This window comes from Coptis chinensis, chromosome 6 (assembly GCF_015680905.1).
Source record: "Coptis chinensis isolate HL-2020 chromosome 6, ASM1568090v1, whole genome shotgun sequence".
Taxonomy (NCBI): Eukaryota; Viridiplantae; Streptophyta; class Magnoliopsida; order Ranunculales; family Ranunculaceae; genus Coptis; species Coptis chinensis.
In genome coordinates this window covers 82569926-82714104 of record NC_141461.1, presented here as the reverse complement: position 1 = coordinate 82714104, position 144179 = coordinate 82569926, and the positions used below count along the sequence as shown (strand labels likewise).

The 144179-nt window shown below is 37.5% G+C and overlaps 3 protein-coding genes, 2 long non-coding RNA genes and 4 pseudogenes across 12 annotated transcripts in view; 4 read left to right on the top strand and 5 right to left on the bottom strand.

Annotated features, from left to right (window-relative positions):
- The window catches only part of LOC147494858 (geranylgeranyl pyrophosphate synthase 7, chloroplastic-like), a 6545-nt pseudogene extending 103 nt beyond the window's left edge, over window positions 1-6442 (bottom strand).
- Window positions 6443-45080: 38638 nt separating this feature from the next.
- Window positions 45081-48418, bottom strand: LOC147494857 (uncharacterized; annotated as a pseudogene).
- A 1469-nt stretch (window positions 48419-49887) lies between these two features.
- On the top strand, window positions 49888-90446 carry LOC147494856 (uncharacterized). Its single transcript, XM_086568265.1, has 5 exons — window positions 49888-49895; window positions 89304-89363; window positions 89461-89530; window positions 90064-90133; window positions 90376-90446. The coding sequence occupies exons 1-5, from the start codon at window positions 49888-49890 to the stop codon at window positions 90444-90446; spliced, it is 279 nt and encodes a 92-aa protein (XP_086424391.1).
- Window positions 90447-93863: 3417 nt separating this feature from the next.
- Window positions 93864-97360, top strand: LOC147494855 (myrcene synthase, chloroplastic-like; annotated as a pseudogene). The gene is made up of 7 exons (XR_015199537.1): window positions 93864-93878; window positions 95711-96089; window positions 96201-96412; window positions 96449-96468; window positions 96499-96627; window positions 96748-96996; window positions 97115-97360. The product of XR_015199537.1 is annotated as a myrcene synthase, chloroplastic-like (transcript).
- A 783-nt stretch (window positions 97361-98143) lies between these two features.
- Window positions 98144-99109, bottom strand: LOC147494854 (heterodimeric geranylgeranyl pyrophosphate synthase large subunit 1, chloroplastic-like; annotated as a pseudogene).
- A 7496-nt stretch (window positions 99110-106605) lies between these two features.
- On the top strand, window positions 106606-125784 carry LOC147494853 (uncharacterized). Its single transcript, XR_015199298.1, has 3 exons — window positions 106606-106730; window positions 106836-106902; window positions 125084-125784. It is a non-coding gene; the product is annotated as an uncharacterized LOC147494853 (long non-coding RNA).
- A 9044-nt stretch (window positions 125785-134828) lies between these two features.
- On the bottom strand, window positions 134829-135974 carry LOC147494852 (uncharacterized; the record flags this gene model as incomplete). The annotated part of the gene is made up of 4 exons (XM_086568264.1): window positions 134829-134954; window positions 135483-135552; window positions 135650-135709; window positions 135799-135974. Coding segments are annotated over 4 exons (432 nt in total), but the record flags the coding sequence as incomplete, so codon positions are not given.
- Window position 135975: 1 nt separating this feature from the next.
- LOC147494851 (uncharacterized) lies at window positions 135976-136775 on the bottom strand. Its single transcript, XR_015198799.1, has 3 exons — window positions 136644-136775; window positions 136239-136546; window positions 135976-136170 (listed from the first exon to the last, which is right to left on the bottom strand). It is a non-coding gene; the product is annotated as an uncharacterized LOC147494851 (long non-coding RNA).
- A 3434-nt stretch (window positions 136776-140209) lies between these two features.
- LOC147494849 (uncharacterized) overlaps window positions 140210-144179 on the top strand; it is a 14361-nt gene continuing 10391 nt past the window's right edge. For 2 of the 7 annotated variants that reach the window (XM_086569337.1, XM_086569339.1), the window contains exons 1-8: window positions 140210-140503; window positions 140733-140803; window positions 140939-141275; window positions 141460-141528; window positions 141716-141811; window positions 141960-142060; window positions 142145-142340; window positions 142949-143123. In XM_086569337.1, coding sequence (XP_086425463.1) covers window positions 141472-141528; window positions 141716-141811; window positions 141960-142060; window positions 142145-142340; window positions 142949-143123 — 625 coding nt within the window. In that variant the 5' untranslated portion in view covers window positions 140210-140503; window positions 140733-140803; window positions 140939-141275; window positions 141460-141471. Of the gene's footprint in view, window positions 140604-140689; window positions 140804-140938; window positions 141276-141459; window positions 141529-141715; window positions 141812-141959; window positions 142061-142144; window positions 142341-142948; window positions 143124-144179 lie in introns of all 7 variants that reach the window. The other 5 variants (XM_086569336.1, XM_086569333.1, XM_086569335.1 and 2 more) reach the window with 5 other exon arrangements.

The following is a 144179-nucleotide window of genomic DNA, read 5'->3' as shown; positions in this document are numbered from 1 at the left end:
TTTGCAAACTCCTTGGCTTTCTCAATCCCCATCGCCTTAGGATATGTGGCTTTATCACTTTCCAAATCCTTTCCCGCCATTTTCCCCAATTCCTCCTCAAGACTTTGTAACATCCAAAATATCATCCACCACTTGAAACAAAAACCTATATACCTTGCATATTTTCGCAATCTATCCACGCCGACAGCTGTGTCCCCCACCCATGATCACTCCACAAACAACGGAAGCTTCTAAAAGCAATGCCGTCTTGTGCAAATGTATGTACTCTAATTCACTCGGATCAATTATTTTTCCTTCACTAGCAATATCAACTGTTTGACCTCCCCGCCATCATCCGATCCAACCGGGCTGGCCGCCCGGATTGCTATGGCCCGAACCAACGGTCGAAGACACACTCGTGGTTTCAGTTGCTACATGCTCAAATGCAAGATATAAAAGTGCATCACCTGCAAGTACTGCTGTTTCTTCACCAAAAGCCTTGTGACAAGTAAGCTTTCCATAACGAAAATCATCGTCGTCCATGTTGGAATCTCTTGTGTATTTCTAAATACTAGTGTGTGTGTGCAAAGTGGAGGAGATGAAGGTGTTCTCTCTACTTTAGTGCATAGTGGATAGTCCCACATTGGTTATCCACCACATCGGGTAGGGTTCGGGCCTGGGCTTGGGCTTACTATTGTGGTTAGTGGTTTGACCAATAGCCTAAACTTGTTTTGCCTTTTTCTTGAGCAGCAAGTTTCAGTGTTCTATTAGGAGTTGGTCTCTCTTCCTCCTAACCTCTATAAATAGGACTGTGAGTCCATAGAGAGAATATACCGATCGAAACTCAACTCGAGAAACGTAAAACTCAAACCAATCCTTTCTTCTTCTCTTCTTCCCTCGCCCGGCCGAGAGAGTTATATTGCTGTTCTAGAGGGTAGTCCGTTCTAGTGCAAAGTCAGGCTGCTGTTAACTATTGAATCCTGTGAGGAAGACGCCATCGTTGCCTTTCTCGCACCATTGGAAGGGCAAAATCTTTCCTTAAGGACGACTAATCCGCCTTTGGTTATTCCTGCCATCGCCGTTTTTTTTTCTTTATTGCTACTGTTCCTTCTATTCTACTTTAGTTGCTGTGTGCATACAACTATTCTAACAATCTTAAGGAAAGAATTTTTGTAGTAGAACAAAGGAGAGTGCTTTAATACGACAATCAAAAGATAAGTCTTTTACTTTGAGTTATTGTTTGTGTTATTAGGTTATGACTTTAGAAATTTTCTAATAATTTCGTTTTTGGTAGGGAAACCAATTAAAGATTGAATATTTATTGATCTTTTGTGGTTTATCAAACCCTATATGGTTGTAGACCTTTCTCCTACGTTTGTGGGAGTCAAATATAAGATTTCTATCAAGAAAAACGTCAAAGTTCATCTTTTTGACAGCTACGTCACTCGTTACGGAAACTGCTATAACGTTCAGCTCAGAGCTCGATTTTGCAATCCGCTTGTTGTGTTGGATAGCTGATTCAAAGAGCTTTCCAATGGTATAAGGCTTGATACCCAATTCTTCATGAGCTGGTTCAGAATTACAGTTCTTTTGAACTGTTTTTTCTAGAAGGAGGAAAATATGGTAATTCGATTTTTCAATTGGTTAGATGTATGTAGATGGTCTAAGAGAGACCTTAAGATATTTAATATCAATCACACTCAAATCTTGGATAGTAATTATAATGTATTCAATGCATAATTGCTTACCTCTATTGAGTGTACGTGTTGTTAGACGATGGTTAAAATTGTACTATTGTGAAAATACATGTTAGATGAAGTAACTTGTAGCTTATATCCAATATAGCATATGTTAAAGTTGTATAGCATGCTAGTTTTGGATATTAATCATCGTGGATTTGCTTTGAACTTGATGATAGTTTATTGGTAAATTTTTCTAGTTGAAGACATTAATGGGTTGAGCCATTAGATGTTGTGGTAGTACTTGAGGTCTTTTTGATAGGGTATCCTATCTTGCTTGAGCTCATGTAAAAAAAAAAAGGAGGTGAAGTCCTCAGTTGTTTTGCATATTCAGTGGCTAGATTTGCTTAAATATCGTATACTTTTTTGTTATGAGGGGTACATTTAAAGTTTACTTTTTCTGAACCTATGATATGATATTAACCATGTTTGGCATGAATGCATTATTTAACATAGGCATGAAGTTTAACCATGTCATATATTATTAAGTAATGAGCATTGTTGTCTACGAGAGGAAACAATATGGGAAACAATCAATATCCTCTTAAACCTAATTTAGTCAAGGAGATGTAAGGTAATGGTTTGTTTTCTTAGACAATATCCTCCAATGACTATTTTAGACAAGGAGATGTAACGATTGTAGATTGTCTTATTAGGCATTATCCTCCTATGACTATGGATAAATAGCCAAGGTGATGTACAAGTGCGTGGATTGTCTCCCTATGACAGTTGGAATGTTGAATGATGAAAAGAAGGATGATAATGATATTATCTCGGGTAAAACCCTTTTCATCTAATTCTTCTATTCTTTAAGATTCATTAGAATCTTTTGTGGATTTCCTTTCATATAGATAACATGAACATAATATGACTATGTTTAATATGATCCAGAATCATAGACTTGAGTAAAGTATATTCTTGTCATAAGAGTGCATTTTATTGTTGTTGTTTCTTTTAGTGTTTGTAGCGGTATAATGTGTTTTGCATGTAAGTTTGATTAGGTTGAGTAACTATTGAACTGTGGGGGGTGGTGACCCATATGCATAACACTGTTTTACCATAGTTCATCTCACAAGATAATTGGAAAGACACTGAACTACAAAGTATGGAAAGGTCTTGGGCCTATCCAAAAATGCTTCAAAATGTGTGGGTGTCTTGCCAAGGCTATTGTGAATGAATCTAAAAGAAGTCTTTTTGAGACCTAGAATTATCAAGTAGATGTTCATTGGTGAAACTCATAATAGTGATGTTTGTTTTCAGTTGTCATGAGTGATAACAATTTTGTAGATACCACACTATTATTGAATGTCTTATATGCTAATTTTATTTGAGGTTGTGATTTCTGAGAAATTGGCATAGAGTGGTTGAATGTTCATAATGAACTACATAAGATAATCCCATTATTTCTGCACAAGAAATTTGGAAGACTATCAATGAGTCTTTCCACCATTCACGGTGATGATGTTTATATGTTTCTTGAGGAAGATTCATTAACCTATAAGGAAGTTGTCTGTCTATGAGAAGTGTCCTTTTTGAAGGATACAACTCCTCTAAACTAGACTCTTGATTTATTGGGGATCTATAGGTTGAATTGGATCTTCAAGAGAAAACTAAAACGTGATAGTTGTATTGCAAAATACAATGCTAATAATAATAGCCAAGGGGTTTTCAATCGTGAGACAAGATTTATACTATTTTGAAACCTTGCTCATATAACTAGAATTTCTTCTACATAATTCTAAAGACTCTAGTTGAGTAGTTGTGCGGAACTACAATACCAAGTAGTACCAGGTGATGAGCTGAAGGTATATAATTTAGTTAAATCTTTGTATGAGTTGATTCAAGCACCTATAAATGGCATGAGCAATTCAACAACATATTAGTGTTATATGGATGTCAAAGTACCGTTGTTGATAAAAAAAAAATGTGTACTTTCTTTAGAGTAAAGTAAGACATATGTGTTAATCTCTCTTTGTTTAGATGATTTAATATCATGAGTGCTAGCATTGAGAATGTGCATGAGATAGAGAAATTCCTATTTGAAACACATCATAAACCATCATTGAAAATGATAGTTTATTATGTTGTTAAACTCATTTCTATAACTGTTATATTCAGTTGTCAAGATGTTGACGTTTAAATATGGTTGAAGGCCACAGCGTACCTTAAACCAGACCGGCCGGATGGTATAAGGGAATTTCGGGCACTACAGAATTGAATGACTGGTGAATATAGGAATTAAAACTCATGTTGGTCTCATTATATTGTTATAGCACTTAGTAGAAATATTTTTCATTGAAAAGTATGGGTATTATGATAGTAAGCATGTGTTAACACCTTTTGTGGCAAATATCCATCTTATGAAAAATAATATCCTTGTGTTTTCTCATAATAAATATGTCAATATCATTGGTAGCCAATTGTACTTGATGGATAATGTATGTGAGACATGACATTGCCTACATTAATGACATACTGAGCTGATAACCCATTGTGTCCTTATAAGGAACTTTGATGTATATTGTCAGATTATCCAAGTACTATAGTAGAGCCATTGATTATGGACTAATATTTAGTAGATTTCCATCATTGTTAGAAGGGTAAAATATTATAAACTGGATCCAGTAATGTTTATGTGTTTACCTTTGGTGGAAATTGAGTGTCTTGGATATCATCCAAGCTAATCGCCTTAGAAAAGGCATGTGATGATGCTGAGTGGGTTAGCAACCTCTTGGCAAATCTTCCCATTGGCTCTAAAACCTCCTCGATGTGTATATGCTTTGCAACCTGCCTCATTGCAATAGCTAAGACATGTTATCTTATGTGCAATGGGAAAAGAATACATGTAAGTTGAGATATAACTTAATCAAGCAGCTGCTAGAGATTATGTTAGGTTAGACTTAGTTTGGCCACATGTCTAAGCTCACCACTTCTTTGGAGGCAAGTGGTTATACGTCGAAGGGGATGGGACTTTTGCCTTAGATAGAGGGCGACACTGACGGCAACCCCACCTATCTGATTGGAGATCCCATGAATTAGGTTCAAAGGGAAAAACAAGTCACCTCGTCGCTCTGGTATGCTATTATCTTTCTTTGAGACGTCCCACCCTATGACTAGATAGCATTTTTTGTATACTTAGTATAACTTGAATTGCAATGAGAAAGGATGAGTTATTTTACTCTTATTGGAATCCATAGTCCATTTTTTTTATAATGAGATAGTGTATTTTAATTGCAATGTACACTTTATGGATATCCACCTACGTGAATGTAGAACTGGGTCGGTTCTTATGAGTATTCAGGCAAGTACTCTAGAGCATTCATGGAACACAAAATGCGTAGGGGCAAAAAAGCGCAACAATAGAAACAGGGCATATAATGAAAGAGCAATGTGGGTGCATGTCCTCTATTTTACTACAAGGGAATGTTGGTTCAAAGATTTTTTAATCCACCACTTTCACGTATTATAAGACATGTTACCCTATGACTGGTTCAAGCCCGTAAAGTACCAGTATCTTATGCATTGTTTTTTCGATTCTCTCTGGCATTTCGTTAACCCATTTCTTTTGTAATATCCTATTCCAAAATAGTGGGGGACTATTAGTATTTTGAAATAGTGGGGGATTGTTGGAATCTCTTGTGTATTTCTAAATACTAGTGTGTGTGTGCAAAGTGGAGGAGATGAACAAATGGTGTTCTCTCTACTTTAGTGCATAGTAGATAGTCCCACATTGGTTATCCACCACATCGGGTAGGGTTCGAGCCTGGTCTTGGGCTTACTGTTGTGGGTAGTGGTTTGACCAATAGCCTAAACTTGTTTTGCCTTTTTTCTTGAAAGCGACCAGGTTTGATATTCTATTAGAGTTGGTCTCTCTTCCTCCTAACCTCTATAAATAGGACCGTGAGTCCATAGAGAGAATAGACCTGATCGAAACTCAACTTCGAGAAAAATGTAAAAACTCAAACCAGTCCTTTTCTTCTTCTCTTCCCCCACCGCCGCCGAGAGAGTTATATTGCCGTTCTAGAGGGTAGTCCGTTCTAGTGCAAAGTCAGGTCTGCTGTTAACCATTGAATCCTGTGAGGAAGACGCCATCGCTTGCCTTTCTCGCACCCATTGGAAGGGGCTTAAATATTTCCTTAAGGACGACTTTAATCCGCGCCTTGGTTATTCCCGCCATCGGCGTCCTTGTTCCTTTATTGCTACTGTTCCTTCTGTTCTACTTTAGTTGCTGTGTTCATACAACTATTCTAACAGTCCATACAAGGGAGGTCATCATGAATGAGTGACATGGTATGTATCATTTCGATTGCACAAGCAATTGGGCGTCGGCCGCTTCATCACCTCCCACTAATTCACATGAGGCAATGCATAAAATTGGTCGGACTCGCTTTCCACCAGCAAGGAGCGAATATCTTATTGCTTCATGAATTTTCAGGGGATGTCGCAATGGTACTGCCTCATCAAGGGCCTTATGCACCTGTTTTGCCATTTTAGCCATGTAAGTATCAAATTGAAGAGATCCAGTTTGAGTTTGCTTCTCTCAGACCGACAAATCGCTTGGGTTTAACAGATTGCATCAAAGCGAAAGGAACCATATGGTGTCCCCGAACCAAAAAATCAAGTCCAACATGGGAAACTCTTCTAGTGCTTTTGAGACCAAAACTAGGAAATCTTTCGAGAAGTAGAGAATTTTCCCGAGGACACAAAGGTGCAAAAGAAGCCATGGAAATTAGTTTATAGGATAGTTCAAAACTTGATAGAGGACTAATGGCTTCTTATAAGTACCAAACTTTCAGATGCGTTAAATATATGATTGTTGAAGACAATACACATATATTCAAGATGCCTTTCTCTTGGCAAACATTATTCTTTTCCTACAAGTTTGGATTGTAGTGTTCTCGTTCTCGATAGTTGCAAATGTATGTATAGGCAACAAGCTTTGAAGAAAAACCATATATACAACTCAAAAAGTAGACAGATATAATGCAGTTCGATGACAAGATCAACATATTCATGACCTTGATATGTCTAAGTTCTAAACTAGACCTTGGAATCAATAGTCACATTTTAATTTTTTTGGTTTTGCTTCTTTTTGGTGTTTTACCATGACTTGATCCCATGACCAAACTAGCTAATATTTCATTTTACATTATCTTGATATAGTCCAATTAAATGAAATACCAAAATCCAAACACAACGTCGTCTTGGTTCTATAAAATAAAATGATAATTTATGTCAAAAAATGAAAAATAGTGAAATATATATAATATATTTGGTATCTTGATGATGAGTATGAAACTAAATGGGCCTGCATTTATAGGCCCACAGTTCCTATGCAAAAGGCCCATGCTTGAAAAATAGTGAAATATATATAATATAAAAAAAAAATGAACATTTAGTATTTTGAGGATGGGAAACACAGAAGAGTAGCGAGGATTTCAGATAGTGATGACGACGAAGAAGGTGAAATCAAATCTCAAAAACAACACGAATCCCGAGAAAATGATAAGAGAAAGAAAAAATAAATACTTGTTCGTATTTATTTTAGATACTATATGCAGAATGGTTAGTTCTATTCAGTTATTTTTCACCTTGGGCGCATTATCTTTTTCATGTATTTGTATAACTAACATCTTTTGAACTGCCTTTTCAAGCAGGAGGGTCTAACCAAGCACAGAGACAAAACAAAGAACAAGCCTGAGGAATCAGAGCGCATGCAGGTAACAATTCTTTCTTGAATACTTTTTGATAGTACTTATTGCTAGTATAATACGGTATGCACTCAACTTGTTACTTGGTATGTCAATGTAAGATATGATATAATAGTCCAAAGACCACTATATCATATCCTCCATAAAGTGGTCAACCAGTCAAAACCTTATAGAGTTTCAGTTTCTAAATTGATGTGGGGGTTACTCCTTAAGTAAATATCCTATTACTCATGCCTTAATTACATTAGCTAATTAAGAGAAGAAGGTTAAATAACTTACTCCACCAATTATGGGAAGGTGGAAGACTAAAGGACTTTGAAACCACCGTCCTCTCTCCATCCTTATATAAGAGTGGAGAAACCACATATTTCTCTACTACAACAATAAACACATTAAAGCTTATAAAGGTTTGGAAGAGAAACGGTGATTTGCTTTTCATTATCGGATTCTACACATTATTTTCACTATGGATCAAGGTACAACCTTTTATTGATTCATTATTTACATTCTTCATATTATGTGAAATAATATGTGATTCATGATCCTCTCTATTAAATTTATGCTTACATTTGGTATCGGAGCGCAAGGTTTTGAATTACGTTTATTTTCCGTTAAAGCATATGATTATAATTGTATAATGAAGTCATAGAGCTATAACATGATAGTCGTAGCATGATTGGGTGACCAAGTTTTGTCGATTCTATACCGGCGAAAGAATTTGATATACTGATTCATGGTCGTTACGCATGTGTGGGAATCTAATATCATCGTATCATGTGTAATGGGCTTCGGTTAGAAACTTAATTAATTTGGATGTTTCCATTTTAATTAAGGTTAGATTTTAGAAAGCTTCTTCTGAGCATGTACTAGAAAAGCTTTCATATTATGATATTTTATTATTCTTCTCTGGATTCTGACTAGTTACCGATGGATAGTGCGGATATTATGCCGTTTTATTTGTCAAGATCCATTAGAGTTACAAGATTAATTTTGATGGCTTTTAACGTATACTGGTATGAAGGGTTTCTTAAACCCATAAACTTTCAATCGGAATCTGGTTTTTCTTTAATGAACGGTTTTGTTTGGAGGTCGAAATTTATTGTTAATAGTTATGGGTTTTGTCCTACACAGTGGTTTTGAAGTTATAATCACCGCCTTTTTGGGCGTTTAAATCACCCCCATACTCTCTTTTTATGGTACTTGTTTTGTTTTGGGTTTCATTGAGGAAGATGATGAGTCAAGCCAACTAAATTACTATGTTGTTCCAACTTCCCATTTATGTTTTGGAATCTAATGCAATTGTTCGATTTACCCTTATGTTGTTCTGGTTATTAAAATCTGTTTTGTATTGTTCTGTTTTTATGATTGAACCGAATGGACTCAACCAAATGAACTAGATCGAACCCAAAACCGGTTTACGCAGACCATATAACTTGTTTTGGGCCATATATAATTCGCTTTAAGTCTGTTTTTACGCGATCAAGAGCCATTACGTAGGTTTTACTTAATCCCACATTATATAAAGGCTTAAAACATTATTTGAATTTGTTTGGGAACAACTTCAGGTATATGAATGCATGCTCTATTTAACGAAGAATACATGATTATTTTCCGCTGCATATCATGTTTTAATTATATGAGCATATTATGATATTAATGTTGTTACTCATTATAATATTATTGATGTCAATTAAGAACATGGTATATACAATTTACCGTTTTGGTAGCCACCAAAGTGGCCTAAAACCTTGAGAAATTATGAATGTCATATTACTATTGATGACAAACTTAAATTCATTTTAGATATTTGAAGTCATATTTTTTTTGATAACATTGTCGGATATATCTATATGATTTTTTATTTTTTATTTTTTTTTAAGGTTTGTCAAGTTGGGTTTATTAACTTAATTAATGAGCTAAGCTTGCATGCATTACTTGTTCTTTATGTTCAATAGCATGCATATGATAGGATGGTTATTTCTATTATGTTACCAATAACGTTGTCTATTAATTCCTACTTCAATGATGGTTGTATAGTGAAAATAATTTGAACCCGTTAGTAATTCGTACATTATGATAGTACGTTTGTTTGTTATTCCGTTGCATATTTATATTTCACTATGATTATGAATTTTTTATCAATGTCATTCCATGATTTGGTACTCACAAATTAACTTTGGAGCTGCCAAAGTGGCCCAATATTATGATATTGTGAATACTTTATTATTATTGTTATTAACATTAAATTGCTGCTATTTATGGTAACAAATGGCGATCTATTAGGATCATCATGGTGATTGTTGTCATTCCACGAGTTGATATTTGCGAATATTATCGTTTGGTAGTCACCAAAGTGACCCTAACATCAAGAAGTTGTAAGTATCATTCGTATTATCGTTAATGACATTATATTGCAATTTTCTAATCATGAGGAATGTTTTATTGGCCCAAAGGTTGATAATCATTTCATTGGTTAGGAAATTGAGATAGGGTAATCCGTTTGTGTTTTTTAATTGGATCTAAACTGGATACGCAAAGGTAACAGACTTATCCAATTTTTATATACAATATTATTTAGCCCTATTATAATAATATTAATATGTGAGTGAACGCTTTGTGTGTTGCATCATTAGCCCAAAGGCAATGTTGTAATGATTCTACTTTGTTCATCACTTCACTTTAAAATTTACGTGTTGTGTATCAAAATATTTATATAGTGAGCATTATTTTTCTGAGTCCCTATTCATATTGTATAAAGTTTGTAAAAATCTAAAATGTTTAAGAGTTTCTTATATGATATGTCTATATATGAAACTTTTAGAACTTAGCTGACAATGTATATAATGGGTTAAATCAAAATTCAGTTAAGAATGTGATGAGTCCTTACATTGAATGAATTTCTTACATTCTTCGTTGAAGCAATTCCAGAATTCATTTTAGTACGATGAAGGGTAATGAAATGTCATTAATTAGGTTGACTAAATTGGTCATTTAAGAAGAAGTAAGACTTAAACCTGTAAGGATAATTCATCTTATCGTTAAGGACCGAGGACATAAGGAGAAGAGATTGTCCAAGCTAAAATGACCTACTCAATGCTATTTAGGTTTTTAAAGAAGAATAAGACATGAAGTGCTTCTACTTCATTAAGAAATTGAAGCATCTTTAGAAAGACTGTCATAACGGAATGGTATGATTTGAAATAGAGAGTCAGCACTTTGCTTTTGTATTTTCGAATCAAACCATATTCTTCTAATACTTGGTGTATCTACTTAAGTGCTACTATACATGTTCTTATTATGATGATAATGGATGATCATTTTGATATGGTAATGGAATATATATATGAGTCTTTTCACCTTTATTCATTATCGAACCTTATGTGATGACTAATACTAACAAGAATTCCATAACCATTTGAATGGAACCTCAATGATCATACATCTTCAAGTTGGAACTAAATGTAGCTAAGTTAGTGACGTGTTGTCTTTATTGTGGCATAAAAGACTTAGCTTGGAGTCATCTTCAAGACAATTATTGATAGATTGGTAGAGTGTATGATTCTTCTGGATCTTAGTTTACTAATCTTTTAGGTGAATGTGTGTGAATTGTATTAATGAAAATGATTCAAACACATCCCTAAAGAGCCACAATAAGTTTCAACATTTGTATCCATTCTACCACTTAATATTTCGTGATGAGGTTATCTTAACACACTTACAGATGAAAATTCACATCATGATTGTGTCAATTTACTGCATAATAAATCTCTTTAATGTACATTACTTAATGTACATTCTTAAGTTTGAGAAGCAACTAGACATAAAGTGAAGATGTCATAGCTAATCGAAGTGGTGAATATTACTAAAGCTAAACTCCATGTCCTGGCGTATCTATAAAGTTTCTAGAAAGGCGTGACCTTTATAGACATAGTTAGGAGAATGGTAAGTAAATCATTTATACCCATGTCGTTGTGGATTGAAACTCTAAAAGCCGCTATGTATGTATAAAGTTTCTATAAAAATAGTTCCAAAGAACTTCTTTTATAGAAACATATTAACGCACCAGCAAGTTAATTAAGGATGCTTAACGAAGTTAGAGTTTTATATTCTCTATGAAAGAAAATTGGATTTCCAATCAAGTTATTGGTTGTTTATTAATAAGTTGCCTTAGAAAATCCAAAGGGTATTTACTTATCTAACTATGGTACAAGAATAATTGAAACCAATAATGTTAGATAGGTAAGATTGGTGAAATCAGTGGGAGTGACATACAACAAAGATATTGTGATTCATTTCAGAAATGTGATAAATATAGAAGTTTGGGTGCTTGTCCCCATACCTTTCACTTCTAAGAAAGTTGTTGTTCCTCATGTTGTTGATTAGTTTGACAATAATGAACACCAATTGACTGATCACGTACACTCCATAATGAAATGTCACCAATGAACAGATAGTAGAATAACCACAAGGAATTGCATTACAAAATCTCAAATAGAAAAGAGGTTTGCAATTCCAAATAAGTTTGGGGTATATCTACAAGAGTCTAAGTAAAAGGACTATGAAGACTTGGTTTCATTTAAGAGGCCATAGTATATGTATTGATTATACTAAATGGATTAACACTATAAAGCAAAGTTGAAATCTACGGAACATAATGACGTCTAAGATCTTCTCGAATTGCCTAAAGGATACAAGTTCGTTGAGTCTAGCTTCAAGACTAAGCTCGACAGTACATGCAATATTGAGAGAAATAAAGATGGACTTGTTCTAAAGATTTCATCTTAAAGAAAGGTGTTGATTATTTTATGAGTCTTTATTTGTATCCTAAAATGACTCTATATAGAATTATCATGGCTAGGTGACTCATTTTAATTTTGAATTACACCAAATATATGTAAAACCGCTTTCCTTCATTGAACTTTATGTAAGTATTGTAAACGTAAGAGTCATAGTATGAACTTAAACAAAATTCCCATAATGATAGCTTAAGTTTAACGATATCATTAATTCCTTCGGTTGCATGGAAAACACTGTCTAGCAATATATATACTTGAAGGTCAGTGGGAGTTAGTTTATAATTTCAGTCTTGTATGTTTATGACTTTTACGCTAAGCAACTGTGATTTTGGTTTATTACACAAAACTAAGAATATTGAAGAGGCAAATTATGGAGTTGTCTCATAAAGCATATATATCTTAGTAAACTTCCTTATAGATTATCTATATTGATTTGTTCAGCTACTAACGTACTTTATATGAATAGGTGACTATCTGCTCACATTTATGATGATTTATCACATATTCGTGTGATTGAATATTTAAACTCAGATCAGATAGATTATCTTGCTACTGCTAAGTTTGTGGTTTGCTTTGAGGACACAATTTATGATATATACTGTGCATATTATCTTAGAGCTTGGATTAGTTGTTTACATTATTGCCAAGTTGCTAAAACTTATGTTGCACCTTATCTTCTCCAAGAGTTATACCCGAGATTTAGGTGCAAGATTGGATTTGGAGAACACTTATGAACTATAGAAACATCAAGTGTATATTGATGATAATAGCACCAACTTATAATAATTGATACATTAACCATTTGGTTTCTATCAAACACGTATAATTATGAAATGTCGACTAAAATAAGAGTATTTGATATAACCCATGACGCAATGATGGTTAATTGGATTGAAATTTTATGTTTATTTCATCTAACGTCTAAAGAGCTCAATTATCATGTTTTAATCATTTCTGTTTCATTAGTGGGAGTACGTACTTATTATGAATGAAACCGAATATTATTATTGGACATTAATAGGCAATAAATTTTTGCCTAACTTCTCAGTTATAGATCATATTAAGCAAGTTGCTAGTGACATGGTATATGGAAAGAAAGATGTCGCACACGTGCATATTTGACATATTACCGCCATAACTCACATTAGTAATTTGTTTGATAATGATATTATGATAACCAAATTATGTAAAGGCATGTATTGGATATATTTTCAAAACGTGATCGCAATTATGTTGTTTTTATTGTTAACCCACACGAGTCGTTTTACAAAACGTTTTATAAAATAAAATCCCTATATAATTTTGTCATATAGACCAAGTGGGAGAATCTAAGATATAATATAATAGTCCAAAGACCACTATATCATATCCTCCATAAAGTGGTCAACAAGTCAAAACCTTATAGAGTTTCAGTTTTTAAATTGATGTGGGTTACTCCTTAAGTAAATATCCTATTACTCACGCCTTAATTACATTGGCTAATTAAGAGAAGAAGGTTAAATAACTTACTCCACCAATTATGGGAAGGTGGAAGACTAAAAGACTTTGAAACCACCGTCCTCTCTCCATCCTTTATATAAGAGTGGAGAAACCCCATACTTCTCTACTACAACAATCAACACATTAAAGCTTATAAAGGTTTGGAAGAGAAACGGTGATTTGCTTTTCATTATCGGATTCTACACATTATTTTCACTATGGATCAAGGTACAACCTTTTATTGATTCATTATTTATATTCTTCATATTATGTGAAATAATATGTGATTCATGATCCTCTCTATTAAATTTATGCTTACACTCGATGCCAAAGATGCCACGAGAAAAAAGTGGGTTTGACAGACATTATCCAAGCTGGAGCACGTGGAGACCGCTATCAGGTTCAATATTTTCCCTGTGATATTCTTTTTTTTTTTCCATCAGAGAGAAACCTTCAAGTTGTGTAACCACGTACGTAATAACTTACTAAGTTCATTGAAAACGAGACATAGGGCTTATGACCTCAGTGCCTCGTCTCGTTCTCTGCTTCTCTTGGCTTCCACTCTTCCTTATTCTTCTTTTACTACTAGTTGATCCAAGTATCCTAGTTTCATTTGATACAAAAAGAGGTGCTCTTATATGTTACATAGTTCTAGTCCGCCTCCCAAAAAGAGGAAGCACTGAAGCAGATTATACCTCATTGCTTCGGGACTGGAAGCTGTGAAACAAAGTAAGATTCCAATCAAGTAGAAAACCTGAAAGCACCAATGTCCGAAGAATAACCAAGTTGTTTTATTTACTGATGCTTATCTCAAATCAAAATGGATTTCATCCTGAACCAACCACACACTTTACAAGTGTTTGATACTCATTGTAGGCCTTTCGAACTCCAAGGACCGATAACCTAGACTTGCCAAGCCTAGCACAGCTGAAGAAGTTTGATTATCTAGGGTTACCACACCCGTAAACTCGCTTTGTATTTGTTTCAGACAATATTTTGGATAGAATCTATCTAAAGGCCACAATAAGAAGTCCAGATGGTTTTTTGTCACAGAATTTTGCGTGTCAAGTTTTCAGATATTCAGATTTATACTTTCTCTTTCGCTGTTTCTGTCTAATTAAACTTAATTCAATGCGACTGCCCTGTTGAAGTGATGGGAGGGACAACTTAACCAAGTCTTCATCAACAATGCACGATGTTACCGTTCTTTTTGGAAGCTCTCCAAGAAATATGGTACAATCCTTAATAATTAGCTCTGCTGAAACCGAAAGAGAGGTAATGAAAACACATCATCTCAACTTCTGCACTAGGCTGATCTTGGTTGGCCCAAAGCGTCTTTTGTACGATTACCAAGATGTTATCTTTGTTGCTCTATTACGTTTTTGTAGATTGGCACAAAATTGTCCTTGATCTTGTTTTGTTGTTGCTGCTTTTCTTCAGTGTTTGTTTTCTTATGTTTCACAGTTTTGCTTAAATTTCTGATTTCATATGTGGTTTATTGTTTCAAAAATACCAAAGATCAATGCTACTCTAGTTGCAATTCAGAACATTGGTACTGCATTGGCCAAGCTAGCTAGTTTCTCTTATTGAAATTAGATACTTCGTGTCGGGCACAACACAACTCCTCGTTTGTGTGTCGATGCAGATGTTTTTAATTGCTTCAAGGATGATAGCGGACAATTTAAATCAAGCCTACATGAAGACATTAAAGGAATGTTAAGTTTTAATGATGCTTCTCACCTTGCATTTGAAGGGGAAGATATCCTGGATGAGGCCAAGTACTTAACAACCACATATGTGAAGGAAATCAAAACACCTATAGGGACAAGCCTAAGTCTACCTAAGCTAGTGAGTCATTCTTTGGAGCTTCCACCGCAGTGGAGAATACAAAGATTAGAGGCTAGGTGGTATACTGAAGTATGCATGAAAGAAGGAGATATTGATCATGATCTACTTAAATTTGCAATTTTGAATTTTAATATGGTACAAGAAACACACCAGAATGATCTGAAGGATATGTCAAGGTTAGGGATTGGTTGTTAATATTTGTTGCTTGATGTATGTCAAGAGTTTGAATTATTATACCTCCAACTAAAATTCAGTGATGTCTTGTCTCTCCTCTTTATGTTTTAGGTGGTGGAAGGATCTTGGTCTAGGCTCCCATCCCAAGTTGAGCTTTGCTCGAGACAGGTTGATGGAGTGTTTCTTTTGGACAACTGGAGTGATAGGTGATCCCAGATTCTATTACTGTACAAAATGGTACACAAAACTAAATACAATGGTAACAACCATTGATGATGTTTATGGCACTTTGGACGAGCTTACGCTTTTGAGAGGTTAGTAGGAGATTGGCTCACGTTACTTCAGTTCAGTGTATCATATACTATATATGGTGCTGATTCAACTTGTTTGACATTTTTAGATGGGATATCAACACAATAGGAGAACTTCCAGATTATATGAAAATATGCTTCCTAGCCCTCTACAAGGTTGGGCTTATGTTATTCTGAAGGAACAAGGTTGGGACGCCATACCATACCTAAAGCAATCGGTATGTCCCCAATTAAGCATGTTAATAGATAATACATTTTCCTTATCTTTAATTCAGTCATCGATAAATTGATATAAGTTACCACATTAATTAGTTAATTCCTTTGAACTTTTATGGCGATTGGGACGATTTATGCAAAAGTTATTTGGTGGAGGCAAAGTGGTATTACAACAAGTATACACCAACATTTGGCGAAATATCTAAGCAATGCATGTATTTCAATATCGTGGGGACCCTTCGCTAGTTCATATTTATTTCTTTATAGAACAAGATATCACTAAAGAGGCTCTAGAGTGCTTAGGAAGCTGCCCAAATGTTATACGTTCTTCATCAATGATTCTTCGACTTTCAGATGATTTAGGAACATCAAAGGTGTGTAATAATACAACATTTCTTAAACTAGTCTCAGCTGCCTAACTGCCTTGGATAGAGTATTACAAATATAATTAGAATATATAACCTACAAATTCCTTCTCTTTATTATACATAGGCCTAGCTTGATGGTTCGCAGTATTCTTCCTTGCTGCGGCACTTGCTTTTCGTTCCGGCCGTCTCTCACAAATTCTCCCATCCTCCCCTTCTCCACCATCCTCTGCACCAACCACTTGAGAGCGTAACAGTCATCCGTCTCATGATTTCTTATCTGATGGTATGCACAGAGTGGCTTCCCAGGTATCTCCGCTGGCATACTTCGCTGTCTTTCATATCCCGGTAAACCCTTTATTAACGGAAAAATCTCACTGAGCGGTTTGTTCAACGGAGTTTGTTCCACTTTGCGGTATGACTTCCTCTCCCTTTACTCCCTCCGAATCCTTTCCCGGCTTCCCTCCGTTCGTGCTCTGTATCCGCGGTATCGACCACTTTCTTTTTCCGACGCCCTTGATCTCCGTCGTTCCTGTTCCTTCTCTAAAGACAACACATCCTTCCTAGCCCTCTTAGAATCCATTTGCATAGAGTCTTCATACCTTATATACTTTTCCACTCGTGGATACAACTCATGCAACGTCGCTATCTCATTTTTTGCTACGGACTGGTGAACTCCGATTCCCGGACACAATCCCCTTTCAAACACTATCACCGCTGTCCTCTCATCCAGATTCTCTACCTTCAGTGTCTCCGCCTTGAATCGACATAGGAACTCTCTAATTGACTCCGCGGACCGTTGTCGCACATTGAACAGAGCCGCGATGTCCACCACCCTCTTTTTCTGGTGTATGAAATGATCCACGAACGCCTGCTCCAACTCTTGAAAGTTCTTAATGCTCCCAGACGGCAATTTGTAGTACTAATCCGACGCGCCCCCTTTCAGACTAGCCGGGAACATCATGCACCGTAGACCATCAAACCGAGCCTCCTGCCATAGCGACATCTGCTGTCTAAAATGATGGATGTGGTCCGCCGGGTCTCCTTTGCCGTCGTACCTCTCAAACCTCGGCTGGGCGAATCGCTTGGGAACCTCTGATGCCCATATGTCATCTGCTAGCGGGTTACGGTTCAACCCAGCCACCACCTGGCTGGCCGCTCCCCCACGTTCCTTCGTCTGCCGCCGATTGGCTTCCCTATCATTGTCTATCATTTCTTGGACTTGCTCCATTGTTAACCCCGCCACCAGGTTTTCCACTAAGTTTGGTCTGGTCTCCTCCTCCTCTCCTGATTCCTCACTCTGCTCTTACCCTGCCTCTTCCTCCATCTTCTCTCTCTCTCTCCACAGCTCATCATTTTCTTTTCTCAGCCTCGATCTCTTCCCGCATCAGACGCGCCTCTTCTTCCGCCGCTCGTCCTTCTTCCAGTTCTTCCCCCTCCTCTATCATAGCTTCCGGCGTCGGCTCCTGATCCCTAACTTTCTTTGGCCTTCCCGCTCCTCTCTTCGGTGCCATTTCTGAATTGCTCTTCTCTTCCCCACAGACGGCGCCAAATGTACAGACCCCTAATTCACTACTCCACAATGTCTAGCTCTCTAGTTCACTCTTACACCAAATGTATGAACCCTCTTTTTCTCCCTTTATTCTCTCTTTTTACTGTTCCTCCCTGTCTTTTTTTTTTTCCAGCAGCCCCCCTTTTCTCCACATCTTCTCCTTTTTATATTCCCCTTTCCTTCCTCAGGACCGTCCACCTGTCTTGTCATCCTACGACCCCGATGTCGACCGTACACTTGCCACCGTGGACTAGGGTTCCGCGGCCTTGATCCGCTGCTCCTCCTCGTCCTTGCATATGTTGCTCCCTATCAACTGCACCGCGGACTTGGTCCAAGAGGTACACATCATGCTATTACAAAATCGAAACTTTTTGTTCTTGAATAGAGATGCTCCTTTTTTAAGCATTGTCATAGTGGGATCATTGATCTCTCCATGAGATAGAGTCAATATTTGCTTTTTAGCCCCATTCTTAGGTATCACAACCTCAGTCCCTTCGTTATTCGAATGCGATCTAGTTAGAATATGTGGCATAACAACAGAGTTGACATCGGTATGGTCATCAAAGACTGATAAGTGCTCAAAAAGTGTTATTTAACCCTCGATTATGCCTCTTATTTAGCCATCTTAGTGGACTAATAGTGTTTATAAGTTGTGTTTTAAGATTCTACAGGTGAAAAAGAGAGTTTTGTAGAATATTAGAGAAAATGGGGTAAAACGAAAACAATTCGGACATTAAGGATCACATGGGAGGCCCGTGGACAATCATGGAGAAGGCCAAGGAATTGGAGCTATTAAAGATCGCGACTTGGACCTATTTTAAAGTCTATTTGGAAGCCCAAGGCCAAAGGATTCGTTGCTTGGACCAAAGCCCGCAAAAAGAGGATAGAAGGATAGAAGCGAGAAGAGAAAAAAAATCGCTTATCGTCACGGGACGATGGATCGAGCGCCCGGGACGCATTGATTGCATCACGGGGCGATAGATCGAAAGCGTCCGAGCGCGTGATTAAGTCTGGGACGCATGAATCGACACTGTAGCCAATTCCTTCTCAGTTTTGGACATGAAGTTGGACTCTGAAAGAAACCTATTTGTATTAGAAAACAAATAACGGTTTGGAATACTTCTAGAGCTCATTGTAACTCCTATAAATAGAGGACCTAGTGCCTCATGTAATTGCCCATTCACTTATATTCTTGTCTCTAGAACTTGAGGCAGAGAGTCTTAATAAATTATTTTTTCTAGTCTTATGTTCTTCAACTCTTTTTCTTCTTGTTCTTCCTTCTTTATGGAAAGCTAATCTTCTCCTTCAAGGGAGGAGATGAAGCCAGTGCTTAAGGTTTAATGATTCTTCCGTTCATGGTGTTTTCAATCGGGTTAGTTCTTTATGTTTGTAGTTATTAGTTCCATTGCCCACACCAGGGGATGGAAGTATAGAATAGGGTTTATGTTTTGCAATATTAATATCATGCTAGTGTTCTTTACTTTTCTTCTAGTAGTATAATTCTTTAGAGTTAGGGAAGTATTCTTTGTGTTGCCTTGGAAGGGGTAGCTCAGGGAGTGGCTGCCTAGGGAAAGTATTCTTTGTGTTTGCCTTAAGTGGTGATTCATTGAATGGCCGCCTTATTAGGAAGTACTCCTTGATGTTGCTCTTGGTAATACATTGAATGGCTGCCCGTGCTTACATAAAAGGAAAGAAGATATTAATAGCATAAACATAGGAATAACCTTAAGTAGAGTTAATTGTTAACGATGTTTCGTCCAAGAGGGCATCGGCACTTGCTCGATTGCCTAATTGTAGTCTACTTGTAAGAACAACCATGAAGCAGAAGGTCATAGATCAAAAGTATTAGTGGATTCTAATCTTTTGAATTCTCTCTCTTATAAATTCTCAATAGTTTAGTTAGTTTTGCTTAGTTAAGCATTAGAATCTACAATCTCTACAATATTAGTTTTTAATACCTCAAACCCTCTTTCCAGTCCTGTTCTTCACATAACATACACTTAAAAGTGGAACGATACCCTACTCATCCTTTACTTATTGAGGGATAATTAGGTTTTAATACGCTTCTCTTTTGTTCAACGACCATACCACATCAGACACACAAAAAGACGAAGTGTCAAAGACCTCCCTTTCTTTTTCAGAGATATCATCATCCAAGAGTGAATGTTCCTCTACCAATGCTGCATACTCTTGATTCTCAGAGTAAAAGAGTTGTAATTCATCATTGTTCAGCTCTTGGGTCTCAGGAATGATGGTTACACTGGTATCATCATGTCTGTGTAATTGCTGAATGCTACATAAACTGTCTGTGTATCTTCTTCCCATCCTCACTCTCTCTCTTCCTTACCTCGCATGTCATTGTTTTAAGCAGTTAAATGGTTTCTTTCTTTTATTTAAAATAGTTTTGGTCTTTTTTCCCCACTTGTGATAGCCTCTAATAATGCTTGTTACGTGTTAGTAGCTAGTTTTTTTAAAGGCCATGCACTTATTTATGAAGCTTAATCTTCTAATCATTGCAGGCGAAGGAGTACTTTGAGAAAGCTGCCGAAAATGAGGAGGCTGGTGGTCATTATAATCTCGGGGTGTTATATCTCAAAGGGATTGGTGTGAAAAAGGATGCGAAGATGGCATGCACATATTTCATAGAAGCAGCCAATGGCTGGTCAACCAAAGGCATTTTTCCAATTGGCAAAAATGTTCCATACAGGGATAGGGCTTAAAAAGAATCTTGCGATGGTAAGTTTGTTCATTCAGGTTACTTATTTTGTTTTAGTGCTCTCATTTGTAATCATTGTTTATCTCTGCTGGTTGTGTTATACTTCCGTGTAAATTAATTTTAATGGTTTTTATACTTGTACTCTGTACCTTTGTACAAATAATATTTAACAGCATAAACATCTAAAAAAAATAAAAATTGCCAATTACAACATCAAAATCTCTCTTTACAAAGTTTAAAGACTCGTGTAGAGTTCCTCTAAAACCTTCTATTCTAGCACTGTGTTCCATGAGTTCCATCTGAGGTAAACTCAATTTCTTCCGCATTTAACAAAGTTTCATCACGCCAATGTCCCATCTTTGACACCACTCTTCACGATGGCGTAAAGTCCGGACCCTACATGCACATTAAGAAACATTTCCTGACATGTAACAAGATCACTAGACAAGTATACTTTGTAAGCAGTTTATAGACTATAGATTAAGATTTATGCAGAGTACAAAATGAACTACCAGTATGCTACTTTTGATGTTCTAACCACTAAAATATGATCGGTTTTATACAAAGACCTTTTATATGCTTAGTAAACTCAACAAGGCAAAATTCCTACTCGGTTTGTTTTTGGGCTTCTACTTTGGGCTTTTGAATGATTTTTGATTATCCAAACCAGGAACAGAAGGGGCATTTGCCTTGCGGAATATGTCAGGAGAAGGTTTCTCCGACTCACGGGGGCTCATCAGCTTCTTCTCAACATCTTCAAATTTGGCAGTAGCCACTACTAAAAAAATGACATATTATGACGCTTGTTTTTTATCTATCTTGACGACTTTTTTAAAAACCGTCAAGATAGGTGTTTTAGTAATATTTTTATGACGGCTATTGTAATATTATGTCGTGTATGACACAAGCGACACGAAATTATAATAAATTTATGACGGCTATTGCAATATTATGTCGTGTATGAGACAAGCGTCAAGAAAATATATTAAATTTATGACGGTTGTTGCAACATTATGTCGTGTATGACACAAGCGTCAAAAAATATAATAATTTTATGATGGTTGTTGCAACATTATGTCGTGTATGACACAAGTGTCAAGAAAATATGATGGTGTTTTCTAAAACAGTCAAATTAGCAATATAATAAACCGTCAACATTCTCACAATTTTTTGGGCACTCGCTGGGTTATTTTGGCATTCAATTAAACCGTCAACAACTTAACAGAAACAAGGAATGCCAAAATCAATACTCTTCATTTAGAATTAAACCGTCATGACTTATCACTTCTTTTAATGAACCGTCAACAGGCAACCAAATAACCGTCAAGAGCACGCAGATGTAATGCACTTGGGCTTGGCCAAGCTAAAAGCGTCACAACCTGTTTACGTTCCATACTTTCAAGTGTTCACTTGAACCGTCAATAAGTAAAATCGTGGAAACTTTTATAATTCAGAGAGAGAAACTTTAGCAAAGAAAGAGAGTGAATGAAAAAAAAAAAAAAAAACTCATAACATCTCAAATACACTTCATTTTATCTCCTTCATTCAAAACCTAGGCGTCGACTCTTCCAACGCAAATATGTCTTAGTGTTATTTGATCTCCTCGGTTGGTCGTCTTCTTCATCGTCTTTCTCATTCTTAACATGGTGAACTTCCGCCTGAAAAATGGTTTTAGAAGGTAAGTTTTCTAGTTGCTGAACAAAGTTTGCTCCTTTAGTGACAAGCCCTATAAAAAGAGTTAGAATGAACATACTTTTCTAATCCTTTCATTCTCGAAGCACCTCTAAGCTCATTTGTCAAGTTCAAAATCGAAATTTATGAGTTCTAGATCTGCCCCATAAGTTTGGCTGTGTTTTTATGTTGTCATGTTAATCAAGCTTTTCCGATTTTCTCTGCGGGGATTTAATTGAGTTACGCAAAAGACACCGGATTGCAATCCGTAAATGCTACCATCGGGAATCGCGACTATCAAGCTTATTGGGGCGATACACAAATTTATTGGTCCGGTGAGAGTTTTGTTTTATTAATTGTTTTAATTTGTTTTGTGTGGAGTTTGATGATCTAAAGTAGTGGTAGGGCTTCCAATATATTTTCTGCAGATATTAAAGGATTTCTTCTCGATGTTAAGCCCACTTCTCGATGCACTTGATCTTGAGTATGAGAAAAAGTCTTTTGAGGTATGCCATTCTATCCAAGCATTTTTTCCAAGAGCACCTTTGCTTCTAGTATTTAATAGCATTAAGTAATAGGGTACATCTGCGGCACCAAGGAAAACTATGAAAGCATCGGGAATCCACCTTGTCTATGTCCATTTGGTGGATTGGATGGCCTTCCACGGAAGATATTAGTGGGAAGATAACACCTACTTTTTTTTGAAGAACTTGTCTACCCCCGATTGGAAGGGGTGTTGGGGTTCTGTTCATTCTCGCATTAACTTAATTATTTGGATATTGTTAAGCACCCAATGACCGGTGTCTTTGGTGGTGTTTCAATCAACTGTTTCACTGTTTTGTAGTACTAAGTTTGCTTGTTTTTGATGTTCAAGATCCGTTTGGAGTCTATCGATTCAGTGAATAAAATTTTAGAAGAAGCTAACAAGCGCATTCAACCGACTGGAACTGGTATGGTTTTCATTTATTTCCTTAGTATATCAATTATGCGCTATAGTTTTGGGGTTGAGATAAGTACTTTGTTTGTTAGTGGTGGGTTTGATCAGGTTAATCATATTTTCTGGTTACCCCTTTTCTTTTAAGTTTACTTGAAAGCACTCAACTGTTGGGAAATGGGCAGATTCTTCTAATTTGGAATGGGCGACTTTTCACTAAGTTGTACATTTGATGCAGAAAGAATGGTGCAAATTTGATGTTTGAAATAAGAGTTTTTGATTGCTAGGATTGACAGTAACTCTTAAAAATGTGTAAGCTGGATTGTGTCGGTTAACTTGTTCAGGACTTTGTCTTTTTAACATTTATGTCGAATGAATGAATATCTTTGCGTACAGGATGTTTGATAAAACGCCAGATGGGGTTTTCTGTAAGTGTTTTGCTTCATTCAGTCCTAGTTTGATGTCTAGAAAATTATTGTATTGCCCTCACTACTAGAAATAGAAAAGGATTATTGACCAGTTCAATTCAATTGATAAAATACTGGCACCTTTGGCTTGAGAAATGTGCATATTCACCAAAACAATAAAAGTTATAACTATTAGTTACATTAAAGGAGTTGTTGCAGACCTCTTGGTATTGGTTAACTTTAACCATGGGAACAAAAGGAAAACAGAGCTGTTGAATAGATAACAAATGGGATAATAACTTAATAACTTAAGAAAACAATTCATCAGACAATCATATAACTTTTGTTATCAGCAGGTGTATGTTTTTGATGAAGTGTAATTGTAAGTTTTTCTTTGGTCAACTAGATTGCTTTATGTTATCAGCAAGCAACTAGATTGTGTAACTTTTGCTTTATGTTTAAGCAAGGAAAACAAAGCTTACTTTTTTTATTGACTAGAATTTTGTGCAATGAATAAAAATGGGTATACTGCTATTAAATACCAGCAAGTTATATACTTGTACAGTTGTACCTTGCATTCAGCGACATTTAGGCCTGTCGAGAGACTATTTAGCTTGTTTATTTACGTTGATTTTCCATACTTCTCTTCAAGACTAAGGGCTTGTATGGTGATTATGAATTATGATGTTCTTGTTGTGTGGATTTATTTCTTTTGGTTCATATGCATTTGATTTTAATATCTCCCTTCCTCCTATCTAGGTGTATCCCACGTAAACAGAACAACCCTTTTTGTTGGAAGTTATTTATTGTTTTACTCAGTTTAGAAACATGTTATAAGCTTGGATTCATTCTCTTTTTCCCTAAGTATATATGGTTCGTTCTTGGTTAAAAAGACTTCCAAAATTTCATTTTCATTCTTTTGAATATTTAAGTGAATCTAGATTTTTTATGGGTGTTTTTCGAGATTGAATCTGGATGCGATTCTTACCAAAAGGCCAAGGATTTTGAGCTTCACAAGAAGCTGGGGACTTGGGATGTATAATTTGTAAGTGTAGTTTTATCTGTACATCCACCATAATAAAATATTTGCATACCTTGTTTGTAACAGTGTGTTGTCATATGAGTTTTGCTAGAGCTTATTGTTGTTTATTGTAGCTGCCAAGGCAATCCTTTTTCTTTAGGGAGACCAATCCACAGAGGAGAGAGTACACTTATTCAAGAAATTGCAGACTTCACTGGTGACAAGCAACTTCGGACAGGTGAACAGATTACTTGTGCTTCTTTGAACTCTTTAGAAGTTATCTATAACTCGAAATGTGAACATTACGAAAACTTTGTTGGTTACTTGATCGACTCTACTTTGAGGTTCATGACAAACTTACAAATGCCTAATGTATTTCCTGTATGCGTTTTAGTAATAGTCCTATTACTTAATTCTATAGTGCAAACATTTTAGTAGCATTTTTCTTTTCTCCTTTTTGGTGCTCTTTTATTGGCCAATGAGTGTTACTACCTACTGCTGCTAGGTGTTGTAACCCCCCAAGTCCTAACACCATCAGTTCAACCATTTGCTTTTTATACTTTTTAAATTAATGGGTGCAACTGCAGAAAGACATAGACCACAGAAGGTAAAAGTTATTAAAATGCTATAGGAGTTTACATGTCACAAACCACATTAGGCATTTTCCATAGTACTTTATCCCTTCTTGCTGTGCTTTTCTTTAATGCCATTGAATTTTAGTAGCCACTATGCAGTGCCTCATGCCCTCATACACTAAGTGTCAAGTGGCTGTAACACAAAATATAGTAACCAATCTTAAACATTTCAAAGCTGTACCAAGTAATGAACTTGTTAGACACTAAACATACATATATTAATACATGCATGACCTTTTGGAATTTCAAATTATGTAGAACACATACAGATTCAACACCATCAATGCATCTCTCCATAGGTCTAATTTCTTACGTTCTTCCTTTGCCTATTAGGTAAAGGGTTATTTGTGTATACAGATCAGATATCCTATAGTGGTGTACATTTGGGGCTTAACCAACATGATTCTCTATCATAGTAGCGTTGATCGTATCTCTTTCGTTTAGTAATTATATGATTATATTTTGAGTTTACTTATTAAACAAACTAACACATTCTTCTTCATATTGCATTTTAGGTTATAAGTGAGATAGCATGGTAGCTGGATTAAGTTTGTCTGAGATGGATCGGCATATTAGCAATTTGTTGAATGGGTTATGCAAATTGCATTATTGTTGGATTATGACTTGATTTTGAATAAGTGTTTGAGTTATTTAATTTTTTTTCTTTGTGAATAAATCATGTAATATGAACAAGTTTTTGAAATAATTTATGTTGGTAATAAAAGTATGATTCTTGTTTCCGTAATGGACTTGAGTTGTCAGGGTGTATGAATGCATTGGTTTACTGGAATTTCAAATTTACAGGGAAAAAAAAAAAAAAAAAAAAAGTTATGACGACTTCTAAAGAACTGTCGTGTTACATACCAATTCTTGACAGCTTTTAGTGTTACTTTCTTGACTCTTTTGTTTCTCATAGTGACGCTTAAATAAAAACAGTCATAAATGTTATTTATTTCTTGACGCTTTTGTTTCTCATAGTGACGCTTAAATAAAAACAGTCATAAAGGTTGTTTATTTCTTGACGCTTTTTCTAGTAAAACTATGACGGTTAAATAAAACATGTCACTAAAAAGGATCCAGTTATGACGTTTATAAATGAACTTTTGTCATATTAAGTTCGAGCGTTTATGTCAACTTTTCCAGAACCGTCATTAAAATAATGACGCTTTTTGTTAACATTTATGACGGGCTCTATAATGGCGGTTGTTTTTTAATGAAAAACGCCACTAAACTGTTTTCATGGCGGCTTTTAGTCTGTCATTACATGTCTTTTTTAGTAGTGAGCCCATGGTGCTTTGTTCCAACATTCCGAAAGCAACACTTGGTACATCAATGGTCGATTAGTAGAGACTTCATCTCGAAAAGCATACCATGTGTTGCCGCATGCAATACATTCCAAATGAACATAACCAAGAAAAAATGTACGAGGGGAATTAACAAAAATATGGCTCCAGTTGATATACCACCAAATAGAGCAAAAAATATGTCTTTGGTAAAACTCAAGTAGAACCGCAAAAAACTATTGGATTTAAGTCATTTAACATCCGTAGGGCGCCTTTGGGGTGAATTTTTACAAGGAACTGTCCTGATTCTAGAGGCCATACACTACTAAAAAAATGACTTGTGATGACGGCTTTTAGCCGTCATGAAACAGGTTTAATGACATTTTTTCATTAAAAAAACTACCGTCGTTATAGAGCCCGTCATAAAAGTTAACCAAAAGCGTCATAATTTTAATGACGGTTTTGGAGAAGCTGACATCAAAGCTCGAATTTAATATGACAAAAACTCATTTATAAACGTCATAACTGAATCTTTTTGCATGACATGTTTTACTTAACCGTCATAATTTATTAGAAAAAGTGTCAAAAAATAAACTTTCATTTATGACTGTTTTTATTTAAGTGTCATCATGAGAAACAAAAGCGTCAAGAAATTAACACTAAAAACTGTCAAGAATTGGTATGCCACACAACAGTTCTTTGGAAGCCGTCATAACTTTTTTTTTTTTTTTTTTTTCTGTAAATCTGAAAATTCCTATAAACCAATACATTCCGACACCACCAATACATTCAGACACTTGACAGCTAGAGTCCATTACGGAAACAAGAATCATACTTTTATTACTAACATAAATCATTCCAAGAACTTGTTCATATTACATGATTTATTCACAGAGAAAAAAAATTAAATAACTTAAGCACTTGATTCAAAATCAAGTCTCATAATCCAACAACAATGTAATTTACATAACCCATCCAACAAATTGCTAATCAACCGATCCATCTCAAACAAACTTAATTGAGCTACCGTGTTATCTCACTTATAGCCTAAAAAACAATATGAAGAAGAATGTGTTAGTTTGTTTAATAAGTAAACTAAAAATATAATCATATAACAACTTCTACACAGTATTAAAAAAATACACAAACAATGTGTTAGCACACTAAGTCAATAACTACTAAACGAAAGAGATACAATCAATTATGACAGAGAATCATATTGGTTAAGCCCCAAATAACGTACACCACTGTAGGATATATTTGATATGTACTAACTAGCCGAAGCACTGAAAGGTATAGGCGCTACCACTCGAAAAAGGGAACTCAATCGCTAAAGCAAAGAATATAGGCAAAACCCGGAGGATACTTAAACATGAACCTCATTCTCCTATCTTAGGCCTTTAGGTGGCATAAAAGCCTTGGAACGGCTGCCACGCCTGATTCGACTCACCATTATTAGATTAGGCCTTCTTTGTCTGCGCATTACCCTACTTCCTTAATCCAAATAGCCATAGGAGAAGCTGGGCTAGCTAACCTAAGTCCGTAGCTAAAGTTCTCAAACAAGAGTTCCATTACCCTTACTCGTATTGCAGGCAAATCCCGTTACTAGTAGTTCGGGTTAGACCACTTGCTCTTGGAGTCTAAGACTTCTAACTCTTTAGCCTCATTGGACTCAAGGACATATCAAAGATGAACTAACCGTAAGAAGGAAAAAAAAATCTAACTGGAGGCAGTAACTCTTTTTTAGTGAAATACGACCCGATACTAGAAGAGATAGAGTAAGGAATTTCCAATCGGAATTATTAGAAGAAAGGATGACTCACTCATAGGGATAGAGGCAATGAGAATGGTTCAATCTAAGACTAGCAAGTGAAAACAAGAAGCTTACAGGCCTTATTACACTCACCGGGGGAAAGAAGGGCGGAAGGAAAGCAAAGCAAGGAAAATGGACAAGAACTAGATCGTTCCCAAGAGGGCCATCTCCCTCCCCGCTAAGAGTCCAATGGATCGAAATCGGGATCCAAAGAAGGGAGGATTGATCGGACTCAGGCTAGCTACCTATTACAATCCCTCTGTCTTAGGTTCAGGCTACTTAACCCAAAAAAGAATTGAAAGTAAAAAATGGAAAAGGGGGGGAAAGGAAGTGGATGTTGTCGAAGTCATCCCAAGAGTTCGCTACCACTCACGGATTAAAACAAAAGTACGTTTCATATACAAGAAATGGACTGAATCTACATCCATATATTTTGTGAATGATCCACATCCTACATTGAGAATTTGAGATGTCATTGGCCTAAAAACTTCCTCTTGTACCCGATAAGGAACATCGGATGGCTAAACTTCATCATCCATCATGTGAGTCAGTTATTACCACTTCAAGTAAGAACTAACAAAAATCAAAATCATCACCACTCACCACTCACCAGCAGCATAGCAGCATCTTCGTACAATTGTTAAACAATCCCATGTTAGATTAGACCATATATGCCCAAGCAGTATCATCTTCCAAGAAAAAAAAACAAAAACAAAAACAGAAAAAAGATATCAAGATATTGAAATGGAGATGTTGACAAGTAGGCAGGATGAACCCATTTCAAACTCAAATGATATTCCCATGAAATATCTTAGTCATTATACATGGATTTAATCAAGTGTGGAGTGATAAGTGCTTAAAAAGTGTTATTTAACCCTCGATTATGCCTCTTGTTTAGTCATCTTAGTGGACTAATAGTGTTTATAAGTTGTGTTTTAAGATTCTACAGGTGAAAAAGAGAGTTTTGTGGAATATTAGAGAAAATTGGGTAAAACGAAGCAATTCGGAGCATTAAGGATCACATGGGAGGCCCGTGGACAATCATGGAGAAGGCCAAGGAATTGAAGCTTTTAAAGATGCGACTTGGACCTATTTTAAAGCCTATTTGGAAGCCCAAGGCCAAAGGATTCGTTGCTTGGACCAAAGCCCGCAAAAGAGGATAGAAGGATAGAGCATAAGAGAGAAAATCGGCTTATGCGTGCGGGGACGATGGATCGAAGCGTCTATATCGCGTTGATTGCGTCCCGGGGCGCGATAGATCGGCGTCGGGCAGCATTAATTAAGTCTGGGATGCATGAATAGTGCGTCCAGACGCATGAATCGACACTGTAGCCAATTCCTTCTCAGTTTTGGATATGAAGTTGGACTCTGAAAGAAGTCTATTTGTATTAGGAAACAAATGACGGTTTGGAATGCTTCTAGAGCTCATTGTAACCCCTATAAATAGAGAACCTAAGTGCCTCATGTAATTTGCCAATTCACTTATATTCTTGTCTCCAGAACTTGAGGAAGAGAGTCTTAATAAATTAGTCTTTCTAGTCTTATGTTCTTCAACTCTTCTTCTCCTCGTTCTTCGTGTTCTTCCTTCTATATGGAAGGCTAATCTTCTCCTTCAAGGGAGGAGATGAAGCCAGTGCTTAAGGTTTAATGAATTTTCTGGTTCATGGTGTTCTTCAATCAGGTTAGTTCTTTATGTTTTTAGTTATTAGTTCCATTGCCCACACCAGGGGATGGAAGTATAGATTAAGGTTTTTATTTATTGCAATTGAATATCATGCTAGTTTAGGGTTTTATTTATTACAATTGAATATTTGCTAGTAACATGCTTTTATTTATTGCAATTGAATATAATGCTAGAATAGAGTTTTATTTATTGTAATTGAATATTATACTATTATTCTCTACTTTTCTTCTAGTTGTGTAGTGTTTTAGAGTAAAGGGAAGTATTCCTTGTGTTTGCCATAGATGGTGATTCATTGAATAGCTGCCCAAGCTCACATAAAAAAGAAAGAAGATACTAGTAACATGAACATAGGAATAACCTTAAGTAGAGTTATTTGTTAACGATGTTTTGTCCAAGAGAGGGCATCGGCACTTCGCTCGATTACCTAATTGTAGTCTACTTGTGAGAACAACCATGAAGCAAAAAGGTCATTGAATCAAAAGTATTGGTGGATTCTAATCTCTTAAATTCCCTTTCTTATAAATTCTCAATAGTTTAGTTTAGTTTAGTTAGTTTAGTTTAGTTTAGCATTAGAATCTAAAATATATAATCATAGTTTTTAATCCCTCAAACTCCTTTCCAAATCCGTCATTCATATAAACATACACTTAAAAGTGGAATGATACCCTACTCATCCTTTACTTATTGAGGGATAATTAGGTTTTGATACGCTTCTCTTTTGTTCAACGACCATACCACATCTAACACAAAAAAAGAGGAAGTGTCAATGGCGCCGCTGCCGTTTTAAGTTGTTTATGTTTAACGTTTTCTTTCAAGATTAGAATTTTGGATCTTGAGGTAATTTTAGCCGCATCATCCATCCTTCTAAGAAAGAAAGAAGCTTGAAGGACATCTCGAAGACAAGATCTACCATCAAGGTTAGTCGAATCTTCAATCTTTTTATTGCTTTCTTAGTTTAGTTGCATCATAGTTTAGTTTTTTTGTTTTCTATTATAATTGCATTTATGACCTTTTCAACAATTGAAGTTGTAAGCCAACACAGCGAAATATCAAACTCTAGTGTTTCTTGTCTGAATCTTGACAAACGGACTATCGTCTGTGGGCCGTGGTACTTAAGCAATCCAAGTGATTCACCATAACCCTAGAAGAGACAGCTTTAGACAACGGGCGAGATACTAGCTACAAAGCCCAACCAAGTTGAAGGAAAGTAGTTTTGCATATTAGTATAATTTAGAATAGTTGCATATTAGTTTAATTGCATTCAAGCATAATAGGATAGTTTTCATCATCTTCGCATAGCAAGAATACTAGACAGGATTGATATAATGGCCGAACGCAATGATGGAGGTGTTGTGGACACCAATAATCCTGAAGCTATCCCACCCATGCAAGCACAACAGAGGAAGAAATTGAGCGATTTCTATTCGCCAATCATTGGAGACCCACCCAGCAGTATTGTTTTTCCAGAAACAGAAGCTAACCAGTTTGAGCTTAGAGCATCAGTAATCTCTATGTTTCCAAAGTTCAACGGTTCAGACAATGTTCAGCCTTATGTTCACATGAACAAATTTCTATCAGTCCTCAGAACTTTCAAGAACCAGAATATCAGGGATGAGAGTATCAAAATCATTCTGTTCCCACTCTCACCGAAGGTAAAACATCCGAATGGTTAACTCGCGATGTACCGATCAATTCAATAGACAACCGGGAGAAGTTGAGAACAAAGTTTATGAACAAGTTCTACCCACCCTGTAAGACGGATGCCATGCATCGCCATCATCAACAATTTCAAAGGGAAGGTGGATCAAGAATATCATCAAAGCCGGGAGAAATTCAATAATCTGCTAGTCTCATGTCCACATCATGGATACGATAAGAGCACACTTTGCTCATTTTTTTCTATCGAGGACTCTTGATGATGAACAAGCGAGATGATACAATGAAAATGCACAAAGGCAAGTTTACATCGATGGATGGAGAGGAAAGCTTACAACTTTCTCGAAATTTAGTCAAGAAACACAACAAAGGACTACTAGCAACGAGGATGTCAATAGCATGGAGGGGGAGCCAAAGCAATTTGGTTTCCAAGCACATGAACAAGTAGATCAAAAACTGAAGTCTACATTGGCCACCGCCACCAAAGATTGAAACTCTCGAGTAATAAATTTAATCGGTTCTCTATGAATCCTCCAAGTTCAACAAGTCTCAAGATAAATCTCTCCCCACCATGCAAGCTAGCCAATACTTTGCGAAGTCTGTTCGACACTTCCCATGCAACTCTAGAATGTCCCGTTACTATCAACATGTATCGGTTGGAGAGTACAATATAAACTCATTTCGAGAGGCCCAACCAAGGTGGTAATAACTTTCAAGGTAATTACTTGGAGACGTAATCTTTGGAGCCCGGGTTCTCAAGATCAAAGTTATATTCCATAGACAAGTCAAGCTTCCGCAGTTGGTTCCTCAACAACAATTATACTCTCAACAAAATTCCAATACAAGTGGAGAGTTAGTACGATCCTAGGAGAAATTATGCACGACCGCCAACCAACCTGGAGAATGCAATTACTTTGCTATCACAGAAAAATCTCAGAAGTTTGAAAGTGTTTTAGAGCTTCTTGCACAGTCTCAGCTCAATCTCCAGCAATCTCAGGTAAGTCAATGTTCTAGAATGGAGTCTCTAGAGGCTAAGGTCGACCAACTCACCACTGCTTTGTCTGTAAAGACACAAGCCACTCAACCTAGCTTATTGGAACCAATATTGAAGAGTGAAGATGTATGCCACATTGGGACAACTTCTAGTATTGATCACCTCCATGATCATGTTAGCTCAGTTACTACTTTCAGATCAGGATTAAAGATAGACAACAAGGTTGACTTACCTTCTCATGATGACATTGCTACAGAGCAATCGGTCAAGATTTCAAATGAAGTTCCAAAGGAAGTAAGGGAAATCCTTTCCACTTCCATTTGTCAAGATGACCAAGACAAGATATGCAAGAAAACCAAAGAGAAAGAAGAGCAGACACATGCTGATGTGTTTGTACCAAAGGCACCTTTTTCCTATATTTTTTTGCTCAAAAGCAAAAGGACAAGCAATTTTTAGAGATGAAGGAGGCATTTGAGAAAGATAACATCAATATCCCCTTTCTCAAGCAATCAAGCAGTTGCCATCATATGCCAAATTCTTGAAGGATGCATGCAACATAAAGAGAAGTACTCATGTTCCAAAGCGAGTGTTTCTAGCTAGACAAACAACATCTATTATCCATCAACAAGCTACAGTCAAGCTCAAAGATCCAGGAAGTCCTACAATATCATGCAGGATAGGAGAAAAATTCACGGGTAATGCTCTCTTAGACCTTGGTGCTAGTGTTAATCTCTTGCCATATCATGTGTACCAAGCGTTGGGCCTGGAAAACCTAAAGCCTACACAAGTCAAATTGAAGTTAGCTGACCGCTCTACCAAGATTCCCAAAGGCATAGTTGAGGATGTTCTTGTTCAAGTAGCTGATTTCTACTATCCAGTGGATTTCATTGTAATAGACACCAAGGAGGCCTTTGATAAAATTCCAATTATTCTAGGTCGACCTTTTCTCGCTACCACAAAAGCTTTGATAAATTGTCACAACGGTGAAATGAAGATCAACTTTGGTAAGATGTCCATGGACATAAATATCTTTCACCTGTTGCATAAGGATTGTGATAACACCGAAGGTGGAGAGGTGTACTTCCTTGATAGTATGATACAAGAATTCGTCCCATTCGAAGATATAATTGAAAGTGCTCAATCTACAGAAAACTGTGATGAACCTGAGAACCACACCACAGAGGCGTTGCTAGCCATGTTCTTAGAATCTATGCAGAAAATTCAGGATTTAAGTGAGCATAATGGAAAATTGACAGAGAGAGTATCATATCTTGAGAAGATGAACTCTACATTTCAGGATGAACAACAAACTTCGCTTGGAAAAATCGGGTACTAGAAAATCAGCTTAAAGAAGTTTTGGAAAAACAACAGAATCTAGAAACTGAAATGAGTCTTCTAAAGCAGAAAGTGAACCATATTGATAAGGAGAATTGCACTGTTGAAGCTTCTTCTACACCATCATTGTCTGAACAAAAGAAGTATGTAAACCAGTCTACCGCCCACCTTGAGCGTAGTCAGCCAGACATCCATTATCATCACTATAGTGGTAAAGGGCACATCAGATACTATTGTCCTGTTAGAAAGAGAGATTTTCGTTAACCTTCTACACAGGGGAACCACAAGGCATATCACACAATCATCAGACCTGAAATAGTTCAAGATAGAGAAGCAACTTCACCAACAATCTTTCCAGCATATCAAGGAGTATTTTTGATGACCCACAAGGTGAGACCTCCTCGTCCTCCAAACATTCGTCAGATTTGGATGAGAAAATCTAATCTCCTCACTCCAAATTGATAATACATTACGTCTTGGGGATCTGACATAAAAAGAACTAAAAATTCGGCATCAATGGTAATATCCTACCTTTTTCTCATCTATTTCATTTACTTCTTTATATAGTGAGGTCAATGCATGCATAAGTAGGGGGAGGGTGTACTTGAGAAATGAATTTCGAAAATTAGTTTTCAAAAATTAAAATATTTTTTTATATATATCAGCAGCATGAGAAAAATGAATTTTAATGATGAGTCTGGGATATATATTCTATACTGCTTAGTGTTGAATTTGATAGATAGTTGATATTATTGATTTCATTACCGCTTAGACCATAATACTTGATCAGTTTTGTATACTTTTGCTAGAAGAGAGATTTAAACCCCTAGTAAACTGGAAGTATAATTTTTAGACTTAACCCGTAAGACTTAAGCTTTATACCCATTCTTTGGAGAGTTCTTATGAAAAATCCGAGTCTTAGTGACTCAACATCTTTCAGTTCTTTATGTCGTTGTAATATAGTCTCATTATTTGTTGATTTGGTTAATCACGAAGTGACATCAACTGGGGAGATAGCCATTAGGTCTTGTAGTCTATTCGAAATAGAGTATCATACTGATAAGTCAAGTAGTAAACCCATTCAGCCTTTATCCCACCTAGTAGGACCATCATGTTAAACCTTTTTGCGCCTTACAATAAGCCATTTTCTTCCAAAACCCTTTACCCGTCACCCAAATCCAGACAAAGAGTATAGCCAAAATCTTTATCACTCATACCCATATGTTTCTGAGAATACGAGGGGCACAAAGAGGAAGAAAGACCACAAAAGGAAGATTACAAGGAAATATCGGAGAGATACAATGAAGACCATCATTCTCCGTTCAAAGTGAAAGAAGCTAGTGGAAAACAAGCATATCCAAGTACTAATCAAGGATATACCACCGAGCTAAAAAAAAAAAAAAAAAAAAAAAAAAAGAATGGATGGAAAAGGTAAGACAAAGTAAGAATTTTCTCTTGATACGAATTTGAAGAAATCTTCCAAAGAAAGAAGCAAAACCCTTAGTGTTTTCAAAACAACCTTAGAATCCTTTTTACCTTTCCTTCATAAACCAATACCCAAGCCAAGTTACAACCCATGACTTATCACTACAGTGTGGTACGAAGTCTAGAATAGGTGAGAGGATGCTAAAGTGAAGGACCCGACACTTCATATGTGATTGACATTCTTTCCATGAGACTACTTTTATTCAGAAGTCTGTTTTTCAAGGTAGTATGTGGGATGTTCGTATGCATTATTCTTTTCCCCACATACATGAGGTAAAATAGTAAACCATCTTCTGAGAGATTCTTAGTTGAGAGTATGACTTGTAAGGATTGAAAGTCGAGATTATCTACCTATAGTAAACTAGGGATTCCGTTTCTTGGATAGGAGAGTATAGGAGATTGACTAAGTACACACATAAGCCTTGATTGAGAATTTTTTCAATTTTTACTATCTCTCATCATAATCTATGAGTCTTTGCAGCAATGTAGTTAGCAATGGAGATTGTCTATTGGAGTAAGCACTAAGTGGGTAAGGAATTTCTCTCTCTGAAAAATACTATCATTCTTGAACATGCTATTGATTGATTTTGTGGGTATATCACCTGAAAACCCTCACGAGACTATAACTCGTCCTTTTTGGGGAACTTAAAAGTTTAAAGCCTTGTTGCATATGGTAAATGCAATCGCGATGCCTGCGAAAATGAGTTAGGATTTTATTTTGTTATTAGGATGTGATTTTGATCACTTATCTATTTTTTATCTTATTTGCTAAGAGACTAGCAAATGGATAGTTGGGAGTTGTGATAAGTGCTCAAAAAGTGTTATTTAACCCTCGATTATGCCTCTTGTTTAGTCATCTTAGTAGACTAATAGTGTTTATAAGTTGTGTTTTAAGATTCTACAGGTGAAAAAGAGAGTTTTGTAGAATATTAGAGAAAATGGGGTAAAACGAAGCAATTCGGAGCATTAAGGATCACATGGGAGGCCCGTGGACAATCATGGAGAAGGCCAAGGAATTGAAGCTTTTAAAGATGCGACTTGGACCTATTTTAAAGCCTATTTTGAAGCCCAAGGCCAAAGGATTCGTTGCTTGGACTAAAGCCCGCAAAAGATGATAGAAGGATAGAGTAGAAGAGACAAAATCGGCTTATGCGTTTGGGACACATGGATCGAGCGTCCAGACGCATTGATTGCGTCTGGGACGCATAGATCGAGCATCCAGAAGCATTGATTAAGTCTGGGACGCATGAATAATGCGTCCAGACGCATGAATCGACATTGTAGCCAATTCCTTCTCAGTTTTGGACATGAAGTTGGACTCTGAAAGAAGTCTATTTGTATTAGGAAACAAATGACGGTTTGGAATGCTTCTAGAGCTCATTGTAACCCCTATAAATAAAGGACCTAAGTGCCTCATGTAATTTGCTAATTCACTTATATTCTTGTCTCCAGAACTTGAGGCAGAGAGTCTTAATAAATTAGTCTTTCTAGTCTTATGTTCTTCAACTCTTCTTCTCCTCGTTCTTCGTGTTCTTCCTTCTATATGGAAGGCTAATCTTCTCCTTCAAGGGAGGAGATGAAGCCAGTGCTTAAGGTTTAATGATTCTTCTGGTTCATGGTGTTCTTCAATCAGGTTAGTTCTTTATGTTTTTAGTTATTAGTTCCATTGCCCACACCAGGGGATGGAAGTATAGATTAAGGTTTTTATTTATTACAATTGAATATCATGCTAGTTTAGGGTTTTATTTATTGCAATTGAATATAATGCTAGAATAGAGTTTTATTTATTGTAATTGAATATTATACTATTATTCTATACTTTTCTTCTAGTTGTGTAGTGTTTTAGAGTAAGGGAAGTATTCCTTGTGTTTGCCTTAGATGGTGATTCATTGAATAGCTGCCTAAGCTCACATAAAAGGAAAGAAGATACTAGTAACATGAACATAGGAATAACCTTAAGTAGAGTTATTTGTTAACAATGTTTTATCCAAGAGGGCATCGGCACTCGCTCGATTGCCTAATTGTAGTCTACTTGTGAGAACAACCATGAAGCAAAAGGTCATTGAATCAAAAGTATTGGTGGATTCTAATCTCTTGAATTCCCTTTCTTATAAATTCTCAATAGTTTAGTTTAGTTTAGTTAGTTTAGTTTAGTTTAACATTAGAATCTAAAATATATAATCATAGTTTTTAATCCCTCAAACTCCTTTTCCAGTCCTGTCCTTCATATAAACATACACTTAAAAGTGGAACGATACCCTACTCATCCTTTACTTATTGAGGGATAATTAGGTTTTGATACGTTTCTCTTTTGTTCAACGACCATACCACATCTAACACAAAAAAATAGGAAGTGTCACAGAGCGAATGTTTTCGGGCCCCTAGGGGGGGGGGGTCCAGATTGTCACAAGTTCATCTGACTATCTCGTTTTTTCTTCTTCACACTCTCATTTCTTTGCCCAAACTCAAATCTCTCCTTTTCCTTCTACTCAATAACTCCTCTCTTTCTTTCTCTCCACTGCTGCGCATATTCAAGTGGTACTAGAAATTTGAATCCTCAGTTAACAAAACGCATCTAACAATTAAGGCATAAACCACCAAAAACATGACCACGGTTCAAAGGACCTAAAATAAGATATAGTTAAGACATAAAACCAAATGGTTCTTATTTGTAGAGAGAAAGGGACCATTTGCCCTTGTTGCTTAAGAAAAAACTTCAGTTGCTATAACATTTGAGCAAATATGAAATTTATCATTTAGGAAGCATGGATCGCTTTAGACGTCCTCATATCTGTGACAGACATGTATGCTACGCCTATACTCTCTGGTTACGCAGTTAATGGCGCTAGGTAGGAGATGGGGCTCGGCAAGATTCTAGGATGCCTGAGGAGATAGGGTGAGCCTGAACCTAAGACTGGCATAGACTATACTCTTCGGCTACCTATATAACAAGTTGCCTCTGACCTCTGTCTCACGACCACAAATAGAACACAGAGCTTCATGCCCCCGACCTGACCTCGACTGAACTACTACTGCCTTAGCTGCCTAGCTACTAATAATTAACTTGGCACCCGTCCTGCCAATATAGTAGAAAGAGTATAACTAGGATTCCACTCAGGGCACACTTGTTAGCTACAGTTCCCATCTGTCTTGTAAAGAACTTCGAACTCCCCAAGATTCACGGGACTAGCTCCCCCGGTCTGTAGCAACTACATTACTCTTGCTCCCCGAGCTTCAAAATCCTTACTTCAGGGGATTAAGGTAGCGTTAGCTACTTACTTGTATTAGAGTATGACAAGGCCTTTATCCTTCCTATTTCATATCATACTTGGGAACTACTATCTCTAAATCCGGAATGGCGGCCTTGGTTCAACTCCTAGCTCGAAACGCTGCCAACTCCTTACTTAGATTTCGGGGGTTAAGGTAGTTTACTTGTCGGGTGATAAGTCGGTGTAGCGAAGCCTAAGATTACTAGTTTGTTTAACGAGGTTCCCCATCTAAGTCCCATATCTTAAAGACTATAACTCAACAGCAAGCTGCCTTTACTTGGCTTCAAGTCCCATAAGAGAAGGAAGAATAGGTGGAAGCTAGAGAGTAGTAGTCCTAGCTACAAACTCAAAAGCCTGGATTTAGCTATTAGTCCCTATTATTCTAAAGTACCATTAGAGCTCCTTTTCCCCGACAACAAATAACCCTTTAGCTAATAAGCAAAGGAAAGAACATAAGAAATCAGACCTAAATTCGAAATGTATGGTGGAAAAATTTCAAACTAAAGCTTTATATACAACCCCCAAATACCTATCAAACATAAAAGATATATAAATGGTGCACATACCTATGCCGAGATAAATTTCTCGATGTACTCGATAAACTCGCATCTAATTTCAATAAGGTCCAAGGGCCATATGTCCTAGTGTTAGCCAACTCCATTAGCTACATAAGTCAATAAAGAAATTACAATCATCTCTGTTCTTTTTATATACTTGCTATTAGTATGAGAAATAACAACTATTAACCTTTGTTTTAAGTGATTGATTAGGGTTCTTCATAAAGTGTCTCATGAACCGCATGACATAATATCCACATTCAAAATCTCCTGGTTGTTTAGGGCACTACACACCAACATCAAAAAATTGTTGATCAACATTCGATCGATAATGGACTATAATTTACATTGTATATTCATGTAATGCTTATTTACCTGGACACGCTGCCATTTTGGTTCCACTCTCTTTCCTTCACCCAATGTTAGTGTTTTGATCCCATAAAGAAGAATTTCAATATGTTAAAAGATGTAGGCATATGTACGTATCATACAAAAATTAAAAGTAAAAGTAAAAATCAACTCACGTGTTCACCATCACTTTTAGGTTTATATTCGGTTCACATCCAATTGAATCAAGATAATATACTTCTTTTGCACTTACGTCAATCATTACCAAGACCCAATGATTCCTAAAATCATATATAGAACAATAGCATAACAAATTAATATAAAACAAAATTAATGAGATCCAACAGATCTTAATTAACATAGCCAACATGTTTACCCTGGGTTGTAAGGAAGGAAAATAACTTGGTCTCTTTGTCTTGCCTCTGTACTCTATTCAAGACAAAACGGCTCATCTCTTTCTTATCGGATAACGGCTGAAATCAAATCGGGATAGCAAAATCCAAATCTTTGTTGAGAACTTTCATATTTCTCAAACAAATATCTAAAAGGGAAAGTAAACATTAGTACATCTACACATCGAAGAGGAGTAATCAAACAACCCATCAATCAAAAATATTTGACACACCTGATATAAGCAATAATGCAATTAGCATTCAACAAATTCTTAGGTTGACAAACATCCATGATCTCATCTTTGGCGATAAAAAATTGCAACTCACGCTCAAAAACCCTAGTGTCCATTTGACTTATGTGATTTCCTTTCATTACACTTCCCACCAAAACCCCAAACTCTTTCAGCGTACATTCATCGAACTCATCGCATTCAACTTCATCAGTCTAACAAAAAAAAAACAACTCATAATAAGAATAAATAGTTATAGGAAAAAAAAGAATAAATAGTTATAGATATATGCAAAAAGTGTTAAATGTTTTACCATATTTTCAAGCAGCACAAAGTCACAAGGACAAGCCACATGGTACCCAACCGCACCTCCAACAGTGGTAATGTCATCATCAAAAATCAGTCTTGGCAAAAGGGCAGTTGCAAAAATTGCACGTATAATTTGAACACGCACATAACCTTCCCCCAATCTAACATCATTTATCATTTCATCTGCTCTTGACCCCTCAATTAGACTAGCATCAGCAACAACATTGCCTTTTGACTCCAAAATTAACTTACACATTGGAAACTATGACAAACATAGCGATAATAGTAAGTTTGGAGACAATAGAGTACTATGGTCACTAATTATGGACATTACACAGAGTTTACCTTCGCATTTCCTGATTTAGACTTAGAGATTGGCATGTCCTTTTTGGCTTCAAGAACCTTGTTATTGTCCTTCGAGCGAATAGCCTAACAAGCATAATAATAATGTTTTTAATAATATGGTGAGTGTATAACCTTTAGTAAACATGTTAATATGAAGTACCTGCTCATTTCCTGACTTAGGTTTTGATATTGCATTATCACAAAGTAGCACAAATTCACGAGGCCAAGCCACAATGTAACCAACCGCTCCTCCAACAGTGGTAACATCACCATCAAGAACTGGTCTTGGCAAAATGGCAGTTATTGAAATTGCATGTATAATATGAACACGTACATATCCTTCCCCCAATGTAACGTTATGGATCTTCTCGTCTAGTCCTGACCCCTCAATGAGACTAGCATCAGCAACAACATTGTCTTTTGACTCCAAAGCCAGCTTACACTTTTGATATCAATGACAAATATAACAATAATGATAAGTTCAAATATCCTAGAATACCATGATAACTCACTATAGAAATTACATAACATTTACATCCACATTTCCTGATTTAGGTTTTGGGATTGCCACATCACATTTTGAGCCCATAGCCTAATAAACACACAATGAAAATCATACACTAATATTGATAGTACAACTATTTATTGTAGTTTACACTAAAATAACAAGTACCTGCTCATTTCCTAAAGTAGGTTTCACGACCGCCACTTTGCATTTGGTTTTAGCAACACTCTTGTTTTTCAAGCCCATAGCCTAACAAAAAAATAAAAGTAAAATTGAAGAATTATATACATAAAATAACATTTACGGTTTAAACATTAAGTAACATATACCTGCTCCTTTCCATATTTAGGTTTTGAGATTGCCAGCATTGGATAGTTTGAGTTATTAAATATAATTACCTATTTGCATTATATAATCACAAGTATAAAAATTTACCTGTTTGCACTTCTTTCTCACATTTGCTTCAAGTTCAATGTTAAGACATTCATAATTTGTCTTGTTGTTAGCACCATTAGATAGTTGGTCACCCAATGGGATTGACATTCGCTTTCTTCCCTCATTTTTAGAACTGTTGGAAGCAACTTTCTCTAGTTCTGGCACGTTGGTGGTAATTCCTTGTATAATACCTAATGCCTTTAACTGTCTCACTCTTTCCTTTAACGCCTTGTTCTCATCTTCTTTCTTACGGATCCTAGATTCCATCTCTGCTCTATGTGCCTTCGACCCCTTCTTCGGGATATTGAAGTAAGTTGTTAGAGTGACATACTTACCTCCTGCTCTTACCCTTCCACAATGTTCTGGAGTCCCTAGTGCCTTCGCAAGAACATCATCGCTTCCTTGGGTTACTAATTTCCCATTAGCCTCTTCTTTTTTTAGTTGGTCCTGCACGTCAATTTAACTTTTACTTAATTAAAGTGACAATCGGAACATAAAAGAAACTTAAGGGGTCTTATACTCTATCACCCAATATATATCATCGTTAGATAAGCCATTGATCGTAGTACTTTTGTGCAACCTCCGAGAAGGCCTTTATGAGGGCCTGGATTGGCTATCAAAAACATTGCAAACAAGGCTTGAGGTAAGTGGTAGAACTTGTTAGGATTGCCTGTGGTTTGTGGCGGCGACAACTTTAGAATTTGCACATTTTTTTCTGTATGACTTTTTTGGTGATCATATATTGTAATATGCCGGGGATTACTTGATTGGATATACTTGCGAGGTTTCTTGTTTGTTATTTTGAACATGCCTACACTGCTTTAACTTTTAGAAGGAGACTAAGTCAATATCTTTACTGTTGATACTGTTTATCTTTGAAATAACCTTAAAGGTCAGGGACCTTTGGAGTATTGGCTTGAACTCCCTAAATAGCTGCATCTTTGGGAAAAGAAAGAGTATTAATGCTATGTGTTTGATAGGATGACCATTTGACGAGTTCCCAAAAAAAAAAGCAAGATAAAAAAACAGCAAACATTTGACCATTTGACCATTTGACCATCAGAAAATAGCAAGATGAGAAAACAAGGACACAGGAAATCAAGACCAGAAAATCAAGGACACAGAAAATCAAGGTCAGAAACTGGATGGGAGTCTCCCAGCAAGAAACATAGATGTCGAGCTCGAAAAATCAAGGGGAAGGGAGCTCGTGGACTATTGATCAATCTACTTCCTTCATGAGGGGGGAGAGAATGGCAAAGAATCTAAGGAGAGTGCAGCAGCAAGAGAAGAGCAAACGGAGAAGCAGAATGACAACATATGTCAACCCACCTCAGTACAAGCCATAGGCAATAAAACTAAGGAGATGATGCAAACAGAGAGTACATAAGGTAGGGATGCAGGTGAGACAAAGGAGCTGGGAAACGGTGTTAGAAATACCAGCACACAAGCTACTACATGTTTGCTATATCTAATAGTATTACTACACATTACACATAAGTACATATACTCAAATATCTATAAAAGGATATAAACAACTTACAATTTTTTCTGCCACTTCCCTCGTATCATCATCATAATATCCACCATTCTTGTCATGACGAGCTAAAAGCCACAAATTAGCTCTATCATCCTCATCAAAAGATTCTCCCAACTCTTCTTTCTATTATAAAACATATAAATAGGAAGTCCAATTATTTGTAGAGTATATGTTACGTTCAATATATAAATTGATATTTAAAAGATTTGTGCAAGTACTTACCAATTTATCTTCTAGGCCAGCATATCCAAGCCTGCTGATTCGATGGTTATACTTATTCATTTTCCTTCGTGCTGATTGTAATTTGCTTCTCTCCTTTCAAAAATGGTTTACATTCATTCTTAGTATATATATCTCACAAGTACGCATGAATAAACACAACCAATTTACTGAAAATTCTATTCTAATAAAATTTATGATATACCTGGAACTCTCCCGTTAATCTCGATTTCACAAATGCATGCCAGTCGGGTTTCCTTATCTTATATTTTTTAGGTGGATTTGTAAACTCATCTTGATCATCTTTAAAAGGGAAGATAAGCTTCTTCGTAAGCATATTCTTGAAGGTCCTCCAACGAACTCCAATTGATTTCAAAACTGCCTTCCTATACTTAACATCTATATTGAATCTAATCTGAGTAATGAACAAACAAAAAAAATTCAAGATACAAGCATGATAAGAAACAAACCAAAAATAAGGAACTATACAAGATATATTTACCAGAATGCCGACCCACAAAAGATTTAGAAGCTCCTCAGGTGCTTTTTTCCATGTTTGAAAAGCACTTAAAGGAATTAGGGCCCTCACAAGAGCACCTTCCCAACCAGAAAGCTTTTTGCGCACCTTTTGACCTATAGGCTTACCTTTTCCATTAAATTCAACAATAATTATTATGCCATCCCACTTACGAGACAAGGCATGCATTATGGTCGCACCTCTCTCACTTAGTGCTTCGATTGTCACTTAGTTCTTCTTCGTCTTGAATGGACAACCTCTTACGGATCCATCATTTGAACTATGAATAACATATAGTAGTAATTAGTACGTAAGATAAGCCATATTATCCACATTCAAACCATATTATCTACATTCAAACCATATTATATAGAGTAGTAAACTGAATCACGGTAGTAAATAGACGATTAAAACGAATAAATACAAGATGGACTAACCACTTTTAAAAAAAAATCTCAATCACTTGAAATTATTAAAAACACTTAATAAAAGTCTTAAAACCAAAAAAATTGCAATAAAGAGAGGAAAAACAAACACTAGGTTTTAGAAGAATCATTCTTGACCCATATTCCCTCACAGTCTTTACGTGAGAAAATTGGTTGAGATTCATCATTCACATCAAATGAATCAACACTTGGCACGACTTCAGGCTGCTATCTCCAATATCCCCATCAAACACTTCATTACCAATATCACTAACATTATAACATTTGTTAGGAGCTGTTAGAGAAATCGACCATTTAGGATCAAGTTGATCGGGAACATAAAAGACTTGCTTGGCTTGAGAGGCTAAGATAAAGGGATCAGATTTATGCCCAACTCTACCAAGATCCACTAGTGTGAAACCCAGATCATCGGTCTTTATGCCATTCCCGCTGTTAACCCAATCACACTTGAACACTGGAATGTGAAACTGAAAATAATCAAGAAGCCATATTTCAATGACAACACCATAGAAGGACATGTTGGAAAAGTCTGGATTTTTGTCCTTTGCACTTGCAACTTGCATTGCTCCTGCCACCATGCTTACACCACTATTTTGATTCATTCGTGAAGCATCACGACCTTTTGTGGAAAACCGATAACCATTGATGACATAACTCTCATATTTCAATGCATGCATTCGAGGTCCCTGAGCTATCCAAGTTAACACACTTGAGATTTTGTTATTCGGGATGCTTCGCTCTTCTGAAACCTATATTATGTTTAAAGTTAGTAACCAAGGCGTACACAAAATTATTACTTAACAATAGTTTATCTTACCCTTCCTTTCAGCCAATCACTAAAAGTACGGATGTGTTCTTCTTGTAACCAAGTTGGTTTCTTTGAGGAACGGGGGTGTTTTTTCTTTAGGTACTCCATGTGCTCCCTATTAAGTTTTAGAATGAATTAGTTATAGAATTTCTAAGTCAATGGAATAATCAACACGGAAACACTTAAAGAAATTTACCCAATGTAAGGTTCAACAACTTTTGTGTTTCGCAAGACATAAAGATGTGCTTGCTCTAAGGCAGTACCATCAATTGCAGTGGAAACACCCCCCATTGGAGTGATTCCTTCCAGAAGCATATCATCAGGTGTGATTTTAGAGTTGGCAGGAACTCCAATTGGGTCCAAATCAGATAAGAATTCACTACAAAACTCAATTGCTTCCTCTACAATATAATTTTAAGCCATGCAACCTTCTGGACGATTGCGATTTCGTACATAACCCTTCAACACACTCATATACCTAAGACATTATAAGACAAAATGATAGGATGATTCTCCATTTTTCATACATTATAAAGACAAAAAGGCGGAATAAAGTTTTTTTACCTCTCAAATGGGTACATCCATCGAAAGAAAACTGGACCACAAAGTTTAACCTCTCTAACGAGATGGACAGTGAGATGAACCATGATGTCGAAGAACGACGGTGGAAAGTATTTCTCCAAAAACATAGTGTGACGACGACATCCCTTTGAATTTTACTCAACTGCATCACATCTATTACTTTCGCACAAAGTGCATTAAAGAAGAAGCACAGTTTAATAATTGTATACCTCACATGTTTCGGCAAGACAGACCGTATTGCCACTGGAAGCAATTGCGGCATCAAAACATGGCAATCGTGTGACTTCAGCCCTTGTAACTTCAAGTCTTCCATTGAAACACGTGTCTTGAAATTAGAAGAGTATCCTTCTGGGACTTTCATCTCATGCAATGTTTGGCAAACCCTATGTTTTTCAGCTCTAGACAATGTGTAACAAGCTGGGGTTAAGAATGTCCTAGTTTTACCAATCTTTGGTGCTAGTTCATCCTTTCCCATGTCCTGAAGGTCAAGACGATCATTAACAGTGTCCTTTGTTTTCGAGGGAATGTTAAGCAATGTACCAATAATCTTTGTCACACACATTCTTCTCAATGTGCATGACATCCAAAATGTGTCCGACAAGCAAAAACTCCCAGTAGTCCAATTCAAAAAACACTGACTTCTTCTTCCAACATTTCTTAACAACTTCGTCGACTCCATCATCAACCTATTTTGACCTTGGTGTGGTTGACCCCTTTGCTTGTCCTCCTACACCTCGTCGCTTCCTTTTACCCACTCGCTTTACTGATTTTCCTCCTGTTCTCCCCCTTTTGGCGTTACTGATTTGCTTAAACCTGTGTTCTTCACTTTTTTCCCCCAAGAGACTTTGATCATGCTAACCTTTGCTTTTACTTTATCACCATCCAACACTTCTGGCTGTAACTCAAACTCTTGCTTGCCATAAAACGCCTTCCTTTGTTTTCTAAATGGGTGGTTCTTTGGGAGGAATCTTCTGGTGGCCATGTATACATTTTTACAAGAATGCTTTAATCTAAACGAACGTGTTTTTTCACCACATACAAGACAAGCATAATACCCTTTAACACAACAACTAGATAGATTACCAAACGTGGGGAAATCATTTATTGTCCATAATAACACAGATCTCAATGTGAAGGTTTCTTGTCGATAAGCATCATAAACATCAACCCCAGTATTCCATAGAACTTTTAAGTCATCAATCAAAGGCTGCAAGTATACATCTATATCGTTTCCTAGTTGTCGTGGACCTGATATTAACATAGTTAACATCATAAACTTTCTTTTCACGCACAACCAAGGTGGAAGGTTGTAAGTGATCAACATAACAGGCCAACAACTGTACTTACTGCTCAAAGAACCATGTGGGTTGAATCCATCTGTAGAAAGGGCTAGACGAAGATTCCTTGAATCTGCTGCAAACTCTGGCCATATAGCATCTACAGACTTCCATGTTGGGGAATCTGCTGGGTGACGAAGTTTGTCTATCAACTTCTCTTTCATTGGCATGCCATGTCAAATCCTCAGCAGTTTTTATAGACTGGAACATCTTTTTGAACCTCGGGATGGGTGGAAAATACCACATAACTTTTGCGGGCACACCTTTGCTTGTCTCAGTCATATTCTTATTCTCCTTAAACCTTGACACTCCACAAGTAGGACACGTAGTGCGATCCTTATTAGCATCACCTCTATATAGTATGCAATCGTTAGGACATGCATGTATCATTTCATACTCCATTCCATAAACGGACAACATCTTCTTCACCTTCCCCATTGAAGAGGGTAGTAAATTACCTTCAGGAAGCCCGTCTCCAAACAATCTCAACAACTCAGAAAAAGACTTGTCAGACCACCCACCCTTTGCTTTTAGATTATACAATTTCACCACCATTGATAACTTGGTATACTTGGAACACCCTTCATATAATGGTTCCTCAGCATCTTTAAGCAGTTTTCCAAACTCTCCAGGATCCCCTGGATATTGTTCAAGTCCAGCTTGTAGCAATTATTTTGTGCTCGCTACATTGTCTGGATTTTCCATCCCGTGAACGAAGGCATCCTGTCTATCAAAACAAGGAGCTGCACTAAGAATTTGCTCCCCATGAAATACCCATCTCGTGTATTGCTTATCAATACCGTGATGGAAAAGGTGATTTCTAACCACCTTTTGACTTAACTTGCACAGATTGACACAGTGCTCACATGGACATCTCATACAAGTCTCTTGATTCTCTGTGGGGTTTGCAAATAAAAGAAAATTTGCAACCCCTTGAAAATATTCATTTGACAACCTATCCTTGGACATCCACGATTTGTCCATTTAGTATCTAATAAGTATGTGACAAGAAATTCCTGAAGACATCCAAACAGAGCACTCAATTTTGCTAAACATATAAATAAATAAAAAATGCAAAAGTATATAAAGGAAATAACTTAGATGAATTATGACCTTTAAATTAAATGTTTTAGGATAGTTTCACCTACAGTTTCAATTGACCATATTAGCTTAAATATGAAACCAACACTACGGTTAATAAAATCAACCTCAAGTAAGATATACAATAGCAGCTCAACAATTAATCTTTCCACGTGTGTGGTCTAGTATACAATACAAGTTATCAATTAGTCAAAATTCAGAAACCTTACTTTTAGAGTCAAGGGAGAATGGTATAGAGGACATATATTTCAATTAATTCAATTTTTTATGATAAAGTTAGAGTCACACAAAAGCTAACAACAAGAAGGATTTCTCTATCAAGGTGAAAAAGTTCCTCACTACCTAAACTAAAGCTTAATAATATCAGTACCTTATCACTTCATTAACTGTTACTCATATGGAGAAAAGGATATGTAGAGAAAGAGAGAGTACACCATATTTAGGAATTCCAAGCAAAATGAATGAATGTGGTGATCGACAAGAGAAAGCAGTTCCTTTTCAGAAATCCCAATTACACTAGACATACATACATTTTAAAAAAAAAAATACTAGGAATCCCACTAACATGACCATACTATAAGAAAATATTTATACGTAGTAAATGACAATACACGTAAGTAATAACTAGAAGGCAAAATACAAAGTCTAAGCATACTCAATTAATATTCAACTCTGTTAAGGCAAAGAACTTATCGTTAGCACGTAAGAGGTTTATCTTACTTAAGTTAATTCACTTTTATTTCATTTGGCTACATGCCTACATTTGGCTGAAAGTATGATGACATGCTATTGAAGAAAAACCAAATTTTATACTTCGTGTTTGGAAAAAAGGGTGGAATATTTGGGCAAACCATTCGTACTCTTTAAGTTGCTACTGTTATCCATTTTTTTTTAATCTGGAAATTTAGTGCATCATCTCCCTCGATTTTGCTCATTCCTTTGTCTGCATAATCTCTCTTTTTCTTGGAGTAACTACAGTCTACACCTCTACCGAGATTCAAGGACATAAACCCATGACAATCTTTGAAACAAGCTGCCTTGAAGAATTGCTTCTTATATATACTAGAAATTGGCTGGGCTACCTAAAGTTATAGAGTTAGGCAATCTACAGTGCGAGTGATTTGCATTCTCTCAAATGGTCTCGAGATGCCAAGGTATACAACAACTAGTCCATGTGAAGAATAGACTAACTATATATAATGGCACGGGAGAAGACATGCTTCCCTTCATAATGCGCATTAAAGTAAGAAAAAGGTGCTTTAGTGGCAATAATAACTGAAACCGACATTACATACATTTTAAAGAGACTCTATCTTTCCATGATCCAGCCCCACCTTCTTTACAACCTTCTATGATTTATAGTTCCACCGAAAAGCTAAAGCTGGCACTCACATGGAATCCCTTTTCACATCTTAATGGATTGGTTTTTCTATGGTATCATCTATTAGTCTATAGTCTATTACATTGCTTTTTTAGAGATCATAGTTTTGCATTTTGATGAGACAGATTAATAAACTCACAAGACCAATGTACATGGAAAAAATTGCACCATGAAGAGTTGGGATCAAGTTAACAAATTCATGCATATCCTATTTGTTCGCTAAATAAAATGAATCACTACATTTTTTTTTTCAATGAAGTTCATTCGGCAAGTTTAATTGTGGAGTCAAATACAAATGCGTTGGGTGCAACTGTGTTTCTCTTGAAGTTAGTGTTCTCCATTAGTGTTTTCAGTTTCTAGAAGGCAAAATACGAAATAAATACGAACATAGATTAATACACATTGAAAGAGCTATATCACAGTATGAAAGTATCAACTTACTAAGATGATGGAAGTAAGCATGTAAACCAGAACTTAACCAATTTAAACACAACAACATGCGTGCAAATTTGAAACAAGAAAAAAGAAACTTACTTTTAGATTTCAGAAACCTTCTGTTGTAGTAGTAATCAGATTGATCCCTTCTCAAGCAAGTTTAATCGCAGCGAGGGAAGTGAGTGTGCGAGAAACCAATGAGACAAAGAAAAAGAAAAAGGCGTAACTGGTAGGGTTTGCAATGGAAGGGGAAGAAATATAAATAGGCGAACCCTAACATCAATCCCTTAATATCCGGTAAGAGGGAAAAATAATTGGGGTTGAGCGGGAGAATTTTCATCGCGAGGGGAACTTGGATTTCTCATTATTGCTGTTTCCATAAATTTTTTTTTCGATAAAGTTGTTTCCATAAGTGAGGAGTCTATTGACGGTTCAATTCTAAACGAAGAGTATTGATTTTGGTATTCCTTGTTTCGGTTAACTTGTTGACGGTTTAATAAATGGTCCAACCCAGCGAGTCCCCAAAAATTGTGAGAATGTTGGCGGTTTATTCTATTGCTAATTTGACTATTTTAGGAAACACCATCATATTTTTTTGACACTTGTGTCATACACGACATAATATTCCAACAGCCATCATAAAATTATTAAATTTTTTTGACGTTTGTGTCATACACGACATAATGTTGCAACAGCCGTCATAAAATTATTATATTTTTTTGAAGCTTGTGACATACAGGACATAATGTTGCAACAGCGTCATAAAATTATTATATTTTTTTGACACTTGTGTCATACACGACATAATGTTGCAACAGTTGTCATAAATTTAATATATTTTCTTGACGTTGTCTCATACACGACATAATATTGTAATAGCCGTCATAAATTTATTATAATTATGTGACGCTTATGTCATACACGACATAATATTGCAATAGCCGTCATAAAAATATTACTAAAACACCTATCTTGACGGTTTTTAACAAAACCGTCAAGATAGATAAAAAACAAGCGTCATAATATGTCATTTTTTTAGTAGTGATATGTTAAAAACATTATAATAATGAGTCGGGCTTTTGTAAAGCAAAGCCTATATTACAACTTTTCATAACCCCAAAACACATCACACTGTTTGAATTTAGTGTACTAAAATGGGACAAAGCGTTTATTACAAAGACAATTGACTAAAAGGTGGAACCAGGCAAAGGCAAGATAATGGGGATACTAAGCACCGATTCGCTAAACAACAAGTTTACACATAAAAGTACATTTAAAGCAAAGTTAAAGGTCAAAGAGGGATTCCGTGATTCTGCAAGATTTTTCTTGATTAGGAAAAGCAGCTATTAGCTTAGTTAAATCCTTGGGTAGGGCCTATGTATCGAGTAAAGTTCTATTCTCAATCAATAATCTAGACAACTAGATGTAACATCGTGCATTGTTGATGAAGACTTGGTTACATTGTCCCTCCTATCACTTCAACATGGGCAGTGGCATTGAATTAAGTTTAATTAGACATAAATAAAATGGAGAGAAAGTATAAATTTGAATATCTGAAAACTTGACACACAAAATTTTGTGACAAAAAACCATCTGGACTTCTTATTGTGGCCTTTAGATAGATTCTATCCAAAATATTGTCTGAAACAAATACAAAGCGAGTTTACGGGTGTGGTAACCCTAGATAATCAAACTTCTTCAGCTGTGCTAGGCTTGGCAAGTCTAGGTTATCGATGCTATTGTAGGTGATTTTCAAATTCCGCCAAACATTTTCGGTTTGTTACCTATTTACCATGGTCTAGACCATGAAAAACTGTACAATCACCTTCGTCGGATGCAACAAGTAGTCACCACTTTCCGCCATCCGACTGTTACCAACGAACAAGTCTTGCTTAGGTTGTTTCCCTTCACCTTAGCTGATAAAGCTTCGGTTTGGCTCCGCAGTGAGCGCCGCAATCCATTGACACATGGGCCAAACTTCGTACAAGCATTCATGATAAAGTTCTATACTTTCGAAAGAAAACTACAGAAATGCTTCAAAAGATTCAATTCTTTCACCAAAGGCACCCCGGGAATCCTTTTCGAAGCATGGAGCGATTTTGATCTGCTTCTCGAATGTCCCCATCATCAACTTCGACACATTTGTATTAGTGCATTTCATTCTTTAATGGTCTCTCGACCATCAAAAGGAAACCTTAGATATCATGAGCGGCGGTTGTTTCATGGACAAAATTCTTGAAACATACACTTTTCTTGAGAAACAGGCTTCACGAAGCACCTATTGGGGAAACACTGATTCTTCCAGATCTTCTAAAGACACTCCTACCAAAGTTACGTCTATGCTCGAGGTCAAACCCGATCCAGAATTAAAAACTCTAATCGAGTCCCTAAACAAAAAGGTCGATGCCCTTTCGGTACAAGTAAATGATCAAAAACCCAAACAGGTCATGGCTGCCAACGCTTCCCCATGTCCTCTTTGCTTAAGTCCTGAGCACGCCGATTCTTATTGTCCTTTGGTATACGAGTGCCCTTCCCAACCTTCTAAAGAGGATTGTGCTTTCAACATCCCTAATGCACCTTGCCGACAACATTCGAATTTAGCTTGGACACCCCCTGCCTAACAACAAGCTCCTCCGGGTGTCAACAATGTTCCTCTACGACCACCCGCGAACTACAATTCCTATCGTCAAGAAAATCCTCCGCAATTCCAGCAAGGGCAAAGTAATTTTCCCAACAATACAAATATAGGGTACCAAAACAACCTCAACCTTGTTCTCGCTAATCAAGGATATGGCTACCAAAATCAACCCGTAAATAATAACCATGAACTAGTTCCCCTTTGCTCCGGCTGGTACAATCCACGGTAGATAAAATAAATTGAAACTTTTCTGACATACATGAATCAACATAATCAAATCCTAGCTTCTATCCAACAGTCTCTTCAGCTGTTAGCTCAGGATAAAAGTCAAAATGGCGTGTTCCCTGGCCAAGCAGTTCCAAACCCTAAGCCTACAAACACTACTTTTGAACTCAACAATGCACTAGGATCTAGTAATCCAAGCCAAGGTGAGGTAAATGCCATTACCACTCTTCGTTCTGGCCGAACCATCGACAATAAAATATGTATGCCAGACGAGGAATCAACGGAAACCACGGCTGACGTCCTTCCAACTCCTACCTCGCAACCTATAACGGATGAAGTTGTACCTTCCAATTCTACACCCATGTCCCTAGGGAAAAACGCCACTGATCCTTATGCGCGATTCCGCCCAAAAGCTCCATTCCCTGCCCGTTTGCTAAGGAACAAACGTGACGAACATTTCGATGAGATCCGTGAAACCTTCAAGAATTTGACCATAAACTTACCTTTCCTAGATGCGCTTAAGCATTTACCCAAGTATGCCAAGTTTTTGAAGGACATGTGCACCACCAAACGGCGTCATTTAATGATCCTCAACAAAGCGTTCCTCATCGAAAGCGGTTTCCCTCGATTACCACTACCAATGGTGTGGTAAAGTACAACGACCCAGGTCGACCAACTGTACCATGCACGTTGGGCGACAAGTATACCGCTACCGCACTTTTAGACCTAGGTGCTAGTGTTAACCTACTTCCCTACTACTTATTTAAGCAGTTAGGTCTTCATGAATTAAAACCTACCAATATGACTCTGCAACTCGTGGATCGCTCCATCAAGTACCCAAAGGGCATAGTAGAGAACGTCATAGTCAAGGTCCAAGATATTTACTACCCAGTTGATTTTGTCATTTTAGATACTGAAGTGGCCTGTGACTCCATTCCTATCATCTTGGGACGTCCTTTTCTTCCAACTGTTAACGCTCTCATCAATTGTTGGGACGGTTCAATGACATTGTCTTTCGGGAACCTTTCTGTCAAACTCAACATATTCAAATTAATGAAATAATTTCTCGATCCTATAATGGAGGGCGAGATTAGTTTGGTTGATAGACTGGAACATGATTATTTCACAAACTCTTTTCCCCCAGACGAGATACACCAATTTCTTTCTTTTGATAATCCTGAGTTTGATGATGACTCGTACATAAAGGATGTCCACACATTATTAGAGTAGGTACCACTATTTGATCCTATTCTTTGCGTTGCAAAACCGATTGAAAGAACCGGATTCACTCTTTTCCATTGAAGAGATGATCCCTCATGAATCCTTGATCCCCAATCCTCCAACTCCGGATTTAAAACCTCTACCCTCCGATTTGAAGTACGTGCATCTCGATCTCGATGGTAGTCACCCTATAATAATTTCTGCTCACTTGACTACTGACGAAGAGGCACGTTTGATTCATGTCATTCGTGAACACCGCTCCGCTATCGGATGGTCCTTAGATGATATCAAGGGAATAGACCTTAGGATATGCACGCATCGCATACATCTCGATGACGGCACAAAGACATTGCGAGAACCACAACGCCGCCTTAATCCTGCCATGAAAGAAGTGGTGAGAGAGGAAGTTTTACGTTTACTTGATGTGGATATCATATACCCTATCTCTGATAGTGATTGGGTTAGTCCTGTTCACGTTGTTCCCAAAAAGTCTGGCATTAAAGTTGTACAAAATGAAAATGGTGAGTGCATCTCCACTCACATTCCATTAAAATGGAGAATTTGCATTGACTATCGCAAACTTAATGCCAGAACACGTAAAGATCACTTCCCTCTCCCATTCATTGACCCGGATGCTAGAGCGTTTAGCGGTCATGCTTACTACTTGTTTTCTTGATGGCTATTCGGATACTTCCAAATTGTCATCGATCCCGCCCAATCAAGAAAAGACAATTTTCACGTGTCCCTTCGGAACCTTTGCATCTGAGGCGAATGCCTTTTGGTCTTTGTAATGCCCCGGCAGCTTCAACGCCGCATGCTTCACATTTTCGATGATATGGTGGAACGTTATATGGAAGTCTTCATGGACAATTTTTCCATCTACGGAAATTCCTTTGACGACTGCCTATCCAACCTTTCTAAAGTATTAACGCGCCAAGAGAAAAAATCTGGTACTCAATTGGGAGAAGTGTCATTTCATGGTTACCAAAGGACTTGTTCTAGGTCATATTGTTTTGAAAGACGGGATAGAGGTTGATAAAGCTAAAATTGTTAAAATTGCTTCGCTACCTTTCCCACGCATGTTAAGTGATATCCATGCCTTTTAGGCCCACTGGTTTTTACAGAGATTCATTCAAGATTTTTCTAAAGTTGCTTTCGACCTTTAACCAATATCACCTTAAGGATGCGATATTCTACTTCAATTTCAATTGCAAACAAGCTTTTGATACTCTAAAAACCGCTCTGACTACCGCTCCTATCATTCAACCCCCTGATTGGTCTTAACCATTCGAACTAATGTGTGACGCTAGCGACTTTGCTATTGGCGCCGTACTGGGCCAACGACGTGATGACAAACCCATTGTCATTTACTACGCTTGTAAAATTCTTAATGATGCTCAACGTAATTACACAACAACTGAGAAAGAGTTCCTAGCTGTTGTCTATGCTTTGGATAAGTTTTGCCCTTACCTAGTTGGAACATCCACCATCGTATATACTGACCATGCCGCACTTCAGTACTTACTCGCAAAAAAGGACGCAAAACAACGATTGTTCCGCTGGATCCTTCTCTTGCAAGAATTCACCCTGGAAATCAAAGACAAGAAAGGAACCGAAAATGTCGTGGCCGACCATTTATCAAGGCTGGTTGGTGACACTAATAGTGATTCTGAAGCCATCTGTGATTCCTTCCCAGACAAATATTTGTACTCTATTTTCTCATCTCCATGGTACGTGGATATCGTTAACTACCTAGTTACTGAGGAAGTTCCTTCCTCTTGGTCACGTCGATCATAAAAAGTTCTTATCCATCGTAAAAATATTATTTTTGGGATGACCCTACCTCTTTAAGTATTGTTCCAACCAACTCGTTCGTCGGCTGCATTCCCCGACCGGAGCACACCGACGTATTATCCTTTTGCCATGAACAATCTTGGGGAGGTCATTTCGATGGAAAGAAAAACTGCGGCCAAGGTATTACAATGTGGTTTTCTTGGCCTACCCTTTTTTATGATGCACATGAACACTGCATAGCTTGCATTCGTTAATCGACACCTAGGTCGAATTACCAAACGAAATATGATGCCCCTAAATCCTATCTTGATTGTGGAATTTTTGATGTTTGGGGCATTGATTTTATGGGACCTTTCCCTATTTCTCAAGGTTTTCTATACATTTTAGTCGCTGTAGACTATGTGTCCAAATGGATTGAGGCACTTTCGCATGTCGCTCAAATGACCATAAGATCATAAGAAAATTTGTTAAAGAAAACATTTTCTCTCGTTTTGGTGTCCCCAAAGCTATCATCAGTGATGGGGGTACACATTTTTGTAATAAAAATTTTGGGTTTTTAATGAAGAAATATGGAGTTACTCACAAGGTTGCTACTCAATATCACCTAGAAACGAGTGGTCAAGTGGAAGTCTCCAACAGAGAGATAAAATCTATTCTGGATAAAACTGTCAACCCATCAAGAAAGGACTGGTCTCTCCGCTTATCGGATGCCTTGTGGGCATACCGAACAGCATTTAAGACACCTATAGGGATGTCTCCTTACCGCATTGTTTTTGGAAAACCTTGTCATCTGCCAGTTGAACTTGAGCATCGTGCCCTTTGGGCCATCAAAAGCCTCAATTACAATATCATCAAGGCAGGCGAGAAGCGAAAACTGCAATTAAATGAGCTTGAGGAGATTCAGAGAGATGCTTATGATCTCTTGAAATCCTACAAAGCTAACATGAAAAGAGTGCATGACAAGCACATTTTGCGTAAGGATTTTAAAATTGGCCAAAAAGTTTTTCTTGTCTAACTCCAGTTACACATTTTTCCCCGGTAAATTGAAAACCACGATGGTCTGGTCCTTTCATTGTGTCAGCTGTGAAACATTATGGGGCAATCTCTTTGCTTAATCCACAAGATAACAGTGAATTTCAAGTCAATGGACAACGCCTAAAACATTACCACGAATTACGCTCACCAGATGTTGAACAGACTCTTCTTCAGGATCCGGTCTACACGCATCAGATGTTTTAGTTTGCCGTACTCAATCTTGTTTCTATAGAGGGTACGCCATTTTGGTAGCTGGGCCATCTTCTATCTTATGATCTCCATAGTTCTTTGAAGTGTGTGGTTGCAAGCGCCGGAACCTTAGTCCACGAAAACTCTATTTCAGAACCGAGTATAAATGTCTTCTGCAACACGAGCAAACGTGCTTTTCGATAAACGATGGGTACCTAAAATTTCACCTCCTTCCTTCTCTTCCCTTTTCTACTCTCTACCTCGTGAACTTCAGCTAATCATTTGGTGTAAGTCTAACTCATCACGAATAGGGAATAGTCGTAGTACTTTTGCTCGTAAACGACGTGTGCAAAGGATGGGCTGGTGTATGCATTGTCAAACACCCTTCTGTCTAGGCCCTGACTTCCTATCCGATACTAGCCAGTTTAAGGTATACTTTTTGCCGACACCAGTACTTGCGGGATAATCTTCATCACCGCTACCGCCGTTTCTCCCACGAGGTTGGGATTCATCTTGAGAATCGGCGTTAAAAGACTTCGATTCGTCTTGAGAATCTGACGTTAAAAGACTCGACTCGTCTTGAGGATCTGACGTTAAAAGACTCACCTTGTAGATATGTTTATATTGTTGCCTTTTCCCTTTGCATTAAGTTTTGCACATGAGATTTGTGTCCAACCTCAGATGCCGCATACTTAGAACACAAACGGGGAATGGATTCCACCAGACCAACCCTAGAATTGGTTACTTTGAGTTCCCTTGGGGCGGTTTAAGGATAGCCGTATGTAATAAGGGCAATTTTATTAGACTGTAGCGCGCACGGTCCCGGATGGTACCATCCTGCCCCTAACCCCATAATACATAGAGGTAAAGCCACAGTCTGGCTAGATTGGGTTCGCTCCAGAGCCGACATGATAGTTGTCTATGATTTAAGATGGTGACTCTTCTGGACATCCAGTGTTTTTCACGTATATCTCCCTTGAATACAAATAAAACCTTTGTTTATAAATAAAACACTCTCCTTCGTTTCAAAAACTCTTGTGACCTTTGAGGATGACTCATACAATTGGATAGCATTTTTTGTGCCGATCATTTCGATATCTCATTCGTCCAATTCGGAGTCCAAACGAGTCGTGGGTAAACATTTGGATTTTTTAGGCTTAAATCGGGCTTTAGGCTTGATTTGGGCTTGGGAAATTTTTTTGGCCCAACTAAAATATCGAATTCTCTGTCCATTTAAACATGAAAAACCCGAAAACATGAGTCATTCGTACATCCTTCTTCTTCCCAAAAAACCGGATCTTGCCCCCTCTCATTTAAGTCTCGCACGAGATAGGCCCACACTAAATCCAGGTCTCGCACAAGACTGTTACAACTCCGACCACAATTCCCTTCCGTCAGCAAGTTCCATTTCTTCCCCTCATCATTAATCAATATCCAGCCTATCCCTAAGACCAGTGATGGCCGGTAACAGGCGTATTTGTGTGGAGAAAAATTTTGGAAATTTATTTGGAAATGGGATGTTTGCTCCATTCTTTGATAATAAAATCCACTCTAGAGGATGGGAGTACTTGTTATATGCTAATGGAGGGCTTTATTCAAAGGATTTGGTGATGAAATTCTACGACAATGGGAGCTTTAATGGCGACCATTTTTGGGTTACTGTCGAGGGTGTGCGCCACGAAGTCACACCTGTTTTGCTCTCCGGGATCACGGGCAATCCTCTGGTCGACCACGTACTGACTCAGCAGCAGTCCATGTACCCACGGACTTACGACCTAATGCTCGACACACTAATCGAGGGAGAGTACAACATAGATGGAAAATGCGCATATCAGCGCTCGGTGTGACGGAACCAGCTGGCTGTGACTCAATGGCTGGAACTGAACGTCATTGGCACCTCGAAGCCCACAGACATCAACAAGACCTTCCTTCACCTTCTCTGGATCCTCCAGGAGCGAAAGGGTAACTTCTGCATCATTACCTTTCTTTTTGATATTATTACACATGCCACTCTTAGATCAGCCCCTCTTGCTGTTCTGGTAACACAAGTTATGATTACCTTGGGTTTTCTGTCCGCCACCCCGTTACTCCATATACCACAATATGAGAATATGCTTGTCTTCAAGAAATGCATACTGGACCCTTGGGAACCCACAGCACCAAGGGCTGCTGAGCATGCTAGCGTAGGCTCATCTCACCCACCCTACTTTGATGAGACTGCCATGAGTAAGATCACCCACCCCATAGAGGCCTTACGTGCTATGAACAGTGGTTTGAGAGACATGTACACTCGCCAGGTATCGATGAGACGTACCTTGGGCGAGTTAAGGACAGATATGACCACTCACCACGAGTCGATGACAGACAACATGGGCGAATTCCAGCAGGAAATGAGAGCTTCCATGACTGCATTTTAGGACCATATGCTTACTCGCCAGAACCAGTTCCAACGAATGTTCATGGCGAGCCAAAGATCGATTTCGAGCTCGGTGATGGATACTCTGGGTGATATCCAGGATCAGTTAGCCTCCACGGGAGCTCGTACTGCACGACGTCGCAGGACTCCTGGTTCTTCTTTTGCAGCCCCCGAGGATTCTTCTGCAGCCCCTGAGGATCATCAGTAGTTAGTTTATTTTTCCAGTCTTGTATAATATTTATGTCAGATATTTGATTTACGTGTTTGCATTTCTAGCCTACTAGTAGGTTATTTCCTAAAAATTTCTGCCTGGATATATTAGTTATGTCTAATATTATATTATATAGGTAGGAACATATATAATAATATTAGTAATATATATATATATATATATATATATATATATATATATATATATATATTAGATGTCACACTTAATAGCAAATTTTATCAGAACTAACGTTTTATTAAACGGTCAAAAAAAAAAAAAAAAAACGGCAATTTTCTTTCTATAAATAAGTTCAACACTTCCTCCACATTCACTCATTTCATATTCTTCCCTCTACACTTCTTATTCAAAAAATTGTTTTAGTCCGGCCCAAATTTCAAGCTTCATGGATGCATTAGAAAAGTTTGAGCAGCGGCAAATTGAATATGTTAATCAAGTCTTCTTGCTTGTTTGTTTCATTATAGTAATGTTGTTAATGTGGCATATAGTTCTATCTAATATTTAGGTTTGTATTTCATTCCCCGTATCATTATGTTGTGTTTCCATACCGTTGTACGTTCTTACATCTTATTGTGATAGTATATCTACATTTTCCTTGTCCTTCTACTTACAATAAAAAAAAAAAATAAAAAAATAAAAAAAAAAAAAAAAAAAAAAAAAAAGAAGAAGAAAGGGCACTCCTTGTCACATGCCCCATTCTTCTCATCCACACTAAATCCACTTTTGCGCATATCTTAGAAGATACACGTGGTCTAACTACCCTGTGACACCTCGATCCGTATATTTTACATTTTCGGATTGGTGCCTATTTATAACAAGAATAGACACCTCAAAAATCTAACTTCCTTTTTTCCAAAATTTTTTTCACCACTCCATCTTTAATGGCCCTCACTCGAAGTTTCGTGCCCAAGCAAAATTTTATGGAAAATTTCCAAAATGGTCTTTTTCATCCCTTTTTTGACATAGAAATGTCACGTCGAGGATGGCATTCTCTTTTACATCATAAGCAAGCTTTTTATTCCAGAGAATTGGTCTTGTTGTTCTATAAAAGCGGTTATTTCCAAAATGGGCAATTCCTTGTCCGTGCTAATGGATGCGAGCGTGAATTGACTATGGAAATCATCTTTGAGGTACTTCAAATTCCTATTACAAACTAAGGAGTACACCTTCAGGATTCACCTTTTGACAATATCAGGCATCTGATGTTTGCAACTATCCTTCACGGCGAATACAACCGGAAAAACCGTATTGTTTATCAGCGATCTTTGCAAAAGAACCAATTATCTGTGATCCAATGGGTAGCTCATAATGTGCTCGACACGTCTAAGACTTCCGAAATAACCAAACCCCTCCTCCATCTACTCTGGGTCTTACAAAGTAACTACAATGATTTTTGCATTATTAAATTTCTGTAGAACGCGATCGCACGTGCCAGGAAAAAGGCAGCTCCTTTACCAACCATTGTGACACTTATCATGATACGCTAGGGTTTTTCTAGTACTTCTCCTCATACACCTCTCCGAACAGCTAACATTCTTACCATTCACTCAGTATGTAGGAATGGATTCTGGAACCCCGACGTTGCAAAGAACCATGTCGGTGCAGAAACTGACAAAGATTGTTCCGCTGACAACATCTTCACTGAAAATGCATTATGCAACATATTTAATCCCATGGAAGGGCTTCGTTTAATGCAACAAGGACTGATGACATTATTCAAAAGTCAGAACAGTATCATCACCAGTCTTCTTGAATTTCAGGACCTGCGGACAATAAACGAAGAGGAACAAGCACAATTCTTGCACAGCCACAACCAGTTCTTGGCAAATCACACGCTCAGAATGATGAACCATGCCGAGATTTACCGCATTTAAAGCGAAAAAATGTCGCGAACGGGTTACGCGGATTGGATTGACGGCATAGAAAATCTTATAAATGGATCCCTCCCACAAAAGGATTCTCGCCGTTACTTGGGCCAATGAAACCATTTAAATTTTGCAATTTTATATTATTTGTCATTTTCTTTTTAGTTTTTAATTTTCCTATGGTAATTTGTTTTTACTTAATTATTCTCATCATACTCTAATATTTGTTTATCCTTGTCTAAACAGGTCACATTTTTTTCACACATCTTCTACAATGGAAGCTCCAAAGATGATTCCAGAACAATCTTTCCATTCGTTGCTGAATTCTCCTGCATATGGACATCTTTTTAGAGACTACATCACTCAAGTTGGTTGGAACTCTCTTATTCTACACCCGGAGCAGACATACTCCCCAGGTTTGGCAACTTATTTTTATGATCACATAGAAGATCTACCAGCTGTCCAGGGTTTCCCTTTGAATGGTTTTACACTCCACATTGGTAACACCCGACACTCTTTTACGAGCCAACTGTTGCTATGGCCCTAGACCTTCCTCCTCTTCAGCCAGACCTCCCCATTCAATACATGATAGAGAATGACTTTAATGACTATTCTAGGGAATATTTTGCTGCCCGTATGGCGATGGCATTGCCCACGCCGAGAACGCGTGCGAAGGCGGCCGATGGCCGACTTCACTATTCCATTAGCCAAGATGACCATGAATGTTGGAACCGCCATGTTATTTATTCTTCCTCAACATCATGGGGATTGGCATTTTTCCACCGCATCAAAGTCAGGTGTAAGAAGACATTCCATGCATTGGCCCAAAACAACATACCCTTTGACATTACTGCACCTAGTAATTGAGAATCTTAAGAAGGCTCGGTCTTTTCGGCAAAGACTATATCACCACCCGATTCACATAAAGATGGATAGTGAAGACGTACTTCCAACAGTTTGCGGCCACCTTTCAGGACTGGGTAAAGGTCGAGTCTATGTGTCCAACAAACAAGATAATTTGTTCTTTGCGATTTAGGACATGGCGACGCCTTGCAAGGTATCTAAAGAAAGTTCGTTCTTTCCCTAATGATGATAAAATGATAGCTCATCTAGATAATGCAAAAAAGAGGAAGTGGAGTGAAGTCTGGGAAGCTATGATAGATTGGCGGGATGCAAAGGAATGACATTTCTACAGGGACGAGGCAAGGATGGACTATCCCCCAGTTCAAGGTTGGGGCAATGTGAGTTGATGCATGTACATATTTGTTTTACGTTTTGATGTGAAATAAATAAATAACCTAACAGTGTGCTTCTACTTTTATGATGTATAATATATAGTGTGTTACAATAAATTTCTGTGGAAGATGTCAGCTATATTTTTTGGCTCAAAGCATCTCGGTATACTCTTTCTTCCTCTTAACACTTTGAAGACCACGATGTCCATTTGTTTGGGGGTGGTGAGAACCTTTTGCAAAAATTAGGCATGCATAGTTGTATATAGTTTACTTAATGTCTAAATAAACGTATTTTGTGACAAATTATCGTTTCCCTTTCTATGATGAAAAATATTTAGAAATCTCACTCTAGCATCAGAATTAGGACTTGTTCTTAGAAACTTAATTTAATACGTATGCAATAGTTTTTACATCTTTTCATGAGCATTCATGCACTGACTATCATTAAATGTACACAGCAGTAAGTTTCTGGGACCCACGGTTAGACAACTTAGTTTCCATATCCTGTAAGAATCTAACCAAAAGCCTCAAAAAGTGTGATATATGAGTAATGACACAGAGGAGTAGTTCTTCCGAATAGAGAAGTTCACACGTCTACTTACTTAATCACTACCCAAATCCTAGGCGAGAATTTAGGCCTTCTTTGGATCGATATAGCCAAAAATTCACACCTGTAAAAAAAATTTATCGCTAGTCGCCCCACTGAACCTTTCATTAATCCTTTCTACTTCACCAAAAAAATCATTACCCATCTATTAACCACAAATAAATAAGTCTACCTAGATGATGAGTATGAGAAATAGGATGAAGTGCAGAAAAATGAAAAGAAAAACCTTGTCACAAATCAAAATCAGTTACCTGTTTCAAAAAAAAAAAAGAAATATGTTTCCAAAAATCAAAGGAAATCAAGGTTAGAATTCCCCCCAAAAATCAAATCAAAAGGGAATACAAAAGCTTGAAAAATCCAAGTATGGAAACCCATGTTAGAAGCAGGAAAGAAAATAAGGATTCTCTAGTATAAATATCTTGAAGACCTTATTCTCTCATACTTATCATTTTTGAATTTTCCATTCCAATTTCTTCTACACCACCTCCTAAGCCCCATAACACCTAATAAAGACCTCTAGCTCAATTAGGAGTAGGATAGTGTGATAATAAGTAGTAGTTGTGACTTCTCGACCTCGGCTCCTCTGACTGTCATTGAGTATGTGAGGAAACGTGTTCCCACTACACACTGGAGATAGCAAAACTTGAGTGGAAAAATAAGAGAGAAATTGTGTTTCGACACATACCTGTGAGAATCTATTTAAGGACGCTATCCAAAGGATCCAGAAACGGCCCTGCTCGTACATTTCATTATAAGATCACTGCATGCATGCTCATACATAGATGTTTTGATTATTGTATGTATATTAACTTGAAATTCGAAAGAATTAAATCCTTGGTTCCCCAGCTAGTGAGATGTCTAGATACCTCAGATTAATTAAGGAAACAAGCCTTTGTTACTGAGTCGTTGTAGTATAAACGAAGTTTGTGAGTATCTTCTCTGGAAAACTCTCACGAGGCTATAACTCATCCACTAGGGAATTCCTAGTGGTTTAAGGCCTTGTTGCATACGGTCAATGCAATCGCACTCTGCGAAATGAGATTTAGCTTAGGACAACACATTTTTTGACCACTTATCATTTTAATGTCTCCTCTTTGCTTGAAGACAAGCAAAATGCTGTTTTTAAGGTGGTGTGATAAGCACCCAAAACTGTAATATTAAACCCCGGAGACATAGCATTTTGGTCGACATTATGTGTTTAATAATCATGTAATAATTATATTTTCATACTTTTGCAGGTTTCCGCATTTAAAATGAATATAATGATAAAACATGCATCGAAGTACGGGAATAATGGAATATTTGAAGTTTCCCACTCAACCCCAGTGAAGCCCAACAGAGCCTGACTAGAGCCAAAGTTTCCAAAAGAACAAAACCAGTGCAGAATGGGTCCACATATAAAGAAGCAGCAAACTTCCGAAGCTCCAATCTGATAAATCGGGGTGCCGACGTTGGCTAGTGAACTGCCAGAGCGACCAGGGCGACAAACTCTACGTAAAGACAGAAAGTTGTAAAAACGCCAAAATCGGCGCCACCACTGGACATACTAAGTGGACCCACTTTGCGGGCCCAAAAGGCATGACGAGTCAGCATAGGCAGGTGGCAAGTGATGGTTTTAATTTGGTGCCACCTCTCAATATAGAAGATATCGCACCAATTCAAACCGTGGGTTTGAATTGAAATTAGCTAAAGGACGAAACCTTAATAAGGTAAAAGACAAAATGTAAAACAGATAAAAACAAAACTTTGATTCTCAAAGTTTTGAACGTTTCAATTACCATAAGGCCAAAACCTAATTAATCCGTCTCCAATCTCCCGCCTATATATATGAGGGGGTAGCCTTCATTATTTTTCCTTCAGCATTTTCATGCTTTAGCGATACATTAGTTTTACTTTAACGTCTGTAGTTTCATTCCAGCACTTAAACTCTGTTATTTTCATTTCAGCAGCTTAAATACTGTAAGTCATTTTACCCTTAATAATAGTCATTTCTTTTCTAGTGTAATTCATGTCCTGCATTTATTTACTTAATGTATACAACAAGTTTTATTATTCCTTCAATGACCATGAGCTAATCCCCCCCCTCAGGGGGAGGGTTATGCTACTCGTGTGAGAATCCGGATTGACTATTTAATATTCTAGAATCACTACTTAGGAATTAGGCATAGATTAGACATCCGGTCCTAAAATGACTGAAACTGCATAAAATTTGGAGTCGATGCTCGCATCAGTCTCGTAGCGACCCAAAAATGTCTTAACGACTATGGTGTCGACGACTCTCCAATTTGTCCAGCTGATGTGGAATCGAGCCAGGAGCTGAAATGATATTCCAGATATTAAATATTAGTTCAATTCCTTATGCTAGTGCGATGCGACTCAGAGATGTGGGCATGCGCTAGGGATCAATACTCAACGTTGTCTCCAAACACGAGACGAATTAGAGATGTAGTGATGTGGTAATATAAATTGTTGAAAAAATGATTCTTGCATGAGTAGGATTAACTCTCTCCCTGTTCTTTATCTTTGGTTATCTACATCAAAATCACCGTAGTAATTTACATTAATTGCATTACTGTTAATTTAATTAAAACCAATTAAAAAACCTAAAATCCTACTCACCAAAAGTGGTAATTCCAGTTATGAACCTTTTCCGAGCCCTAAGGTTTGGACGATCCCTTACTCGGCCTATCCTACCAAACCTACGTGAGTAAGGTAACTTGATGAAAACGTACGACTATACGGACTTTGGACTTGGGACTTTAGTCTTTCGACTTTGGACTTCGGACTTCGGACTGTGGACCTCGGACTTAATTAATCAAGAAAACCAATAAACGTGAACATTGAATGTTTTTATCACTTAGCGTAAAAGTCATAAACATACAAGACTGAAATTATAAACTAACTCCCACTGACCTTCAAGTATACACATTGCTAGATAGTGTTTTCCATGCAACCGAAGGAATTAATGATATCGTTAAACTTAAGCTATCATTATGGGAATTTTGTTTAAGTTCATACTATGACTCTTACGTTTACAATACTTACATAAAGTTCCATGAAGGAAAGTGGTTTTACATATATTTGGTGTAATTCAAAATTAAAATGAGTCACCTAGCCATGATAATTCTATATAGAGTCATTTTAGGATACAAATAGAGACTCATAAAATAATCAACACCTTTCTTTAAGATGAAATCTTTAGAACAAGTCCATCTTTATTTCTCTCAATATTGCATGTACTGTCGAGCTTAGTCTTGAAGCTAGACTCAACGAACTTGTATCCTTTACGCAATTCGAGAAGATCTTAGACGTCATTATGTTCCATAGATTTCAACTTTGCTTTATAGTGTTAATCCATTTAGTATAATCAATACATATACTATGGCCTCTTAAATGAAACCAAGTCTTCATAGTCCTTTTACTTAGACTCTTGTAGATATACCACAAACTTATTTGTAATTGCAAACCTCTTTTCTATTTGAGAGTTTGTAATGCAATTCCTTGTGGTTATTCTACTATCTGTTCATTGGTGACATTTCATTATGGAGTGCACGTGATCAGTCAATTGGTGTTCATTATTGTCAAACTAATCAACAACATGAAGAACAACAACTTTCTTAGAAGTGAAAGGTATGGGGACAAGCACCCAAACTTCTATATTTACCACATTTCTGAAATGAATCACAATATCTTTGTTGTATGTCACTCCCACTGATTTCACCAATCTTACTTATCTAACATTATTGGTTTCAATTATTCTTGTACCATAGTTAGATAAGTAAATACTCTTTGGATTTTCTAAGGAAACTTATTAATAAACAACCAATAACTTGATTGAAAATCCAATTTTCTTTCATAGAGAATATAAAACTCTAACTTCGCTAAGCATCCTTAATTAACTTACTGGTACCTTAATATGTTTCTATAAAAGAAGTTCTTTGGAACTGTTTTTATAGAAATTTATACATACATTGCGGCTTTTAGAGTTTCAATCCACAACGACATGGGTATAAATGATTTACTTAACATTCTCCTAACTATGTCTATAAAGGTCACGCCTTTCTAGAAACTTTATAGATACACCAGGACATGGAGTTTAGCTTTAGTAATATTCACCACTTTGATTAGCTATGACATCTTCACTTTATGTCTAGTTGCTTCTCAAACTTAAGAATGTACATTCGTAATGTACATTAAAGAGATTTATTATGCAATAAATTGACACAATCATGATGTGAATTTTCATCTGTAAGTGTGTTAAGATAACCTCATCACGAAATATTAAGTGGTAGAATGGATACAAATGTTGAAACTTATTGTGCCTCTTTAGGGATGTGTTTGAATCATTTTCATTAATACAATTCACACACATTCACCTAAAAGATTAGTAAACTAAGATCCAGAAGAATCATACACTCTACCAATCTATCAATAATTGTCTTGAAGATGACTCCAAGCTAAGTCTTTTATGCCACAATAAAGACGACATGTCACTAACTTAGCTACATTTAGTTCCAACTCGAAGATGTATGATCATTGAGGTTCCATTCAAATGGTTATGGAATTCTTGTTAGTATTAGTCATCACATAAGGTTCGATAATGAATAAAGGTGAAAAGACTCATATATATATTCCATTACCATATCAAAATGATCATCCATTATCATCATAATAAGAACATATACAGTAGCACTTAAGTAGATACACCAAGTATTAGAAGAATATGGTTTGATTCGAAAATACAAAAGCAAAGTGCTGACTCTCTATTTCAAATCATACCATTCCGTTTTGACAGTCTTTCTAAAGATGCTTCAATTTCTTAATAAAGTAGAAGCACTTCATGTCTTATTCTTCTTTAAAAACCTAAATAACGTGAGTAGGTCATTTTAGCTTGGACAATCTCTTCTCCTTATGTCCTGGTCCTTAACGCATAAGATGAATTATCCTTACAGTTTAAGTCTTACTTCTTCTTAAATGACCAATTTAGTCAACCTAATTAATGACATTCCATTACCCTTCATCGTACTAAAATGAATTCTGGAATTGCTTCAACGAAGAATGTAAGATATTCATTCAATGTAAGGACTCATCACATTCTTAACTAAATTTTGGTTTAACCCATTATATACATTGTCAGCTAAGTTCTAAAAGTTTCATATATAGACATATCATATAAGAAACTCTTAAACATTTTAGATTTTTACAAACTTTATGCAATATGAATAGGGACTCAGAAAAATAATGCTCACTATATAAATATTTTGATACACAACACGTAAATTTTAAAGTGAAGTGATGAACAAAGTAGAATCATTACAACATTGCCTTTGGGCTAATGATGCAACACACAAAGCGTTCACTCACATATTAATATTATTATAATAGGGCTAAATAATATTGTATATCAAAATTAGATAAGTTTGTTACCTTTGCGTATCCAGTTTAGTTCCAATTAAAAAACACAAACGGATTACTATACCCTATCTCAATTTCCTAACCAATGAAATGATTATCAACCTTTGGGCCAATAAAACATTCCTCATGATTAGAAAATTGCAATATAATGTCATTAACGATAATACGAATGATACTTACAACTTCTTGATGTTAGGGTCACTTTAGTGACTACCAAACGATAATATTCGCAAATAGCAACTCGTGGAATGACAACAATCACCATGATGATCCTAATAGATCGCCATTTGTTACCATAAATAGCAGCAATTTAAATGGTTTCATTGGCCCAAGTAACGGCGAGGATCCTTTTGTGGGAGGGATCCATTTATAAGATTTTCTATGCCGTCAATCCATGCAACAGCCCGTTGCAACATTTCGTTTTCTGTCTGGTAAATCTCAGCGTGGTTCTCTACTATGAGAGTGTGATTTGCCAAGAACTGGTTGTGGTTGTGCAAGAATTGTGCTTGTTCCTATTCGTTTATTGTCCGCAGGTCCTGAAATTCAAGAAGACTGTTGATGATAATGTTCTGACGTTTGAATAATGTCATCAGTCCTTGTTGCATTAAATGAAGCCCTTCCATGGGATTAAATACGTTGCATAATGCATTTTCAGTGAAGATGTTGTCAGCGGAACAATCTTCGTCGGTTTCTGCACCGACATGGTTCTTTGCAACGTCGGGGTTCCAGAATCCGTTCCTACATACTGAGTGAATGGTAAGAATGTTAGCTGTTTGAATTGGTATTTGAGGAGAAGTACTAGAAAAACCCCAACGTATCATGATAAGTGTCACAATGGTTGGTAAAGGAGCTGCCTTTTTCCTGGCACGTGCGATCGCGTTCCAGAGAAATTTAATAATGCAAAAATCATTGCAGTTACTCTGTAAGACCCAGAGTAGATGGAGGAGGGGTTTGGTTATTTCGGAAGTCTTAGACGTGTCGAGAACATTATGAGCTACCCATTGCATCATAGATAATTGGTTCTTTTGCAAAGATCGCTAATAAACAATACGGTTTTTCCGGTTGTATTCGCCGTGAAGGATAGTTGCAAACATCAGATGCCTGATATTGTCGAAAGGTGAATCCTGAAGGTGTACTCCTTGGTTTGTAATAGGAATTTGAAGTACCTCATAGATGATTTCCATAGTCAATTCACGCTCGCATCCGTTAGCACGGACAAAGAATTGCCCGTTTTGGAAATAACCTCTTTTATAGAACAACAAGACCAATTCTCTGGAATAAAAAGCTTGCTTATGATGTAAAAGAGGGTACCATCCTCGATGTGATATTTCTATGTCAAAAAAGGGATGAAAAAGACCATTTTGGAAATTTTCCATAAAATTTTGCTCGGGCACGAAACTTCGAGTGAGGGCCATTAAAGATGGAGTGGTGAAGAAAAAAAAAATTTGGAAAAAGTGAAGTTAGATTTTTGAGGTGTCTATCCTTGTTATAAATAGGCACCAATCCGAAAATGTAAAAGATACGGATTGAGGTGTCACAGGGTAGTTAGACCACGTGTATCTTCTAAGATATGTGCAAAAGTGGATGTAGTGTGGATGAGAAGAATGGGCATGTGACAAGGAGTGCCCCATTTTTTATTTTTTTTATTTTTTTCAGTAAATAGCGTAAGTAGAAGGACAAGGAAAATGTAGATATACTATCACAATAAGATGTAAGAACGTACAACGGTATGGAAACACAACATAATGATACGGGGAATGAAATACAAACCTAAATATTAGATAGAACTATATGACACATTAAGAACATTACTATAATGAAACAAACAAGCATGAAGACTTGATTGGCATATTCAATTTGCCACTGCTCAAATTTTTCTAGTGTATCCATGAAGCTTGAAATTTGGAGCGGACTAAAAACGATTTTTTAGAATAAGAAGTGTAGAGGGAAGAATATGAAATGAGTGAATATGGAGGAAGTGTTGAACTTATTTATAGAAAGAAATTTGCCGTTTTCTGACCGTTTTTTTTTTTTTTTGTGCGTTTTCATGACCGTTTTCTGACCGTTTTTTGTGCATTTTTATGACCGTTTTCTAACCGTTTAATAAAACGCTAGTTTACGGTAACGTTTGCTGTTAAGTGTGACATCTAAAATATATATGTATATATATTTATATATATCTATATAAATTATTATTACTAATATTATTATATATGTTCCTACATATATAATATAATATTATATATAACTAACATATCCAGGCAGAAATTTTTGGGAAATAACCTACTATTAAGCTGGAAATGCAAACACATAAATCAAATATCTAACATAAATATTATACAAGACTGGAAAAATAAACTAGCTACTGATGATCCTCAGGAGCTGCAGAAGAATCCTCGGGCGCGAAGAAGAACCCCGAGAGTCCCTGACGTCGTCGTCGCAAGACGAGCTCCCGTGGAGGCTAACTGCTCCTGGATATCACCAAGAGTATCCATCACCTGAACCTGAAACTGATTTTGGGTCGCCATGAACATTCGCTGGAACTGGTTCTGGCGAGTAAGCATATTGTCCTGAAATGCAGTCATAGAAGCTCTCATTTCTCTTTGGAATTCGCCCATCACCGTGCATCATCGACTTGTGGCGAAAGTGGTCATATCTGTCCTTAACTTCGCCCAAAGGTACGCCTCATCGATACCGGCGAAAGTGTACATCTCTCGGACCAATTCGCTCACAAGCACGTAAGGCCTCTATGTGGTGAGTGATCTTACTCATGGCAGTCTCATCAAAGTAGGGTGGTTGAGATGAGCCAACACTAGCGTGCTCGGCAGCCCTAGGTGTTGTAGGTTCCCAAGGGTCCAGTATGCATTTCTTGAAGACAAGCATATTCTCATATTGTGGTATAGGGAGTAGTGGGGTAGTGGACAGAAAACCCAAGGTAATCATAACTTGTGTTACCAGAACAGCAAGAGGGGCTGATCTAAGAGTGGCATGTGTAATAATATCAAAAAGAAAGGTAATGATACAGAAGTTACCCTTTTCGGCTCCCGGAGGATCCGAGAGAAGGTGGAGGAAGGTCTTGTTGATGTCCGAGGGCTTCGAGGTGCCAATGACGTTGATCCCACCATTGAGTCCAACATTGACTCAGTTCCGTCAGTTCCTTTGAACAACACTGATACGCACATTTTCCATCTATGTTGTACTATCCCTCAATTAGCGTGTCGAGCATTAGGTTGTAAGTCTGTGGGTACACTGACTACTGCTGAGTCAGCACGTGGTCAACCAGAGGAATGCCCGTGATCCCGGAGAGCAAAACAGGTGTGACTTCGTGGCGCACACCCTCGACGGTAACCCAAAAATGGTCGCCATTAAAGCTCCCATTGTCGTAGAATTGCATCACCAAATCCTTGGAATAAATCCCTCCATTAGCATATAACAAGTACTCCCATCCTCTAGAGTGAATTTCATTATCAAAGAATGGAGCAAACATCTCGTTTTCAAACAAATTTCCAAAAAAATTCTCCACACAAATACGCTTGTTACTGGCCATCACTGGTCTTAGGGAGAGTCTGTATATTGATTAATGATGAGGGGGAGAAATGGGACTTGCTGACGGAAGGGAATTGTGGTCGGAGTTGTAAGAGTCGTGCGCAAGACCTGGATATAGTGTGGGCCTGTCTCGTGCGAGACTAAAGCGAGAGGGGGCAAGATCCGGTTTTTTGGGAAGAAGAAGGATGTAAGGGTGACGCGTGTTTTCGGGTTTTTCGTGTTTAAATGGATCGAGAATTCCATATTTTGGCTGGGCCAAAATTTTTCCCAAGCCCAAATCAAGCCTAAAGCCCGATTTAAACCTAAAAAATCTAATTGCTTACCCACGACTCGTTTGGACTCCAAATTGGACGAATGAGATGTCGAAACGATCAGCACCAAAAATGCTATCCAATTGTATGAGTCATTCTTGAAGGTCACAAGAGTTTCTGAAAAGAAGGATAGTGTTTTATTTATAAACAAGGGTTTTATTTATATACAAGGGAGATATACGTGAAAAACATTGGATGTCCAGAAGAGTCACCATCTTAAATCATAGGCAACTGTCATGTCGGCTCTGGAGCGAACCCAATCCAGCCAGACTGTGGCTTTACCTCTATGTATTATGGGGTTAGGGGCAGTACGATACCATCCTGGACCGTGCGCACTACAGTCTAATAAAATTGCCCTTCTTACATACGGCTATCCTCAAACCGCCCCAAGGGAACTCAAAGTAACCAATTCTAGGGTTGGTCTAGTGGAATCCATTGCCCGTTTGTGTTCCAAGTATGCAACATCTGAGGTTGGACACGAATCTCATGTACAAAACTTAATGCAAAGGGAAAAGACAACAATATAAACATATCTACAAGGTGAGTCTTTTAACGTCAGATCCTCAAGACGAGTCGGGTCTTTTAACGTCTGATTCTCAAGACGAATCCCAACCTGTGGGAGAAACGGCGCGGCGACAAAGATTATCATGCGCAGCTCGTGTCAGACAAAAGTATACCTTAAACTGGCTAGTATCGGATAGGAAGTCAAGACCTAGATAGAAGGGTGTTTGACAATGCATACACCAGCCCATCCTTCGCACACGTCGTTTACGAGCAAAAGTACTACGACCATTCCCTATTCGTGATGAGTGAGACTTACACCAAATGATTAGCTGAAGTTCGCGAGGTAGAGAGTAGAAAAGGGAAGAGAAGGAAGGAGGTGAAATTTTAGGTACCCATCGTTTACCGAAAAGCACGTTTGCTCGTGTTGCAGAAAACATTTATACTCAGTTCTGAAATAGAGTTTTTGTGGACTAAGGTTCCGGCGCTTGCAACCATACACTTCAAAGAACTATGGAGATCATAAGATAGAAGATGACCTGGCTACCAAAATGGCGTACCCTCTATAGAAACAAGATTGAGTACGCCAAACGAAACATCTAGTCTGTGTAGACCGGATCCTGAAGAAGAGTCTGTTCAACATCTGGTGAGCGTAATTCGTGGTAATGTTTTAGGCGTTGTCAATGGATTACGGCGCTTCGCCTGTGAGCCAAACTGAAGCTTTATCAGCTAAGGTGAAGGGAAACAACCTAAGCAAGACTTATTCGTTGGTAACAATCGGATGGCGGAAAGTGGTGACTACTTGTTGCATCCGATGAAGGTGATTTTACGGTTTTTCATGGTCTAGACCATGGTAAACAGGTAACAAACCGAAAATGTTTGGCGGAATTCGAAAATCACCTACAATAACATCGAGTTTAATGCAAGAAGCAGGTCCTTCTTGTAAGACAGTATAGAAATCCGAAAGGGGTTTCTCGACTGTGGTATTTTCCTGGGCCATACTTACGGGAGATGACGGCAACGGAAATGTTTGACGATATTGGTTTACGGAGGAGGAACTATGTCTAGGAGATGGCATAAGCAGTTGTTTATTATATTTCCGACGCCGATATGTAAGTTCTAATTCTTTATGTTTACCAGACCGTAGTCTCATACAAATATAAATTTTAATTTAAGGTTCATAAGGAACGAGTTATGACTGGAGGTTTTAGAATTAAGGAAAGAGGGAGGTGAAGCACGTCTTCCCGAAATTTGTTAACTTGAGCGTAAAAGCTAGGATAACGTGTGAATATTCCAGCAGCCAGGTCACCTGAGAGAATTAAGGGAGGTTGTTCGTGCTAGCACGTTCCTTAATTAGGCAACCTTAATTTTTTTCAAGTTTCATAGGCACTGATGGAATAGGATGATGATTTATGATGGTGTATTATGCAGGGTGTTATTAAGATGATTTAGATGAAATTTTTAATTACTATGATTTTTTTTTTTTTTTTTTTTTTTTTACGTAATTAATGTATTATGGAGACGTGATTACGAAATATGCAATTAAAACGATAGATGCCAAAATAGAAACTAACTAACATATACTAGTTTACGCAGAAAGTCTACACATGCAAATCTATATTACTTATACGTGCAACCATATGTAAGTTATATGTGAGCTAGGGGAATGTCGAGAACGAACTCATACAAATGAATACCGTGGTAATGGAATTGATGTAACATACACATACAAAAATATTCTAAGCGGTGGTTTGAAACTACACATACATCCAAATATATTCGAATCATATTGATCGTGTTAACGTGAATATGTAATGACGAACCACATTTATATGCAAAGAGTTCTTATGCCATACACAAACATGCAAGGTAAAACAGGTTATAGTAACAACCAAATAATATCCTCGACAAAGTTGAGGAGTTTAAGGATTTGAAACCTGGTGTTCCGCGATTCCTCGTACACGATCGAACTAACTCCCGAGCTTGTGAACTTCCTTGCTAAACTGGACAAGAGAGTCCAAAAGAGTACTGAAAAGGAAAGTGGCATGTACCTGAAAACCGGAGTGTTGATACTCCAGGTTAGTCTCTCACGCTACTAATTTAGTCTCGTCCGAGACTCTTTTGTCAGTTCAGTACTTCAAGTTCCTACGGAATACTTAAACTGTGCTAATAAAAATAAACAAAACTTGGTTCACAGATATTTGTTAGTAGAAAAAGTTAAGGCAAACAGTTGCGTGACACGTTAGTATCGTAAAAGAAATGGAAATTTAAAAAAATGAAGAGGTAGGGGAGGGGGTTTTACGTGATGTGTTCCAGTTATTACGTTAAGTCCAGAGTCCTTCGGCGTGCAGCGGCGCCATTTGATAAAATGCTCTTTATACAATGTTTATTGTTTTCAGTTACTTATTTTCTTAAGTCCGAGGTCCACAGTCCAAAGTCCGAACTCCAAAGACCCAAGTCCAAAGTCCAAAGTCCAACGTCCGTATAGTCGTACGTTTCAGTCAAGTTACCTTACTCACGTGGGTTTGGTAGGATAGGTCGAGTAAGGGCTCGTCCAAACCTTGGGGCTCGGAAAAGGTTCACAACTGGAATTACAACTCTTGGTGAGTAGGATTTTAGGTTTTTTAATTGGTTTTAATTAAATTAACGATAATGCAAATAATGTAAATTACTATGGCGATTATATGTAGGTAAACAAAAATAGAGAAATAGGGAAAGAGTTAATCATACTCATGCAAGAATCATTTTTTAATAGTTTATATTACCACATCACTACATCTCTAATTCGTCTCGTGTTCGGAGACGACGTCGAGTATTGATCCCTAGCGCATGCCCACATCTCTGAGCCACATCACACTAGCATAAGGAGTTGAACTAATATTTCATCTCTGGAATATCATTTCAGCTCTTGGCTTGATTCCACATCAGCTGGACAAATTGGAGAGCTGTCCGACACCATAGAATTAAACGCTGACGCCGAGACATTTTGGGTCGCGCCTGAGACTGTTCAGGAGCATCAGCACTCCAAATTTGTACAGTCTCAGTCATTTTGGGACCAGATGTCTAATATATACCTAATTCCTAAGTAGCGATTCTAGAATATTAAGGAGTCAATCCGGATTCTCACACGAGCAGCATAACCCTCCCCCTGAGGGGGGGGATTAGCTCATGGTCATTGAAGGAATAATAAAACTTGCTGTAGACATTAAGTAAATAAATGCAGGACAGGAATTAAACTAGAAAAGAAATGACTGTTATTAAGGGTAAAATGACTTACAGTATTTAAGCTTGCTAGAATGAAAATGACGGAATGTAAGTGCTGAATTAAAACTAACTACTGCTAAGCTGAAGCTAGAGCATAAAATGCTGAAGGAAAATATATGAAGGCTACTTCCTCATATATATAGGCTGGAGACTGGAGAAGGGTTTAATTGAGTTTTGGCCATTTCTCCATTTGAGACATTCAAAACTTTGATATTCAAAGTTTTGTTTTCATGTGACATCCTTTAAACCAAAGTTTTGTTTACGAAACAAAACTTCATTTAATGTTTCGACCTTTTGTGCTTTGTATTTGTCCCTTTGCTCAATTTCAATTCCATCTTTGAACAGGTACGTGTCTTCTCTCATTGCAAGGTGGCACAATTTTGTGACCATCTCTTGTCACCTGCCTATGCTGACTCGTCATGCCTTTTGGCCCCACCGAGTGGGTCCACTTAGTATGTCTAGTGGCGGCACCGATTTTGGCGTTTTTACAACTTTCTGTCTTTGCGTAGAGTTTGTCGCCCTAGTCGCTCTGGCAGTTCACTAGCCAACGTCGCCACCCAGATTTATCAGATTTGAGCTTCGGAAGTTTGCTGCTTCTTTATATGTGCACCCGTTCTGCACTGGTTTTGTTCTTTTGGAAACTTTGGCTCTAGTCAGGCTCTGTTGGTCTTCATTGGGGTTGAATGGGAAACTTCAAATATTCCAGTATTCTCGTACTTCGATGCATGTTTTATCATTATATTTATTTTAAATGTGGAAACCTGCAAAAGTACAAAAATATAATTATTACATGATTATTAAACACATAATCGACCAAAATGCTATGTCTCTCGGGGTTTAATATTACAGTTTTGGGTGCTTATCATGTAGATGGTGTACGGATGATGTAGATAGATGATGGTCGTTGAACAAATAGAAGCGTATCAAAACCTAATTATCCCTCAATAAGTAAAGGATGAGTAGGGTATCGTTCCACTTTTAAGTGTATGTTTATATGAAGGACAGGACTGGAAAGGGGGTTTGAGGGATTAAAAACTATGATTATAGATATAGTAGATTCTAATGCTAAACTAAACTAAAGTAACTAAACTTATACTAAAGCTAAGAATTGGAAATATGGAGAGAATATGAGAGAGATAGATTCAAGAGATTCAAATCCACCAATGCTTTTTATTCAATGACCTTTTCCTTCATGTTGTTCTCCAAGTAGACTACAATCGGGCAATTGAGAAATGAAAGCCGATGCCCCTCTTGGATGAAACATCGTTAACAATTAACTCTACTCAAGGTTGTTCCTATGTTCATGTTACTAGTATCTTCTTTCCTTTTATGTGAGCTTGGGCAGCTATTCAATGAATCACCATCTAAGGCAAACACAAGGAATACTTCTCTTACTCTAAAATAGTACACAACTAGAAGAAAAGTAGAGAATAATAGTATAATATTCAATGACAATAAATAAAACTCTATTCTAACATTATATTCAATTGCAATAAATAAAAGCATGTCACTATCAAATATTCAATTGCAATAAATAAAACCCTAAGCTAGCATGATATTCAATTGTAATAAATAAAAACCTTAATCTATACTTCCATCCCCTGGTGTGGGCAATGGAACTAATAACTAAAAACATAAAGAACTAACTGATTGAAGAGCACCATAAACCAGAAGAATCATTAAACCTTAAGCACCGGCTTCATCTCCTCCCTTGAAGGAGAAGATTAGCCTTTCATATAGAAGGAAGAACATGAAGAACGAGAAGAAGAAGAGTCGAAGAACATAAGACTAGAAAGACTAATTTATTAAGACTCAGCTAGTTAAAACCGATCTTTTATTATTAATCTCTCTCTGCCTCAAGTTCTGGAGACAAGAATATAAGTGAATTGGCCAAATACATGAGGCACTTAGGTCCTCTATTTATAGGGGTTACAATGATCTCTATAAGCATTCCAAACCGTCATTTGTTTCCTAATACAAATAGACTTCTTCCAGAGTCCAACTTCATCTCCAATACTGAGAAGGAATTGGCTACAGTGTCGATTCATGCGTCTGGACGCACTATTCATGCATCCCAGACTTAATCAATGCGTCTGGATGCTTGATCCATGCGTCCCAGACTTCATCAATGTGTCTGGACGCTCGATCCATGTGTCCCAGACGCGTAAGCCTATTTTGTCTCTTCTGCTCTATCCTTTTATCCTCTTTTGCGGCTTTAGTCCAAGCAACGAATCCTTTGGCCTTGGGCTTCCAAATAGGCTTTAAAATAGGTCTAAGTCGCATCTTTAATAGCTTCAATTCCTTGGCCTTTTCCATGATTGTCCACGGGCTTCCCATGTGATCCTTAATGCTCCGTATTGCTCTTTTTTACCCCTCTTTCTCTAATATTCTACAAAACTCTCTTTTTCACCTGTAGAATCTTAAAACATAACTTACAAACACTATTAGTCCACTAAAATGGCTAAACAAGAGGCATAATCGAGGGTTAAATTGCACTTTTTGAGCACTTATCACAATTCCCAACTAGCCTTTTGCTAGTCTTTTAGCAAATAAGATAAAAAAAAATAGATAAGTGATCAAAATTACATCCTAAAAAATAAAATCCTAACTCACTTTCACAAGCATCGCGATTGCATTTACCATATGCAACAAGGCTTTAAACCTTTAAGTTCCCCAAAAAGGACGATTTATAGTCTCGTGAGGGTTTTCAGATGATATACCTACAAAATCAATCAATAGCATGTTCAAGAATGATAGTATTTTTCAGAGAGAGAAATTCCTTACCCACTTAGTGCTTACTCCAACAGACGGTCTCCATTGCTGACTACATTTCTACAAAGACTCATAGATTATGATGGGAGATAACAAAAATTGACAAAATTCTCAATCAAGGCTTATGTGTGTACTCAGTCAATCTCCTATACTCTCCTATCCAAGAAACGGAATCCCTAGTTTACCTTTAGATAGATAATCTCGACTTTCAATCCTCACCGGTCATACTCTCATAAAAGAATCTCTTAGAAGATGGTCTACTATTTTACCTTATGTATGTGGGGAAAAGAATAATGAATACAAACATCCCACATACTACCTTGAAAAACGGACTTCTGGATGAAATTAGTCTCATGGAAAGAATGTCAATCACATATGAAGTGTCGGGTCCTTCACTTTAGCATCCTCTCACCTATTCTAGACTTCGTACCATACTACAATGATAAGTCATGGGTTGTAACTTGGCTTGGGTATTGGTTTATGAAGGAAAGGCAAAAAGGATTCAAAGGTTGTTTCTGAAAAACACTCAGGGTTTTGCTTCATTATTAGGAATATTTCTTCAAATTCTGTATTGCAGAGAAAATTCTTCCTTTATCTTAGCTTTTCCATCCATTCTGTTCAACTTTTTTTTTTTTTTATTTTAACTCAGTGGTATATCCTTGATTAGTACTGGATATGTTTGTTTTCCACTAGCTTCTTTCACTTTGAACAGAATGATGGTCTTCATTGTATGTCTCTGATATTTCCTTGTAATCTTTCTTTTGTGGTCTTTCTTCCTCCTTGTGCCCCTTGTATTCTCTGAAACATATGGGTATGGCTGATAAAGATTTTGGCTATACTCCTTGTCTGGAGTTGGGTAAAGGATAAAGGGTTTTGGAAGAAAATGGCTTATTGTAAGGCTCAAAAGGGTTTAATATGATGGTCCTACTAGGTGGGATAAAGGCTGAATGGGTTCACTACTTGACTTATTAGTATGATAATCTGTTTCGAATAGACAAAACCTAATGGCTATCTCCCCAGTTGATGTCACTTCATGATTAACCAAATCAACGAATAATGAGACTATATTACAACGACATAAAGAACTAAAAGATGTTGAGTCACTAAGACTCGGATTTTTCTCATAAAAACTCTCCAAAAAATGGGTATAAAGCTCAAGTCTCACAGGCTACGTCTAAAAATTCTACTTCCATTTTATTAGGGGTTTAAATCTCTCTTCTAGCAAAAGTACACAAAACTGACCAAGTACTATGGTGGTGCCTTGATAATGAATTTTATCAACAAGAACTATGTCCGAGCATAATAAATAGTCTAAGCGGTAATGAAATCAATAATAGCAACTATCTATCAAACTCAACACTAAGCAGTATAGAATCTATATCCCAGACTCATCATTAAAATTCATTTTTCTCATGCTGCTGATATAGAAAAAAAAATTATTTTAATTTTTGAAAACTAATTTTCTAAATTCATTTCTCAAGTGCACCCTCCCCCTACTTATGCATGCATTGACCTCAATGTATAAAGAAGTAAATGAAATGGATGAGAAAAAGGTAGGCTATTACCATTGATGTCGAATTTTTAGGTCTTTTTACGTCAAATCCCCAAGACGTAATGTATTATCAATTTGGAGTGAGGAGATCAGATTTTCTTACCCAAATCTGACGAATGTTTGGAGGACGAGGAGATCTCACCTTGTGGGTTGTTAAAAATACTCCTTGATATGCTGGAAAGATTACTGGTGAAGTTGCTTATCTATCTTGAACTATTTCAGGTCTGATGATTGTGTGATAGGCCTTGTGGTTCCTCTGTGTAGAAGATTGACGAAAATCTTTCTTTCTAATAGGACAATAATATCTGATGTGCCCTTTACCACCACAAGATCGATAATAGATATCCGGTGACTCACGCTCAAGGTGGGTGGTAAAATTGTTTCACATACTTCTCTCGTTCGCATTAATGATGGTGTAGAAGAGGCTTCAACAAAGGCAATGCTTCTTATCAATATGGTCCGGTTTACGCTTTAGAAGACTCATTTCAGTTTCTAGATTACATTGTTTTTCCAAAACTTCTTTAAGCTGATTCTCTAGCAACTGATTTTTCTAGGTAGAAGTCTGTTGTTCATCCTGAAATGTAGAGTTAATCTTCTCAAGATATGATACTCTCTCTATCAATTTTCCATTCTGCTCACTTAATTTCTGAATTTTCTTCAGAGATTCCAAGAACATGGCTAGCAACGCCTCTGTGGTGGGGTTCTCAGGTTCATCATAATTTTCTGTAGATTGAGCACTTTCAATTGTATCTTCGAATGGGACGAATTCTTGTATCATACTATCAAGGAAGTACACCTCTTCACCTTCGGTGTCATCACAATCCTTATCACGCAATTGAAAGATATTTATGTCCATGGACATCTTACCAAAGTTGATCTTCATTTCACCGTTGTAACAATTTATCAAAGCTTTTGCTGTAGCGAGGAAAGGTCGGCCTAGAATAATTGGAATTTTATCAAAGGCTTCCTGGGTGTCTATCACAATGAAATCCACTGGATAGTAGAAATCGGCTACTTGAACAAGAACATCCTCAACTATGCCTTTGGGAATCTTGGTAGAACGGTCAGCTAACTTCAATTTAACTTTTGTAGGCTTTAGGTTCTCCAAGCCCAACGCTTGGTACACATGATATGGCGAGAGATTAACACTAGCACCAAGGTCTAAAAGAGCTTTACCTATGAATTTTTCTCCTATCTTGCATGATATTGTAGGACTTCCTAGATCTTTGAGCTTGACTGGAGCTTGCTGATGGATAATAGATGTTGTTTGTCCAGCTAGAAACGCATGCTTTGGAACATGAGTACTTCTCTTTATGTTGCATGCATCCTTCAAGAATTTGGCATATGATGGCAACTGCTTGATCGCTTTGAGAAAGGGGATATTGATGTTATCTTTCTCAAATGCCTCCTTCATCTCTAAAAATTGCTTGTCCTTTTTGCTTGGAGCAAAAAATATAGGAAAAGGTGCCTTTGGTACAAACACACATCGATGTGTAATCCGCTCTTTCTTTCTCTTTGGCATTCTTGCATATCTTGTCTTGGTTATCTTGACAAATGGGAGTTGAAAGGATTTCTCCCACTTCCTTTCAAACTTCATTTGAAATCTTGACCGATTGCTCTGTAGCAATGTCATCATGAGAAGGTAAGTCAACCTTGTTGTCAATCTTCAATCTTGATCTGAGAGTAGTAACTGAGCTGACATGATCATGGAGGTGATCAGTACTAGAAGTTGTCCCAATGTGGCATACATCTTCACTCCTCAATATTGGTTCCAATCAGCTAGGTTGAGTGGCTTGTGTCTTTACAGACAAAACAGTAGTGAGTTTGTCGACCTTAGCCTCTAGAGACTCCATTCTAGAACATTGACTTGCCTAAGATTGCTGGAGATTGAGCTGAGACTGTGCAATAAGCTCTAGAACACTTTCAAACTTCTGATTTTTCTGTGATAGCAAAGTAATTGCATTCTCCAGGTTGGCAGGTGTGGCATAATTTCTCCTAGGATCAGGCACTAACTCTCCACTTGTATTGGAATTCTGCTGAGAGTATAACTGTTGTTGAGGAACCAACTGTGAAGCTTGACTTGTCTGTGGAATATAACTTTGATCTTGTGAACCTGGGGGTCCAGCGTCTCCAATAATTACCTTGAAAGTTATTACCACCTTGGTTGGGCCTCTGAAATGAGTTTATATTGTACTCTCCAACTAATACATATTGATAGTAACCAAGACATTCTAGAGTTGCATGAGAAGTGTCCGAACAGACTTCGCAGCATTGGCTAGCTTGCATGACTGGGAAAGATTTAGCTTGAGACTTGTTGATCTTGGAGGGATTCATGGAGAACTGATTGAATTTCTTACTCAAAATTTCAATGCTAGTGGCCAGGCTGGCCAATGTAGACTTCAGTTCTTGATCTGCTTGTTCATGTGCTTGGTAACCAAATTGCTTTGGCTCCCCCTCCATGCTAGCAACATCCTCGTTACTAGTAGTCCATTGTTGTGTTTCTTCAGCTAAATTCTCGAGAAAGTTGTAAGCTTCCTCTCCATCCATTGATGTAAATTTGCCTTTGTGCATTGACTGTATCATCTGCTTGTTCATCATCGAGAGTCCTCGATAGAAAAAATGAGCCAGTGTGCTCTTGTCATATCCATGATGTGGACATGAGACTAGTAGATTATTGAATTTCTCCCAACTTTGATGATATTCTTCAGTCACTTTTCCTTTGAAATTTTTAATGGCTTGCTGCATGGCATCTGTCTTCTGGGGTGGGTAGAACTTGTTCATAAACTTTGTTCTCAACTTCTCCCAATTATCTATTGAATTGATCGGCTGTGCAGTTAACCATTCGGAGGCTTTACCTTCGAATGAGAGCGGAAAAAGAATCAACTTGATACTCTCATCTTTGACATTCTGGTTCTTGAAAGTTCTGAGGACTGATAGAAATTTGTTCATGTGAATATATGGCTGAACATTGTCTGAACCATTAAACTTTGGAAGCATAGAGATTACTGATGCTTTAAGTTCAAACTGGTTCGATTCTGTCTCTTGAAAAACAATACTGCTTGGTGGGTCTCCAATGATTGGTGAATAGAAATCACTCAGCTTCTTCCTCTGTTGTGCTTGCATGGGTGGGATAGCTTCAGGATTATTGGTGTCCACAACACCTCCATCATTGCATGCGGCCATTGTATCAATCCTGTCTAGTATTCTTGCTATGCGAAGATGATGAAAACTATCCTACTATGCTTGAATGCAATTAAACTAATATGCAACTATTCTAAATTATACTAATATGCAAAACTACTTTCCTTCAACTGGGTTGGGCTTTGCAGCTAGTATCTCGCCATATGTCTAAAGTTGTCTCTTCTAGGGTTATGGTGAATCGCTTGGATTGCTTAAGTACCACGGCCCACAGACGATAGTCCGTTTGTCAAGATTCAGACAAGAAACACTAAAGTTTGATATTTTGTTGTGTTGGCTTACAACTTCAATTGTTGAAAAGATCCTAAATGCAATTATACTAGAAAGCAATAAAACTAAACTATGATGCAACTATACTAAGAAAAATAAAAAGAATGAAGACTCGACTAACCTGGATAGTATATCTTGTCTTCAAGATGTCCTTCAAGCTTCTCTCTTTCTCAAAAGGATGGATGATGCGGCTAAAATTACCTTAAGATCCAAACTTCTAATCTTTAAAGAAAATGTTAAACATAAACAACTTAAAATGGCAGCGGCGCCATTTGACACTCTTTCAAGGCTATAATTAATTATATCCCCGGTAGCGGCGTCATTTGACACTCTTTCCTAGGGCTACAATTAATTATATCCCCGACAGTGGCGCCATTTGACACTCACTCCTTTTTGTGTGTGTAGATGGTATATGGATGATGTAGATAGATGATGGTCGTTGAACAAAAAGAAGCGTATCAAAACATAATTATCCCTCAATAAGTAAAGGATGAGTAAGGTATCATTCCACTTTTAAGTGTATGTTTATATGAAGGACAGGACTGGAAAGGGGATTTGAGGGATTAAAAACTATGATTATAGATATAGTAGATTCTAATGCTAAACTAAACTAAACTAACTAAACTTATACTAAAGCTAAGAATTGGAAATATGGAGAGAATATGAGAGAGATAGATTCAAGAGATTCAAATCCACCAATGCTTTTGATTCAATGACCTTTTGCTTCATGTTGTTCTCCAAGTAGACTACAATCGGGCAATTAAGCGAGTGCCGATGCCCTCTTGGATGAAACATCGTTAACAATTAACTCTACTCAAGGTTGTTCCTATGTTCATGTTACTAGTATCTTCTTTCCTTTTATGTGAGCTTGGGCACCTATTCAATGAATCATCATCTAAGGCAAACACAAGGAATATATCCCTTACTCTAAAATAGTACACAACTAGAAGAAAAGTAGAGAATAATAGTATAATATTCAATGACAATAAATAAAACCCTATTCTAGCATTATTTTCAATTGCAATAAATAAAAGCATGTCACTATCAAATATTCAATTGCAATAAATAAAACCCTAAGCTAGCATGATATTCAATTGTAATAAATAAAAACCTTAATCTATACTTCCATCCCCTGGTGTGGGCAATGGAACTAATAACTAAAAACATAAAGAACTAACTTGATTGAAGAACACCATAAACCAAAAGAATCATTAAACCTTAAGCACCGACTTCATCTCCTCCCTTGAAGGAGAAAATTAGCCTTTCATATAGAAGGAAGAACACGAAGAACGAGAAGAAGAAGAGTCGAAGAACATAAGACTAGAAAGACTAATTTATTAAGACTCAGCTAGTTAAAACCGTTTTTTTATTATTAATCTCTCTCTGCCTCAAGTTATGGAGACAAGAATATAAGTGAATTGGCCAAATACATGAGGCACTTATGTCCTCTACTTATAGGGGTTACAATGAGCTCTAAAAGCATTCCAAACCGTCATTTGTTTCCTAATACAAATAGACTTCTTCCAGAGTCCAACTTCATCTCGAAAACTGAGAAGGAATTGGCTACAGTGTCGATTCATGCATCTGGACGCACTATTCATGCGTCCCAGACTTAATCAATTCTTCTGGACGTTCGATCCATGCGTCCCAGACTTGATCAATGCGTCTGGACGCTCGATCCATGTGTCCCAGACGCGTAAGCCTATTTTGTCTCTTCTGCTCTATCATTTTATCCTCTTTTCCGGGATTTGGTCCAAGCAACGAATCCTTTGGCCTTAGGCTTCCAAATAGGCTTTAAAATAGGTCTAAGTCGCATCTTTAATAGCTTCAATTCCTTGGCCTTTTCCATGATTGTCCACGGGCTTCCCATGTGATCCTTAATGCTCCGTATTGCTCTGTTTTACCCCTTTTTCTCTAATATTCTACAAAACTCTCTTTTTCACCTGTAGAATCTTAAAACATAACTTACAAACACTATTAGTCCACTAAAATGGCTAAAAAAGAGGCATAATCGAGGGTTAAATTGCACTTTTTGAGCACTTATCACAACTCCCAACTAACCTTTTGCTAGTCTCTTAGCAAATAAGATAAAAAAATAGATAAGTGATCAAAATTACATTCTAAAAAATAAAATCCTAACTCACTTTTGCAGGCATCGCAATTGCATTTACCATATGCAATAAGGCTTTAAACCTTTAAGTTCCCCAAAAAGGACGAGTTATAGTCTCGTGAGGGTTTTCAGGTGATATACCCACAAAATATTGATTGGATTCTGCAAAACCTTTCGATTCATGTGTAATTGGTCTACAGGTGACGTGCATGGCTCAAGACCCATAGGTCGCATGTTCGACTCTTATACGAACACCTTTTCTTTCCGTTTTTTATAATTATAAAATCAATCCATTATGCTGGGGTTGGTGTTCCAACTCAGGATTGTGAGTCCAATGACCTTGACCAACTAAGCTGCTATTGTTTGCATGAAATGCTTTCACTCGTAACTTTGCGTAACTGTAAGTTATGTGTGGAACTTTATTTTACACCCAAACACCTTATATAATATATTCAAAATTGAACACTTTTCAAGGGTGGCATATTGGCAATAGTAGAGGCCCATATAGGTGGTGCACTGGTGCATTGGAGAGGTGTTTTTTGAATTGCTCCCTCATATGTGAAACTGTGAAAGTATAGACCGATTAAGGGATCCATTAGTTATGCCCTAATGATCTTAATGTATCTTTGAACCTTGTAGATTTTGATGGCACATGAACATTTACTGCTACAATAAATAAGCAATCACCCTTTTCATGGGAATTCATATTTGGGGGTATGCACTTATTTTGCATACTAAATTAGAATTCTTGTTGCGGATATTTCACATTAGTTTCTTATAGGAACATGCGTTGTAGCATTGTGGCGTGCTTCTATGACACCTGCTTAGTAAATCTGGTTAGCATATCTTAACTGGGTTGTGCACTTCCTCTTTTAGATGCGTACAACTATGCGAATCCTAAAACCTGAGAGGGTTATATATTTGCAAACAAAGAACACGTAGCTGATAATCATGAGTAGATTGCAAGCATAGCCACAGATTGTGCTCCTTGCAAAGGGTACCCAACTTAGGGAAATCAAAATACTTTTTGATTGACAGTAATCCACTCTCCTTAAAGAGTGACATATGGTGTAGTGTAGCTGTAGCTCTTCTTCCCTATGTTCTTCAATATCCTATTCCGCTCTATCTCTTGTTTTCAAGAGCCTTTACCAAGAAATTATGTATCCTGAGTAGCCCTCCTATTCTTTCTCAGTCCGTTTTATGTGGAATTTTATTCTGTTCAATATCTAGTAATGCTCATAGGCATGTAAGATGCTTGTTCCCACTGTAGGGGAAAGCTTTTCTTTGTGCTTGTCAATTTTCACTTTTAACTCTTGAAGAACAGTGTTACCTCATCTTACATTTGCACAAGACGACAACTCTACTCTAAATATAGCCTGTTCAAAACTGACATAGTTGTAGGAGGAATGCTTTGATAGTCTACTTATAATTTGTTTTGTTTTGTTTTTCTTGTTAACCATTTGTTGCTAATGTTGGTTTTATCTCTACGAAACGTCTGAGAATGACTCACAAAGGCTGAAATGGACATCACTCTCCTACTTTCAATTCCTTTGATCTTTATTGTAATTTTGAATGAAAATAAATAGATATGGTCTTCCATAACTCTTGGCAGGAGTGTGTTTTATATAGAATCTTGTGGCAGTTGTTAATTGCTTTTGTTTAATATGTAGTTATCTTTATCTAACTTTATCTTTGTTTTCGTAAATGGAATGCTGCTTCTTTCAAGTGTTTTTATGAGTCCTTGATGGTTGTTGATCCACACATAATAAAGTATGAATAATGTTCTACTTCTCAAGGGTGTTGTTCTCTACTACCGCCTATTATTCTCTTTCGTAAGTCTTAATATGCCATTGGGCATACAACAGAGAAAAAAAGAATATTAAGGAGGCATTTTGTTAGACATTACGCTCAATGTAATCATGAGATTAGCCACAAAAAAATAGTCTCAGATAGACCTGTACACCCTATTGACAGGTGAATCAACTGTGAAGGAACTTAGTATGCATATCTAGGATATTGCTCTCTGCAAATCCAAAATTTTGGTTGTACTTCAAAATTGGCGAAAGCAAAAGGAACGAAAGCAAAACGGCAAACGATACCCTACTCATCCTTTACTTATTGAGGGATAATTAGGTTTTGATACGCTTCTATTTGTTCAACGACCATCATCTATCTACATCATCCATACATCATCTACACACAAAAGGAGGCGTGTCAAATAGCGACGCTGCCGGGGATATAATTAATTGTAGCCCTAGGAAAGAGTGTCAAATGGCGCCGCTGCCGGGGATATAATTAATTGTAGCCCTGGAAGAGTGTCATCTAATCATGTGTTTTTTTTTTGTACGTGTAGTCATGCGACATTGGGCCTTTATAAGAAGCTTCTTCATAGAGCACCTAAAGCCTTGAACAGGTACGCACTCGTACTACCACTATAAGAATGTTGCACCTATGTTTATTTAATTTGGTTTCAGTGGAAGTCCTTAGTTCTATTGTTCTGTTATTTGCAGGTGGGAGATGTGTGGGCAAGTGAAAGTGGTTTTGAAAAGTGAAAGTGAAGATGATTTGCTAGTGTTGCAAGTAAGTTTATATGGCGTATGCATATAGTTGAGTTGTTATTGGTGTTCTTTGACATCTAGGAGGTCCTATAGTGACCATTTTATTCTTCTTCATGCTTTCTTGGAATGGTTAGCTAATGAACACAGTATTTACCCCCAGTTTGTATCCTGATAATGAAACATATTCTGAAACTTATTACAGCTTTTTAATATGTTTTAATGTCTAATAGGTCAAACACGATATGTTTCTAAATGTCGTCATGTGGTCCAACTTATTCCACTTCTGTACTAGCTCTCATCCTTTTCCTGATACAGTCGACTTGAAATATGACCTTGAACATAAGAAAATCACTAGTTCTAATTTCATCTCATGCATATGCCATATGGTTACTAGTAATACAACTTGTACCTGTTATGCGGTTGTAAACTTCTATCAAGGAGTAAGAGCAAATTCTTAAGCTAAAATAGGAACACACCAGCAAACAAACAAGCACCATAGCAAATCATGAAATAATAGAATCTTAGAATTAATTGTTTGGATGCCATTTGTTACAGGAAAGGGCCAAATCACTGAACTTACCAACCCATATTACAATTGATGCTGGAAGAACACAGATTGCACCAAGTGAGTGGGTTTGCATGAAACTTCTTTTACAAATTTGTTCAATACATTTTGTGTGCTGGACATTGAGCTAACAGTTTTGAATTTGCTTAGAATTTATACCAGTTTTCTGAAAAATAAATAACAAGGATATATCACCGCAAAAGTAATTACATAACTTTTAGATTGATTTTTTACCTCAGTTGTGTTCTCCAACTTGATTAATATCCTTCTCTTTCTCTTTATTTTTTTATTTCCTTTTCCAGATTCGAGGACAGTGATGGCTTTGCTTGGTGAGTGGTTTACTTTTCCCATTAAAATGACACTTATTAGCTAGATCTGACTAAATGACACAAGTTCTATAAGAAGTCTTACTGTTTCAATCTGAATTGAGTTTTGTGGTAATTTTTATTGGTAATATCATTTGAATATTGAAATGTATTTGCATTTTTGGGTAGCCACTACATTATTAAAACTTGTAGTAATCTGCTCATGCATGGTTAAGAACTGATGTATATAGGCAGTAGTACCAAAAATATGAATACTATTTGAAACAGCACCATTACATACGATGATTATGAAAATGGTAGAGATCTTTATAAGGGCGGTGGTTATTGAAAAAAAAATGGGTAGAGATCTTGATCAGATTAAAATGTGGATAGACTATAATAATGAAGTAAATTGTACTAGGAGTATTGTTATGTACTTATGTACTCAAGGAAGATTGATGTGTGTGTGTGTGGGGTGGGGTTGGGGGTAGGGACTACGGAAAAAGAATGCCCAACAAACCATTGTCATGGATCTTTGTAGGGTTTGACATAAGTAGTCTTTGAGTGAATATTTGCTTATATGACACCCCCACCACACACACACAAAGACACATAGTGAGGCAAAAAGAAAAAGGAAAACATTGCCATGCACCCATGCGAAGCACCTTGCGAGCAATCATATATCTCGACCGTGGAGTGGACTCGAGGACAAAGTTTCTTCAAAAACATGGGACTTTGGGATTAATTTTCTTCCGATAGAGAGCGACTCAAACACTATCTTCTTACACCGATTAGAAACAAAATTGTATTTTACAAGATGGAGATTGTGGATATTCGGGGAGAGAATCTAATCGAAAATAAGAGACCACATGAATGTCTTTTTATCGTTCTGGAAAAAGATCTCCTGTTTTTCTCCATTATTATTAGAAACAAATTAGTGTTTTGACAAGATGGAGACCATTGATATTCAAGAAAGGATCTACTCGAGAGATAAGAGACCACATTAATGTGTGCCATGCAATCTTTTTATCGTTCAAGAAATGGAGTTCCTCTTTTACCAGAGTAAAAAAATTAAAGGAATTTTCTCTGCTATGAAAATGATAAATATATTTATCTACAGACTCCATCCATTAAAAGAAAACACCTTTGGCTCGAATAGTGAACTCGAGAGAAAGAGATGACAATATGGATAGAAGCGTATAGAATGATGACCCTCATATTCATTGAGACCTCTTTAACGTTTTCTTCGTCCTTTTGCTTTGTATTTTCTTTCACTTTCATTGCAGTGATATTTATATATGCTGAAAAACACGATCTCTGAAGTTCAGATTTGAGAAAAGAAAATGTTTAGTTAAGAGATTTCTTTAGGGAGAAGCTAAAGGTGGTTTACTTAGGGAGACCTATGAATAATAAAAGGTTGGCATCCAGGGCACTCGTTGAAGCTTTGACTAATGAGGGAGCTTTCCGAAGTTCACATTCATGGCTATTGATTGTCTGAAGTGGACCATTGTGGTACCACATGGTAGTTTAGAATGACACTATTGGCTTTGGTGAATATATTGACTTCTAAGGCATTCCATGCTATGCTTATATTGTCATTGATTATGTGACAAGCATTTGAAAGATAATCTCTATAAACGATAGTCCCTCTTGAATAACTTTGTATATGCTTTTGACATTTCGGTGGAAATTCCCTATTTCATCTCGAGAGGATCTTCGACAAGACCATTGTTGATGGTGCTTATAGGGAATTTCACTATGCTTATGGGCATTTTGTCACTGCAGGGAAGCAAGTTGGTTGGACTAAAGGAGGTGTTGCCGCGTTTCTTTTCTTTGAATGTTTTCTGATTTGCAAGGATTGGTGTGTATAGAGATTACTGGTGATAAGTTGGGACCTAAGGTTTTTGTGGTAGGGGGTGAATCTGGCTCTAATGTGTGTCTAAACCTAGTACTTCACAAAAAAAAAAAAATTAGAGTATAAGGTGACACCTGTAATGCATAAACGGAAGGAGGGCGTAATGGGTGATGCAAATGAAATTTTTGGAGAATTAAGAATTATGTTAGGAGTTACCCGCTATAAGGACTTTATAAATGCTCCCAAGTTGAATGATTTGATTTTCAATCAGATAACACCTGTGCAGTTAAATCGCTACTCGCATGAAGAGCGAGTAGCGAGTAAGTGTAATCGGTCGGGGATTAATCAGGATTAATCGGACGATTTTTCATAACACTATATTTCTTTACAAATAATTATTAAATATATTTAACTTTGAAATACCAACATAATGAAGCCAATTAAGAACCCAATCAATCAATAAACAATTAAAACACTCAATCAACTAAAATAAATATGATTAAAGTATACAACTTTACAAAATCGAGGGTTGGTCAAATCAGCGAAATGTCGAGTTCAATGTTTAACATTGAAATAGTTGAAATAGTGAACACAATTACTCGGCTAATCGGGCCTAATCGGCCAAGTACTCGGGGAGTTTTTGAGCCCGATTGTGATCGGGGATTAAATTGTTAGTCAGGTCGGCTAAGCAGTGAGTAGCGAGTACTCACCGATTTAATAACCCAGGATAACACAACACTCCCTGGGAATTTATTTTCCTTATGAGAAGTTCTCACCAACCCCGAAGGCTCTCGCCGATGCGCCATTTTGAGTAGACCCAACCACCTCCACCTTGTCCATGAAGACTTGCTTTCGCTGCTCGGTCCACCCATTGTAGCAACACCTTGTCTCTACCCAAAGGCTCACTTGGCGCATCACATAATTACACAAGAAAGAAATCCCAACCAACACTTGGTGGGATTTGAACTTGCAACCTCTCCCATGAGGAGAGGGGTACCCAACCAATTGAGCTAGAAGCTCTTATGAGAAGTTGTTGTGATTAAGTTGGGCATCATTATGGTCAACACAGTCATTGTCATCTTTTTAGTGTTAGTGTTCCTCTATTAGTAGATGAAAACAAGCACCAGTAACGGTCGAATCCCTCTTACTATCTCACCTTTTGCATTTTATTTATTGAAGCCATGTAAGATTTCTATCCAACCAAGATAACTGTACTTCTATTAGTAAATCACCTGATAAATATTGCAATTTTTCATTTTTGATACTTGGGTTGAGCTACCTGAATTCCTTCTTCAGTGCGGCACTTTCGTCAAATATTCTTCTAGATGGCATTTGGGTGCCTCTGTTTAGCACTTAATTACTCTTTCTTCTACTTGTTTGTGCGAGAACTTAATGAGGAGGAACAGGTTTTCAATTCTTTCAATTTATATCTTTTGTGTGTTTTCTCTTGGCGGGACACCTGCCCGATTTGGTAGATGATGTCACAGTGCGTTGAAGCCATTGTAGCAATACCAATTTCAGCTAGCGTGGACCTTTCTTTTCGTTCATTGTATTTTGGCCCCGCAGATAGCGAGAATCTGTCAGTCAAAGAGAGATAGGTGTTTTCAAGGGTCGAATGACGATGGCGACAAATTGTTCTCTTTAGGTATTTTTTTTTATTGGCGGCCCTGTTTTAAATGAGATCGGAACTCTTTTTGATGTTGGCGGGGTTTGAGCCCCGTGCCCTCGGTATCATCACCTAAAGGTTTTACCGACTTTGCTAGTCGGCACTTGCTCTTTAGGTATTTCTTGTATACATTGTTAAGTAATGCAGACCTGAATATCTGTGTTTGCATCACAAGTATAAATTGTCTCTAGAGCAAAACATGAAATACTTGGGGCCATTTGAGTTTTGTTTGATCTGCTTTGCAGATCTGATCACTACTGACTAATGTCATACATCACGAAATTTATGGTCTTGACTCTTGATTCCCATGTCACAATTTACCTATTGGTGGTCTCATACAACATAAATTTCAATTATGTTGAGTGAGCACTGATGGGACAATTAACGATTATATAATTGAGATCAACATATATTGCATTTGACATGCCATGTATATCATTTCATGTTATCAACTCAGCGGGTAAAGAAAAAATTACTCTTGGAAGTATCAACAATATAGTAAAATCCGAATATTAATGAACACAAATCACAATCACCACGTCTCAATCTTTGGTTGAAAAGTTTGGTTATCTTGCGTGTGGCGTTATTATCGATAGTCACAATAATAATTCCCTAATCCATCCATATCGACTAGTCAATCATCCAATGTTTCTTCATTGGAAATAAAATTGTAGTAGGCCTTATGCGGTTGTACCGAAGTAAACCGAGAGAGTGTGAGAAACCAACATTGTACTTGGCTTCACTCCAAACCATCTTATGTTACCGGTCGTCTTTTGCTCACATGATTTCTTTCATTAGTTGTTCACTTATTCTAGCGTCGAACATAGTTGGACAAAGAAAGTATTTAATGGCCTTTTCAATCGGACTAGCAGTATTTAATGGTCTTTCCAAAGGGATTAAGTTGTGAATAATGATCGTGAATTGATCAACTGTCCAACTGTCTAGGACTAGACGCGTCTAGCGCAAACATTCAGTTCTATATATAGGGCTAGGTGTGTCCCTTTGAAGCTCCCTTTCAAAGTGTTAATCATTTTCGAACGATAATTGGTGTTTTTAGTTTTGTTAACGATACAAGAAGATGGTTACTTCTTGGAATTCTGTAATAACAACTGCCATGCAGATACTTTGTTATTTATAGTTTGATGATGCAGTGCTCTATCCACATTCCAAGGATAACAAATGAACTAATCGTAATGGATGCATTCCCAATTTTGTATCTGTGCATCTTTCTCCTACTTCCTATTCTTCTCCTTTAATTAATGTGTATTATGAAAAAGAGTAATCAAGGAAGCAAACACAATCTTCCACATAGCCCTCCTATGCTTCCCATCATAGGTAACTTGCATCAACTTGGAGTCTTGCCGTACCGTTCTTTTTGGAAGCTCTCCAAGAAATATGGTACAATCATTAATAATTAGCTCTGCTGAAACCGAAAGAGAGGTAATGAAAACACATCATCTCAACTTCTGCACTAGCCTGATCTTGGTGGGCCCAAAGCGTCTTTTGTACGATTACCAAGATGTTATCTTTGTTGCTCTATTATGTTTTTGTAGATTGGCACAAAATTGTCCTTGATCTTGTTTTGTTGTTGCTGCTTTTCTTCAGTGTTTGTTTTCTTGTATTTCACAGTTTTGCTTAAATTTCTTATTTCATTTGTGGTTTTATTGTTAAAAAAATACCAAAGATTAATGCTACTCCAGTTGCAATTCAGAACATTGGTACTGCATTGGCTAAGCTAGCTAGTTTCTCTTATTGAAATTAGATACTTCGTGCCGGGCACAACACAACTCCTCGTTTGTGTGTGGATGCAGATGTTTTTAATTGCTTCAAGGATGATAGCGGACAATTTAAATCAAGCCTACATGAAGACATTAAAGGAATGTTAAGTTTTAATGATGCTTCTCACCTTGCATTTGAAGGGGAAGATATCCTGGATGAGGCCAAGTACTTAACAACCACATATCTGAAGGAAATCAAAACACCTATAGGGACAAGCCTAAGTCTACCTAAGCTAGTGAGTCATTCTTTGGAGCTTCCACCACACTGAAGAATGCAAAGATTAGAGGCTAGGTGGTATACTGAAGTATGCATGAAAAAAGGAGATATTGATCATGATCTACTTAAATTTGCAATTTTGAATTTTAATATGGTACAAGAAACACACCAGAATGATCTGAAGGATATGTCAAGGTTAGGGATTGGTTGTTAATATTTGTTGCTTGATGTATGTCAAGAGTTTGAATTATTATACCTCCAACTAAAATTCAGTGATGTACTGTCTCTCTGTTCTTTTTGTTTTAGGTGGTGGAAGGATCTTGGTCTAGGCTCCCATCCCAAGTTGAGCTTTGCTCGAGACAGGTTGATGGAGTGTTTCTTTTGGACAACTGGAGTGATAGGTGATCCCAGATTCTATTACTGTAGAAAATGGTACATAAAACTAAATACAATGGTAACAACCATTGATGATGTTTATGATGTTTATGGCACTTTGGACGAGCTTACGCTTTTGAGAGGTTAGTAGGAGATTGGCTCACGTTACTTCAGTTCAGTGTATCATATACTATATATGGTGCTGATTCAACTTGTTTGACATTTTTAGATGGGATATCAACACAATAGGAGAACTTCCAGATTATATGAAAATATGCTTCCTAGCCCTATACAAGGTTGGGCTTATTTTATTCTAAAGGAACAAGGTTGGGACGCCATACCATACCTAAAGCAATCGGTATGTCCCCAATTAAGCATGTTAATAGATAATACATTTTCCTTACTGTTAATTCAGTCACTGATAAATTGATATAAGTTACCACATTAATTAGTTAATTCCTTTGAACTTTTATCGCAGTGGACAGATTTATGCAAAAGTTATTTGGTGGAGGCAAAGTGGTATTACAACAAGTATACACCAACATTTGGCGAATATCTAAGCAATGCATGTATTTCAATATCAGGGACCCTTCTGCTAGTTCATATTTATTTCTTTATAGAACAAGATATCACTAAAGAGGCTCTAGAGTGCTTAGGAAGCTGCCCAAATGTTATACGTTCTTCATCAATGATTCTTCGACTTTCAGATGATTTAGGAACATCAAAGGTGTGTAATAATGCAACATTTCTTAAACTAGTCTCAGTTGCCCAACTGCCTTGGATAGAGTAATACAAATATAATTAGAATATATAACCTACAAATTCCTTCTCTTTATTATACATAGGCCGCGCTTGAAAGAGGTGATGTGCCAAAATCAATCCAATGCTACATGCATGAAACTGGAGTCTTAGAAGAAGTTGCTTGCGAGTATATTAGACATATGATCGGCAACTTATGGAAGAAGATGAACAAAGATCGATTGGATGATTCATTTTTTTCACAAACTTATATAGAAGCTGTAGTGAACCTTGCTCGAATGGCTCAATGCATGTATCGGTATAGAGATGGACATGGTGTTCCTGACAGCTGACAGAGAGACGAAAGACCGAGTTTTGTCATTGTTGGTTGAGCCCATAATGGAGATATGAATGCTTTGTTATTTTTTGAATTGTACTACAGAATAATTGTTGAATTAACCCTCTAAATATTTTTTAAAAAAACGAATTGAATTTTTTTGATTTTGGGATGGTAGCTGGTTTCCATAAATTAGTCGACGAGATACAACATTGGTGCTACACCTAAGCTCCATGGTATTGTACCGAGGCATTTGGAAAAGAAGACGAGTTGATCAGATTGAAAGCAAACTCCAACAACCGACCAACAAAGGTATGGAGGTGTGGTGCGCTAGCAAAGGTGCACGAGGTTTTTTTCAACAAGAGTGCCACCACCATGAATCAAATGCCTTAATGGATAGCAACTTGTTGTATAATTTACTCAAATTAATCGTAACAATTCAAAGCAACAAGATGTAAATAATCTGTAGTTTAGCCAAAAGTAAATTTCAATATCAGCCAAACCGCTAAATGAGATCTAGGATTATAAAGAAGAGTAAAGTGTAGAACGACCGCACTTATAAACAGGGCATACACATAACGGAAACAAAGCACCGGGAACCTAGTTTTCACAAAAGCTTAGTATACTTGTGGAACCAAAATGCAAGTCCTAAGTCTTTTAGATGATCTACAGAGTAATTTAATACAACATCTCTTTATCCAAGATTTTGAATTTCACGATATGTTGAGTAACTTTTTTTTGTTCATCCGTTACGTTCTATGGAAAGCAATAATAACATCTTTCTCCTAACCTGCAGGTACTAATTCTGTCTTTGTGCAATGTAATTAGCTTAACAGATCTGGGTGTAGCTTTTGTGCTATTGTAGTATGAAAGTTCCTCATGAGCTTTTGCTACCAATGCATTTGCAAACTCCTTGGCTTTCTCAATCCCCATCAGCTTAGGATATGTGGCTTTATCACTTTCCAAATCCTTTCCTGTCGTTTTCCCCAATTCCTCTGAAGACTTTGTAACATCCAAAATATCATCCACCACTTGAAACGAAGACCTATATACCTTGCATATTTTCGCAATCTATCCACGCCGACAACAGATCCCCCACCCATGATCACTCCACAAACAACGGAAGCTTCTAAAAGCAATGCGGTCTTGTGCAAGTGTATGTGCTCTAATTCACTCGGATCAATTATTTTTCCTTCACTAGCAATATCAACTGCTTTGACCTCCCCGCCACCCCATCTCGATCCAACTGCTGAAGCCCGGTATTGCTATGGCCCGAACCACACGGTCGAAGACACACTCGTGGTTTCAGTTGCTACATGCTCAAATGCAAGAGATAAAAGTGCATCACCTGCAAGTAATCACTGCTGTTTCTTCACCAAAAGCCTTGTGACAAGTAAGCTTTCCACATCGAAAATCATCGTCATCCATACAAGGGAGGTCATCATGAATGAGTGACATGGTATGTATCATTTCGATTGCACAGCAATTAGGCGTCGCGCGGTACTTTCATCACCTCCCACTAATTCACATGAGGCAATGCATAAAATTGGTCGGACTCGCTTTCCACCAGCAAGGAGCGAATATCTCATTGCTTCATGAATTTTCAGGGGGGATGTTGCAATGGTATTGCCTCATCAAGGGCCTCATGCACCTGTTTATTTTTTAGCCATGTAAGTATCAAATTGAAGAGATCCAGTTTGAGTTTGCGTCTCAGACCGACAAATCACTTGGGTTTAACAGATCGCATCAAAGCAGAAGGAACCATATGGTGTCCCAACCAAAAATCAAGTCCAACATGGGAAACTCTTCTAGTGCTTTTGAGACCAAAACTAGGAAATCTTTCGAGAAGTAGAGAATTTTCCTGAGAGGACACAAAGGTGCAAAAGAAGCCATGGAAATTAGTTTATAGGATAGTTCAAAACTTGATAGAGGACTAATGGCTTCTTATAAGTACCGACTTTCAGACGTTAAATATATGATTGTTGAAGACAATACACATATATTCAAGATGCCTTTCTCTTGGCAAACATTATTCTTTTCCTACAAGTTTGGATTGTAGTGTTCTGTTCTATGATAGTTGCAGTCGTATGTATAAGTGAACAAGCTTTGAAGAAAAACTATATATACAACTCAAAAAGTAGACAGATATAATGCAGTTCGATGACAAGATCAACATATTCATGACCTTGATATGTCTAAGTTCTAAACTAGACCTCGGAATCAATAGTCACATTTTAATTTTTTTGGTTTTGCTTCTTTTTGGTGTTTTACCATGACTTGATCCCATGACCAAACTAGCTAATATTTCATTTTACATTATCTTGATATAGTCCAATTAAATGAAATACCAAAATCCAAACACAACGTCGTCTTGGTTCTATAAAATAAAATGATAATTTATGTCAAAAAATGAGAAATAGTGAAATATATATAATATATTTGGTATCTTGACTATGAGTATGAAACTAAATGGGCCTGCATTTATAGGCCCACAGTTCCTACGCAAAAGGCCCATTCTTGAAAAATAGTGAAATATATATAATATAAAAAAAAAAGAACATTTAGTATTTTGAGGATGGGAAACACAGAAGAGTAGCGAGGATTTCAGACAGTGATGATGACGAAGAAGGTGAAATCAAATCCCAAAAACAACACGAATCCCGAGAAAATGATAAGAGAAAGAAAAAACAAATACTTGTTCGTATTTATTTTAGATACTATATGCAGAATGGTTAGTTCTATTCAGTTATTTTTCACCTTGGGCGCATTATCTTTTTCGTGTATTTGTATAACTAACATCTTTTGAACTGCCTTTTCAAGCAGGAGGGTCTAACTGCACAGGAGACGGCAAAGAACGAGCCTGAGGAATCAGAGCGCATGCAGGTAACAATTCTTTCTTGAATACTTTTTGATAGTACTTATTGCTAGTATAATACGGTATGCACTCAACTTGTTACTTGGTATGTCAATGTAAGATATGATATAATAGTCCAAAGGCCACTATATCATATCCTCCATAAAGTGGTCAACCAGTCAAAACCTTATAGAGTTTCAGTTTCTAAATTGATGTGGGGGTTACTCCTTAAGTAAATATCCTATTACTCATGCCTTAATTACATTAGCTAATTAAGAGAAGAAGGTTAAATAACTTACTCCACCAATTATGGGAAGGTGGAAGACTAAAGGACTTTGAAACCACCGTCCTCTCTCCATCCTTTATATAAGAGTGGAGAAACCCCATATTTCTCTACTACAACAATCAACACATTAAAGCTTATAAAGGTTTGGAAGAGAAACGGTGATTTGCTTTTCATTATCGGATTTTACACATTATTTTCACTATGGATCAAGGTACAACCTTTTATTGATTCATTATTTACATTCTTCATATTATGTGAAATAATATGTGATTCATGATCCTCTCTATTAAATTTATGCTTACATTTGGTATCGGAGCGCAAGGTTTTGAATTACGTTTATTTTCCGTTAAAGCATATGATTATAATTGTATAATGAAGTCATAGAGCTATAACATGATAGTCATAGCATGATTGGGTGACCAAGTTTTGTCGATTCTATACCGGCGAAAGAATTTGATATACTTATTCATGGTCGTTACGCATGTGTGGGAATCTAATATCATTGTATCATGTGTAATGGGCTTCGGTTAGAAACTTAATTAGTTTGGATGTTTCCATTTTAATTAAGGTTAGATTTTAGAAAGCTTCTTCTAAGCATGTACTAGAAAAGCTTTCATATTATGATATTTTATTATTCTTCTCCGGATTCTGACTAGTTACCGATGGATAGTGCGGATATTATACCGTTTTATTTGTCAAGATCCATTAGAGTTACAAGATTAATTTTGATGGCTTTTAACGTATACTGGTATGAAGGGTTTCTTAAACCCATAAACTTTCAATCGGAATCTGGTTTTTCTTTAATGAACGGTTTTGTTTGGAGGTCGAAATTTATTGTTAATAGTTATAGGTTTTGTCCTACACAGTGGTTTTGAAGTTATAATCACCGTCTTTTTTGGGTGTTTAAATCACCCCCATACTCTCTTTTATGGTACTGCTTTTTGTTTTGGGTTTCATTGAGGAAGATGATGAGTCAAGTCAACTAAATTACTATGTTGTTCCAACTTCCCATTTATGTTTTGGATTCTAATGCAATTGTTCGATTTACCCTTATGTTGTTCTCGTTATTAAAATCTGTTTTGTATTGTTCTGTTTTATGATTGAACCGAATCGGACCAACCAATGAACTAGATTGAACCCAAAACCGGTTTACGCACCCATATAACTTGGTTTTGGCCATATATAATTCGCTTTTAAGTCTGTTTTAACGATAAGTAGCCATTACGTAGGTTTTACTTAATCCCACATTATATAAAGGCTTAAAACATTATTTGAATTTGTTTGGGAACAACTTCAGGTATATGAATGCATGCTCTATTTAATGAAGAATACATGATTATTTTCCGCTGCATATCACGTTTTAATTATATGAGCATATTATGATATTAATGTTGTTACTCATTATAATATTATTGATGTCAATTAAGAACATGGTATATACAATTTACCATTTTGGTAGCCACCAAAGTGGCCTAAAACCTTGAGAAATTATGAATGTCATATTACTATTGATGACAAACTTAAATTCATTTTAGATATTTGAAGTCATATTTTTTTTGATAACATTGTCGGATATATCTATATGATTTTTTATTTTTTATTTTTTTTAAGGTTTGTCAAGTTGGGTTTATTGACTTAATTAATGAGCTAAGCTTGCATGCATTACTTGTTCTTTATGTTCAATAGCATGCATATGATAGGATGGTTATTTCTATTATGTTACCAATAACGTTGTCTATTAATTCCTACTTCAATGATGGTTGTATAGTGAAAATAATTTGAACCCGTTAGTAATTAGGTACATTATGATGATAGTACGTTTGTTTGTTATTCCATTGCATATTTATATTTCACTATGATTATGAATTTTTTATCAATGTCATTCCATGATTTGGTACTCACAAATTAACTTTGGAGCTGCCAAAGTGGCCCAATATTATGATATTGTGAATACTTTATTATTATTGTTATTGACATTAAATTGCTGCTATTTATGGTAACAAATGGCGATCTATTAGGATCATCATGGTGATTGTTGTCATTCCACGAGTTGATATTTGCGAATATTATCGTTTGGTAGTCACCAAAGTGACCCTAACATCAAGAAGTTGTAAGTATCATTCGTATTATCGTTAATGACATTATATTGCAATTTTCTAATCATGAGGAATGTTTTATTGGCCCAAAGGTTGATAATCATTTCATTGGTTAGGAAATTGAGATAGGGTAATCCGTTTGTGTTTTTTAATTGGATCTAAACTGGATATAAAGGTTAGGTAAATGACTTATCCAATTTTTATATACAATATTATTTAGCCCTATTATAATAATATTAATATGTGAGTGAACGCTTTGTGTGTTGCATCATTAGCCCAAAGGCAATGTTGTAATGATTCTACTTTGTTCATCACTCCACTTTAAAATTTACGTGTTGTGTATCAAAATATTTATATAGTGAGCATTATTTTTCTGAGTCCCTATTCATATTGTATAAAGTTTGTAAAAATCTAAAATGTTTAAGAGTTTCTTATATGATATGTCTATATATGAAACTTTTAGAACTTAGCTGACAATGTATATAATGGGTTAAACCAAAATTTAGTTAAGAATGTGATGAGTCCTTACATTGAATGAATTTCTTACATTCTTCGTTGAAGCAATTCTAGAATTCATTTTAGTACGATGAAGGGTAATGAAATGTCATTAATTAGGTTGACTAAATTGGTCATTTAAGAAGAAGTAAGACTTAAACTGTAAGGATAATTCATCTTATGCGTTAAGGACCAGGACATAAGGAGAAGAGATTGTCCAAGCTAAAATGACCTACTCATGTTATTTAGGTTTTTAAAGAAGAATAAGACATGAAGTGCTTCTACTTCATTAAGAAATTGAAGCATCTTTTGAAAGACTGTCATAACGGAATGGTATGATTTGAAATAGAGAGTCAGCACTTTGCTTTTGTATTTTCGAATCAAACCATATTCTTCTAATAATTGGTGTATCTACTTAAGTGCTACTGTACATGTTCTTATTATGATGATAATGGATGATCATTTTGATATGGTAATGGAATATATATATATATGAGTCTTTTCACCTTTATTCATTATCGAACCTTATGTGATGACTAATACTAACAAGAATTCCATAACCATTTGAATGGAACCTCAATGATCATACATCTTCGAGTTGGAACTAAATGTAGCTAAGTTAGTGACGTGTCGTCTTTATTGTGGCATAAAAGACTTAGCTTAGAGTCATATTCAAGACAATTATTGATAGATTATTGGTAGAGTGTATGATTCTTTCTGGATCTTAGTTTACTAATGTTTTAGGTGAATGTGTGTGAATTGTATTAATGAAAATGATTCAAACACATCCCTAAAGAGCCACAATAAGTTTCAACATTTGTATCCATTCTACCACTTAATATTTCGTGATGAGGTTATCTTAACACACTTACAGATGAAAATTCACATCATGATTGTGTCAATTTATTGCATAATAAATCTCTTTAATGTACATTACGAATGTACATTCTTAAGTTTGAGAAGCAAATAGACATAAAGTGAAGATGTCATAGCTAATCGAAGTGGTGAATATTACTAAAGCTAAACTCCATGTCCTGGCGTATCTATAAAGTTTCTAGAAAGGCGTGACCTTTATGGACATAGTTAGGAGAATGTTAAGTAAATCATTTATACCCATGTCGTTATGGATTGAAACTCTAAAAGCCGCTATGTATGTATAAAGTTTCTATAAAAACAGTTCCAAAGAACTTCTTTTATAGAAACATATTAAGGCACCAGCAAGTTAATTAAGGATGCTTAGCAAAGTTAGAGTTTTATATTCTCTATGAAAGAAAATTGGATTTTCAATCAAGTTATTGGTTGTTTATTAATAAGTTGCCTTAGAAAATCCAAAGGGTATTTACTTATCTAACTATGGAACAAGAATAATTGAAACCAATAATGTTAGATAAGTAAGATTGGTGAAATCAATGGGAGTGACATACAACAAAGATATTGTGATTCATTTCAGAAATGTGGTAAATATAGAAGTTTGGGTGCTTGTCCCCATACCTTTCACTTCTAAGAAAGTTGTTGTTCCTCATGTTGTTGATTAGTTTGACAATAATGAACACCAATTGACTGATCACGTACACTCCATAATGAAATGTCACCAATGAACAGATAGTAGAATAACCACAAGGAATTGCATTACAAAATCTCAAATAGAAAAGAGGTTTGCAATTCCAAATAAGTTTGTGGTATATCTACAAGAGTCTAAGTAAAAGGACTATGAAGACTTGGTTTCATTTAAGAGGCCATAGTATATGTATTGATTATACTAAATGGATTAACAATATAAAGCAAAGTTGAAATCTACGGAACATAATGACGTCTAAGATCTTCTCGAATTGCCTAAAGGATACAAGTTCGTTGAGTTTAGCTTCAAGACTAAGCTCGACAGTACATGCAATATTGAGAAAAATAAAGATGGACTTGTTCTAAAGATTTCATCTTAAAGAAAGGTGTTGATTATTTTATGAGTCTCTATTTGTATCCTAAAATGACTCTATATAGAATTATCATGGCTAGGTGACTCATTTTAATTTTAAATTACACCAAATATATGTAAAACCGCTTTCCTTCATTGAACTTTATGTAAGTATTGTAAACGTAAGAGTCATAGTATGAACTTAAACAAAATTCCCATAATGATAGCTTAAGTTTAACGATATCATTAATTCCTTTGGTTGCATGGAAAACACTGTCTAGCAATGTATATACTTGAAGGTCAGTGGGAATTAGTTTTTAATTTCAGTCTTGTATGTTTATGATTTTTACGCTAAGCAACTGTGATTTTGGTTTATTACACAAAACTAAGAATATTGAAGAGGCAAATTATGGAGTTGTCTCATAAAGCATATATATCTTAGTAAACTTCCTTATAGATTATGTATATTGATTTGTTCAGCTACTAACGTACTTTATATGAATAGGTGACTATCTGCTCACATTTATGATGATTTATCACATATTCGTGTGATTGAATATTTAAACTCAAATCAGACAGATTATATTGCTACTGCTGAGTTTGTGGTTTGCTTTGAGACCACAATTTATGATATATAGTGTGCATATTATCTTAGAGCTTGGATTAGTTGTTTACATTATTGCCAAGTTGCTAAAACTTATGTTGCACCTTATCTTCTCCAAGAGTTATACCCGAGATTTAGGTGCAAGATTGGATTTGGAGAACAGTTATGAACTGTAGAAACATCGAGTGTATATTGATGATAATAGCACCAACTTATAATAATTGATACATTAACCATTTGGTTTCTATCAAACACGTATAATTATGAAATGTCGACTAAAATAAGAGTATTTGATATAACCCATGACGCAATGATGGTTAATTGGATTGAAATTTTATGTTTATTTCATCTAACACCTAAAGAGCTCAATTATCATGTTTCTATCATTTCTGTTTCATTAGTGGGAGTACGTACTTATTATGAATGAAACCGAATATTATTATTGGACATTAATAGGCAATAAATTTTTGCCTAACTTCTCAGTTATAGATCATATTAAGCAAGTTGCTAGTGACATGGTATATGGAAGGAAAGATGTCGCACACGTGCATATTTGACATATTACCGCCATAACTTACATTAGTAATTTGTTTGATAATGATATTATGATAACCAAATTATGTAAAGGCATGTATTTGATATATTTTCAAAACGCGATCGCAATTATGTTGTTTTTATTGTTAACCCACACAAGTCGTTTTACAAAACGTTTTATAAAATAAAATCCATATATAGTTTTGTCATATAGACCAAGTGGGAGAATGTAAGATATGATATAATAGTCCAAAGACCACTATTTCATATCCTCCATAAAGTGGTCAACAAGTCAAAACCTTATAGAGTTTCAGTTTTTAAATTGATGTGGGTTACTCCTTAAGTAAATATCCTATTACTCATGCCTTAATTACATTGGCTAATTAAGAGAAGAAGGTTAAATAACTTACTCCACCAATTATGGGAAGGCGGAAGACTAAAAGACTTTGAAACCACCGTCATCTCTCCATCATTTATATAAGAGTGGAGAAACCCCATATTTCTCTACTACAACAATCAACACGTTAAAGCTTATAAAGGTTTGGAAGAGAAACGGTGATTTGCTTTTCATTATCGGATTCTACACATTATTTTCACTATGGATCAAGGTACAACGTTTTATTGATTCATTATTTACATTCTTCATATTATGTGAAATAATATGTGATTCATGATCCTCTCTATTAAATTTATGCTTACACTCGATGCCAAAGATGCCACGAGAAAAAAGTGGGTTTGACAGACATTATCCAAGCTGGAGCACGTGGAGACCGCTATCAGGTTCAATATTTTCCCTGTGATAATTCTTTTTTTTTTCCATCAGAGAGAAACCTTCAAGTTGTGTAACCACGTACGTAATAACTTACTAAGTTCATTGAAAACGAGACATAGGGCTTATGACCTCAGTGCCTCGTCTCGTTCTCTGCTTCTCTTGGCTTCCACTCTTCCTTATTCTTCTTTTACTACTTGTTGATCCAAGTATAACACCCCGTCTTTTAATTGCTTTTCCTATAATAATATTTATATTAATAATAATAATAATAATGTAAATAGATAAAACAAAGATAGGATATCCAGTAGTTTCGGATAAAAGCCCGTAAGTAAGTAGATAGGTTTAAAACCCTTGTTTTTCGGGTAGGTTTTAAACAACTAGAAAAAATAGAGTTTTCTCGAAAGAGTTCTGGGAGAAAAACACAGCGAGGGTTTATAAAAAAAAAAAAAAAAAAAAATGGTTTAAACAAGAAAGATCTTCCAGTTTCGCGCGACAGTCGACTTCAGTCTTTGGGGGTTTTTCTGCTTTCGGGAAGCTGTTCGGTTTCAAAACAGTGAGTAGTCTGAAGTTTTTTTTTGTTATATTGGTTTATGCTATTCATCCCAGTAATACTGTTTTCCAGAATTGAGATAGTGTAAACCCCGTTAATGGTGTCGACTGATAAATACAAAGGTCGCAGTACCACAGTATGTAAAACGAGGGTAAAGTTGAAAAGTTAAACTGTCGAAGCCTTGACATCTTGACACTGGTGGTTAATGGCGTCGCTATCAGCACCAAAGCACCAAACCGTCCTTCCTGTTTTGTGTTTGAAGTATATTTTATTTTTTTGATTTGTGGTGATGTTGGAACTGTTAGTGTTCTAATTGGTGTTAGATGGGTTGTTGGTGTCGCGAGGTGGGCTACTGAAGCTTCGGAGGAGCTTCAATGGCGACCAAATCAGCACCAAACCGTCCTGCGTCTTGATTGTTGGGACTAAGGTTTTTGATTAGTTTTGTTGTGAGGTTATGTTGTTGGGTTGAGGGGGATGTGTTGGTGGTGGATTGGGTGCTGGAGAGAGGGTGATTGAAGTGTGAATAAACCTTTAATGGCGTCGATTCGAATTTTTACAGTATAATAGAATCATGATTTGATGGTATAGGTAGGTGGGGGTTTTTGTGGGGATGAAAACCGCTGGGTTCCTTTTGCTTCGAGGTGGCCGGTGGTGGCTGTTGTGGTGGTCGGTGGTGGCTGGAAGTTGGATGAGGAAGGAGATGAACAGTGAACCACGATTTGGGCTTGGGCCAAATCGTGATGGGCTCGTATGTTAAAACCTTTGGATTTTATTTTTGGGCCTTAGACTTTGGGCCTTTGGGTTAGAAGAGTTTGTGGACTCTGACTTTGACTGTTGACCAGAGTGGACTCTGACTTTGACTGTTGACCAGAGTAGACTTTGACTTTGACTTTGACCAGGGTTGACTTTGACCAGTTGACCCGAAATTTGACTTTTTCCTAAAATTATGATTCGGTCTATTAGGATAAGTCTAGGACTATTAGCATGTTTGACTTAGGCTAGGACCTTTATAAATATACTTGTGTACGTGTATTTACTGCTTTGTGATTTTTCAGTCTTTTACGATACACAACGTTATGACACTTATACACACATCCATGAAATTAATAACGCGTAAACCAAAAATACTTCAATCAAGATATTCCTTCGTTCTCTAAAATAATATATACAATAAAGTTCAATAATGCATAAACAAAATTTACCGCACCCTTTTAGAACTCTCCACACCTCAAGTTTTGGAATTGAGTTTTATGATTGATGAAGTCATATGTTAGGTGGGCATTTATTGAATGTGCCATGAATGACCTGGGTATTCATTGAATGTGCCATGAATGACCAGATGGTTTGGACTGCCCTAAAAAGGAACTAAGGTATTCGCCTTGCGGGTTAGTTGAATTCCTTGAGTGTACGGGAATATAGGATTGGGTATTCCTTGAATGTGGCAGGAATGACCCAGGGCATTCATTGAATGTGCCATGAATGGTCCGTTAGTGATATGATAGGTATTCCTTGAATGTGGCGGGAATGACCTAAGGTATTCATTGAATGTGCCATGAATGACCTGAGTTTTTGCCCAAAGAGGTCGTGAAATATGTGTATGAAAGCCCAGAGATGGCTATGATATTGTGGTATTCGGTGGGAGAGAGGCACACAGGAATGTGTGATTTGGCAAATGTGTGGAGTGCAAATCGTGGAGTAGGTACTAAAGGGTGGGTGTATAAGAAAAGTAATTGATTAATTGATAAGAGAAATTGATTTGTTTATACGAGCGTGCTTGGGTTTACCTTTGAATACATATAGAATATCTACATATGTTATATATACAAGTTCTAACTTTCTTTTGCAGGAGGGTAGGACTTAATAATATTTTGTGCAGGGACGCGGTCCTACCCTTATACAGCGGCGGATATCGGTAAGTGTAATTCAATTATTTAGATATTAAAAGGAGTTATTAGAATGAGTTAATAAAATGGAAGTTTTGCTTGGGAAGAAACTATGCCGGTTGAGATGACGGAACTACCTGTCTTCCAAGCTGAGAATGATTAGGTTATGATAGATTTAAAGTGTTAGTTGGATAAGTAAAGTTTGAAATGTTTATATGTAGTTAGTCTACTCATACCAGCAAATTCCATTTTGCTGACCCATGTTTGCTTTGTTTTGGCAACGTGGGTGTGTTCTTGGGAACATAGGTGGAAGGCAGTGGAACCGCGGCGTGTGATTGGGATTCTTGCCTGGAGCAGTCCGTTAATTTTCTTTTAGGTCTGATTCCTATTGGAAGGATGTAATAACGTAGTTTACCTTTTTCATGGCATGAGAACATGGTAGTGAGGAATTTTATTCTGAGAGTTTGTTTGATATTTTATTTGGAAGGATGTTATCTTAATAAAGAAGTTGCGGATAATTATTGGGATTATTTTATTTTAAGTTGTTTCTTTTATGACATGGCTATTAGGGTTTGTATGTGTAGTATCCTCCGTCATAGTCTGGGTTTTTAAACACATATTTCACAGCCTCTTTGGGCACAAAAACTCAGGTCATTCATGGCACATTCAATGAATACCTTAGGTCATTCCCTCCACATTCAAGGAATACCTATCATATCACTAACGGGTCATTCATGGCACATTCAATGAATGCCCTGGGTCATTCCTGCCACACTCAAGGAATACCCAATCCTATATTCCCGTACACTCAAGGAATTCAACTAACCCGTAAGGCGAATACCTTAGTTCCTCTTTAGGGCAGTCCAAACCATCTGGTCATTCATGGCACATTCAATGAATACCCTTATATAACACTAACGGGCCATTTATGGCACATTCAATAAATGCCCACCTAACATATGACTTCATCAGTCATAAAACTCAATTCCAAACTTGAGGCGTGGAGAGTTCTAAAAGGGTGCAGTAAACTTTGTTTACGCATTATCAAAGCCTAGGTTAGCTTAGTGTTGGAAAGTCTAAGTGATCCTCGGATGTGGAATATGGGTTATAGTATTGAGAGTTTTGGATATATGTGAATATTAATGGGAGTTTTGTTTGAACTGTAGATCATGGTTGAGACACGTAATGGTAATACTCTTTGGACTGCGGTGAACACTCCAAAGATGAGATGTCGAGGACAAATGAATCAATTGTTGCAGGCTATGCAGAATAACCATCCTGTTCAGGGAGATCCTTTTGCTAAGCGCAATAAGGAGTTTGGTACTCTTGGTGGGCAGCGATTTACTGGTGTTGGGAATGCGATTGCAGCAGAGTCTTGGATTCAAAGTTGTGAAAATGTTTTGAGCCGCATGCAGCTTTACGGAGATTGAGATCTCGAGGAGTTGGCGACTCACCAACTTGATGACGCTAGGTTTTGGTGGCGAAGCTCTCACCCCTAGTCCGACACTAGAACTTTGACTTGGGAAGACTTCAAGATTAGATTTGAGAGTAAGTTCATTCCCCGAGGCAAGAAAAGCAGTTTGGCTCAACAGTTCTCTGAGTTGACTCAAGACGGAAGTCTGTGGATTTGGGTATGTGACCAAGTTTAATGAGTTATCGAGGTTTGCTCCCTATCTTGTGGATACTGACAAGAAGAAAAACCAAAAGTTCATACGTGGGTTAGAGAGTCACTTGTCCAGCAAGTTGATTCCTTTTGATGGGGACACTTTTGATCGTGTGTTGGACTTGGCCTTGAGATATGAGGAGCAGAATGCAGCCCTAAGAGAGTCGAGGGGGAAGAGGAAGTTTGGTGAGATACCAGTTGTTGGTCCTGTTTGGGTGAGAACTCACACAAACACACTAATGATCTTGTTGGAGAGGTGGATAGACAGTGAAAGAGACTGTACCACCAATGGCTGCCTACGTATCCAAATTGTTCTCTGGAATCAAGTCTCAAAAATGCACGTAGTCCTTTGTTTGAAATGATTGTTGGGTATTTATAGGAATCTCATTGCTAAAAATACCCCTTTCTTATTTGACGAGATATTTCCCTCTTTGTATAAAATCTTTCCAAAAGCTTCATATGGACAAAATCCCTTGACATATCTCCAGACCTGCTATATATAACTTGGGTGTCATATTAGTGAGCAGTGTCATTGCTCCAATAGAAGGCATGCCCGAATGCCACATTAGTAGACGCGGGACTGCCACAGTAGCGGGTAAGCAAGCCCGTCTCATTAGTGGACGGCTCTTATAGTGGTACCCCATGATGGTCGTTCGTAGGGGTACAAGTACAGTGGTACATACACCGCCCCCTCTTTGCCGGATGGAATTCGTTCCTTGCGGCGAAGAATAGACATCATATTACTATAAAAGTGAAACAGTGTGATCACAATTTCTGCGATGCCATGCGAATAACTTAGTTAAGGTACTTAACTTAGAATGCTTTGAATTAAGTGTCGATGCGTGCACAACCTCTTTTATAATGAAGAACACCTAGGTGATAATGTAAAATTTGGGAAACAGAAATTTAATTCATTTTGTTGATAGACACGATAAACCGGTTTGCATTTATATAGTCATTCCCGCTTGATTGCTATGTGATTTGTGATGAGAGGGGTAAGGTATTGTAAATGCTAACCCCACGATTTTCTGGTGCGTGGGTCAAGATATTGCATATGCAAGTCCCGTGACTTCTTGATGCGTGGAGTAAGGTGTTGTAGACGCAAACTCCACGACTTTGTGATGCGTGGAGTAAGGTTTTGCAAACACAAACTCCACGACTTTTTGATGCGTGGAGTAAGGTTTTGCAAACGCCAATTCCACGACTTTTTGATGCGTGGAGTAAGGTTTTGCAAACGCCAACTCCACGACTTTTTGATGCGTGGAGTAAGGTTTTGCAAACGCAAATTCCACAACTTTTTGATGCGTGGAGTAAGGTTTTGCAAACGCAAATTCCACGACTTTTTGATGCGTGGAGTAAGGTTTTGCAAACGCAAACTCCACGACTTTTTGATGCGTGGAGTAAGGTTTTGCAAACGCAAACTCCACGACTTTTGATCGGGAGAGTAAGGTTTTGCAAACGCAAACTCCACGACTTTTGATGCGTGGAGTAAGGTTTTGCAAACGCAAACTCCACGACTTTGAATTTGTGTAGGTGAAATACCAACCTCACCTAAACTAAGGTGGTGGTGACTGAACTAGAGTGCTTTTTGTACATTGCTTTTGAGGAATTTATATACACCGTATGTCTTCTTTGAATGGAAGTCAAATATGGAAGAATGAAAGTTTATTGATGATTTCAAATTTGAAACAACATAGCTAGTCCGTCTCATGGACAAACACTAAGGAGCTGTCACTCAAGCTACCAATTTGTACTAATGGGAAACCAATTTAACGATAAAAACGCCTAAGATGGAGCGCATTCCATGGTTTCGGAGAGGGTTCCCCAAATTGTGTGAAGGAAATATATCATCTTTAGAGGCAAGACGGTCAATGATAAGAGGTCCTTCCCGTTTTAAGCCTAGCTTCCCCGCCTCGATGATCTTTGATTGTCTACACAAGACCCGGTCGCTGGATGAAAAACTTTCCGCTTTCTTGTCATATTGCTTCTTCATTGCGGCTTGGTAATGGAGGAGACGAGCAATACTTTCCTCGCGCACTTCATCTAGATTGGCCTTTGAATGAGCTACTAATTCGTCATTATGGCCATCATTTAAGGCAGCGGTGCGGGTCGTCTCAGCAAAAATTTCCGTGGGTAATACCGCTTCTGCTCCATACGCCAGGTTAAATGGTGACATTCCTGTCGAGCGCTTTGGAGTTGTTCTATACGCCCATAGAACGGCTGGTAGCTCCCTTGTCCACTTGCCTTTAGCCTGTTCGAGTCGACGTTTGAGGATTGCTAAGATGGATTTATTTGTCGCTTCGGCCTGCCCATTTGCTTGGGGGTGATAGGGTGCAGAAAAATTGTGCTGAATATGGAGACTAGCACAAAGCCTGTGTATTTCTTCTGCATCAAATTGCTTTCCATTGTCTGATATTAACTCAGCGGGGATACCAAATCGGCAAATTATATCCTTCCATAGGAACCGTTTGACGTCCGAAGCTTGTATGTGCACCAAAGGTTGTACTTCTGCCCACTTGGTAAAATAATCTGTAGCTATGAGGAGAAAGCGAACATTCCCTGGAGCTCTAGGTAGGGGCCCAATGATGTCTAAACCCCATTTTGCAAATGGCCATGGTGAGAAAATCGGGTGTAGCTCAGTGGCTGGAAGAGTACCCAAATGATAGTGTTTCTGACAAGGAATACATGTCTAGGAAATGTTTTTCGCATCCAATTGCATATGAGGCCACCAATATCCTTGCGGCATTGCCTTATGAGCCAAACTTCAACCACCCGAATGATTTCCGCATATCCCTGCATGGATTTCTTGTAGCACGGGCTGTTCCTTCCTCGTGTTGTGAGACACCTCAAAGATAGAGACAATGAATTACCTTTCCCCGCACAATTGCAGAGTTCCCGTGGATGAAGATACGAGTATAAACTTCCATGAGTCTCTTTTGACGTTATCTGGGATCTTGGGTTCTGAAGGGACTATGCCATTGCGTAGAAATGCAATGATCGGTGTGCGCCAATCGTCGATGTCTGCCCCAACATTTGGGTAAGTGAAGTTGTCGGGCTCTTCTGCAATTTCGTTGTCACCTTGATCGTTACTTTCAGGTATAGGGCTGGAGTCTGCATCATTTTCTTGAAGAGTCTTGTTTCTATCTTTCTGGGAAACGTCTTCACTGGGCTTGTCTTGTAGGGGAATATCATACTTCCTTTTCCTCATATTGACAACATTAATGTCCGATGGTAGATGTTCCCTATCCATATAGAAAAAGCAACATGCGTTGATGTAGATGTCTGCGAGTTGTTCTAAGGACAAGTCAATGCTCGGGTCTTGCTGGAAATCAACGTTAACTTGTCTTGGTCCATCAATGTCTACTGCTGCGGATAGATATGCTAAGGCGTCTGCATGTCGAACATCATTCCTAGGCCTTTGTATAATCTGGATGGTTTCAAACTGGTGAGCAAGTCTGTGAATTAAGTCTAGGTATGCTGCCATTTTATCGTCTCGGGCTTCAAAAGAGCCGGAGAATTGCCCTGCCACCAACCGTGAGTCAGTGAAAATTTGTAATTTTCGAACTCCTAAGTCCAAAGTCTGTGCGCATTGCGTACATGATAGCTTCATATTCTGCTACATTATTGGAGGCCTTGAACCCAAAAAGCGAACGAGCTCCATGGTTGATTTATCTGGCTTGATAAAAACACATCCTAATCCATAGCCGGATTTGTTGTGTGAGCCATCTGTGTAAACAATCCATAAATCGGATGAAGGGTCCGTATGCTTTGGCAGGGCTTCCTCGCCCCCAACTATAGCCGTTTAAGCTATAGATATCTTGCCTCTTGGTTGACTTCGGGGACAAAATCGTCGATAGGGAAATCTGCCATTAGGAATGCAAGTGCATGACCCTTTTCTGAAACGCGAGGTTCAAAATGGATGCTATAAGCACTTAAGTAGATGTCCCATTCAGCGAGTCTACTTGATTCTTGGGCACTTCGAAAACTTTATGAGGATATTCCGTGTATACTTTGATCGATCTTCCTTGGAAATATGGCTTGAGGCGCCCGGCAAAGATGAACCAAGGCTAGAGCAATTTTTTCAATTCTCGAATATCTGATTTCCGCCCCCGTTAGTGTTTTACTAATGAAGAAGATTGGACGACCGTCTTCTCCATCGATGAACAGGACTGCACTTACTGCAGTATTTGTAGCGGCCAAGTAAGCTCCAACAGGTTGCCCTGTAGCTGGGCTGGCCAAGATTGGTGGTGCGACAAGGTAGTTCTTAATTGATTGAAAGGCATTTTCACAATCATCATTCCACTTTGCTGAGTCTTTTAACGTCTGAAAGAAAGGATGACACCGGTCCGAGTATTTAGAGATGAAACGATTTAGTGCTAAACGCCCTGTGAGCTGTTGAATCTCCTTTTTTGTTTTTGGAGAGGGCATGGATTGAATGGATCGGATTTGTTCTGGGTTAGCTTCGATGCCTCGACGAGTCATCAAATACCCTAGAAATTTTCCTGATATCAGTCCGAAAGCACATTTCAAAGGATTTAGCCGCATGTTGAATTAAATTTCGATTAAAAAAAGCGATTGTAAGTCAGAGATGTGATCGCCACTGTGCTTGGATTTTACAACCATGTCATCAATGTAAGCTTCCATTGTCTTGCCCAACATATCTCCGAATATGGTGTTGATCATCCTTTGGTACGTAGCCCCTGCGTTTTTTAAACCGAAAGGCATAACTTGGTAACAAAAAATCCCTTGGTCAGTGATGAATGCAGTTGCTTCTTGGTCTTTAACAGCTAGCGGGATCTGGTGGTATCCCGAATACGCATCCATAAATGATAAGCGTGGGTAGCTAGACGTGGCATCTACCAATTCCGATATTCGTGGAAGAGGGTAGGGATGAATCGGGCAAGCTTTGTTAAGGTTCGTGAAATCAATGCACACTCTCATTTTACCATCTTTCTTGGGCACTACAACCACGTTAGACAACCACCGCGGATATGAAACTGGTTGTATGAATTGAGTTGAGAGTAACCGATCAATTTCCTCTCTGACTTTGAGTTTTCTATCTGGGGCCATGCGCCTAGGCTTCTGCCGAACTGGCTTGATGGTAGGATCCATGTCAAGTGTGTGGCATGCAACTTCTGGGCTGATCCCTGGCATCTGCTCGACTGACCAAGCAAAGATCTTTTTGTTTTTTCTGAGGAGTGCTACCATTTCTTTTTGTTCATTTTCCGTCAGTTCTGCCGAAATGAAAGTTGTTTGTCCACCTAAATTCCCAATTTGAACTTCTAAGAGGCGGTCGATAGTCGGCGGTCCTTCATTTTGTGAACTAGCAGTATAAATACTGTGCGTGGCTAACTCTGATTTAGACACTGCTTGCGAATTACTGAGAATTGTATTTCCCCGCATATTCGACTGACGATATTCATCCAAGACTTTCTCGTGACAGCTGTGGGAAACCATCTGGTCACCGCGACCTTACAAATTTTGTCGAGATGGGAATTTTATCGCCGGTGAAAGGTAGAGACTATCATGCCCATATCTTTGTGGAGCCAGTCTCTTCCTAGGATTGCATTGTCTGAGGGACTTGCAATTCATCGGGAAATTCAATGTCAATAGACTTGTCCATGAGCGTGGTGGTAGAGACTCTTCCCATTTTGGAGTTGTTGCGGTTTCCGCAAACCCAATGATTGGAGTACTTTCGTAGTAATTAAATTTTCTCGACAAATGCATGTTCTTGTAGCAACCTGCAAAAATGACGCCGACAGAGCTTCCAAAGATCTATCATGATCGCGAAACTTCGCCATAATCCAACGAAAGCTGAAATGACGACAAAGATCATAATGAGGATGATGGACGCCAATTAGATCTCTATCACTAAAACATAGGGGACCAAGCTCGCGTGGTTTCGAATCGAATTCCTTCAACAAAATCAATGTTATTGACGTGATAAAATTCCCGTAAGAAACCAAACTTTGCTCGTTGTTAACACTTTTGCCTTGTTCGTGAAACATCATTGATTTTGGCATGACCAGCTAGTATGACATTGTGGCTAGTCATTGCTACATTTTGTTTCACCGTTTTTGAAAGCACAAACTCATCTAATTGTCCCTTGTCGACTAGCCTCTGTATTTTTCCCTTGAGGGATCTGCACTCTCCTGTTTCATGGCCGAAATCATTGTGGAAGTGACACCAAAAATTTTTGTCACGTGTAGACTTAGTGTTTTCAGGCAAGGGTAGTGGTGGAAAAAGTAAGTTGCGTCCCTTGATCTTTTCATATATCACATTGTACTTGGCATTTAATGGAGTGAGCTTCATTTCCTCATGAACTGTGTTAACCTTGTTGTATTCTAACTTCTGTGGTGGTCCTTCTGATATGTTTTGCTTCTGTTTGCCTTTACCTTCGTTTGAGTCTTTACTCCGGAAGTCTTTGTCTCGTGAGGCTTTTGATCTAACATCTTCCTCCACGTTAATGAACTGCTGTGTTCGTGCAAACAAATCAGATTTTGATTGTGGGGGGTCCCGTACAAGGGAGTTGTAAATTCTGTTTTTATCGAAATGGACTCCTTCCTTGAATGCATGAATGATCATTACGTCAGGGACATCGGTGACCTCTGCTTGCACTTGGCGGAAACGAATTACGAACTTTGCCAATGCTTCATCCTTTTGCTGCTTGGTGTTGAGCAAGATGTTGACATCCTTAGGACGTGTCCAATTATGCTTAAACCGATCTGTGAACTGGTTTGCTAATTCCTGAAATGACGCGATAGATTGAGCTGGCAAGCTGGAAAGCCAACGTAGAGCTTCTCCTTTTAACGTAGACGGAAAAAGTTTGCACAGTAGGGGGTCATCTTTGCGCCATAGAATTACCCTGCTTTTAAACTCCATAACATGATCGTTTGGGTCTCCTCCTGCTTCGTTGAACGTAGGAAGGTCTGGTTGTTTGAATCCTTTCTGATGCTCTGCATTTTGTATTTTTAGAGAAAATCTCCCGACGACATCTTCATTTACTGCAAGGTCTTTCCATCGTGCTTCAGTGACACCCACATTAGTCATTGTTTTCTTGATGATGTCTTTGATTTGTTGTTCCGTGAATGGTGCACCTGTGGCTTCTAGACTTACGACTTGAGGAGTAACTTCACTACGTTGCATCTCACGGTGTTGTCGCCCCCAGTTGTTGCTTGCTTCTATATTTGGCTGGTTCCTTGGGCTGCGAGACCTATGCCGATAAAACGGGCTAGGCTGTCGAACTGGGGACCCATTTCTTTGGTGTGGCCATATTCTGGGCTGACCGTCATTAACCTGTCTGTATCGGTTTGCTGCATTCAAGCCATGTCTAAGGTCATGTTGCAATTCGTCTCTGAGGTCCTGATCTTGGCGTTCAGCATTTCGTCTTATGGTGGATGTTGTCCACCTTTCTGATACGCTATGATCAACATTCAATGATCTTGTCATGTTATGACCACTTATACGCCTAGTGTTGTTGGTATTTCGAGATCTGGATCGTCTTCTTGAATGAGATGAATGTCTGTTTGACCTTGGGTGACGATGCTCAGGGACCGTTTCCAATGGACGGGATGTACCGTAATTAAATTGTAGTCGGTTGGATACACTCCGATTTTCACCGGATCTGGGAGCTCTTGCCGGTGTGGAAAATGCAGCATCGGCGTCATCCCTTTGTACTTGCTTCCCTTTGTCCAATTGCTTCTGCAAGTAGTTGCTATGCTCCTTCTCTCTTCTGAACCTCTGACGCAGTACTTCTAACGGCATGTCTTCATCTCCTATCTCCATGTTATCCGGATCTACTTCGTTTGCATTTGTAACGTCTAGATCTTGAAGGTGAGTTACTGGAGCCTGAGATGTCGGACGTCTAGATCTGGGTTGTCGTGGCACTGGGAGTTGAAAAGGCTGATCTTGCAGATCTGTTGCAGCCGGTTGTTCTATCACCTCCTGATTGATTAGTATTTCCGGATTTTCGTCTTGTTGTTGTTGTGTTCTTGCATTCTTGTTCGCCTGAGACCTTGTAGTTTTTGCCATTAATGGTGCTTGGAAGAAGGAACGTGGAAGAGGGCCCGTCAATAAGGACCACGGACGGCGCCAATTATGTTTGGGTGAGAACTCACACAAACACACTAATGATCTTGTTGGAGAGGTGGATAGAGAGTGAAAGAGACTATACCACCAATGGCTGCTTACGTATCCAAATTGTTCTCTGGAATCAAGTCTCAAAAATGCACGTAGTCCTTTGTTTGAAATGATTGTTGGGTATTTATAGGAATCTCATTGCTAAAAATACCCCTTTCTTATTTGACGAGATATTTCCCTCTTTGTATAAAATCTTTCCAAAAGCTTCATATGGACAAAATCCCTTGACATATCTCCAGACCTGCTATATATAACTTGGGTGTCATATTAGTGAGCAGTGTCATTGCTCCAATAGAAGGCATGCCCGAATGCCACATTAGTAGACGCGGGACTGCCACAGTAGCGGGTAAGCAAGCCCGTCTCATTAGTGGACGGCTCTTATAGTGGTACCCCATGATGGTCGTTCGTAGGGGTACAAGTACAGTGGTACATACAGGTCCTAGGCCTTTTGAGAGCAGGCAACCGAATAGGTTTAGGCCTTATGATATACCTCCGAGGGGTCCGTTTCAGAGACCACCATCCCAGGGGTTTCAGGGAGGATTTCATCAGCAGGTGTATACCGACCCGGGAGGATTTCATCGCCAGGTGGTTATAGGCCACCGGGCGATCGGAGGCTATAGACCTCGGGGAATCGATGGGCGAGGCGGGGTCCCCACTTCTTCAAGGTCGAAGTTCCCCGCTCTTCCGTGATCGACCGGCAAGAAAGATTACTTTTACCTGCACCAACACCAATGCTCAGAGCCATAGTTCCTGTTGAAAGGGCTTGCTGGGAGTGTAAGCAGGTGGGGCATTTATCTCGTTATTGCCCTACCAAGCAGGGTAATCAGCAGAACAGAGCACCAGCACTAGTCACTCGTGCTAGAGCCTATGCAGCTATGCCAGGACTTGGGAATGTTGAAAGTACCTTTAGTTCATCTCAGTTTACATTCAGAGTTTTGTTTGATTCGGGTCACATTCCTTTATATCTCGTCAGTATGTTGAGAAAGAAAGTTTTAAAACTACCCTTTTATCTAAGCCCTTGTGTGTTGAGACACCGTTAGGAGGTTCTGTTACCTTGTAGGACGAGTGCAAAGGTTTTAAGTTATGTTTCTTAGAACATGTCTTTATGGTAGACCTGATCGTTTTGGGGTTTGAGGGTTTCCATTTCATACTTGGTATGGACTGGTTGACACGTTATCATGTTACCTTGGATTGTGCGAGGAGGGAGGTTATAGTGAATACACCGGCATGCCAAGGTTGATTCACACCTGTGTTGTTAGTAAGGAGGACTAGGTGATGTCTAGTTTCCTGTGTTTCATAGAGATACCCACGGGGATATCGGGGATGTGGAAGTAGTGAGAGACTTCAAGATGTTTTTAGGAGATTCCGGGTTGCCACCCAAGAGGGAGGTGGAGTTTCAGATAGACTTGTTACCGGGGGCGTACACGGTTTCAAAGTCGGCTTACAGGTTGGCCCCTAAGCTATTGGACGAAATGAAAGTGCAAGTCGAGGAATTACTCAAGAAAGGGTAAGAGTTTAATGTTTAGTGATTTTGTTTTTGGCTTAACCATATCTTTTGAGTATATGGGTTTGAATCTTTTAAGGTGTGTATGACCAGGTTCATACGACCGAGCAACTCACCATGGGGTGCGCCTGCTATTTTTGTTTCAAAGAAGGATGGTACTTTGAGGATGTGTATTGACTTCAAGAATTTGAACCAAGTGACTATAAAAAATAAGTATCCGCTTCCTAGGATTGATGACCTGTTGGACCAGTTGAAAGGGGCTAAGATATTTTCAAAGTTTGATTTAAAGACTAGTTATTATCAGATGGGAGTTGAAGAGAAGAGTATTCCTTTGACTGCATTTAGAACTCGGTATAGGTTGTATGAGTTTTCTGTGATGCCTTTTGGGTTGACGAATGCACCTGCATTCTTTATGGACCTGATGAATCGTATATTCAGGCCCTTTTTGTATAAATTTGTGATTGTTTTCATTGATGACATTTTAGTGTATTCACAAAACACAGAAGAACATAAGATGCATTTGAAGATAGTGATGCACGATCGCCCGTTAAACGAAGTTGTATGCTAAGTTTAGCAAGTGCCATTTTTGGGAGGAAGAAATTCATTTCTTGGGACATGTGGTATCTAGTGAAGGGATTGATGTAGACCCTGAGAAGGTTACTGCAATGAAAGAATGGAAACAACCAACCACTGTTACAGAGATTAGAAGTTTCTTGGGGTTAGCTGGATATTATCGGAGATTTATTGAGAAGTTCTCGCTTATTGCAGCTCCGCTCACGAAGTTAACTAGGAAAGATGTGAAGTTTATGTGGACTAATGATTGTGAGAAGGCTTTCCTAGAATTGAAACAGAGGTTGACTACAACTCCAATTCTAGTAATCCTGATTAGAGGCAGAAAGTTAGTGGTTTTTACAGATGCTAGTGGAACTGGTTTGGGTTGTATGTTAATGCAAGACCAGAAGGTGGTGTCGTATGCTTCACGACAGTTGAAGATACACGAGAGACGTTATCCTACTCATGATCTGGAGTTAGCGGCAGTGGTTTTTGCTTTGAAGGTGTGGATACATTATTTATATGGTGAGAAGTTCGAGCTTTACACAGATCACAAGAGTTTGAAGTATCTTTATTCACAGAAGGAGTTGAATATGAGACAGCAGAGATGGATGGAGTTCATAAGTAGTTATGACTTCGAGATTCAGTATCACCCAGGCAAGGGCAATGTAGTTGCGGATGCACTTAGTCGATTGCCTGGTGTTTTGACCACTCTTATGGTGCAAGAGTGGAAGAGTTTAGAGATCATAGCAGCTTATGACGTCCGGACTACCCATACACCAGATACAGATGAGGGGTATATATGCAGTTTGGAGGTTAGGCCAGTGATTTTCAGTAGAGTGATTGCCATGCAGCACAGAGACCGATTTCTTTTGAGTCGGTTAGATGATGTGGTCATTGATATTTTAGATGATTGTCCGTCTGAGTGGGCAGTTGATTCTGAGGGAGGATTTTGATTTCATGAGAGATTGTGTGTACCAGATGATGCAGAGTTAAAGAAGGAGATATTATATGAAGCTCATCGTTCTCGGTTTACAATTCATCCTGGAGGAATGAATATGTACCAAGACTTGAAGAGGACCTTTTGGTGGGAAGGAATGAAAAGAGATGTTGGAGAATATATTTCTCAGTGTTTAACTTGTCAGCAGGTTAAGGCAGAGCATCAGAGGCCTTCTGGATTATTGCAGCCATTAGAGATACCGATGTGGAAATGGGAGCACATTTCTATGGATTTCATTGATGGCTTGCCTAAGTCTCGGAGAGGTAATGAATCTATTTGGGTTATTGTTGATCGCCTAACGAAAATATGCTCATTTCATTCCTATTGACGCATCGTAGAAATACGAATAAGTTGGTTTCCTTGTACATTCGAGAAGTGGTCCGTTACATGGGATTCCAAAGAGTATTGTTTCAAATCGAGATCCTTTGTTCACTTCCGAAGTTTTGAAGAGTTTTTCGTGCTATGGGCACTAGTTTGGCGATGAGTATCGCTTTTATCGCCCCTCGACATTGATGGACGATCGGAGAGGGTGAATCGATATTAGAAGATATGTTACGGTCTTGTGTAATGGATTTTGGTGGAGGATGGGAGGAGCATTTACCTTTGGTGGAGTTTGCATATAATAACAGTTTCCGGTCGAAGCATCGGTATGGCACCCTTTGAGGCTTTGTATGGGCTTCCATGTCGATCACCGCTTGTTGGGCGATGTGGGAGACCGAAAGTATTGCTTGGGCCCGAGATAGTGAGAGAGACATCCGAACAGATTAAAGTCATTAGAGAAAGGATTAAGACAAAGACGCAGTAGGCGTAAAAGTTATGCAGATTTGAAGAGGAAACGGGTAGAGTTTTACAGAAGCGATTTTGTGTTTTTGAAGGTTTCCCCTATGAGGAGTTATGAGGTTTGGCATGAAAGGAAAGTTGAGTCCATGATATATTGGACCATATGAGATAGTAGCCTCCGTTGGTAGTTTGGCGTGTCGTCTTGCTTTGCCGCCCTAACTTAGCGATGATTCATGATGTCTTCCACGTGTCTATGCTATGGAAATGTGTGAAAGATCCTACCGAGGTTGTTCACCAAACAGAGCTAGAGTTGAACGATGATGTAACTTTTACAAATGAGGCCTATCACGATAGTAGATAGGGATGTGAAACACCTTAGGAGGAGGATTGTAAACTTGGTAAAAGTGCAAAGGGAGTGAAAGGGAAAATGACGGACCTCACAGGAACTTGAAGATAAGATAAGACATGCACACCGAGCTCTTCTTCCGACACTCTACCTTGAATCTCGGGGCGAGATCCTTTTAAGGTGTATATTATAACACCCGTCTTTTTAATTGCTTTTCCTATAATAATATTTATATTAATAATAATTATAATAATGTAATAGATAAAAAAGATAAATATCCAAATAGGATATCCGGTAGTTTAGATAGGTTTAAAACCCTTTTTAGGATAAAAGTAGTTTAAAACTAGAAAAAAATAGAGTTTTTTCACGAGGTTTTAAACAAGAAAAAAATAGATTTTTTCTAGTTGTTTAAAACCTCCCCTAAAAAAAACTCTATTTTTTTTAAACCTATCTACTTACTTACGGGCTTTTATCCGAAACTACTGGATATCCTATCTTTGTTTTATCTATTTACATTATTATTATTATTATTAATATAAATATTATTATAGGAAAAGCAATTAAAAGACGGGGTGTTATACCAAGTATCCTAGTTTCATTTGATACAAAAAGAGGTGCTCTTATATGTTACATAGTTCTAGTCCGCCTCCCAAAAAGAGGAAGCACTGAAGCAGATTATACCTCATTGCTTCGGAACTGGAAGCTGTGAAACAAAGTAAGATTCCAATCAAGTAGAAAACCTGAAAGCACCAATGTCCGAAAAATAACCAAGTTGTTTTATTTACTGATGCTTATCTCAAATCAAAATGGATTTCATCCTGAACCAACCACACACTTTACAAGTGTTTGATACTCATTGTAGGCCTTTCAACCTCCAAGGACCGATAACCTAGACTTGCCAAGCCTAGCACAGCTGAAGAAGTTTGATTATCTAAGGTTACCACACCCGTAAACTCGCTTTGTATTTGTTTCAGACAATATTTTGGATAGAATCTATCTAAAGGCCACAATAAGAAGTCCAGATGGTTTTTTGTCACAGAATTTTGTGTGTCAAGTTTTCAGATATTCAGATTTATACTTTCTCTTCCGCTGTTTCTGTCTAATTAAACTTAATTCAATGCCACTGCCCTGTTGAAGTGATGGGAGGGACAATGTAACCAAGTCTTCATCAACAATGCACGATGTTACATATAGTTGTCTAGATTATTGATTGAGAATAGAACTTACTCTGATACACAGGCACCCTGCCCAAGGATTTAACTAAGCTAATAGCAGCTTTTCCTAATCAGTAAAAATCTTACAGAATCACGGAATCCCTCTTTGACCTTTAACTTCGCCGAAATGTACTTTTATGTGTAAACTTGTTGTTTAGCGAATCGGTGCTTAGTATCCCCATTATCTTGCCTTTGCCTGGTTCCACCTTTTAGTCAATTGTCTTTGCAATAAACGCTTTGTCCCATTTTAGTACACTAAATTCAAACAGTGTGATGTGTTTTGGGGTTATGAAAAGTTGTAATATAGGCTTTGCTTTACAAAAGCCCGACTTATTATTATAATGTTTTTAACATATGGCCTCTAGAATCAGGACAGTTCCTTGTAAAAAATTCACCCCAAAGGCGTCCTACAGATGTTAAATGACTTAAATCCAATAATTTTTTTGCGGTTCTACTTGAGTTTTACCAGCACATATTTTTTGCTCTATTTGGTGGTATATCAACTGGAGCCATATTTTTGTTAATTCCCCTCGTACATTTTTTCTTGGTTATGTTCAGCTGGAATGGATTGCATGCGGCAACACATGGTATGCTTTTCGAGATGAAGTCTCTACACTGACCATTGATGTACCAAGTGTTGCTCGGAATGTTGGAACAGCACCATGGGCTACTGCCAAATTTGAAGATGTTGAGAAGAAGCTGATGAGCCCCCGTGAGTCGGAGAAACCTTCTCCTGACATATTCCGCAAGGCAAATGCCCCTTCTGTTCCTGGTTTGGATAATCAAAAATCATTCAAAAGCCCAAAGTAGAAGCCCAAAAACAAACCGAGTAGGAATTTTGCCTTGTTGAGTTTACTAAGCATATAAAAGGTTTTCGCATAAAACCGATCATATTTTAGTGGTTAGAACATCAAAAGTAGCATATTGGTAGTTCATTTTGTACTCTGCATAAATCTTAATCTATAGTCTATAAACTGCTTACAAAGTATACTTGTCTAGTGATCTTGTTACATGTCAGGAAATGTTTCTTAATGTGCATGTAGGGTCCGGACTTTACGCCATCGTGAAGAGTGGTGTCAAAGATGGGACATTGGCGTGATGAAACTTTGTTAAATGCGGAAGAAATTGAGTTTACCTCAGATGGAAGTCATGGAACACAGTGCTAGAATAGAAGGTTTTAGAGGAACTCTACACGAGTCTTTAAACTTTGTAAAGAGAGATTTTGATGTTGTAATTGGCAATTTTTATTTTTTTTTAGATGTTTATGCTGTTAAATATTATTTGTACAAAGATACAGAGTACAAGTATAAAAACCATTAAAATTAATTTACACGGAAGTATAACACAACCAGCAGAGATAAACAATGATTACAAATGAGAGCACTAAAACAAAATAAGTAACCTGAATGAACAAACTTACCATCGCAAGATTCTTTTTAAGCCCTATCCCTGTATGGAACATTTTTGCCAATTGGAAAAATGCCTTTGGTTGACCAGCCATTGGCTGCTTCTATGAAATATGTGCATTGCATCCTTTTTCACACCAATCCCTTTGAGATATAACACCCCGAGATTATAATGACCACCAGCCTCCTCATTTTCGGCAGCTTTCTCAAAGTACTCCTTCGCCTGCAATGATTAGAAGATTAAGCTTCATAAATAAGTGCATGGCCTTTTAAAAAACTAGCTACTAACACGTAACAAGCATTATTAGAGGCTATCACAAGTGGGGAAAAAAGACCAAAACTATTTTAAATAAAAGAAAGAAACCATTTAACTGCTTAAAACAATGACATGCGAGGTAAGGAAGAGAGAGAGTGAGGATGGGAAGAAGATACACAGACAGTTTATGTAGCATTCAGCAATTACACAGACATGATGATACCAGTGTAACCCTCATTCCTGAGACCCAAGAGCTGAACAATGATGAATTACAACTCTTTTACTCTGAGAATCAAGAGTATGCAGCATTGGTAGAGGAACATTCACTCTTGGATGATGATATCTCTGAAAAAGAAAGGGAGGTCTTTGATGACCATACCGATGTCAACTCTGTTGTTATGCCACATAATCTAACTAGATCACATTCGAATAACGAATGGACAGAGGTTGTGATACCTAAGAAAGGGGCTAAAAAGCAAATATTGACTCTATCTCATGGAGAGATCAATGATCCCACTATGACAATGCTTAAAAAAGGAGCATCTCTATTCAAGAACAAAAAGTTTCGATTTTGTAATAGCATGATGTGTACCTCTTGGACCAAGTCCGCGGTGCAGCTGATAGGGAGCAACATATGCAAGGACGATGAGGAGCAGCGGATCAAGGCCGCAGAACCCTAGTCCACGGTGGCAAGTGTACGGTCGACATCGGGGTCGTAGGATGACAGGACAGGTGGACGGTCCTGAGGAAAGAAAGGGGAATATAAAAAGGAGAAGATGTGGAGAAAAGGGGGAAGCTGGAAAAAAAAAGAGAAAGGGAGGAACAGTAAAAAGAGAGAAGAAAGAGAGAAAAAGAGGGTTCATACATTTGGTGTAAGAGTGAACTAGGGAGCTAGACATTGTGGAGTAGTGAATTAGGGGTCTATACATTTGGCACCGTCTGTGGGGAAGAGAAGAGCAATTCAGAAATGGCACTGAAGAGATCAGCGGGAAGGCCAAAGAAAGTTAGGGATCAGGAGCCGACGCCGGAAGCTATCATAAAGGAGGGGGAAGAACTGGAAGAAGGACAAGCGGCGGAAGAGGCGCGTCTGATGCGTGAAGAGATCGAAAGGCTGAGAAAAGAAAACGATGAGCTATGGAGAGAGAGAGAGAGAAGACGGAGGAGGAGGCAGGGGAAGAGCAGAGTGAGGAATCTGGAGACGAGGAGGAGACCGGACCAAACTTAGTGGAAAATCTAGTGGCGGGGTTAACAATGGAGCAAGTCCAAGAAATGATAGACAATGATAGGGAAGCCAATCGGCGGAAGACGAAGGAGCGTGGGGGAGCGGCCAGCCAGGTGGTGGCTGGGTTGAACCGTAACCCGCTAACAAATGACATATGGGCATCAGAGGAAGTCATACCGCGAAGTGGAACAAACTCCGTTGAACAAACCACTCAGTGAGAATTTGCCCTTAATAAAGGGTTTACCGGGATATGAAGGACCGCTGGCATGCCACCGAAATACACAGGAAGCCACTGCGGCATACCAACAGATAAGAAATCATGAGACAGATGACTGTTACGCTCTCAAGTGGTTGGTGCAGAGGATGGTGGAGAAGGGGAGGATGGGAGAATTTGAAAGAGACGGCCAGAACGAAGAGCGAGTGCTGCAGCAAGGAAGAATACTGGGAACCATCAAGCTCGGCCTATGTATAATAAAGAGAAGGAATTTGTAGGTTATATATTCTAATTATATTTGTAATACTCTATCCAAGGCAGTTAGGCAGCTGAGACTAGTTTAAGAAATGTTGCATTATTACACACCTTTGATGTTCCTAAATCATATGAAAGTCGAAGAATCATTGATGAAGAATGTATAACATTTGGGCATCTTCCTAAGCACTCTAGAGCCTCTTTAGTGATATCTTGTTCTATAAAGAAATAAATATGAACTAGCAGAAGGGTCCCTGATATTGAAATACATGCATTGCTTAGATATTCGCCAAATGTTGGTGTATACTTGTTGTAATACCACTTTGCCTCCACCAAATAACTTTTGCATAAATCATCCGTCCAATCGCGATAAAAGTTCAAAGGAATTAACTAATTAATGTGGTAACTTATATCAATTTATCGCTGAATTAATTAACAAGAAGGAAAATGTATTATCTATTAACATGCTTAATTGGGGACATACCGATTGCTTTAGGTATGGTATGGCGTCCCAACCTTGTTCCTTCAGAATAACATAAGCCCAACCTTGTAGAGGGCTAGGAAGCATATTTTCATATAATCTGGAAGTTCTCCTATTGTGTTGATATCCCATCTAAAAATGTCAAACAAGTTGAATCAGCACCATATATAGTATATGATACACTAAACTGAAGTAACGTGAGCCAATCTCCTACTAACCTCTCAAAAGCGTAAGCTCGTCCAAAGTGCCATAAACATCATAAACATCATCAATGGTTGTTACCATTGTATTTAGTTTCGTGTACCATTTTCTACAGTAATAGAATCTGGGATCACCTATCACTCCAGTTGTCCAAAAGAAACACTCCATCAACCTGTCTCGAGCAAAGCTCAACTTGGGATGGGAGCCTAGACCAAGATCCTTCCACCACCTAAAACATAAAGAACAGAGAGACGGTACATCACTGAATTTTAGTTGGAGGTATAATTATTCAAACTCTTGACATACATCAAGCAACAAATATTAACAACCAATCCCTAACCTTGACATATCCTTCAGATCATTTTGGTGTGTTTCTTGTACCATATTAAAATTCAAAATTGCAAATTTAAGTAGATCATGATCAATATCTCCTTCTTTCATGCATACTTTAGTATACCACCTAGCTTCTAATCTTTGCATTCTCTAGTGCGGTGGAAGCTCCAAAGAATGACTCACTAGCTTAGGTAGACTTAGGCTTGTCCCTATAGGTGTTTTGATTTCCTTCAGATATGTGGTTGTTAAGTACTTGGCCTCATCCAGGATATTTTCCCCTTCAAATGCAAGGTGAGAAGCATCATTAAAACTTAACATTCCTTTAATGTCTTCATGTAGGCTTGATTTAAATTGTCCGCTATCATCCTTGAAGCAATTTAAAACATCTGCATCCACACACAAACGAGGAATTGTGTTGTGCCCGACACGAAGTATCTAATTTCAATAAGAGAAACTAGCTAGCTTGGCCAATGCAGTACCAATGTTCTGAATTGCAACTGGAGTAGCATTGATCTTTGGTATTTTTGAAACAATAAAACCACATATGAAATCAGAAATTTAAGCAAAACTGTGAAACACAAGAAAACAAACACTGAAGAAAAGCAGCAACAACAAAACAAGATCAAGGACAATTTTGTGCCAATCTACAAAAACGTAATAGAGCAACAAAGATAACATCTTGGTAATCGTACAAAAGACGCTTTGGGCCAACCAAGATCAGCCTAGTGCAGAAGTTGAGATGATGTGTTTTCATTACCTCTCTTTCGGTTTCAGCAAAGCTAATTATTAATGATTGTACCATATTTCTTGGAGAGCTTCCAAAAAGAACGGTAAGGCAAGACTCCAAGTTGATGCAAGTTACCTATGATGGGAAGCATAGGAGGGCTATGTGGAAGATTGGGTTTGCATCCTTGATTACTCTTTTTCATAATACACATTAATTGAAGGAGAAGAAGAGGAAGTAAGAGAAAGATGCACAGATACAAAATTGGGAATGCATCCATTACGATTAGTTCATTTGTTATCCCTGCAATGTGGATATATAGAGCAATGCATCATCAAACTATAAATAACAAAGTATCTGCATGGCAGTTGTTATTACAGAATTCCAAGAAGTAACCATCTTCTTGTATCGTTAACAAAACTAAAAAAACACCAGTATGCGTTTACTGGAAAATGATTAACACTTTGAAAGGGGAGCTTCAAAGGGACACGCCTAGCCCTATATATAGAACTGAATGTTGCGCTAGACGTCTAGTCCTAGACAGTTGGATAGTTGATCAATTCACGATCATTATTCACAACTTAATCCATTGGAAAGACCATTAAATACTGCTAGTCCGACTGAAAAGGCCATTAAATACTTTGTTTGTCCAACTATGTTCGACGCTAGAATAAGTGAACAACTAATGAAAGAAATCATGTGAGCAAAAAGACGACCGGTAACATAAGATGGTTTGGAGTGAAGCCAAGTACAATGTTGGTCTCTCACACTCTCTCGGTTTACTCCTGTTTTGACCGCATAAGGCCCCCGCAATTTTATTTCCAATCAAGAAACAATGGATGATTGACTAGTCGATATGGTCGGATTAGGGAATTATTATTGTGACTATCGATAATAACGCCACACCTGCAAGATAACCAAACTTTTCAACCAAAGATTGAGGCGTGGTGATTGTGATTTGTGTTCATTAATATTCGGATTTTACTATATTGTTGATACTTCAAGAGTAATTTTTCTTTTACCGAATCGAGTTGATAACATGAAATGATATACATGGCATGTCAAATGCAATATATGTTGATCTAAATTCTACAATGTTAATTCTCCCATCAGGCTCACTCAACATAATTGAAATTTATGTTGTATTAGACCACCAATAGGTAAATTGTGACATGGCAATCAAAAGTCAAGACCATAAATTTCATTATGTATGACATTAGTCAGAGTGATCGATCCGCAAAACGGATCAAACAAAACTCAAATGGCCCCAAGTATTTCATGTTTTGCTCTAGAGACAATTTATACTTGTGATGCAACACGATATTCAGGTCTCCATTACAAACAATGTATACAAGAAATACCTAAAGAGCAAGTGCCGACTAGCAAAGTCGGTAAAACCTTTGGGTGATGATACCGAGGCAGGGGCTCGAACCCCCGCCAAAGATCAAAGAGTTACTGATCTCATTTAAAACAGACTTGCCAATAAAAAAAAAATACCTAAAGAGAACAATTTGTCGTCATCGTCATTCTGACCCTTGAAAACACCTATCTCTCTTTGACCTGACAAATTCTGCTATCTGCAGGCCAAAATACAATGAACGAAAGAAAGGTCCTGCTAGCTGAAATTGGTATTGCTACAACAGCTTCAACGCACCTGTGACATCATCTACCAAATCGGAAGGTCCTGCCAGTAGAAAACACACAAAAGATATAAATAGAAAGAATTGAAAATTGTTCCTCCTCCTTAAGTTCTACACAAACAAGTAGAATAAAGAGTAATTAAGTGCTAAACAGAGACACCCAAATGCAATCTAGAAGAATATTTGACGAGTGCGGAAGAAGAAGGAATTCGTAGCTCAACCCAAGTATCAAAAATGAAAAATTGCAATATTTATCAGGTGATTTACTAATAGAAGTACAGTTATCTTGGTTGGATAGAAATCTTATATGGCTTCAATAAATAAAATGCAAAAGGTGAGATAGTAAGAGGGATTCGACCGTTACTGGTGCTTGTTTTCATCTACTAACAGAGGAACACTAACACTAAAAAAGATGACAATGACTGTGTTGACGATAATGATGCTCAACTTAATCACAACAACTTCTCATAAGAGCTTCTAGCTCAATTGGATGGGTACCCCTCTCCTCATGGGAGAGGTTGCAAGTTCAAATCCCACCAAGTGTTGGTTGTGATTTCTTTCTTGTGTAATTATGTGATGGGCCAAGTGAGCCTTCGGGTAGAGACAAGGTGCTGCTACAATGGGTGGACCGAGCAGCGAAAGCAAGTCTTCATGGACAAGGTGGAGGCAGTTGGGTTTACTCCAAATGGCGCATCGGCGAGAGCCTTTGGGGTTGGTGAGCCTTCGGGCTAAGTTCCCTTCGGGGTTGATGAGCCTTCGGGTAGGGTCCTTCAATGTAACCGGTGTGGGTTTGCCTTAACTCTCTAAATATTTATAAAAAACACAAAAAACTTCTGATAAGGAAAATAAATTCCCATAGAGTGTTGTGTTATCCTGGGTTATTAAATCGTTGAGTACTCACCGAGTAATCGGTGAGTACTCACTACTCACTGCTTAGCCGACCTGACTAACAATTTAATCCCCGATCACAATCGGGCTCAAAAACTCCCCGAGTACTTGGCCGATTAGGCCCGATTAGCCGAGTAATTGTGTTCACTATTTCAACTATTTCAATATTAAACATTGAACTCGACATTTCGCTAGTTCGACCAACCCTCGATTTTGTAAAGTTCTATACTTTAATCATATTTATTTTAGTTGATTGAGTGTTTTAATTGTTTATTGATTGATTGGGTTCTTAATTGGCTTCATTATGTTGGTATTTCAAAGTTAAATTTATTTAATAATTATTTGCAAAGAAATATAGTGTTATGAAAAATCGTCCGATTAATCCTGATTAATCCCCGACCGATTACACTTACTCGCTACTCGCTCTTCAAGCGAGTAGCGACCGAGTAGCGATTTAACTGCACATGTGTTATCTGATTGAAAATCAAATCATTCAACTTGGGTGCATTTATAAAGTCCTTATAGCGGGTAACTCCTAACATAATTCCTAATTCTCCAAAATATTCACTGCATCAGCCATTCTGCCCCTTCCCGTTGTCTGCTACAGGTGTCACCTTATACTCTAAATTTTTTTTTTGTGAAGTACTAGGTTTAGACACACATTAGAGCCAGATTCACAGATTCACCCCCTACCACAAAAACCTTAGGTCCCAACTTATCGGTCAGAATCTCTATACACACCAATCCTTGCAAATCGAAAACATTCAAAGAAAAGAAACTGGGCAACACCTCCTTTAGTTCAACCAACTTGCTTCCTGCAGTGACAAAATGCCCATAAGCATAGTGAAATTCCCTATAAGCACCATCAACAATGGTCTTGTCAAGATCCTCTCGAGATGAAATAGGGAATTTCCACCTAAATGTCAAAGCACATACAAGTTACTCAGTAGGGACTATCGTTTATAGAGATTATCTTTCAAATTCTTGTCACATAATCAATGACAATATAAGCACAGCATGGAATGCCTTAGAAGTCAATATATTCACCAAAGCCAATTGTCATTCTAAACTACCATGTGGTACCACAATGGTCCACTTCAGACAATCAATAGCCATGAATGTGAACTTCGGAAAGCTCCCTCATTGGTCAAAGCTTCAACGAGTGCCCTGGGTGCCAACCTTTTATTATTCATAGGTCTCCCTAAGTAAACCACCTTTAGCTTCTCCCTAAAGAAATCTCTTAACTGAACATTTTCTTTTCTCAAATCTGAACTTCAGAGATCTTGTTTTTCAGCATAGAAATATCACTACAATGAAAGTGAAAGAAAATACAAAGCAAAAGGACGAAGAAAACGTTAAAGAGGTCTCAATGAATATGAGGGTCATCATTCTATACGCTCTATCCATATTGTCATCTCTTTCTCTGAGTTCACTATTCGAGCCAAAGGTGTTTTCTTTTAATGGATGGAGTCTGTAGATAAATATATTTATCATTTTCATAACAAAGAAAATTCCTTTAATTTTTTTACTCTGGTAAAAGAGGAACTCCATTACTGAACGATAAAAAGATTGCATGGAACACATTAATGTGGTCTCTTATCTCTGATTAGATCCTTTCCTGAATATCAATGGTCTCCATCTTGTCAAAACACTAATTTGTTTCTAATAATAATGGAGAAAAACAGGAGATCTTTTCGAGAACGAACGATAAAAGACATTCATGTGGTCTCTTATCTCTCGATTAGATTCTCTCCTAATATCCACAATCTCCATCTTGTAAAATACAATTTTGTTTCTAATCGGTGTAAGAAGATAGTGTTTGACTCGCTCTCTATCGGAAGAAAATTAATCCCAGTCCCATGTTTTTGAAGAAACTTTGTCTTGAGTCCACTCCACGGTCGAGATATATGATTGCTCTGCAAGGTGCTTCGCATGGGTGCATGGCAATGTTTTCCTTTTTCTTTTGCCTCACTCTTGTGTCTTTGTCTGTGTGGTGGGGGGGTGTCATATAAGCAAATATTCACTCAAGATCTTTGCTTATGTCACCCTCTACACAACATCCATGACAATGGTTTGTTGGGCATTCTTTTCCGTAGTCCCTAACCCCCAACCCCTCGATCAAGATCTCTACCCATTTTTTTTTCAATAACCACCACCCTTATAAAGATCTCTACCATTTTCATAATCATCGTATATAATGGTGCTGTTTCAAATAGTATTCATATTTTTGGTACTACTGCCTATATACATCAGTTCTTAACCATGCATGAGCAGATTACTACAAGTTTTAATAATGTAGTGGCTGCCCAAAAACGTAAATACATTTCAATATTCAAATGATATTACCAATAAAAATTACCACAAAACTCAATTCATATTGAAACAGTAAGACTTCCTATAGAACTTGTGTCATTTAGTCAGATCTAGCTAATAAGTGTCATTTGAATGGGAAAAGTAAACCACTCACCAAGCAAAGCCATCACTGTCCTTGAATCTGGAAAAGGAAATAAAAAAATAAAATAAAAAAAGAGAAGGATATTAATCAAGTTGGAGAACACAACTGAGGTAAAAAATCAATCTAAAAGTTATGTAATTACTTTTGCGGTGATATATCCTTATTATTTATTTTTTAGAAAACTGGTATAAATTCTAAGCAAATTCAAAACTGTCAGCTCAATGTCCATCACACAAAATGTATTGAACAAATTTGTAAAAGAAGTTTCATGCAAACCCACTCACTTGGTGCAATCTGTGTTCTTCCAGCAGCAATTGTAATATGGGTTGGTAAGTTCAGTGATTTGGCCCTTTCCTGTAACAAATGGCATCCAAACAATTAATTCTAAGATCCTATTATTTCATGATTTGCTATGGTGCTTGTTTGTTTGCTGGTGTGTTCCTATTTTAGCTTTAGAATTTGCTCTTACTCCTTGATAGAAGTTCCGCATAACAGGTACAAGTTGTATTACTAGTAACCATATGGCATATGCATGAGATGAAATTAGAACTAGTGATTTTCTTCTGTTCAAGGTCATATTTCAAGTCGACTGTATCAGGAAAAGGATGAGAGCTAGTACAGAAGTGGAATAAGTTGGACCACATGACGACATTTAGAAACATATCGTGTTTGACCTATTAGACATTAAAACATATTAAAAAGCTGTAATAAGTTTCGGAATATGTTTCATTATCAGGATACAAACTGGGGGTAAATACTGTGTTCATTAGCTAACCATTCCAAGAAAGCATGAAGAAGAATAAAATGGTCACTATAGGACCTCCCAGATGTCAAAGAACACCAATAACAACTCAACTATATGCATACGCCATATAAACTTACTTGCAACACTAGCAAATCATCTTCACTTTCACTTTTCAAAACCACTTTCACTTGCCCACACATCTCCCACCTGCAAATAACAGAACAATAGAACTAAGGACTTGCACTGAAACCAAATTAAATAAACATAGGTGCAACATTCTTATAGTGGTAGTACGAGTGCGTACCTGTTCAAGGTTTTAGGTGCTCTATGAAGAAGCTTCTTATAAAGGCCCAATGTTGCATGACTACACGTACAACAAAAAAAACACATGATTAGACAAAAAATGCAAATGAACATCCTAAAAAACGAAGTGGGCAGGATTGATAGACAAACCTGCATTGGGCAGCGATCTTTCCTTTGCCCATCTTTAAGTCATTCTTAACAACCAAAACCATTTTAAAATCTTCCAAAATCTCAGCAAGCTTTTCAACCTCCACAAGACTTGACTTCAAATTCTTATTTGTAGTATTATTATTACTCCTCGTTGCTTCCTTCTTAGTAAGCCCCGGAAAGGTAAGTGAAGCAGTTTTCTAATAGGAGCAGCAGCAGCAGCAGCAGAAGTACCTAGGATGTATCCAATTGCAATGCAACCCGCTGCCCCAACAAGAATGGCACTCAACCAGGACACATCCATTTTTATTATTCCTTTAATCTAACTGCAACCACGCGTCCCTCTCTTTTCACATCACACCAAGTGGAGTTAACCTGCAAAACTATTTATCACTACATGTAAATTTTAAAATTAAAATCCGTTAATAGTTCGGAGATGTTACCTGATATATATAATAATAATAAAGCACGCGGCTGGTTGGGCTGGCCGTGGGTTTCAGACTTTCGAGTATGTGCCTGCTTGCTACTTATTTGGACTCGTTTGCCGTTTTGCTTTCACCAATTTTGAAGTACAACAAAAATTTTGGATTTGCAAAGAGCAATATCCTAGATATGCATACTGAGTTCCTTCACAGTTGATTCACCTATCAATAGGGTGTATAGGTCTGTCTGAGACTATTTTTTTGTGGCTAATCTCATGATTACATTGAGCGTAATGTCTAACAAAATGCCTCCTTAATATTCTTTTCTCCTGTTGTATCAGCCAATGGCATATTAAGACTTACGAAAGCGTAATAACGCATGGTGCAGGAGAACAACACCCTTGAGAAGTAGAACATTATTCATACTTTATTATGTGTGGATCAACAACCATCAAGGACTCATAAAAACACTTGAAAGAAGCAGCATTCCATTTACCAAAACAAAGATAAAGTCAGATAAAGATAACTACATGTTAAACAAAAGCAATTAACAACTGCGTGCCACAAGATTCTATATAAAACACATTCCTGGCAAGAGTTATGGAAGACCATATCTATTTATTTTCATTCAAAATTACAATAAAGATAAAAGGGATTGAAAGTAGGAGAGTGATGTCCATTTCACCTTTGTGAGTCATTCTCCGTGATTTACGTAGATAAAAACCAACATTAGCAACAAATGGGTTAACAAGAAAAACAAAACAAAACAAATTATAAGTAGACTATCAAAGCATTCCTCCTACAACTATGTCCGCTTTTGAACAGGCTATATTTAGAGTAGAGTCAGCGTCTTGTGCAAATGTAAGATGAGGTAACACTGTTCTTCAAGAGTTGAAAGTGAAAATTGACAAGCACAAAGAAAAGCTTTCCTCTACAGTGGGAACAAGCATCTTACATGCCTATGAGCATTACTACATATTGAACAGAATAAAAATCCACAGAAAATAGACTGAGAAAGAATAGGAGGGCTACATAGGATACATAATTTCTTGGTAAAGGCTCTTGAAAACAAGAGATAGAGCGGAATAGGATATTGAAGAACATAGGGAAGAAGAGCTACAGCTACACTACACCATATGCTACTCTTTAAGGAGAGTGGATTACTGTCAATCAAAAAGTATTTTGATTTCCCTAAGTTGGGTACCCTTTGCAAGGAGCACAATCTGTGGCTATGCTTGCAATCTACTCATGATTATCAGCTACGTGTTCTTTGTTTGCAAATATATAACCCTCCCAGGTTTTAGGATTCGCATAGTTGACGCATCTAAAAGAGGAAGTGCACAACCCAGTTAAGATATGCTAACCAAATTTACTAAGCAGGTGCCATAGAAGCACGCCACAATGCTACAATGCATGTTCCTATAATAAACTAATGTGAAATATCCGCAACAAGAATTCTAATTTAGTATGCAAAATAATACCCCCAAATATGAATTCCCATGAAAAGGGTGATTGCTTATTTATTGTAGCAGTAAATGTTCATGTGCCATCAAAATCTACAAGGTTCAAAGATACATTAAGATCATTAGGGCATAACTAATGGATCCCTTAATCGATCTCTACTTTCACAGTTTCACATATGAGGGAGCAATTCAAAAAACACCTCTCCAATGCACCAGTGCACCACCTATATGGGCCTCTACTATTGCTAATATGCCACCCTTGAAAAGTGTTCAATTTTGAATATATTATATAAGGTGTTTGGGCGTAAAATAAAGTTCCACACATAACTTACAGTTACACAAAGTTACGAGTGAAAGCATTTCATGCAAACAATAGCAGCTTAGTTGGTCAAGGTCATTGGACTCACAATCCTGAGTTGGAACACCAACCCCAGCATAACGGATTGATTTTATAATTACAAAAAACGGAAAGAAAAGGTCTACAGGTGACGTGCATGGCTCGAGACCCGTAGGTCGCAATTACACATGAATCGAAAGGTTTTGCAGAATCCAATCAATATTTTGAATTCCTGCGCTGTGGAACTCCTCCTTCAAAATCCCTTTATACCATTTATCTGTTTTATAAAGAACTTCAAAGGCTGATGTGGCCCTTTATACCAATCGGCAATGCCCTTAAGTTGTTTCTTCTACCACTCCTTTATATGCATCACCTCGTTCCCCACACTAGGGGTTGATGAACGCTTTTGATTATTAATGACCAACTCAACGTCATGGAGGGGAAAGTTATCTTTCGGTGACATGTAAACCAAAGTAATAAGGTCTTCGTCTCCCTCTCCCTCCCACTCTCCACCTCCACTCTCCACTCTCCCTCTCCCTCTCCACTTTCCACGCCCTTCCAATTCTCCACTCATGCCCCCACTGCTATGTAGTATACTAGTTTAACTCACCAAGCTCAAAGATATACTAGGTGTTGAACGCTACTTTTCACTATTAATGACCAACTCAATGTCATGGAAGGGAAATGTATCTTCCAATTGTGGTCTATCACACCTGAACCAAACTCATTTTCATTGAGAAATAGGTAATGGCCATTATAGATTAAGCTAATCCGCCTTTCTTGCGGTGACTTATTAAATGAGACTTATACCACGACAATAGTACACCATAAATACCCACAATAATCATCTCTATAGTATTTTCCTTTCTACAAATTGTCCCTCACAAAAACCAAACTAACTAATAAACCATATCACAAATAAATCATATTTAAAAATATAAGATTGCAACAAACCTTGTGAGATATTAGTTTTCTCAGCAGTTGTGGTTAATAATGAAAACCCGATGCCGAGGTGATAGTTTGTGGTTAATAAGTTGGACAAATGGATTGAAGTGAATATTTGAACAAGTTGGTGAAGAATAAGATGATGATGAAAGGGAGAAGAAGGGTTTGGAGGGAGGAGAAAAGAGTAAACGAGGAGAACTGAGTGCAACCCTGAACTGGGTCACCATGTTTGAGTGAAGTAATTAGACAAGGGGTTGAAGGAGAATTAATTGGTGCAAACATTATAGAAGTGAGAGAAGAGTGAGACGGAAACAGAGGAAAGATAAGGCAATGAGAATGTGTGGATGGAAGGAATTCAATAACTTGGATTGGATTGTTTTGCTTGACAAGATATCACTAAGAATTTGCCAAGTTGACTTGCTCTTCTATAAAAGAAATTAGGACACTGGAGCGGTCTTTATGAATTCTTCAAAGTGATATTTCGTAGCATTTTTGGCAAGTATTTTGGCAAGTATGTTTTTAAAGAAATCAGTAACTTGATAGTGTATAGCGGGGTTCGAACCCTCGACCTCTAGTATCATCACCCAAAGATTTTACCAACTAAGCTAAGCTAGACACGTAATATCATTTTCATATAGACCAAGTTGGCGAAAATATTGAGATCCGTTATCAATTATAATATGGCCATTCTCAACTCAATGGACCTTTGACAATCTTGAAGCTATCTTTTGCCAAACCATAATTTCACTAAAACTCAAGACTTGCCAAAGTGTGAGTTTAGGAATAATAGCCTTATTTTTGGTGTGGCATGGGTCTGTCCGTTCGGTTTTGGCTGAAACCGCCCTAATCCAAAATTAACAGACCAAGAACAACACCTTATGGTTAACCGATGGTTAAACCAATGTATTTTACAAAACCAAAATTGAAACCTTTTATGGTTAACTGTCTTTAACCTCTTTAACCGTAACCAAACCAATATTATGGAAGAATAATCAAATAGCTTTTAAGTAGATATATATATAGCAACTTGTAATTTTGGTAGTAATATGGTTTAGTTCGGTTATTTTTTATTTATAATTCTAAAAACTGCTGACCGAACCAACCCTATTGGTATTCTATTTTTTTAAACTGATCCGAACCAAACCCAACTCATGCGGTTCGGTTGGTCCGGTTAAATGGTTTTGTGACACCCCCTAATTGTTGCCAACTAATTTTTTCCCGCTGGTATCTCGGTGAAAAATTTAAGAATGCCGCCCAAATTCCAGTTTCCACTCAAAATTTAGAGACCGTAATCCGTGAGCCTGGGCGAATTCTTCAGTTCGCTTTTCAAAAGTCTCCCAAAAAACCACTTACCATCTCTTTTCGCCTCTCTTCGCCTCCAACATCTCCCAATCTCTCCTCTTTGTCCTGCCGATACCTTCTCTGTCTCTCAACTCCTCTCTCATTCTCATCACGGACTAATCTCTCACTCTCGTCTCTCTAACCCACTCTAAATTAATCAACACAGACCTAGAAAACACAAAGAAGAAGGTAGATTTTGTGTAAGTTTTATTCCTCTTACAAATCTTCAATTCAGTGGACTGATTACCGAGTTAATTTAATAAGTTGGAGTTCTTTGAATTGAAGTATCCAGTGATTGGGGTATAATTATTTTAGTGATACTTGATGTTTTTTGATAGTTTTAGAACTTAGGGTGTTTGATATTTTTTCGTTTTCATGATGAGAAGTTTGTGTAGTGAAAGAACAAGTGGTGTTGTTATGGCTGTGCAGAAATCATAAGAAGAGTGGCCGGCTATTTTGTCTCCTGAGCAATTTGGGCTTTTTAGGGCAAAAGGGACTGAGTAAGTTTACCTTTTTATTTTTTTTGAGCTTTGGGGGTGTTTTAATTTGATGTGAATTTTGATTTATCTAGAACAGACTCACACATTTTGCGTAGCAATCTTTCAAATCCATTCTTGTGCATCATTTCGATGCAGGAATAATGCACTGTTAGTTAATTCCCAATGTCATGGATGGGAACCAATTCTGTTACGGTGTAATTCAGATTTCATTTTGGTTAACTTGCTTTAGAGCAAGTTGGTCATGATGGGGACCAATTCTGTTACGGTGTAATTGAGCTTTCATTTTGGTCAACTTGCTTTAGAGCAAGTTGGCCTTTCCTACTACTTTCCTTCAATCCACGGTGCTCGTTGTTGTTGAAGAAGCAGCACAATAAGAGCCGCAAGTGGCAACAAGAATTACTACTCATTGAATGTCAGTAGAAATGCAACACTGCGGGAAATCAAGTTCTCTTACTGAAAACTCGCTCGTCAGGTACAATTAATTAACAATCATCTTTTCTTTGCTGCCATGCATCATGATCTCTACGTGTTTGTGTTTATGTCCCAATATGTTTACTACTTTGTACTATCTTTGCTTGCATTCCTTCTGCTGTTTTACTCTTTGCATCACTATTAAGCTTCCTTTACTATTATGTCTTTTGCTTTGTTGAACACAGTATCATCCCGATATGAACAAGAGCCCTGGCTCCGAAGATAAGTTTAAGGAGATCAGCGTTGCTTACGAGGTGCTCTTTCTTCTTCTTCTTTACACTTTTCATTGTTCTACTCAAAATTCATCCTTTAACTCAGACTCATATACTCTCTTCCAACTCACTCAAGTACTAATTATTTTTTCGTGTCATGTCTTAAGTTTTACTCATACTACTTTCATTTCCTTTGTTTTTCGTATATTGTAATGAAGCCTTTATTTAGGTTTTATCAGATGATGAAAAGAGATCTTTGTATGGCCGCTTTGGTGAGCCTGGTGTACAGGGACAGCATGATGGATCTGATTTCAATTCACAGTGGGTAAGAGCCCATTCAAAAACCACTCTGTACTTTCCCCAATACCTAAATTTATAAACTACGGTAATAAATTCTTTTCATATTCAACTTCGTTACGGTACACTGGAAGGTAAACAACTTTCATATCCATGTATTATAAAATTACAATCAGGTGGACCGTTTTGATGTCTTTGATACATACTTTGGAGAATCTGGTTCATTTTTTGGAGGAAGCAGTTTCAGAAACAATCCCAACCAAAGTCCTGATATCCGGTAACCCTTCACTTATCATTTATCGAACCTTCATCTTTTAACAGGTATTTTAATTCCTCTCTAATTCATCTTGAAATGTTATAGGTATGATCTGCCTTTGAGCTTCGAAGAGTCAATTTTCAAAGGACAGAAGAACATTGAAGTTTCCTGTTTTGAAACTTGTGATCATTGCAATGGGAGTGGTGCAAAATCCAGCAGTTGTGTAAAATCTTGTGTGGATTGTGGAGGTAGAGGAGGGGTAATGAAAAGTCAGAGAACACCATTTGGTGTGATGTCACAGGTAACTTATGAGAGTTGTAATATGCAGATTTTTCATATTTATTTTTTTAGTAAGGATGCTGAAGTTTGTTCCTGTGGTCCCATCACTGAAACTGGCTTGAGTTGTGCAAAATGAAGGGACAAACAGAGACCATAAGAGACAAACATAGGAGTATCAGTAATTAGACTGTATAACATATGCCTGTCAAAAAAGTAAAGACACGTAAGGAAATAAGATTAATTAGACTTTGATGGTTACTCTCTCTGCTGGTGGGTAATATTGGTAGAAGCAGTATAAACATATAAAAAGGCAGCCTTCATACCACAGTCTAATACACGAGTAGGTGATTGGAAAAGACTAGTCGAGTAACTATGCAGTTACAGGTTTTTGTCCTATAAGATGAAAGTTCCAACACAACTGTTTCTTAAATATGTCCAAATCAATTTTCACTTTATTCGATGTTGTTATTCGTGTTATTGAACCTTATTAAACTCTTGCTATGCTATAAAGGATATCTTGTTTTTCTACTCTAAATGTACTCCCAATATAGTTAATATGTGATGCTATTCACAACATTGAAAATTTATGTTATTTACTCAACTTTCTCGTATATGTCATGTGTTATCTAGGTGTCCACTTGTTCAAAATGTGGTGGTGAAGGAAAAATAATAACTGATTATTGTCGAAGATGTGATGGGCAAGGAAAAGTGCAATTGAAGCGAAGTATCAAAGTAGTTATCCCACCTGGTGTTAATGATGGAGCAACAATGAAGTTCAAGGAGAAGGGAACATTGATAAAGAAAGGTTTGCATTTGAGTCCTATTCTATGATTCACATCATCATCATCATGCAAATGAATTAATTAGTAGAAATCACCCAGAGCGACATTCTACCCTTCTTAGGAGTGGACCAAAAGAAAATTATTGAGGATTTAGATTCTTAACTTCTGATCACAAGTACGGATTTGCTACCCGAAGGTTCTAACGGTGTCAATTATTTTCCTAATGATCTTATTAACTTCATGCAATCCAATTCAAAAATCTTCACAGAGTGACCTTCTTCCCTTTGCTTGAGGATTGTGATAAGTACTGGGTTCTCTGAAATGAGAGAATACCACATTATATATTAAGTGTATTCTGAAATTGCACAAGTGCCCTTTGTGCTATTACATGATGTACACGTAAAGTGCTACTACATATAATAACACTAACGCCAATAGTATTGGTACTTCTAATACCTTCTCTATTGCCTTGTCATTTATCAATTATTTCATTGCAAAATAAACATTTATCATATTAGATTTTTCATGGACCTATATATTTTTATGTATATTCTCTATTATCTGAAGTGTTAGTAAAGGGTGCACTCAATGCCTTTTTATGACTCTTTGCCGTTTAGGGTTTAGGGTTGTTGATTGTAATAATTGAATGATAGTCAATGTAACCACTTATTTGCTGATGAACGCTGGTCACATGATTTTCTTGTTCTAGGGGCATTGCAAGTGACCTTTATTTGTTCGTTAATGTCAAGGAAAAACATGGAGTTGGGAGGGAGGGTCTTAATCTTTACTCCAAGATTAGCATTGATTACACTGAGGCTATACTAGGTAGGGCTGGTCATCGAGCGAGTCGAGTCGAGCTTTAGCGAGTTCGAGTCGAGCACGTGTGTCTCTCGAGTCGAGCTCGAGTTGGCTCATCAAGTATCCGAGTAGCTCTCGAGTCTGGATCTTGACGGTTCAGAGCTATATGTTCGAACTCCATCACAAGTTTTCAATATTGATTTGATTTGTTTTATGCATAAGTTTGAATTCAAACATATTCTAGATACAAGTGAGCAAAAATAGATATATAATACATACTA

Bases quoted from the DNA above. Each gene is read 5' to 3' on its own strand.
- LOC147494856 (XM_086568265.1), top strand. The intron at 89,531-90,063 runs GTAAGTTTATAT...CATTTGTTACAG, and splicing joins ATGATTTGCTAGTGTTGCAA to GAAAGGGCCAAATCACTGAA. The intron at 90,134-90,375 runs GTGAGTGGGTTT...TTCCTTTTCCAG, and splicing joins AAGAACACAGATTGCACCAA to ATTCGAGGACAGTGATGGCT.